Source organism: Lynx canadensis, chromosome D3 (assembly GCF_007474595.2).
Source record: "Lynx canadensis isolate LIC74 chromosome D3, mLynCan4.pri.v2, whole genome shotgun sequence".
Taxonomy (NCBI): Eukaryota; Metazoa; Chordata; class Mammalia; order Carnivora; family Felidae; genus Lynx; species Lynx canadensis.
The window spans coordinates 66883072-67016506 of record NC_044314.2 but is presented as its reverse complement, the minus strand read 5'-3'; the positions used below and the strand labels follow the sequence as shown (position 1 = coordinate 67016506).

The 133435-nt window shown below is 47.5% G+C and overlaps 1 protein-coding gene and 1 long non-coding RNA gene across 2 annotated transcripts; both read right to left on the bottom strand.

The window, feature by feature from the left end:
- Positions 1-32250: 32250 nt before the first annotated feature.
- On the bottom strand, positions 32251-111443 carry LOC115528050 (small G protein signaling modulator 1-like). The gene is given in 29 exon segments (XM_032595342.1): positions 32251-34463; positions 39378-39545; positions 40945-41041; positions 41696-41805; positions 47386-47468; positions 49884-50008; positions 50098-50113; positions 50244-50404; positions 51897-51965; positions 53315-53497; positions 58200-58328; positions 61466-61611; positions 63835-63899; positions 65314-65452; positions 67345-67509; positions 71882-72014; positions 72424-72587; positions 73955-74022; positions 79099-79223; positions 82075-82246; positions 83679-83809; positions 83943-84088; positions 84369-84436; positions 87898-87986; positions 87988-88051; positions 89593-89755; positions 92906-92981; positions 111072-111274; positions 111387-111443. Coding segments are annotated over 29 exon segments (3348 nt in total). The 5' UTR covers positions 111388-111443; the 3' UTR covers positions 32251-34374.
- Positions 111444-125568: 14125 nt separating this feature from the next.
- On the bottom strand, positions 125569-130831 carry LOC115528685. Its single transcript, XR_003973349.1, has 3 exons — positions 130821-130831; positions 127196-127201; positions 125569-125831 (listed from the first exon to the last, which is right to left on the bottom strand). It is a non-coding gene; the product is annotated as an uncharacterized LOC115528685 (long non-coding RNA).
- Between the last annotated feature and the right edge of the window lie 2604 nt (positions 130832-133435).

Sequence of the window (133435 nt, the reverse complement as noted above, 5' to 3'; positions counted from 1 at the left end):
AAAGAATGGCGCTGGACATTCCAAGGGGAGAGAGGTGATTTCCCACGGGGTCAGCCGGAGGTGGGGAGAAGGCAACTGGCTGTCTTGAGTGTTATTAGGGGGAGTCTGGGTTTGCAGGAGGCAGGCCTGAAGTCAAATCCAGACTCTGCCACTTTTACCTTACGCTGAGTGAGTAAGGGGCTCTGGGAGCTACCCATCCAGGTCCCCCTCTCCTGGTGAAAGAGGCCCAGAGAGGGACAGGGGCCTCCTCGAGGACACACAGCAGAGAAGCTGGTCCCGGAACGCCGAGTCCCAATTTCCAGCCCAGAACCCATGCTCCTATACTCTGTGTTCTCTCCCATTACCTAGGATGCCCTCACGTGCCAAGCACAGTCCCCAGCATGCAGGCAATCAGTTCCAGAAACAAAGACAAGAGTTTCCAGGGCTGGGGCCTAAAATGATCCTGGGCAGCTTTCCAGGCCAAAGGGCCCTGGGAGTTCCCCGACCAGTCACGCCCCGGCCCGGCACTGGGCACAGGGCAGGGCTCAGCAGGCACAGTGCCCACCAAGGCCCAGGCTTCATGTCTGGGCAGGTCAGCAGGTGCGAGTTCACACGGTGACCTCGGTGTACCCAACATGCCCGCTGGCGTCCCCTTCTGCTGGGAGGCCCTGCACCCCCCGGGTTTCCTTCCCCCAGCAGCGAGTGCCGTACCACCCCACAGGTAAACAGGCCAGTTCCAGAAAGGCCTTTTGTCACTGAGGCCGCAACACACAAAGAAAATAAATATAAACAGAGTCGGCTGGGTACTGCAGCCTGACCTGGAGCCTTTGAAAATACAGCTGGGTCCCCAGTGGTGGTGGGGGGTAGGGGGGGGAGGGACACGCCAATGACATTCACGCACAAAGGGGCTCCAGTGCTCCCTGCCTGCCACTAGCTGGTAGCTGTGGGCAAGGCGCTTCACCTCTCAGCTTCCTCATCTGTAAAATGGGACCAACACCAGCACCTTTCTCCATAGGCTGAAGAGAGGATACAGGAAAGGATCAGATAATGTACAAACCCACGTGTCCCACGTGTCCTGGAATACAAGGAATCCATCCAAGCTGTTGTTACCATTATTGCTACCATCGCTATTTCTGCTGCTACTCCAAGCAAGAGAGACTTACACTGTGATTTATAAAGCAATTCCTGGGCTTCGCAACTCACACACATTTGTTTTAAAAACCCCAAGCTGATCTTGTACGGGGAAGGGCTCCTGTGTTTCAAGTGCCTACTATATGCAGGAGGCTGAGTATACAGTCATCTTACCCAATCCCACAAGGACCCCCACACGGAAAATCTTAGCATCTTCTTCCTGCAGATGAGGCTCAGACGGGCCAAGTCATTTGCCCAAAGTCACGCAGCAATGACATGATGGAGAGGCGACAGAATTCTCAAACTGTCCCGCTCTGACCTGCTTTATCGCCAGGTGGGCAGCAGCGGGCGGGGGTCAGGACACAAGAGCTGCATCCTCCCTTCCCAGTAGTGACCCTTGGGCACGCGACTCCCTCTCTGAGCCTCAGTTGTCTCTCCTGTAAAATGGGGGCATGAGAATGAAATGAAACACTGATGAGCACAGTGCCTAGGGGGGAATGAATGCTCTCTACTTACTGGTTTTATTTTACTACAACTAGCATCAGTGTGCCCAAAGGCCAAGTCTCAGCAAGTAGAGGAAAGGCAGCCTCAGTCATCAACCCCAAATTTCTGAAGGCACAGAGGCCCGGGCAGAAGCCACCTGGCTCACACAGGTCAAAAGCTGTCCTTTCCCACCTCCGGTGACATCCTGATCTGTCTGAGACTCACCTCATGGATGAGGAAATGCTCAGAGAGGTGAAGTGACCTGCCCGGGGCCACACAAGAATCCCGTGTGGGGCACCCCAGAATCTCTACCTTCCCCACCCAGTTTCCTGCAGAAACCCAACCCCTGACACCCAGCAGACTCCCAGTTTCCCCACAGCCAGGACCCTGCACACGATCCACATAGGACCAATGTTTATCGTGTGAATGACTGAAAGAGTGAGAGAGTAACCTGTCACCCTGCGCCTAGCTTGGGTGGCCTCCACGAATACTCATAGCCATGGGCTCCTGAAGCCTGCCGAGTGCCTCCACCACCAGCAGTGTGGATATCCCTTAAACGAAGAGTTTCCAGGCCTCTTTCCTGGCTGGACTGCGGCTGCCCCAGGTTTGGGAGCACAGCATGGTTGGCAAGGCACCTTGCCCCTCCCCAGCAAGTAATGCCTGCCCTGGGGAAAGAAAGTCATGTGAACAGGGACCCATTCACAGCCCTCCTTTGGCTGCAGCAGAAGGGCCAGGGCACCTGCTCAGAAGCAGAGGTCCTAAGAGCATCTCTCTCCTCACTCCCTTCCCCCAAGGCCCTGGGGGTCCCCAGGACCAGAAGCAACCTCCCTGGGCCTTTGCAGACTAACGATAATACAAGATAATACTGACAGTAACAGCTAATGCCTGTACATTCATGGCGCGTGCTGTGTATCAGCCCCTTTAATGAGGCAGGAGCTCGTGTCATGCCCATTTCACACATGAGGAAACTAAGACCTAAAGGGGCCAACTGCCTGGCCCAAAGCCACTCGCTCAGCTGGAGAGTGGTGGCGCTGGGATTTGAACCCAGGCAGTCTGAATGCAGATTCCCTGCGATAGTCCCAAGGGGTATTGGGAAGAGCCAATTCTGCAGAATTCCTCATTCCACCCCTGGCAGGACCACCTCAGCTCCACGCTCACAGGCACCAGGTGCTTCTCCTCTACTTCATCCCAACGGTCACAAGCACGGACCCCACATCCACTTTACAGACTGGAAAACTGAGGCTCGGAGAGGTAATGAGACTGGCCGAAGGTCACATGGCCCACAGGGGGCAGAGCTGGGATGTGAATGTGAACCTGACCCCTCTGAGGCTCCCCCTGGCCTCGGTGTGCTCACCCACTCCACGGGCCTCACTGGTAAGTACCACAGCTTGAGGAATGGTAAACCAAATCCAGAGCAAGACTCACCTTTGGGACAGTCATGCCCCACGTTCGCACCTCATGTCACAGACACGAAACATCTCCTTATCCAATACCACGTGTGAGCCTCACAGCAGCTCTGCCGGAGAGGGCATATTATTCCCACTTTCCAGATGAGCAAACTGAGGCTCAGAGAGGTGAACTTCCTGTCCTGGGTTATTAAGTCTAATCGGGTCTCCTTAGGCTCTGATGCATCCCACACAAATCATGTGCCACGGTTCTCACCGCCCCGCTTCTGGACAGACCCTCCACCAGACTCCATCCTGCCCCATCAGAAACCTGACTGTGACAGGTTATTACTGCTCAGAAAATATATACTCACTCCCTCTCAGCCTCCACTGGGGGAGTATATGTCTCTCCGCCCGACGTTGGGGTTGGCCATGTGACTTGCTTTGACCAACAGAAGAAGGACAGAAGGGACACCCCCAGGTTCCTAGTAGAGGCTTTTGGAGGGCCTGATGGGGTCCACTGAGCTCCTGAGTCCACCACCAAAAAGTGGCTGCCACCATCAGCCTGGGCATCAAGATGAAGACACATAGGGCAGACACGCACCCAACTCAAAGCCTGATGTCCGGCCTGGCCGCCCAAGCCCAGTCAAGTTCAGTTCAGCCATCCGCTGACCCAGGAACATGGAACACATGGTGTGCCGTTAAAGGCCACTGCAATAGGAGAGATGCTTGTTACACAGTATTACCATAGGAAAACCTGACCAATGCAAAATCACATGTTTCTAGAGAGAAGCAGGTGGACTTTTGTGTATAATAGGCACATATCTTCCAGGACACGGTCCCCCGCAGGTTGGATGAAAACCCAAGGGCTGCAAAGTATGCTGCCTGCAGGGACTATCACCTTCCCTACTGTCACGCCAGATGTTATTCCCATGGCCACCAATCAGAGTCATCCACTGTTCCCTCCCTCCGATATATGCCAACAGGTTCTCTCTCCCACAGCCTTAGGAGGAATGTGAAAAGATCAACAGCTCGGGAGGGAAACTGGGCAGGCCAGATCAACATCCCAAACACCCTTTATTCCATCAGTTCCACATCCTGGAATCTGTCCTGCAAGACTGCAATGCAATGGAATGCAAGAAGTGTGCAAAGACACAGGAACAGGGATGTTGATTACACCACTGTGTGCCACAGCAAGAACCCAAACAACTCAATGCCCATCCACAGAGGATCTGTTCAACAACTAATAGCACCTTCAGGCTTTGGGGGTGTTGTTCAGCTTTTTAAGAGTAGGGTAAGTCCAAACATTCTGAAATGGGAACATATCCAATCTATTTTTGATTTATGGATGAAATTCTTTGTTTTATAATTGCTATTGTTAAAAGAATATGTCTACACATATTGATTCATTTGTTTATTCCACAACTGTGGGCTGAAGAAACAAGCGAAGACAGGGTTCCTGCCTTCTTGGAGCACAAAGTCTAGGGGGAGGGGGCAACACCCCTCTACCACAACAAGTAACAAGAAAAGGAAGAGTAGCAATCAACACATATGGAGCACTGACCATGTGCCAGGCCCTTCTCATTTACTCAGCTCAGCAACCCTCACCACCCACAATTTACCCCTGGTTACTACCGAGGGCACTGGGGCTCAGAGAGGTTAAGTCACCTGCCCAGGGTCACCCAGCCGATACGTGGCAGACCTCAGAGTCAATTCCTTCCATGTGGCTCCAGAGTGAACATAAAAGTAACTCAAGATAATTGGCAGAGGGTGATAAAGGCTGGCAGGGGGGACTGGCTTGCCACTTAAAACAGTAGCATTTGGGGGCGCCTGGGTGGCTCAGTCGGTTGGGCGTCCGACTTCGGCTCAGGTCATGATCTCACGGTCCGTGAGTTCGAGCCCCGCGTCGGGCTCTGGGCTGACAGCTCAGAGCCTGGAGCCTGTTTCAGATTCTGTGTCTCCCTCTCTCTGCCCCTCCCCTGTTCATGCTCTGTCTCTCTCTGTCTCAAAAATAAATAAACGTTAAAAAAAAAAAAAAACAGTAGCATTTGGCCATCTTTAAAGTTTCTGGTGTGTTACATGTTATTTTCACAATACAAAAAAATGTATATATGCAGCAAATGTATGTGTGTGTATCACTTCTGACTCAGTGACGCAAATATCCCAAGATCACGCTTTGAGGACATATTTATAATAGAGACAAGGCTACAGTACATTTCAAAGGTCAATTAACTGAGCAATTAACAAAGGGAGCAGTGATAACTACCCTGTAGAAGTCAATCCATAATCATCTGCATACCTGTCTCCCTTTGCCTCTCTGCCACTTTTCCTCCCATGTGATCAACCAGATTCCTGAGGAGTGGATTCCTGAGGGCAGAAGCTCTTTTGAACTGCCACATACAATGCTCAATAAAATATTCATCACACAAAGGAAAAAAATGTACATGCATGTGTGTGTGTGTCCCTCAATTGAAACAGTGTATCAGCATCCTTTTAAATGATAAGAGTTCGAGGGGCACCTGGGTGACTCAGTCGGTTAAGCATCCGACTGTGGCTCAGGTCGTCGTGATCTTGCGGTTCGTGAGTTCCAGCCCCACGTCAGTCTCTGTGCTGACAGCTGAGAGCCTGGAACCTGCTTTGGATTCTGTCTGTCTCTCTCTGCCCCTCCCCCACTTGCATGAGCCTGCACACGCGCACTCTCACTCTCTCTCTCTCTCCCAAAAGTAAACAAACATTAAAATATTTTTGGTAAATAAATAAATAAAAGAGTTTGAGTAGCGGGAGTGGATAGGACTCCCCCAAGGCTCACTTTCAAAAACTGCAAAATCAAGGGTCCCCAAAACAGGCATCGCCCAGGTTTGTCGTGAAAAATAAAAAAAGAACAAAGAGTTTAGCCCAGAGCCTGGCACACAGGAAGGGTTCAGTGAACAGCATGTATTCTGATGTGTTCTGTGCTTTACTTACATTCTCTCCAATCATCCCATTTCACAGAGGAACAACTGAGGTTTTAAGAGGGAAGTGGCTTGTCTGGGGTCACACTTCTATACGGATAGGTGAGTGGGGCAAGGAATATTGAACTCCTAGACAGTGATCTTCCTGCCCTCTTTTATATCCCAAAGCTGGCAAAGCCTTCCTGCTTGAATACTTAGGGAGTGGCCGGGGGTGTAAAGAGAATTTTTTGTTGCCGATGGTCTTTCATTCATTCATTCAGCACACTCTGTGTTCTGGGCATAGCAATTAGCATGCGATTCTCCGCTTAAGCTATGCCTTTGCCTGCTGCTCCTCCTGCTTGGAATGTCCTCTCTTTGCCTCCTACTCATCCTTCAAGACTCAGCTCAAGTGTCACCTGTGGCTGCCCAGCCCCCCCCCTCCCCCCCCCCACCAGGTTGGGAGAGGCGCTGCCTGCCTGAAACACATCCCGATGACAAGCTATAAAGATAATAATCATACCCATGACTTAGTGAGCACGGACCGGTGCAGACACTGTGCCTGGCACTTCCATGTACTGCCTCGTTGAACTCACAGAACAACCCTTCGGAGTGACGGGAGTAGCTTATCATGAGCCCATTTTACAGATGAGGAAGTTGGGTCTCGAAACAAGAACGATGTCCCAGACCACAGCCGGGAAAGGCCCGACCAGGGTTTGCCCCCAGTAATCCTCCCCTCTCCCTCCTTTCTATCCCTGCCTCCTCCTGGAAGCCTCCCTGGGTTTACCCCTGCTGCACCCTGACTCAACCTCACCACCCTGAGGCTTCTGTACTCAACCTCACAGACTCCGAACATCCACAAGTTGCAATTTGGAAGCAAGTTCAAATCCCTACTCTGCCACAGTGACTGGCAAAGACCTTGCCACATTATTGATTCCCGCATCTATGAAATGGGAATAACGAGCCCCGTTTCCTCACACAGGAAGGTGGTGAGTTCAAGTGTGAAGTCCCAAGGACCTGGATGTTTATGTCCATCCCTGGGCAGGCAGACAAGGGGCACTCAGAAAGCCTACCCAGCTGCTACGCCTCCAGGAAGGGGTCTGCAACCGAGTGGCTCCCTAAAGAGAATCCTGACCAATGTCTCTATGCAAGTTCAGACAACGACCACCTCTCATCTGGATTTTTCTAGCACTCTCACTGGTCTCTCAGCCTCCTCAGAAAAGCAGAGCAAGCTTCCCAAAACACACATCTGACTCCATGCCCCTCCTACAGAGAAACATCCACAGCACCCCGCAGCCCTGGAATAAAGTCCAAACCCCTGGGAATAGTGAACCTGGCCTCGGCCAGCATCTCCTGCCAACACCCTATGCTCCCTCCTGTGTTTTCAGGCCGTTCTGTTCCCTTTTTCTGGCCCATAACACCATCCTCGTCCTGCTGGCAAGTTCTCCAAGAAACTAACCCCCCTGACCCCCATTCCGCTGCATGCCAGAAGGCAGGCATCACCCCCTCTGCTTATTATCAGAGCTCTCCCCTCTAGACAATTGCCTCTTTTCACCAGGCTTTACCCCTCAAGGTTATGACTGCTAGCCTCCTCTTTGACACAATGTCTTGAAATATTTATTGCATGTATGCATGCACGCACGAATGAATGAATGAATGAATGAAGTATATTTAAAATACTCCTCTGGGGTTCTTTTTCTGAATTGGTCAAGAGATGTATTCTGGAGATGGTGCGAGGGAATATATGTTCAGGATCAGACAGTGGCCTGTTCCATTTTCCTGCCAAGGTCAGCCTTGAGTAAAAGCCCCCGGTACCTCCAAGGTGGGGGTCCTCCACCTTCAGAATCTGGGGTGTGGTTGCAACCCCAACATCAAGAATCAGCACGGCTGCTTCAGGGCCACAGCTAGAATGTAATGCCAGGAGGGCAGATCCTAACTTGCCCTGTGTCTGCCACATAGTAGGTACTCAAATACACACACTGGTTGACTGAATCAGCAGCCTCGTGTGTCCAGCACAGGAACCTGGCACTTCTCTTGGGTAACTGCGCCCTCGTCAAGCACGCAAATCCTTTAAAAAGGATTCCCCTTAGAACCACCAAGAGGGCACTGGTGTCTACACAACTCCCTTGGGAACCGTCCCAGGGATGAGAAGCCAGTGTCTAGAGGTGAATGCGTGTTTGTCCAGGAGCCTCCATGGATTGGGAAAGCGGAAAGCTGAGCTAAGGGAGAAGCCTCGTCCAAATGCCCTGGTTACTGATTAGCCAAACTCCAGAGCTTCTCTCTCTGCGAGGGGGATCAGAGGGGTAATAAACCCCTTTGGAGCAAAGACCAAGTTAACCATCTCTCTAATCCTGCAGTTTAAAAAGACAGCAAGCTGCCTTTCTGGAGCTTCCCCTGGGATACTGTATGGGAAGTACAGGGGATGGGGCACGGGAAAGAAATGGCCACAGAATAAGAGCCCACTTATTAATTACAGAGTCCCTGTCTCATACCGATCACACCTATTAATCCCGCCGGCCACTCAGAAGACTTTGATCCCCCTCCCAATCCTACCCCATTTTGCTCCAAGGGGAGACGGGGCTCAAGAGAGGTTAAGTGTTTTTCCCAAGGTCACAAAGAAGCTGCAAAGAAAACGTTCTTCCTTTGTGCAACAGGTACAGCCCTTTCCCTTCCAAAAGGTAATGGCTGCTCCTGGGTAGAGAAAGTTCAGTGCAGGCCGGCAGGAAGCCCAGGCCACCTAGGCGGCGCGCGGAGGTCACGCACCCGGCTACAGGACGCGAGCGGGTTTCAGGGCGCGGCGCCCCGGCTCCGAAGCGAGTGTGTGCCAGAAGGGTGTGGAGAGGTCGGGCTCGGGTGGGGGCCAACGGGCTACTTCCCTTCCCAAGAGCCCCGCCTGTGGCTCCGGGCGGCGCCACCAGCAAGATGAGGGCCTTCCGAGCCAGCCAGGAGCAGGGGGGCTGAGCCTTAATCCCATCAGGGCGCCTCAGCCCCGGGAAGGCTCGCGGAGGGGAGCACAGGCCCCGCGGGGAGGGCGCGTCCGGAGCCCCGGCGCCCGAGGGGCCCCGCGCACGGCTGTCTTCAACGCCCCCGCTGCCCGCAGAATCCTCTTGCCCCGGGCTCGGCCTCGCCGAACACCCCCGTTCCCCAGTGCCCACCTCCGGGCCTCCAACCCGCACGGACGTCCAGATCTTAGCCGCTCCAGACTGGGTGCCCCGGATCTCCAGCGATCCCCCAGCTCCCGGCTACAAGATTTCCTCTCAGGATCCACTGCCACGGCTCGGACAAGCGTGGAGAGGGAGAGGGAAAGGGATCAACTAGCTCCCAGTCTCCAATCACTGACCCCCGCCATCCTCAGGCTGGAGATCGAATGGCAGGGACCCCAGGCCGCCGGTGCCCGATCCACTCCTGGGCTCGACTCCCAAGTCTTCAGCCTGGTGGTGCGGGATCCATTGGCTGCGCTGTGCGGGATCTTCCCGCGGGATCCACTCCCAAGTCTCGGGAGACAGATCCCCCGGCTCCCAAATCGGTATCCTCCCTCCACGCAGACCCGGAGCCAGGGGAGATCCACCGGGTCCCCACCTCTTCCCGGGCCAACTTTGCCAACTTTTCTCCCGGGGCCTCAGCCGAGCAGAAACTTGGCGGCCATCGCCCACCGCCGCCTCCCCAGCCCCTCCGCGGGCGGGGGACTGGGGGCAGACAGCCCGCCCCCACAGCCGGCGGCCGCCGCACAACCTACCCTGCAGCCGCCGCCGCCTGCCCGCAGCCCGCGGCACCTTCCCGCGCCGCAGCGGCCCCGCGCAGCCTAGCCTGCTGGGGGCGGGGCCTCGCGCGGGGAAGCGCCCCCCGTCGCCATGGGAACCGCCGCTGGCGCGCCTGCGCGGAGGGGCCTGGGGCTGAGCGCGGCCGGCCAGACCCGCGAGCGCCTGCAGGCCCCTAGGCTAGGGTCAGAGGTCGCGAGTGCAGCGGGAACTCTCCTCCCGGAAGCGCTCCGCGCCTGCCTGTGCGACCCCGCCGCGCGCAACTTGGAACGTGCTCGTGATCCCGGCCCGCGTTCCCGGGACGACCCCCAGATGCCGGCCGGGATCCCCCGCAACGGGTACCGGCTCGCCGCGGGCCTGCCCTCCCGAGAGCCTAAGGCAGCCCGGGAACTCTGGAGGCGCTGGGTAAAGACTCGCCCTTTGAATCATCCCGGCGGCTGGCTCCAGCCCCAGAGCAAGAAGGATCTGCGCGAGGCGCCAGCGCCCCCTCGCGGCGGGCAGGGGAACTGCACCCCTTTTTCGGGCGTGTGGGAAGCTGTTCAGCACATTAGGGGGGTGGGGGTGCCTACTGCGTGCGACGGCCGCTGCCATTGTGTTGCAGTGGGAAGCCAGACCCGTGAAGACTTTTGGACAACTTGAGAGAATCGTAGGAAGCCGCCCCTAAACAAGAAAACACCTGTGTCGCTATCTTCCATTCCATACATCTTTATTAAGCACCTACAGCGTGCTAGGTGCTGGGCACCCAGTGGTTAAGCAGCTGGCAAGCTCCAGGCTCTTGTGGGACATTGCACAAATAAATTGAACTGCATTGGTGACAAGGTCTCCTAAGGAAATGCACCGGGCATGAATAACTGGAGGACCTAAAATCATGTGCATTTATTGAAGAGGAGTTAGACCTCGATAAAGGTGAGAAGAGAGAAAAAGGACATCACACTGCGTGGCTTTGGGAGAACTGACGGGAGGCTCACTTGCCTCATCTTGATGTGTGTGTGTGTGTGTGTGTGTGTAAGGAAATACATCTCTGTTGCAGGAGACACACACCGTATCTGTTAACTCTTTCCATTTGCACAACAGTCCTTTTGAGGTTAGGACCACCCCCCGCCCCATTTTACCAAGGAGCAGCCTAACACTCTCTAATTGACTCAAAATGCTGAGGTAGAGGCCCCATAAGATCTAATACCTTAGGACACTCTCCTCTATCATCTGGATGTCTTGAACACAATCATCGGTAGGCCCCAAGTCACTGGTTTTTAAATATGACTGCCACCCCTGGGGGTAGGAGACGGGAGGATGGTTGAATTGAAAGTAAAAATCTGTCAAAATGCACGTTTAATCCAGGGCTTTTACAGGACAGGTGTATGTTCTAGAAGCAAAGGCAATTCATTGTTTATTGTCTGCTCCCTTCTGGAAACCTCCTGGAGGCACAGACTTTTGTCTCTTGTTCACTCCTGGTTCCCAGTGCCTAGAGCAGGGATTGGCACACAGTAAGCACTCAATAAATGTTGAGCACAGTAAATACTGGGTTAAACGCACAAACGACCAACAGCTGATAGCATATCATATGCCACCTCTCCTCTCCAACCTTATAGGAACTTCCTGTCTCTCCTGGGCAAATCTTGATTAACCAGAATGTGTGGACTGAGGGTTCTGTTTAAGCTGAATGTCTCTCAGGGGCGCCTGGGTGGCTCAGTCAGGTGAGCATCCGACTTGGGCTCAGGTCATGATCTCACGGTCCATGAGTTCGAGCCCTGCGTCGGGCTCTGTGCTGACAGCTCGGAGCCTGGAGCCTGCTTCGGATTCTGTGTCTCCCTCGCTCTCTGCCCCTCCCCCGCTCATGCTCTCTCGTGCTCTCTCTCCCTCTCTCTGTCAAAAATAAATAAACATTAAAAAAAAATTAAACTGAATGTCTCTTGGCTCCCAGCCAGCTTAGTGCTCCATCTTGGCATCACCTCTCTATCCCAGAATGTAAGCACCAGCAGGGAGAACACAGCCCTCCTCCTGCCAGCACTTGCAGGAACCCCCAACCCGGGGGTATCCATTCCCAGCCTGACCAGCTCTTTCCCCCGAGAGATGCCCAGCCCAGGTCCAGCACCAGCGCTTCTGCCTCCGTCAAGCTTTGAGGGCATCCCAGAGATGACAAACTACAACTCCCAGAATGCTCCTGGCCTTGAGAGCAGGAGGACTTCCTGGTTGAGCCCCTCCGCTGCTGATTCCCCCTGCATTCCTGGGTCCTCCAATCCAGGTGAGAGGCTGCCAGCCAGCACAGACCCAGAGATTATACCCTGACCAAAGAGGTGTCAGGTTGTGCACTGTTTCCAGAGCCAACTCCTAGCTGGCTTTACCCCTGGCTTTTCTGTTCCTGGGGATAGAGGACAGTGCCACCCAGCGACTCTCCCAGTACTCCTACTCTGTCCCCTCCTCCGGGAAGTCTGCCCTGATGTGGCAGCTCTGTCCAATGGAACTTTCTGCAGTGATGAGCACTCAAAATGTGGCCAGTGCGACTGAGGAACTGAATTTTAAATTTTATTTAATTTTAATTTAAATCTAAATAGCCACATGTGGCTCTGGCTACCATATTGAACCATATAGTTCTAGAACTCACATATTCCTTGGCAAAGACCATATTCATGCATTTTCATTGGTTCACACTTATCCATTTTGTTTCCCTTGTAGTTTGCCTGCTTCTTGAGGGTGGGAGCCAGTATATTCCTTGAAATGTTGTCCCTTAACACCAGGCCTGTGCCCATGCCATGTCCTCTGTCTGGAACACTTGGCCCTTCACTTGCCCATCATCAGAAACCACTAAATACTCTTCAGATCTTAGCTTTAATATCACCTCCTCCAAGGAGCCACCTCTTATTACCATCCCTGACTACCATACTGCGGCCCCCCAGTTTTCCACCCACCACTAAAGCACTAATAACACTGTAGTATAATTGCCCAATTACATCCCTGCCTTTCTAGACCGTGAGCTCCTTGGGAGCAGAGACTAGTACAAAGTTGACACACAAGAAATATCCACGGAGTTGAATGTTGAATAACTGTTTTCACATGACATGACCCAGCACCTGGTTCCCAGCAAGGATACAAATGGAAACTGTCACTTACTGAGCCGAGCACTTTGCCTGCGGCTGTCTCAACAATCCTGTAAGAGATGCTTTATTGTTCCCTCTCTTTTATAGATGCGGGGATCTGAAGCTCAGTGAGGTTAAGTAAATTGCTCAAGGTCACACAGCTATGGTATCTCAGTCTGGGTTCCCTGGAAAACAGAGCCCGAGACAAAAGTTTCTTGCTAATGCTTTAGCTGGGAGCGTAATCCCAACCCAACGAAAGTGAAGGAAAGGGACTCTGAGGCGACGAAAGAGCGTGAGCACATACAACACATGAGAAGTTGACTAGAGCCTCTCATGAAAACACAGCCAGCCGGGAGTTCCAGCACTCAGGGCATCTCCAGAGAGGCCACGTGAACTACTGCAGGGACCAAAGGCAAGACATGCACGCACTGACACATCCCATCTCCTATCTGCCGTCGGTCACGGTTGGGTCCAATTGCTTCTCACTTCTGGGTTGTGTCACCTGTGCCTCTGGGCAGCCATGAGGGAAGCCAGTTTCCCACCCAGAGCTGTACCTGAGTCTGCAAGGGGAGGCACCCGAGCCCCCACTGCCGACGGTCTGGTCACATCAGCTTAGACGACAGCTGGGGATTTGGGGAGGCTGGCCCAGTCCTCAGGCCACTGCAGGCACTGCAGGCTGAGCTGGTCAAGTGGCTGCAGCAAGGGACCCCGACTGCTTGCAGGGAGAGCAGAGGCTGGATTGCGGCTAGTGTGGCTGGGGGGCTCTGAAGGACACAGCTGAGCACGCCTGAAAAGGTGTATCTGTCAAGCCTGATACAGCCAATAAGCATCAGAACTGGGATTCAGATCCAGTTTTCCCTAACTCCAAAGCCTTTCAACAAATATTGATTGAAAGAAAAAAATGAAGGGGCACCTGGGTGGCTTAGTTGCTTGAGCGTCTGACTTTGGCTCAGGTCACGATCTCACAGTTTGTGAGTTCGAGCCCCACGTTGGGCTCTGTGCTGACAGCTCAGAGCCTGGAGCCTGCTTCGGATTCTGTGTCTCCCTTTCTCTCTCTGTCTTTCCCTTGCTTGTGCTCTCTCTCTCTCTCGCTCTCTCTCAAAAATAAATATTAAAAAAGAGAAAGAAACAAATGAAGAACTGAGTGACTGAATGAGTGGGAAATCCCTAGCAATAATCAACTCCAGATGTGCCCATCTTACGGATAAAGAAACTGAGGTCCAGAGAGGCAGAGATGCCCTGACCAATGTCACACTAAGTGCAGGTGGCAGAGCTGGGACTTAACCTCGGCCTCAGGCCTCACTCACATTTTCTGCACTTAATTTTCTGGACCCTCATGCTTCCTCTAGCACGAGCCAGTGTGTCCCTGTTTGTCATGGTAGCATTTACAGCATTAGAGCGATATCTCTTTTTCTCACCTGCCCAGCATCCATCCCACATCCTCTGCTAACCTTAGTTTTCCTCCTAGAAACCACCCCATCCTCCACCTTTAGTCCATGTCATCCCAGGGGGTTGAACCTTGTGACATGCCTACCATATCACCAGTCCCCAACCCCCTACCCCCAATCCTAGGGCACAGGACTTAAGTCTGGCCAATCAGAACAACCCACCTTCCTGGCCACAATGAATGGTTCATGGGTGGGCATGTAACCTAAGCTTGCCCCACAAGAGTTCATCACAACACTTGCTGCCACTCTGTATAAAGAGAAGCTTTCTTTTCTCTGGAATTGCTTTCCTTTGGCCTCAGAAGGCCAGCCAGAAGCCAGAAGCCAGAGAGAATCTGCCTGCGAGTGAAGCCAACTCAGCAGAAAACAGAGCTGAGAGATGGGGGAGCGAGAAGTCCTGAAGATATTGCTTATTCACCTGGATCCAGCTGTGCCTAAAGCTGTAACATTAAAATGTCAGTTATGGAAGCCAATAAATTTCTCATTTCTACTTGAGCCAGTTTGAATTACGATTGTCTCACAGCAAAAGACAAGACCAGCACCTACTCTGTGTGAAATCTTAAGGTAGATGCTGGAGATAAAGATTTTCAGATCCAGTGCCCACTTTTGGAAGTTCACAGGCTATAGCGAAGATCCTCAGGTCCCAGGGAAATATGTAAGCCTGTTCCATGGACTAGAATTACCAAAGCAGAAGGGAAAGCACAGTGCCACGAATTTCAACAACTGCTGTTTAATTGTAGATCAGTTAATCCCTATTCATGCCTTCTCCTACCCAGGAAACACCATACCCATACCCCATTCCGATTTGTGGTTGGCTTTTCCCTCCTTGTCCAGCCCCTCCAGCAGCCCGGAGTGAAAGCCTGTTGATTTAAGGAGCACACACACACACACACACCCCACACCAGCTTATCACCCACCTGGGCTTTATTCACCAACCTGAATGTTTCCTTCAAAGGGAACATTTTACAGGGTCATAGACTTCTGTTCAAAGCTGGAGCCTGAGCAGAAGAGGCCACATTGGAGAGTTTTGACCTGAAGTGTGGTGAGTCTGGAGGGAAGAATCTGGAGGGGGGAGAGGGGAAAGTCTTGTCCAGAGGCCATAATGGGCTTCAGGGGTCCATGAGCCCCTGAAATAATGTGTGTGTGTGTGTGTGTGTGTGTGTGTGTGTACACAAGGCTGCACGGGGAATGCATCCCATAGTTTTTTAAAATTATTTTTAAATATATTTTTTAAATGTTTATTTTGGGGAGAGAGAGAGCACGAGCTGGGCAGAGAGAGAGGGAGACAGAGGAGCCAAAGCAGGCTCTGTTCCAAGAGTGGAGAGCCCAAGTGGGGCTCAAATCCAGGAACCATGGGATCGTGACCTGAGCTGAAGTCGGATGCTTAACCGACACAGCCACCCAGGCACCTTGCATCCATAGTTTTAAATCCCATTTTCAAAGGACTCTGTCGCCTCCCAAAGGTAAGTCCCATTGGTCTAGGACATGGCCATCCTTCTGAGGGCGGGTATCTTGGTCTTCTCAGGTCGCTAGAAAAAAGTGTCACAGACTGAGAGGCTTATAAATAAATTTTTCAGTGCTGGAGGCTGGGAAGTCCAAGATCTAGATGCAGGCACATTTGGCGTCTGGTGAGCGCCCACTTCCTACTACGTAGAAGGCCATCTTTTCTCTGTGTCCTCACATGGCTGAAGGGGTGAGGGAGCTCCCTGGGGCCTCTTTTATAAGGGTACTGATGCCATTCACGAGAGTTCTACCTTCATGACCTCATCACCTCCCAAAGGCCCACCTCCTAGTCCAATGACCCTGTGGGGCAGGATTTCCACAGAAGAATTTTGAGGGCACACACCCATTCAATCCATTGCAATGGGAAACTGGGGCTTAGAGCCATTACACTGCAGGATTTTCCAAAGCTCACACAGCCAACCTGGAACGCAGCCTAGACTAGAAGCAGAAATCTGGCTCAGCCGGCTGGGCAGCTGGGAGGAAGAGACAGGAGTGGGAGTGGGATCCTCCCCAGTCCCAACCGGTGCATCAGATCTCAGCCTGGACATCACCTGCCCCCCCCTCCACTCCCCAGGCTGGATCAGGTGCCCCTCCTCTGTGCTTGAGTCCAACATTGCCCTGGGCTTTCTCTTGGTCTGAAGCCGTGTCTGTATGTATCTGTTGATTGATGGGTTCATAAAATACACATCCCAAACCTGACCTAGGCTACATCACATTTAGATACCTCTTCCTCCCCTAGCAAACCTACCCCTCCTGTGGCTCCCCACCCCAAGGTATTGAGGATGCCCTGGAGGTATTGTCACACTTTGTGTCAAATCTGTAAGCAAATCCGGTTGGCTTGACCTTTGACATTTAATATAGATCCAGCATCTGACCACTCCTTTCTCCTTCCCTCCCTCTCTGTCTGCCTATCTGATCCACCATTGTCTCTCACTTGACTGACTAAAGGTGCTGACTGCTTCTCCCTTCTTCTCCCTATGCCCTGGTTCTCCCCCCAGCAGCTGCAGTGATCTCTGTAAAACACAAGATAGGTCCTCACCCTCCTGCTCAGGCCTATCCACAGACTCTGCATCTCACTCAGAAATTAAAAGACAAAGATCTTCACTGCCAACAAAGCTCTCCACTCTCCCCCATCCCTCCGCCTCTTGGCTTCCTGAAACTTGCCAAGCGCCTGCTTACCACAGGGCCTTTGCACTCGCACCTTCCTCTGCATGGAATATTCCTCTCCCACAAACCCACCTGGCTTCCCCCTTCAGTTCTTGCCCAAAGGTCACCTTCTCATGGCTTTCCATGACCTCTCCAATCACATGGCATCTCCTTTCCCTGCTCCATTTTTCTCTGTGGCATTTATTAACAACTGACATCTTATATGCTGACTTGTTTATATCCTTACTGTCTTGTTCTCCTTCTAGAGTGTAAGCTCCGTGAGGACAACAGATTTGTCTATTTTCCTCATGACTAAATCTACAACACCTAAAATGCTTCCTGGAACATAATAGACACCCAATAAATATTTGTTAGATGGATGGATGGATGGCCGGACCACATTGTTCTTTCCTGTTTCTCTGTCTTGCCCACAAAACCCAAAGCTCCTAGAGGGCAGGTACTCTGTCCACTGCTCTATCCATGAGGGTCAGACAGGGCTGGGCACATATAGGTTGAGTGAACAAGTGACCAACCCCTTTGGTTAATAGATAAGGACACAAAAGCCAGGGAAAAGAAAGGGACTTGGTGGTGGGGACATACCAAGGAACTAGCAGCCACCTCTAACCTCCCGAGTCCCAGAGCCCTGCCTGCTATGGCTGGCTGTGGCTCCTCTGGGAACATGCATGCTCTCTGGTCAGATCAGGTGGGAGGGTTGACCAAGCCCTAACCCTGGACAGCCCAGGAAGCTGCTGGGTATGTATCTGACTTTTAAACTAACCTTTTAGCATCACTTTGGGCTTAGGGCCCAGAGTCAGAAGTCCAATTGCCTGACCCTGAGTGCAGGGCTTGCCACTTACTTCCTGAGCCTTCGTTTTGTCTTCTGTAAAAACGCGAGTTCCCGGAACAGCACCTGCCATAGAGTGGCCAGGAGGCTTATATGACCTAAGGCACCGAAAGTGTTTCAAATGGGGCTTTGTGATAGTGAGCGCTCAAGAATCCTCCACCGTCATCAACAGTTAGATGCTGAGCTGGAGGAGAAAATGTTCAGCCCCTTTCAAGCTTCCCTTAGGTGGATTCCAGCTAATTGGAGCCTGCCCGGATGTGGTTTCAGGTTATAATGCCTCATTTAGGTTTCTGGGCACCTGGACGGTTGGCGTGATTTTCCCAGGTGACACTGAGCACATTATCCGGAGAACAAAATGCTTTTCAAGGTCAGAAACACCCGGAGAGCCACTGGGGCAGCCAGAGAGAGGCAAAATCATGGGCCTTGGGCAGTTCTGGGCTCCCCAGCTTCCTGGCTGGAATTACACCCCTCAGGATCCTGCCAAACCCACAGGAGAGGCTGATTTTGGTGCAGGATTAAAAAAATCCACTCTCCCTCACTCAAGGGGCTGCATCTCACTTGCTGGCGGACGGCCACGAGGTTTTTCTAATCCTAGGAATAAAAAGTCTATGCATTGTGACCCTGACCTACCTGCCCCAGCTTCTCTCTCCCTCCCCTGAAAGGCACACACATGCATTTTATCCCCTTGAACTTTCATAATAACTCCTACCCCCCTATCCAGAGAGGTGGGATGGCCTCCCCAAGGTCATAGTGTTGGGAAGGGGAAGATGGTCTGTCCGCTTCTTTCTAGAACATCACCCTGCTCAGTGATTGAACCCAAAGCTCCCTACCCTCTGGGATGCCCAATCTGCTTTTATAGATGGAGAAACTGAGGCCCGGAGCAATGGAGTGACTTACCCCAGGTCATAGAGCTGGGAAGTGATAGAGTGACTGGCCAGCCTCCAAGCCCAAGAGTCGTGCCACATTTAAAGTGCTGGCCGGGCTTAGAGCCCAAAGTGAGACCCAAGGTTGAAAAGCACCAGCCCTGGGGAGTCTGTGTAGGTGCCCTTGGCTTGGTGGGCAGCTCTGCTTTGACCATGGTGGCCTTGAGCCGGCTCAGCCCTGCTGGGCCTCACTTCCAGTCGTCTAAGTAGTGTTCCTATTAGCAAAGAACCTTCTCCCCTCAGCCTCCTCATCCAGCCACCTCTCTTATTATTTAAATAAGACTGGACTTTCAGTTGTTCATTAAAATACATGTGAGTTCCTAATGGACAACCAGTATCACAGCAAAACATAGAAGAAAACCGCCAATACAAGGAAACCCCAACCACATTCCTAAATTCTCACTGGACTCTGTTGCCTGTTCAAGGTTCCCCATCAGTTTTTAATAATTTCTTTTTTAGCTTGGGGCACCTGGGTGGCTCAGTCGGTTACGCATCCGACATCGGCTCGGGTCATGATCTCCCAGTTTGTGGGTTCGAGGCCCTCATCAGGCTCTTTGCTGTTAGCTCAGATTCCCTCTCTTCCCCCCTCTCTCTCTCTGCCCCCTCCCTGGCTCATGCTCACTTGCTCTCTCTCAAAATAAATAAGCTTTAAAAGAGCTGCTTTACTCCAACAGAGACTTTCTTCTTGATGTTTGAAGGAAAATTGACTAACTTCAGCATTCCATGATTTCGTGACATTTAAGGCTGGGTCCAGGTGCCACCCCAGATAGTCTCCAGGGACCATGTGAGGCACCACAGCACCTGGCATTATTCCTCTGGAAAACTGCAGCGTGGTTACTCGAGGGAGGTCCTTGTACTGCTAGGCTAGGTCATAAAATCTCTTTGTGCTGATGCATGTGTTGGAGGAGCTGGTAGAGATGGAGGGAAAGGCGTCTTGCCCAACCCTTCCAGGAGGGGTAGAGAGGTCACCAAGGGGGTAGCGGTCGGCGTTTGCTGGTCAGTGGTTGAAGCAGGGTCTTAACTTCCCTTTGGAGTGGTTTGCGCCCCACCAACCTCGCTCTCCCTATCTGCTGGGGTAATTACCAGTTCTCCCTCCGCTGCTGGCACCCTTCCCTTCCTTCCTTGTCTTTCCCACCCATCTGCTCCCCTTCCTCTCTGAGAGCAAGCCAAGGGGACAGGCATTGGGGAGCGGGAGTTGTAGGGATGTTCTGAGGGGAGGAGAAGGTGTTTCTGCCTATCAGTCTGGGAGCTGGAGTCTTGGCTTAGATTCCAGTTTTCCCCTGATTTGCCAGGGGATCTTGGGCAAGTTGCATGAGCAATCTGTGTCTCCATTTGGTTTTCATCAGTTTGAAGTAGCTTCTAATCCTAGTTATGAGCCATCAGGCAACTGTGAATAATACCGATACAACTGGCATCAGTCACCACCGCCACCACTATCACCATCGTCACCACCTCCACATCATTGCCACCATCATCACCTCCTTCTCATTATCACCACCATCACCACCACCTCTGCCGCCACCATTACCACCATCACCACCAGCAGCATCACCCCCCCACCACATCCGCACCATCATACATCATCACCACCATCAGCATTATCATCATCATCTCCATCATTATCACCACCATCAGCATTATCATCATCTCCATCATTATCACCACCATCAGCATCACCACCACTACCAACATCACCTCCACCACCACATCATCACCACCATCACCACCATCACCATCATCACCGTCAACATCATCACCACCATCACCATCACCACCACCATCACGATCATTATGACCATTTATTGAAGACGTACCAGGTGCAGGGCACTCTACAAAGCACCTTCTGTACATTTTCTCATTTAGTCCTCCCAACAACCCATGAGATAGGTACTAGTAGAAGGCTTGTTTCACCGATAAAAGAACTGAGGCTCACAAGGGGTAACTGACTTGCCCAAGGTCACACAGACAATAAATATGATAGCCACAATTGAACTTCTGGGGCCTCAAAGCCTGTATGCCTCCCCAAAGAGAAAGCATTTGCTTGGGCTATCAATGGTTGGAACGTCGGTCTGTACCTGGGACTTTCACAGACACAACGGGGGTAGTCGTCTCAGGGCAAGAGAAATGAAATTCTCTGGAATAAGATATAGGGAGATGCCATCACCAGGCTAGAGGCGCTCTCCTGGCCTTGTGTGGGGGAACAGATGCCCCTGAGCAGAGAGGGACAGATATACAGCCCTGCCTCAGAAGAAAGCTAAGAGCTGGGGAGAGGAAGATAGCAGGAAGAGTAGAGGTGGGGGGGGGGTGAATGAAGCCGAGCAAGGAGATGGGAAATGCCATGGTTAAGTATTCAACTTAATACTGGTTCAAGTATTAGACAGACCCAGGTTCAAGTCCTGCTGTCCCACATCTCAGCCGTAAGACCCTGGGCATGTCCCTTCTCTTCCCCCAGGGAGCCACCCAAACCTGTGCCTGGCCCACAGCAGGTGGATGATGCACGGTGACTGTTAGGGTCATTACCCTGGGCTTTCAAGGACAGCTGTCAAGTCACCAGGTCTGCGTATGAATCCCCGGCCACCCTTTCCAACTGTGTCCTTGAGCTGAGTCGCCCACACCTCTCTGAGCCTCAGGGTCCTCCCTTATAAAACAGGAAGTCATAGCACCCACCCTCCTCTGCTGCTGTGCAGCCCGGCAGACCCCTGGGCCACAAGAGGGCTCTCCTCCAGTCAACAAAGATGAGCCCACTCCGGCCCTCTAGTCTTGTGGCTGGGGCGTCACGTAGCGTATGAGTTATGCGATGCATGTGAATTGCCTGGCCCATGAGAGCATGTGGACAGCAGTGGCTGTTATTATTAGACACTCCTCCAGCTCACTCACCCAAACTGACTTCCTGGGTCAGTCTGGGGGAGTCTGTTACCCTCTCTGCGCCTCTACTTTCCCATCTGTAAAGCGGGAGGAGACAGAACAAAGTCTAATGTTTGGGCATGTGGGCCCCTGGGCACCTTCCGGCACAGACGGAGAGAATGTAGAAAGGAGGTGGGATTTCTCACTCAGAGGAAACAGAGACATGCCATCGCAGGCAGCGAGGTGTTCCAAAGCGTGCACCCACAAAATTCTCACGTAAGACCGTGCACACGGGTGTTCACAGCACAGCTGCCGGGGGCAGAGGGCTAGCGCTGGTGAAATGCAAACGGAATAATACCACGCCGCAGGTGGAGGCGACGGGGTGGCAGGTCCGGCCGGGCTCGGCTCACTCTCCCTCGGCATTTCGGGGTCTCCGCGCAGCAGTGGGTTTCCACCTGTACTGCATTTCATTGCCCGTACAGTGTCGGTCCCGTTGCAGCCTATTTGGTCACCCGCACGTTGCCGCCACCCACTGCTGGGGGCAGCCCTCAACCAATGGCTGGCGAGAACTGGTTGTGTAAAATCCGCGCCTCCCTCAGCCCCCGGGAAGGGTAACTCTAGGGTGCCGGTTGCCATCTCCCGGAGTCACACTGGGGCCAGCCGGCTTCATAACACATTCTTAACTGGCTGCGTTCTCTTCTCATCCCACTTCTTCCTCCACGGGGCTGCCTCCAAAGTACACTACTTGCACCCAAACCCTTGTTTCAGGATCTGCCCCTGGGAAACTCACACCGAGTTAAATGGAATAGGGATACACAGTTACATGGATCAACCCTAAAAACGTTATGCTTAGTGCCCAAAGTAGGAAACAAAATGCAACATACAAAATAATGTCATTTACATAAGCGAAAAATACAAACATGCTGAGCCATACCAATTTTGCAAAAATACCTCCAAACAAAAAGACACATTAGAAGGCATGAGCTAATGGGCAGGGTAGTTGCTGGAAACATAGTGTCTGTGTGTGATTTAGAAAAAGGTACCCACTCTGGGGAGAAGAAGCCCCTTGGGACAGTGCAAGACTTGATGGGTGGAGAGAATGAATGAATGACCAAATGAATGAACGAGAGAAACACAGGAGGGGCCTTGCCTGGACCAGTGATGATGACGTCCCATGCAGAATGTGTGTGTTCAAAGTTCTGTTTAAGCACTATTATTTATTCTAAGATTTGGGGCTATTCTACTTCCAGAACCTGTTAGCGCAAAGCCCTGTCCCCGCTCCCCAGATATTAACACCTCCCATTGCATCACGAGGCCAAAAGGAGGCTGATGACCTGCCTGGGGTCTGAACACAGGACCAAGTCCCTGACTTGCGGAGCGGGAGACCCTCCCCAGCCCATTTCTCTCCTTCCTGGCAGTCTCCACCACTAACCTTGCCTGTTGCCTGCTAGGTCCTTGACACCCCCTGATGGCGGGCAGTGTGTGGGCATCCCTGGGACTCTCCCTTGCCTGCATCTCAGCCCTCAGCCTCAGCTCTCCTGTCTGGTTCCAGACCCCCACCTTCTCCTTTGGCGTCCTCACCTACTGCTCCTGGCCTCAGGGTAACGGCTGGAACCAGAGCTGTGGAACCTTCAGGTCCCTGGATGACATTCCTGACTTTGCCTGGAAGGTGAGACCTGGGCTCACCAATTCACCATCCAATCCACCAGAGCAACAACAACAAAAGCCAAGTTCTGGTTCCCACCGCCTACCCTACCCCACACTGAGCCTCTGACTCTGTAGGTGTGGGGTAGAGTCTGGCTATCTGCATTTTAGCAAACATCCAGGATGATTCTGAAAGCAGCCCCATGTCCATTTAGTACCTTAGCACAAATTAGGAAAAGGTTCCCCTTCTTTGGGACACTATACTGCCAGGTGCTGGAAAACAACTGTAATCAATATGCAAATGTATGATGATCCCACTGCATCTCCAGGAGTTGTGCAGTGTACAACCTGCGCACACCTACGTGGCTACCCTCTAAGCGCTAAATTTAAAAACCGCAGCTATGGTGTTGAAAGTCTCAGTTATGATGCATGTTACCAAATGGGTCAGGAATCCCAGTCCGGCACCTCTAAGGAACTTTTAATTACACTGGTGCCTCTCCTGGTGATCCTGTCATATAGCAGGTACTCAGTAAAGTGGGGCATGGTGGTTGTAAGTCTGGATTTTAATTCTAGCTCTACCACTTAGTTCGCTATGTGCCCTGAGGCAAATGACTCCACCTCCTTGGACCTTGGTTTGTTTATATGTAAAATGGGGGGTGATAATAGCACAGACCTCTTGGGGTTTTGAGGATTCAGTAGCTACCCAATAAGTAGAGACACCTGCACCTGCCCCTACCTGTCCCAGTCAACACTCTCCTTGCTCTTTCTTCCTGACAGGTCTCAGCTGCAATTCTCCTTGGAGGATGGCTCTTGTCGGCCTTCAGTGCAGTTCTCCTCCTGTCCTGGGCCCTGGCCCCCAAAGGGCTGTCTCAGAAGGGGCAGTGGCCCAATGCCAAGGGTGCAGGCAGCTGCAGGTAAATCCACTGGCACATCATAAGCATTCCAGACAAGTTTGTGGAATGAATGAATCAGTGAATGAATGAACGAACCTGTGAGCAGAGTCTGGCCTCCTGTGTTGATTCTCAGAGATAAATCCTAGGATTATAGACTTCCTGGTCTGTTGGCAAGCCAGAAATGGTGGGGAGGGAACGGCATACTTAACATCACCCTCTCCTGCCTTTAGCTAAACCCATTCCTAATAGTCTGCCCCGCCCTTTGTTTCTCTCACATCCATCCACTTTGTATCCTCTTTACCAGGACCACCATACACAGTTGGGCAGGTTGTGCACTGCACAGCGGTGCCCAGCTGAGGGCTGAGTGATGAAGAAATCTAGCCTATGTGCCACTTGCTACCCTGTGAAATTGCAGGGCTGCAGCTCCCCAGAAGGGTTGCTTTTCTCTAATTCATACATAGGCTTTGGATGGTCTAGCCCAGGCCTTCACTGCAACCCTCATTCAATTAATTCTCCACCATCTCTCACCTGGATTAGAGAGATAACCACCTCACATGTCTGTCTGCTGCCACCTTTGACCCCTAGAATCTGTCTGCTATGCTGGCCAAACAGGTCCTATTAAGACTGAAATCAGATCGGGCCCCTCAGACTGGCTTATCTACCCTCCAGTGACTTCCTGTTACACTCAGAGTAAAATCCACACTCCTTGTCATGGACGGTGAGGCTCCGCCTGATTAAACCCTCATTCCCTCGCCAATCTCACCTCTTGCCCCTTCTGCCAGGCTCAACATGATCCAACCACATGGCTTGCTTTCTTTTGCTCAGATACACCATGCTTGTTCCCTCTGTCTGGAATTCTCGTTTCTCAGATCTTACAGGTCTTGCTCCCCTACTCTGCTCAAATATCACGGCCTCAGTGAGGTCTTCTGTGAGATTCTCCTACCTCATTCTTTGTTCTCTATGCTTCACAGCACTTACCGTATCTGCCTGCTTGACTATTGTTCATCTCTGTCCATTAGAATGTCAGCTACTTGAGGGCGAGGACATGTCTGCTTTGACATCGCCAGCACCTGGGACAGTGCTTTGCACACAATAGATGTCCGCTAAATATTTGTTGAATCAATGGATGGAGCTATAGTCCTTGTCCTAGGCTTGCACAGGGTCTAGTGCGTGTGGGGCACACCAAGTGATTACAACTCAAGGGGTGTTTGACATAATAGGGATGAGCGCAAGACACAAGGAAAAACTCCAGGAGGGTGGAAGGGGTGTACAGAAGTCTTCCCAGAAGAGGAATCAGTTGAGCTGAGTCTGGAAGTATGAATGGGAGTTGGTCACATATAGAAGGGGATTCCAGGTAATGGAACACCAGAGGCAAAAGCATGGAGACAAGCAAGGCACGTTCACAGAACTGTAAGTAGACCAATGTGGCTGAAGAACAGCAAAGGAAGCTGGGGTCATGTGATTCTCCTGATTTGGAAGGGTCTTGAAAGTGAGGAGGTGTCCAGCTCGTTTCCTTAGTATCATTAGTGCCCACTATAGCACCTGCAACAGTTTCGATGCATGAATGCATGCATGGGTAGGTGGGTTGGTGAATTAACAAATGAGTGAGTGGGTAGGTGAAATTATGGGTGTATCCATGGATATATCAGTGGATGATGGATGGATGGATGGATGGATGATTGGGTGGGTGGATGGATGGGTGGATGGATAGATGGATAAATGGATGGATGGTTGGGTAGATGAATGGATGGATGGTTGGGTGGATAGATGGACAGATGATTAGGTGGGTGGATGGATGGGTGGGGTGCAGGTGGCTAAGTGGGCAGATGGATGGATGAGCGAATGGATAGAGGGATGGAGATATGAGTGGACGGGTGAGTAGTAGATGGACAGTTGGGTGGAAGGCTAGTTGAGTAATGGGTGGATAAAAGGAAAGGTGATGAATATATAAGTGAATAGACTGATGGATGAGTGGGTGGATGGGAGGGTGGATCGGTGAGTCCAGGAATGGAGACTGGCACAGAACCCCTTGACTGACACACTGGTGTTCTTTCCTGCCATTTCTAGCCACTGCCACCATTGTGGACCTGCTGGTTTTCCCCATCAGCCTGGACTCCCCACTTGCCAAGGAAGCCTGTGGAACCTCCTCTGTGTACTGCAGTGGCCAGTGCCTGCTGGGCTGGGGCTATGTGACTGCCATCTTCAGCGCAGTCCTGGCTAACTTTCTGCCTATGATTGGGTGGCCCCGCATGACTCAAGTCCAGGGGAGGACCATCCTCTTCTCCAGTGACACTGAGAAAAGCATCCTCATACCAGAAATGAACAAATAAAAATTTCCCAAGAGGAGAAAAAAAAAGAGGACGCAGGACAATTCTGAGTCCAAGCTGTCCCTCAAATACCACATCTTTCAGGGGCACCTGGCTGGCTCAGTCGGTGGAGCATGCGACTCTCGATCTGGCGGCTGTGAGTTTGAGCCCTACGTTGCGTGTAGAGATTACTTAAAATTAAAAAAAAACCCAACTTTAAAAAATGCTGCATCTTTCAATAGACAGGCCTATTCTCCTTCTCTACCCTCCATCTTTATAACTCCTTTTTTCTTGGAGAATTTGAGAATTATTTCTTTTCTAATCAAATATTTAGTAAGTGCCCGTATGTATAAGAGTTTGTGCAAAAGTGTGTCCAGTGTTGGGGTGGGGATGAGGGGACGTGCCTCATCCCTCCCTGCAGACAGTCCCACTGATATGGAGACTTTGCTCTTACTCGGGGAACATGAAGTCCTTCAGATCCTACTCCAACCTCTCTCTTGTGAAACACCCAACACCCCTGGGCCTCTCCCTCCACCATACTGAATTCTGGGCCCATGGAAGGCCATTCACTCTTCCATCCTTTGCACACGCTCTGTCAGGGATGCTGGAGTCGACCTGTTGCTTCTGCCTACCATGACCCGCTGCCCTTCTTTGGGAGTGGCACCCTAATCTTTCCTTGAGAGTTGACCCCCAGCAGCTCTCTGACTAGCCCATGTTTTTTGTTTGTTTTGAAATTTATTTTTATTTATTTTGAGAGAGTGTGTAAGCAGGGGAGGGGCAGAGAGAGAGGGAGAGAGAGAATCCCAAACAGGTTCTACACTCAGCACACAGCACAACTCAGGGCCCCATCCCACGACCGTGAGATCATGACCTGAGCCCATATCAAGATCCAGATGCTCAATCGACTGAGCCATCCAGGCACCCAGCTCATGTTTTAAGGTGGATAAATGAGCCCTTCTAGCCAATAAAGCCTGGCTGGAGAAACTGCTTCACAGATGGGCATGGAACCCGTGCCAGCCTGGAGGAGAGTGGAACCATGACATGGACAAAGGTGGAGCTCTAAGGACTTCATCTGAACACCTGGATCCAGCCATGCCTGCTCCCCTACCTGCAGGAGACGTGGCCCCTGGAAGCTCCAGGCTGGCATCTTCCTAGCTTGGCTGCCACAGAAGGGACGCATGAACTTCTCTCTTCTCAGGGAAGGAATCTGATTGGCCAGAAGAGGGTCGTGTACCCCCTGGGGGGAGAGGCACGTCAGCAGTCTCACTAGAAGGCCATGGTTGTAATCTAAGAGATACAGCTCCCCAGAGGATGGGACAAGGTGCTTGTACTGGGACAGGGGAGGGATGCTAGGCGGCCAAAAACATTCAGTGCCCAGCTCCCTTTTTTTTCTAAATTCTTTTTTTTTTTAGTGTTTATTTTTGAGAGACAGAGAGAGACAGCATGAGCCGGAGAGGGCAGAGAGAGAGAGAGGGAGACCCAGAATATGAAGCAGGCTCCAGGCTCTGAGCTGTCAGCCCAGAGCCCGACGCGGGGCTCGAACTCACAGACCGCGAGATCATGACCTGAGCCGAAGTCGGACGCTCAACCGACTGAGCCACCCAGGCGCTCCGCCCAACTCCCTTTTGAAGGGTATCTTTATTATCCCCAGTTCACAGAAGTGAAAACTAAGGCTCAGAGAGGGACAGTCACATGTCTTAAGTCTGCACAGATGTCTGGGATTTGAACCTAGGTCCGTCAGACTCTATGGTGGAGGCAAAAGAACATCTGGATTTGCTCCCTTTGCCCAACCCAGCATATCTTTTCCTTTTTTTAATGTTTATTTACTTTTGAGAGACAGAGCACAAGCGGGGGAGGGCCAGAGAGAGAAAGGGAAACACAGAATCCGAAACGGGCTCCAGGCTCTGAGCTGTCAGCACAGAGCCCGACGTGGGGCTCGAACTCACGACCCAAGAGATCATGACCTGAGCTGAACCAGAGGCCACATTTTGGTATCAGCAGAAACACTTCCATGCAAGTGGCTCTTGCGTGGGAAGATGCCTTCAGACCCAAGCAGCATCCCAGTGCAAAAAGCAGCAAGTAGATGCCATCAAGTAGAATCTCAAACTCAGTCCCCACCCCTGTCACCCACATCCCCTCTGTAACAACCTCACAATGGCCCCCAAGTTCCTTAATGTTCCCTTTGAACTGTTTCATCAAGGCCAAAGGGAGCAATTCTCCAGCCCCTCACGCGGAACCATTTACAGAGATTCCGTCTTTACTCGAGGCAGAGGGATCGGTCTTATTTTCTCTTGATCACAACAAGGGACAGCTGCTATTTCAAGGAGCCCTGCATCTACAAAGGCTTGAAATCACTGTGCCCACAAGTTTGAATAAAGAAAGCCAGGAAGATACTGGAGAATTCCAGCACAATACCCTGATGTAATGGAAAATCCCCAGGGAACTAACTGCATGGTCCCGTGGGTCATTTGAATTCCTCTAGGCAGTTTGATTTAGCAACAGGTCGGCAAGCAGGCACTTCAGAAAGATCAAACTGTGCTCTTCTGGAGTCTACACCTGTCCTGGGCTCACGCTCTCAATGTGCCAGGCAGGGGACTTAAAAGCCAGAAAAGAGAGACCTGTGAACCTTTTCCTGATGCAGCAAAATCAGATGCTAACTGCAGAGTCAGCTCCTGTTTTGTTCCTGCTGAGAACTGATGGCCCCACCACACCTAAGTGCTGTGTTCCTCTGTCACAGCCCGAGGGGGCTGGGAGCTCACCTTGTCCCGTGCTGTCTTCCAGGAGCCATATTCTCTTAGGCTTCAAAGATTCACCTGAGAGCCTGAGCTAGGTAGATGCTGGGAACCCAGGGCCACTGAAGTCTCAACCAGGAAATCATCCTCAGACACGCTGAGGAGCAGAGGGTCCCAGGGAAAGAATGGGGCTGGGGCTGGATCCGGAATAATGGGAGACTATTGTCCCCAGTTTGCAGAAATGGAAACTAAAGCTCAGAGAGGTCCAGTCACTTGCCCAAGGCCACACAGCCAGGAAATGGAACAGCAGGGATCCGAAATCCTCACTTCCCCAAACACGCGACAGAGATGTGGGACATGATTATAGTCGGCACAATGAGAGAGTCGTTCCCACTTGTATCGTTCTCTATGTCCCTCCGAGAAGAGAGGCGCCTCAAGTGAGTTGGTTTAAAGAGAACCAGTAAAGGGGTGCCTGGGTGGCTCAGTCGGTTAAGCGCCCAACTTCAGCTCAGATCATGATCTCACAGTTCGTGAGTTCGAGCCCCATGTCAGGCTCTGTGCTGACAGCTCGGAGCAGGGAACCTGCTTCGGATTCTGTGCCTCCCCCTCTTTCCGCTCCTCCCCTGCTCATGCTCTGTCTCTCTCTGTCTTTTAATAACAAATAAATGTTTTTAAAAATTAAAAAAAAAAAAACAGAGAACCAGCAAAGGTACAAGTGTGCAGATGGGGCACAGACATGGTCAGAATCATGAAGGTGGGCTGCAGGTGACCTGAGTTGGAAATGCTATTAGGAAACGTGGGAGAAGATTCATTGGTCGATGGGTCTGATGTCTCTCAGACTTCAGAGCATCTGCTGGGAAGGAAGGTAATCGGAAGGGCTTCTTCCCACTGTCTTGACTGCACCCCCTCCTCTCTGGGACTCCAGGGACCTGGGGCCTGGGAGGGGCATGGGGAGGGCAAGAAGGAAGGAGAAACCAGATGCAGGAATGCCTGCCAGGCACTCCAAAATGGGATGGTTAGGACCTCCCAAACCCTGTGCATGAGAAGTACCCACGGCCTCTCCCACAAGCCGAAGGGAGAAAGCTCTAGGTAAACAGCAAATGAAGCACGGCTTTAAAAGAACGTAACAGCCAGAAGGGCCTTCACGCTGCGGGTTTGTCAGGCTTATTCTGAGGAACAGCATCATCCGGGTAGAAACTGTGGACGAGACACCATCCAAATGTTCTTGGCTACAAGGAAAGGAGGCAGAGGGAGGAGAGGGGGGAAAGGGAAGAGAAGGAAGGGAGGATGGCGGGAGGAGGAGGAAAAGGATGACCGGAGTCCAGCCACCCCGTGTTCCATAAACACAGAAACCAAGGCCACTTCCCCATCCCGCCATGGAGTCGTTAAAATATGCCTAGTGATCCACGACTCCTCTTCCTGTCCATGCAACGCTCAAACGCACGCACTTAGGAAGGCCTCTGCAACGACAGAAAATATTCTCGTGAGATTTCTTTTCCCGTAACATACATCGTCAGTGACCGTAAGTCGACGGTGCCTGTAACCAGACATTCGTGCGCACAGAACTGGGGCGCTGTGCTGCCTGACTCTGGTGCGGCCAGGCAGTAGCTGTGAGCCCTGGTGGGGCCCTCCGGGAGGACAGCCACACGTACCAAACTATGGCTGGAATTGGAGAAATGATACTGGGGAAGCTCTGCAGCACCGTCGGGACATCGGAACCGGTCTTTGCCCTCAAAAGCTTCTCCCCCCCGGGTCACCTGGGTGGCTCAGTCGGCTGAGCGTCCGACTTCGGCTCAGGTCATGGTCTGGCAGTCCGTGGGTTTGAGCCCCGCATCGGGCTCTGGGCTGACTGCTGGGAGCCTGGAGCCTGCTTCGGATTCTGTGTCCTCCTCTCTCTCTGCCCCACCCCCTCAAAAATAAATAAACATTAAAAAAAAAAAAAAAAAAGCTTCCCCCAGGAAGGAGCAGACCTTCCTGCTAAGAAAGCCCCCGTCCGAGCTGGCAAAGGACAAATCCCCACCCGCCCACTGCTGTGTGCCTTCAGACTTACCTCTGCTGGCAATCTTCTGAGAACGTGACGACCAGACTCACCCAGGCTGCCAATGCCACCTGCCAACTCTGTCTCTATTTTGCGGGCTTCTTTGGAAATCTAACTTTTTCTACGTAAAACCTGAAATTCTGACAGGTGCTCATTAGGTTAAATCAAGTTTTGCTTCTGCAGCCGAAAGCTAGTTGTTTCCCTTTGACCCATGTTTAGAGGCTGCTGGGGGTGGACATCCATGAGAGGTCGCCATTGCCTGATGACTAAGGTTCTGAATGGTAGCCACGAGTTGGGACCGTGGAAGTCACGGGAGAGTAGTTGGGCGTCTGTGGGCACATTGGGGGTGAGAGCTGAGCAAGCTCAGTGGGTGTCAACTTACAGGTATGACCTCGAGTCAAATGGCTGACCATCTGGGGACCTTTCTTGTGTTGTGCCCTGGATCTGGGGGGATCATGCAGGCCATTTGCAAAAGTGGCCTCAATTATTTCTGTGATGGTATCCATTCTCCTTTTCCATGTCCCTCTGCAAAGCCACCCACCAAATGGTAGAGTCTATTTTCCCTTCCTTTGAATCTGAGCTCAGCTATGTGACTTACCCTGAGCAACAGAACAGAGCAGAAATGACTTTATGCCAATTGCAAGCCTAGGTCTCAAAAGGTCTTGCATACTTCTGCTTGCTCTCTTGAAAAACTGCCACCATGGCCACATAAACAAGCCTGAGCTGGCCTGCCAGGGGATGAGAGACACATGGCCCGGTTTCCCCTACTCTCCTGGCCAACAGTCAGCCAACTGTCGGAGGCAGAATTGCCTCACTGGCCTTTGGCTGACCACAAACACATGAAGAAGTCCATCTCAGACCAGAAGAACCTCTCAGATGAATGCGGCCCATAATGTCAACCCACAGAATTGAGAGCTAATAAATAAATGGCAGTGTGAGGCCACTAAGTGTTGGGGTGGTTTGTTACGTGGCATTATTCATGGTGACAGCTAACTGATACAAGGGGGTGAGAAGTGCTTCACCTGCCTTACACCTCCTGGGGCAAGACCAGGCAGCTATCATGAGGCTCTGTCCCCATCTGGGTATGGGCCACTGGGGTGCGGTTGGGAGGACACAGTCTCCAAAAGCAAACCTTTCTTCCCTACGCATTAAAAAAATTCCCGAAACACAGAAATGAAAAAATAACCCATAGTCACACATTTCTCTGTTTATATATATTTTCTCTCTATATAGACACAACTCTTCAGTAAACAGTTACAAGATATGTTGGCAACACTGAGAGAAGGAAGAGGGCACTCCATGGACAGAATGACTCCCACGCACTCGATTCCCGGACACAAGGACGCAGGACGTACGGAGACCAAAATAAACACCATAAGCTGAACAAATAGGAGTTGTTCCAAATCACAACCACGGACACTTCTCTGGAACACCATGAGAGAAGGCGGAGAAGAGATTGTGTTCTATACTTTGGGACTAGTCTGTCGAGAAAAATAAATCAGAATCGGAAGGTCTGGGACCCGGGTCTTGCTAAAATAATGTCCTCTGTAACGAAGAGCTGAGTGGCTAGGAAAACTTTGATCTGGATGTGTTTTCCTCGTCTTGGGAAGGTGGGGACCAAAGCCAGGAGGTGCAATTTTCACGGAGCACATTCTTCAGAGGCAAGGGACACTTAGGTCTCGTCCGTCCTGCTCAGGAGTCCCCACGTGGGAGACTGGGGGGTTGGGATGCAGTTGAAGGCACTGGGGCCCAGGGGCGAGCCTTCACAAGCACGCAGGGTAGGGGTTCCTCCCCCTTCTGGTTTGCTCAGGACAGAGGACTAATGTACCCTCTCTGTGAATGCTTCCTTGTGCTTATATGAGTCTCCTCCCCTCTCCAAAATCCTACCTTCCATTCTGGGGAGGAGCCTTCCAACCTGACTCTGTTTCTCCCATGTGTGTTCTCAGAAAAGAGCTGGCAGGACTGCTCTATCAAAGGACAGGTAGGCAGGGTGAACCAGCTAACTCGGGGTCTGTTTGTGACTGGCAACCCTTTGTGTGAAGACGCGGAGGGGACCACTTCCAGACTTAGCCATCCATGTTCCGGGGGCCAGTTCATCAGCATATTTTCCAAGGAAAACACCCATCACAGTCTACTCTGGCGGACCTCTGCCTTCCTGTTCTTCCTTTGTCCTGAGTGATCAAAGGCACCTAGGGAAAAGCCAGCTTCCCCCACCTCCCTTGAAGTGGCGGCCACTCACACACACCTTCCAAACTTCTGGAGCATCAGACCCAAAGTGCAGAAGGAGAGGCGAGATCTTCCCTAGGAGGTGAAGAAACGGATGTGGACTCCACCCTGCCTGGAGGGCTTTGGGCGGGACCTCAGGCTAACTCACACCTACCACACTTCTCACCGTTCAGCCCTTCCACCCTTCCCTCCCTCTCCGGGGAGCCTCTCAGGGAGAGGCTTTCTTGAAAAGAAGGAAAGAAGTCTCTCCTGGGGTCAGGTGGAGGAGAAAAAAAATGAGAGACCACAACAAACAGAATCCAGGTCCCGAGAGAGATGTGGACTCCCGTGTGCCTTTTCTAAGTGGGAGAAAGCCTCAGGAGCAGGTGGTTAAACAAAAGAGGGGGAAGGAGATACACTTGCAGCCCCTCCTCTATGCCACTGGTTCTCAAGTGGGGACGTGTGGCAAAATCTGCAAACCCTTCGGGTTGTCACAGCTGGGTTGGGGAGGGGGTGCTACTGGCATCTTGCAGGCAGAGGCCAGCGATGCCGCTTACCTTCCAACAATGCACAGGATGACCCCTCTCAGAAGACGATTCACCCAGCACCCTGTCAACAGCGCCGAGGGAGGTGCAGAAACTCTGCTCCAAGCCTGCCTGCCGGCCATGTTCTGGGACATCTCCAGAGGCCCCTTTCAGAGTATAGAGGTAGCCCCACAGACCTCTCCTACACTAGTTCCCCAAGAAAAACTCCTTCTCCAAGTCTCCCCTGACGGAACAGTTTGGAGGGGTTGGGACAGCATAAGAGAGAGGCAACCATTCTGGAGACCACAAACGAAACTGTTCCCTCCATCCACTGACGTACCCCAACTCCCACAAGGGAGAAATCCCAGACTTGGACAATCTTTGGTCAAACAGAAAAACGTAAGGCTGAACTCAAGGGGCAAACCCTCGACCCCACCTGCCTGGCGGCCAAAGTTGGGGCAGTTTCTCTCTGCACAGAAGTCCATGCTCATGAACAGACACCAGGACCTCGCTCCCGGGGCAGCCGGGAGGAAAAGCGGGCTGAACAGGTGGGTGGCGGCACGGCTGACAGGGCTGGGGTGAGGTGGCCCTCACTTGTTCTCAATCAGAGTCTGCACCTTGTACACGAGGTCCCGGGCCAGCTTCAGGACGTGTTTGGTGTTGTGCCGCTCAGCCATTTCTGAAAGAGCAGAAGGCAAAAATCTCATGAGCCTCCTTCTGTGTCCATCCTTAGGTCACTTGCACCTTCTAGAAGGGAGGGGGGGGGTGTCCCTGGGGGTGTCCCCAGATGATGTCATCTGGCATCATCTCCAGAGGAGTTCCAGAAGCAGACACTTTGGAGAAGGCCTGCATCTCTGGGCCTTAGTTTCCTCATCTGTAAAATGGGGATTGCAACAGCATCTACTTCACAAGGCTGCCGTGAGATCAAACGACATGATGTTGGCTCACAGTGCTTGAAAAGAGTTACATCTTCCCACTCGCCTTGCCTCATGTAAACACGATGACTGGGAACCTTTTGAGAAAACCATGCTGGGCACATTGCAGGTGTTAAAAGATACAAAAGAAGGAAGCAACAGGAGAGGGGGGAGCAAAAAAAAAATTTTATTAAGTGCCACATAAATACCTAGGAATAAACCTAACCAAAGATGTCAAAGATCTGTATGCTGAAAACTATAGAAAGCTTATGAAGGAAACTGAAGAAGATACAAAGAAATGGAAAAACATTCCGTGCTCATGGGTTGGAAGAATAAATATTGTTAAAATGTCAATACTACCCAAAGCAATCTACACATTCAATGCAATCCCAATCAAAATTGCACCAGCATTCTTCTCGAAGCTAGAACAAGCAATCCTAAAATTTGTATGGAACCATGAAAGACCCCAAATAGCCAAAGTAATATTAAAAAAAAATTTTTTTTTAGTCTTTATTATTCATTTTTGAGAGAGAGAGAGACAGAGTATGAGCAGGGGAGGGGCAGAGAGAGAGGGAGACACAGAATCCGAAGCAGGATCCAGGCTCCAAGCTGGTAGCACAGAGCCCAACGCGGGGCTCGAACCCATGAACCGTGAGATCATGATGTGAGCCGAAGTCGCACGCTTAACTGACTGAACCACCCAGACACCCCTAAAGTAATATTGAAGAAGAAGACCAAAGCGGGAGGCATCACAATCCCAGACTTTAGCCTCTACTACAAAGCTGTAATCATCAAGACAGTATGGTATTGGCACGAAAACAGACACATAGACCTATTCATAGACATGAATAGACACTTTTCTAAAGAAGACATCCAGATGGCTAACAGGCACATGAAAAGATGCTCAATGTCGCTCCTCATCAGGGAAATACAAATCAAACCACACTGAGATACCACTTCATGCAAATCAGAGTGGCTAAAATAAACAAATCAGGAGACTACAGATGCTGGAGAGGATGTGGGGAAATGGGAATCCTCTTGCACTGTTGGTGGGAATGCAAACTGGTACAGCCGCTCTGGAAAACAGTGTGGAGGTTCCTCAAAAAATTAAAAATAGAATTACCCTATGACCCAGCAATAGCACTGCTAGGAATTTACCCAAGGGATACAGGAGTGCTGATGCATAGGGGCACTTGTACCCCAATGTTCATAGCAGCACTCTCAACAATATCCAAATTATGGGAAGAGCCTAAATGTCCATCAACTGACGACTGGATTTATATATACAATGGAATACTACTTGGCAATGAGAAAGAATGAAATCTGGCCATTTGTAGCAACACGGATGGAACTGGAGAGGGTTATTCTGAGTGAAATAAGTCATAGAGAGAAAGACAGATACCATATGTTTTCACTTATATGCGGATCCTGAGAAACTTAACAGAAGACCAGAGGGAAGGAGAAGGGGGAAAAAAAGTTACAGAGAGAGAGGGAGGCAAACCATAAGAAACTTAAATACTGAGAACAAACTGAGGGTTGATGGGGGGTGTGGGAGAGGGGAGGGTGGGTGATGGGCATTGAAGAGGGCACCTGTTGTGATGAGCACTGGGTGTTTTATGGAAACCAGTTTGACAATAAATTATATATATACACACACACACATATATATAAAAGTGGAAATGCCTAGTGACTTTGACAATACTATACTTATACTATATTAAATATTATATATTGTATACTAAATGCTAAATAAAAATGTAGCCAATACTAAATAAATAAATAAATAAATAAATAGCGAGCCACATAAAATGATCGGATCTTGAAAGCGGAATAATCCTAAACCTAGACGTTTATCATAAAGAAATCATTTATTGGATTGGGGCGCCTGGGTGGCTCAGTCAGTTGAGCGTCCAACTCTTGGTTTTGGTTCAGATCATGATCTCACAGTTCATGAGTTCAAGCCCTGCATCAGGCTCTGTGCTCACAGTGCGGACCCTGCTTGGGCTTCTCTCTCTCTTCCTCTCTCTACCCCTCCCTGTGTGCACACATACACACACACACACACACACACACTCTCTCTCTCTCTCTCTCTTTCTCTCTCAAAATAAGCAAATAAAACTTAAAAAAAAAATCATTTACTGGATGAAAAAAAAAAAGGGCCTTAAGACCATGGTTCCCAAACTGGCTACCAAGGTACCCCAGGGTGCCACTTCTGTACGTTGTGAGGGAAACATAATGATATTCCGTATCTGTTCAACACCACATAAACTGGTAGCATCTGGGAGGTCACACGTTGCCCTACATGCCTATCAATGACTTCATATCTTTGTAACGCTAGGTTTTCTGTAAGCAGTTAAGCAAGTTTGAGAAAAAGCAAAAACCATGAGAAAATCACTGTGAAACAGGAAATACATGAAGGTGAGGGTGTCTAATCTGGTTCCAGTGTTTGAGAAGCTGTGCAATGCCGAACAGGTGCACATATCCCATTAATTGTTGTGCTTATTTAAGAATGACATAGAGAGGCGCCTGGGTGGCTCAGTCGGTTGAGCATCTGACTCTTGGTTTCTTTCGGCTCAGGTCATGAAATCAGTTTCGTGAGTTTGAGACCTGTGTCTGGCTCTGTGCTGACCGCACGGAGCCTGCTTTGGAATCTCCCTCTCTCCCTGCCCCTCTCACACTCGTGGTGTCTCTGTCTCCCTCAAAAATAAGTAAATAAACTTACAAAAAAAGAGAATGACATAAAGATATTATTTTCTTTGGACCAACAGGTATCATTTTTGCAAACAGCTGCTAAGTTGTTGGGATATAAATAGTTATCAAGTGGTTTGGATCTAACTACTTGCTAAATGGAACTTTTGGCCTGGGGTGCTGTGAAAATTTTATAGAGGCATAAAGGGCACTTTGTTTTTTCAATCACACCCTCAAACTGAAAACAATCTAGCTACCCAACAATAGGGACGGTTCCTTATGCTGCAGACAGTGGCTATAGGTACACTCGACAGCCTTAAAAAATGATTAAATGGAAGACACTTGTTAAAGTATTAAATGAGGGGCCCTGGGTGGCTCAGTCGGTTAAGTGTCCAACTTCTGCTCAGGTCATGATCTCGTGGTTCGTGAATTCGAGCCCCGCGTCGGGCTCTGTGCTGACAGCTTGGAGCCTGGAACCTGCTTCTGATTCTGTCTCCCTCTCTCTCCGGCCCTTCCCCTCTTGAGCTCTGTCTCTCTCTCTCTCTCTCTCAAAAATAAGTAAACATTAAAAAAATTTAAAAATTTAAAGTATTAAGTGGAAAAAACGGGATACAATTGGATTCTGTGATGGTAACAAATACATGACTGGAAAAGATGAGAGGGGGAAAAAAAGGTTTTCTATTGAACCCACTAAATGCCATGTGGTTTCTTGGGTTGGAAAATGTTGGAGCAGAAAAAGGGCATCAGGTGAAATCAAAGTCTGTAGTTTCGTTAATAGTAATGTACTGATGTTAATTTCTTAGTTGTGAGAAAAGTTCTAGGACCAGGCAATGCAGAGACCCGAGGGGTGGCTGAGTGAAGGAGGGCAGGAATTCTTTGTACTATATCTGCAACTTCTCTGTAAATCTACAGTTATTCCAAAATAAAAAGCTTATTAAAGAAAAATCATGTTTCTGGGGTAAGGTCAAAGGTGGGTTTTTTTTTCTTCCTTCTTTTGCTTTAGGTTTTAAAAAATTAAAAAAATTTTTAATCTTTAAGAAGCCTCCACGTCCAATGTGGGGCTGGGACTCATGACCCTGAGATCAAGAGTCTCATGCTCTACCGACTGAGCCAGCCAGGCGCCCTCCCTCTTTAAAAAAAATTTTTTTTGTCTTAAAACATTAAAAAAATATTTTTTAATGTTTGGTTTAGAGAGAGAGAGAGAGAGAGAGACCAAGCGGGGAAAGGGCAGAGAGAGAGGGAGACTCAGAATCTGAAGCAGGCTCCAAGCTGTCAGCACAGAGCCTGATGTGGGGCTCGAACTCACAGACCCCAAGATCATGACCTGAGCTGAAGTCAAATACTTAATTGACTAAGCCACCCAGACACCCCTTATTCTTAAAAAAATTTTAAATAGTGATAACAGTAGCAATAGCTTCCAGCTATGGGGCCCCTCATATGAGCTGGGTATCATGTGATAGGCTTTATCCATGTTGTCTCATTTAATTGTCCGAACATCTCTGTGAGGGAGGTGTTAGTAGCATTCTACCTCAAGGAATCTGAAGCCCAGAGACATAAAGTCAGTGGCCCAAAGTCACACAGCACCCGAGTGGCTGGGATCAGAATCCATTATCTGTCTGATTTCAATGACTGTGCCCTTCTCATGCCACTTCAAATGCCTTCCCATGCCTGCTTTTGTACATATCAACCCTCCGAAGCAGACGCTCTTATTCCATTTTACAGATGAAGAAGCAGATGGGAAACGGCTTATCTGTGGGCATAGCTGGCTGGTGGGAGAGCCAGGGTTTGCCCCTGAGCCTCATTTCAACATTCATGCTCCTTCTGCTAGATTCTTGAGAAAAATGCATTCTCAGTGTTACAAGATGTCAACCCCTCCATTTGGAAATAGACATAAGAAGAGGGCGGAACCCCCCTATATCCCCTCCAAGGCCCCACGAAGGGGCCTGTCAGAAGCCCGCACTCCTCAGATGACACTGTAGTCATGTGAGTACTGTTAAAGAATTTGATGATATCTGTGAAATCCATATTGTTCTCCAAGATGATGTCACGGTAGACCTCCACCAGAGCCAGCGCGATGAACAGGATGTAGTGGGCGGACGAGACGTGCTTGGCTGCCCAGATGGTCTCCCAGACAGAGAAGACGTCATCGTAGACAAGTTCTGCGTGAGACACCAGTACGCACATGCGTGGGGAGAGGGTAAGCCACAGAGCTCACGGTGCTGCCCTCCCTTTGGGAAAATCCCAGGCCAGCTGTGTCCTTCCTTCACTTCTGTCCTAGCACTGCAGAGAGCAGGCAGAACTCAGGTCAGGAGGTAGGAGACCCAGACTCTGTCATTTGACTGTAGGAAGCCTCCGTTTTCCCCATCTGTAGAGGAGGTTATGCAGACTAGGGAGGATGTAAGTTTCCAGCTTCTGGAAGGGGAGGAACCCAGAATAATCAGGTCTGATTTACACCGACCTGTCCCTGCCCTTTGACTAGCATCCCCTTTTTCTCTCTGCACCTTGTATCTCCTTAGCACCCAGGGGGGTATTCTCTTACCCCTGTACAAATGCGGAGCTGGCTGTTGCCTCTGGGGCTAGTCAAGAAACTGGAGAGAGTGATGGTTGAGAGCAAGGCTTCCTATGTCCACTAAACTCAGTCTGAATCCAGCCCCACCACTTGCTGGCAAGGTGACTTTGGGCTAGCCCAAGCCTCTACCAAGAGCCTCTCTCTCTCCTCCTCTGTACGTGGGGTGAGGCTTGCAAAGATAATACATACAAATGGCTCAGCACACACTGCCCGGCGCGTTAAAAACGCCTTCCTGCAGGGTAGATACTCTTATGAGCATCACTCCGACTCTGCACAATAGCAGTGTGCTGTGCCCCACGTCATTTCCAAGTCACATATGCACCATGCTGCGTGAGATTCAGGGCACCTTGTCTATGAAAGGCGGCAGAATAGAATGGAAGGGAACTAACTGGGCTTGGGGCTAGACAAAGGCGGCCTAAGATCCTGGCTCTGCCGGTCCTACCTCTGAATTCGATTTTCAGCCTTGGTTTCCCCATCTGTAAAATGGGGACTGTAATGTGGCGGGGTCCCCTCCCTAAGGAAGGACAAAAAACCTCAAGGTAACCTGGCTAATGTGCGTACATGACAACATCCCTCACGACCTTGTGACATGAGACCCCTTAATCTGACCGCATGTTTGTGTGTTCCCACGTATGGGAGACACAGAGGTGAAACATATATAAAAAAAACTACGCCACGTGGCGTTCGAGGCTCGGTTCTTCGGGTACGAACCCAACTGAGCGGTGCCGGCGGGAATAAAGCTGCTTCCTGGAAAGAAAAGCCTGGGTGTCACGACTCTCTGTGCGAGAATCCTGCTCCAGTAACAACACCTACTGCGCGGTGTCACTGCGAAATAAGGCAGGCGAGCCAACAGTCACAGCGCGATAACTGGGTGTTACTCTCTTCCTCTGGCTCTGCTGCAACACCCCCACCCTCGCCTCCTCGGTACCTGTTCCCTGAGGGTCTGCTGCCAAGACTCTGGGAATAAGACCCCAGTTTGAAGTCCATACCTCACTTGAAATCCAGCAGGAACCAGCGGTAGCAGAAGTAGAAGTGAGTGTAGTCCCCGTTCTGATGCATCAACTCAAAGAGCTCGGAGTCCAGAATCTGCCAGCGGGAGAAAAGGTTGGCATCAGCCTCCCAGCAAGAGGCTGGACCAGAGGGGACAGAATGAGGGCACATCCTCATACCGGACCCCACTACAGCCCCTACAACCAGGTGGAGCTAAAAAACGGGCAGAAGATTTGAAGTGAAAATCAACCCAGCTCAAGTCAACCCCAGTGACTTCTCTGAAGACCTGCAAGTAAAGATCCACCAAAGCACATGACAGATGCTCAGTGGGATGAGTCAGGAAAATGCGAATCTAAACCGTAATGAGACACCACTGCACACGCGCTAGGATGGCAAGAACCAAAATGATGGACAACCAAGTGTCAGTGAGGAAGGAGAGAAGCTGGGACTCCGGCACGTGGCCGGTGGGAACGTAACACGGGGCAGCTGTCACCTCACTCCTGAGTGTATCACCAAGAGAAATGAAAACATCTGTCCACATAAAAACCTGTAAGCGAATCTTCCCAGCAGCACAATCCACGAGAGCCAAAAAGTGGAAACCACCCAAATGTCCATGAATGAACGATGGGATGAACAAAATGGAATGAACTGGCTTGTGCTGCATTACACGAAGTGTGGCTCTGAAGCTGATTCGGGGTCCATCAGGCTGAGCTGGAATAAGTTATACTGTTGAACAGGACTGGGTCAAACCTGGATCAGCGACCTCATGTTGGCAAAGTGCGTGTCCATGGCGCCCCCATGGGGAAAGTTCTGGTTCATCCTCTTCATGAGCTCCGTGAAGCAGCTGAAGGCCAGGGCCTCTGGGGAAAGAGCACAGCAGAAACGGCCGATGCTGCCACTGCCCAAGGAACCCCAAGCTCCCAAGGTGATCCCAAGGTCGAAGGCTCCAAGCTGGTTCTTGAAACCCACAGCCGAAGGACAAACACAGAGACGATGGAGTGTTAGCGTACTGCACTTCAGGGGATGTTCTGCAATCTAAATACATACTTCCCTCCTTGGAGGGTTGAAATAGCCTTTCTTTTAGGAAATAATGGTGATACCAGATGCTCTTTTTCTAAAAGATCCCTAGTTGCCAATTGGTACCATCTGCGATCTCTTTCCTTCAACTCTGTATGTCAGCATCCTGTTCCTTCTTCTAGAACTTTATGAAGGGAATAATCAAGTATGTATTTCTTATCTGTAGCGTCTTCCACTCAGTATATATACTTAAAAAATTTTTTTTAATGTTTATTTATTTTTAACAGAGAGTGAGAGAGAGAGAGAGAGAGAGAGAGAGCATGAGCAGAGGAGGGGCAGAGAGAGAGGGAGACACAGAATCCGAAGCAGGCTCCAGACTCCGAGCTGTCAGCACAGAGCCCGACGCGGGGCTCAAACTCACAGACCGCGAGATCACCACCTGAGTCGAAGTCGGACGCTCAACTGACTGAGCCACCCAGGCGCCCCAGTATATATACTTTTAGATGCTTTAGTGTATTAGTTCATGCATGTGTATTGCTGACTGGTATTCCATTGTATGACTAGAGTACAATTTATCTATTCTTTTCTTGTTGGACATTTACATTATTTAGTTTGGTGGTTTTATGGATTTTAAGCTCAATGAACATTTAATGTATAAAAGAATAAAAGAAAATAATTAAAGATCTCTAATTTGCTCTAATAAAAAGTTGATGATGTTTTCTTGGTCCCCAAACTTTTTTTTTTCTTTTTCAAAATTCTACCAGTTCATGAAATTCTCAAGTCTGGGAATCACTGGATTAAAACAGCAATTGTCAATACTGGAAAGGCGCTGACAGGCATTATGCAGAGAAAGAGTCCAATAACTCTGGGAAATGCTAGAGAGTGACTACATATATTGAAAAGTAAAGGCTCTGAGAAGTCCTGCAATAAAGAAACCTGTTTCATATTGTTTATGAGCCAGCGTTTAGAAAACTTTATTTGAAAATGATACCTTTTTTTTTTTCCTAATACCTGGTAACTCTGGAGAAAGTTACACTAGACTGGAAGGTTTCCCAAGGCACAGTAAGACCTCATTCATTTTTAAAAACACTCTATTTTTCACGGGTGCCTGGGTGGCTCAATTGGTTAGGCATCCGAATTCGGCTCAGGTCATGATCTCATGGTTCATGGGTTTGAGCCCTGTGTCGGGCTCTACGCTGACAGCTCAGAGCCTGGAGCCTGCTTTGGATTCTGTGTCTCCCTCTTTCTCTTCCCGTCCCCTGCTCGTGCTGTCTCTCTTAAAAATAAATAAACATTAAAAAAATTTTTTTAAATAAAAAGACTTGATTTTTTTAGAACAGTTTTAGACTTCTAGAAAAGTTGAGAAAGGAGTAGGGACAGTTTTTGTATACTACATTTGTTACAATTAACAACCCGCTGATGATACATTATTAACTAAACTCCATAATTTTGTTTATTTTCTGTTCCAAGAACCCAACCAGGATAACACATTACACACAGGTGTTATCTCTCCTGGGGCTCCTTTCGGGTATAGAAGTTTCTCAGGCTTTCCTTGTTTGTGATGACCTTGGCAGTTGTGAGAGTGGTTGTCACATATTCTAAGGGATGCTTCTCTACTGGAATTTGTTGGATGTTGTTCTCACGATGATACTGGCTTTTGGGGTTATTGAGCGAAAGACCATGTGGGTAACATGCCATTTTAAACACATCATGTCAAGGGCACCTGCTATCCACATGATTTATGACTGTTAATGATGATTTCGGTCACCTGGCTGACTCAGTGTTAGGTTTCTCCACCACAGTTTCCCTCCTGCCCATACCCCCTTCTATGCTGAACTTTTTGGAAGGAAGTCACCATGCACAACCCACGTCTAAGGACTAGGGAGTTATGCTGCCCATTTATTTAACAGTCTTATTGAGATGTACATCGCATAACATCCATCATTTCAAATGTACAGCTCAGGTTTTTAGCATGTTCACAGAATTGTGCAACCATCATCTGTAAGGTGGGAACACTTCCATCACCCCCAAAAGACACCTGCACACATCAGCAGTCATGGCCCATCCACCCCCCCACCCCGCCCACTCCCTGCCCCTGTCAACCATTAGTCTATTTTGCCTCTACAGATTTGCCTCTTCTGGACATTTCCAATAAATGGAATCATATACTATGTGGCCTTTTGTGTCTGGCTTTTTTCACTTAGCAGAGCCTCTTTGAGGTTTCACACTATATCAAGTGTCAAATCATTCTTTTTTTTTTGCCAAATCGTTCTTTTTTTATCATTGCAGGGCTATACCACATTTTGGTTATGCATGCATCCACTGATGAACACTTGGGTTGTTTCCACCTTGGGGCGATTGTGAATAATGCTGCTGTGCACATGCTCACAGAGAGTGTGCAAACACTGCGTTTTCATTTCTCTTGGGGATATACTTAGGAACCAAACTGCTGGGTCCTCCAGTAACTCCACCTTTAACATTATGCAGAACTGCCAGTCTGCTTTCAAAATCTCAGAGACAATGTCTTCATATTGTCACTAACACTTGATATTTTCCATTGTTTTCATTCTAGCCATTTAGTGGGCATGAAATGGAATCTCATTGTGGTTCTCATCTGCATTTCTCTGCCGAGTAAAGATGTTGAGCATCTTTTAATATGCTTACTGGCTACATGTATGTCTTTCATTCTGTTGAGAAATATCTAGTCAAACCTTTTGCTCATTTTTAATTGGGTTATTTATCTTTTCATTATTGAATTGTAAAAGCGCTTTACATATTTTTATTTATTGATTGATTGATTGATTTATTGATTTATACAGCATGAGTGAGGGAGGGGCAAAGGGAGAGGGAGGCTCCACACCCAGCCTGGAGCCTGACGTAGGGCTCCATTTCACGACCATGAGGGCATGACTTGAGCCAAAATCGAGACTCAGGCTTAACTGACTGAGCCACCCGGGTGCCCCCCTTTACATATTTTGGATATAAGTCCCCTGTATGATGTATGTGATTTGCAAGTATTTTCTTCCATTCTTTGGGCTCTCTTCATTTTCCTGACGGTACCCTTTGAAGCACAACAGTTTTAAATTCTGTTCAAGTCCCATTCAATTTTAATTTTGTCGCTTTATTCTTTTGGTGTCATATCTAAGAAACCATTGCTTAATACCCAAGGACACAAACCCAAGGTCACAAAGATGTACGCCTGTGTTTTCTTATAATTTTGTAGTTTTCATTCTTACATTTAGGTCTATGATCTATTTTTTAATGTTTATCTATTTTTATGAGAGAGAGGGACGGAGTGTGAGTTGGGGAAGGGCAGAGAGAGAGGGAGACACAGAATCCGAAGCAGGCTCCAGACTCCGAGCTGTCAGCACAGAGCCCGACGAGGGGCTTGAACTCATGAGCCACGAGATCATGACCTAAGCCAAAGTCGGTGCTCAACCGACTGAGCCACCCAGGCACTCCAGAAATGCTTATTTCTGGACTGCCAATTCTATTCTACTGATCTGCATGTCTATCCCTGTGGGACTACCACACTCTCTTTATTACTGTAACTTTGTAATAGGTTTTGAAATTGGGAACTGTGTGTCCCCTAATATCTTCTCCTTTTTCAAAACTGGTTTTGCTACTCCTGGTCCCTTGCATTTTCAAATGAGTTTTAGGGTCAGCTTGCCCATTTGTGCAAAAACTGCAACTGGGATGCTGATAGGGATCACACCGAATCCAGATCAATTTGGAAAGCACTCTGCCATCTTAACAGTACTAAGTCTCCCGACTCACCAACATGAGGTGTCTTTCCATTTATTTAGATCCTCAATTTTTTCTTAAACAATGTTCTACAGTTTTGGCATACAGGCATACCTCATTTTATTGCACTTTCCAGATACTGCATTTTTTACAAATTGACGGTTTGTGGCAACCCTGCATTGAGAAAATCCATCAGCGTCATTTTCCAAACAGTATTTGCTCACTTTGGGTCTCTGTTTCACATTTTGATAATTCTTGCAACGTTTCAAGCTTTTTCATTATTGTATTTGTTATGATGATCTGTAACCAGTGATTATGACTTGCCGAAAGCTCAGATGACGGCTACCATTTTTTAGCAATAAAGGATTTTTAAATTAAGGCATGAACATTATTTTTCTAGGCATAATGCTAACGGACTACAGGGTAGTGTACTCGTGACTTGTACATGCACTCAGAAACCAAAAACTTCATTTGACTCGCTTTATCACAATATTTGCTGTATTACAGCAGTCTGGAATTGAACCTGCAAAGCTTCCACATCTTCTGTTCAATTTATTCCTAAGGGTCTTCCTTTAGATAGTATTACAAATGTAAATGCCTTCCTAATTTTGTTTTTGCATTGTTCAATGCAAATGTATGGACGTACAAATGACTTTTGTATACATATCTTGTATCTTGCAACCTTGCTGAACTTGTTTATTAGCTCTAAGATTATTTTTTATACCTTAGGATTATCGGTATATAAAAATCAGATCTTCTGCAAGTAGAGATAGTTTTACTTCCTTTCCAGTATGGCTACCTTTTATTTCTTTTGCTTCCCTAATTGTCCTGTCTAGAACCTTTTGTGGCAAAAGTGGACATCTGTGTCTTATCTGTGATCTTGGGGGAAAGCATCCAGTTTTTCACCATTGAGTATGAACAAGCTGTAGGATTTCCTTGGGTGCCTTTTATCGTGCTCAGGAAATTTCCTTCGATTCCTAGTTTGTGGAGAGTTTTTAACATGAAAGGGTGTCGAATTTGGTCAAATGCCATTTCTTTGTCAACTAAGATGATTGTGTCATTTTCATCCTTTATTCTATTAATTTGGTGAATTATACTGATTGATTTTCATTCATTGAACCAGTCTTGTTTTCCTGGGATAAATCCCATTTGGTTATGGTATATAGTCTTTTCTAGAGCTTGCTAGATTCAGTTTGCTAGTGTTTTGTTGAGGGTTTTTGTCTTTATATTCATCAAGGACATCACTCAGTAGTTTTCTTTTCTTGTGATATCTTTGTCTGATATTAGTATCAAGGTACCAATGGGTCTTCATGTAAGGACTGGCCTTATACAATGAGTTGGGAAGTATTCCCTCCTATTCTGTTTTTTTTGGAAGAGCTTGTGGAGAACTGGTATTAATTCTTCTTTAGGTGTTTGGTAGAATTCACCAGTGAAGACATCTGGGTGTGGGTTTTTCTTTGCTCCCCTTCATGTCTGTGCAATCAGTGGCTAGCAAAGGCCTGGCTGGGTGTCGGGCACCTGGTGATAAGTGTGGACTAACATGGAACAACAAGCCTTTCTATTTCCCTAGGACCTTGATGCATTCACCAGAGTCAGAAAGTAAGGTTAAACCCCTCCTCTGCAGTGGGAAGGAAAGTGCACCCCTGGCCTTGGGGTGGCGGGGGGGGGGACATACTCACCGTCATCCAGGATGACCAGCAGTGGAGCCAGGAGGTCACACATGCCCTGGACATAGCCGATCTCAATGTGCTGCCAGATGTAGCTACAAGAGAGAGACGATGGGCCTGAGGATGGCACTTACGACCTCTGTCTCTCCAACCCCCCTGTCCTCTTCCTCCTTCCTGCCACAGCCCCCCATTCCTACCTGGACCACTCACTCCCTCGGCTCCTGCCTCCACCCCTTCCCCAGTCCCACTCTCTTCAAACATCCTATTCTCAGCCACCAGGATGGCCTTCCTAAAGTCCAGCTCCAAGAGGCCACCACATCCTCACAGGCTGCCCACTGCGAGACAACGTGCAAACGCCTTCCCTGGGCGTGTAAGGCACTCACTGTCTTCGCCGCGTCTTCACAGCCCCACCATCGCCTCCCAGTACTTCTTCCTTTCGGGCACACACTCACACCCCGGTGCCTGGCCCTAGCACTTCTGTGCCTGGAGTTCCCATCTGCCCTTGAATAACAGTAACCACTGTTTACTGGGCATGTACTGTATGCTCAGCCACTAAACATATACTGCGCCACGAAATTCTCAAAATAATCACACGCAGAAGGTCCTGGCATATCCCATTTCACAGATGAGGAGACTGAGGTGCAGAGAGCTAAGCGACATGCGTAGTGTCATACACCCAAGAATACATGGCAAGGGCAGGATCTGAGCCCAGGTGGCCTTACCACAGGGTACGTGTATGCCAGGTGGTTTGTTCAGTCTCTCCTAATTTTGCCAAGGGCCATCTTGCATGTCCCCGCCTGTGTGGGCTTCCACACTTTCTCCCAAGGCCATAACCCAGCAAAAGCCAGTCTATCCTTCCTTCTCCCCCAGCACCTTCTCATTTTAATGTAACATATATTAGAGTTAATTATATTTGTGTCTTGTGCTCGCTTCGGCAGCACATACACTGAAACTATATTTGTGTCTCCTCAACTCAATCTTGAGAGGCAGTGATTGATTGCTTGGGAGACTGTAAGACAGAATAGTTACGAGGTAGTACTTATTAATAAAAATGAGTTAGAGCAGGGGTTGGCAAACCTTTCCTGGGAGGTCCAGATGATAATTAGCTTCGTCTTTGCAGGCCTAGGTTCTGTCTCAACTACTCAACTCTGCAGAAGCAATCATAGATACTATGCAAACAAACAGGCATGGCTGGGTTCTAAGAAAACTGTATTTGCAAAAACAGGTGATGGGGCTGGATTTGGCCTGTGGGCTGTGCTAGCAGGTCTTTTTTTTTTAATGTTTATTTATTTTTGACAGAGAGAGAGAGAGAGAGAGAGAGAGAGAGAAGAGTGAGTGACAGCCAGAGAGCCAGAGGGCCAGAGGGGAGGGGCAGAGAGAGAGGGGAACAGAGGATCTGAAGCAGGCTCTGTGCTGACAGCACAGAGCCCGACATGGGGCTCAAACCCACAAAATGTAAGATCATGACCTGAGCCAAAGTTGGACACTTAACCGACTGAGCCCCCCAGGTGCCCCCGTACTAGTAGTTTCTGAACCCCTGAGTTAGAGTAGTATGGAAAGACATCCAGGATGCATTTTTTTTTCATTTTACTTGAGAGAGAGAGAGAGAGAGAGAGAGAGAGAGAGAGAGAGAATCTTAAGCAGGCTCCATGCTTAGTGCAGAGCTTGATGTGGGGCTCGATCCCACAACCCTGGGATCATGACCTGAGCCGAAAGCAGTCGGATGCTCAACCGACCGAGCCCCCCAGGATGCATTAAGTGTAAGAAGCAAGTGGTAGAAAAATATAATATTAATCCTACATAGGTAAAATTAAGAAGACATTAAAACACGCATGCACTCATGTTATATAATATACTACCTATGATGTTATTTTCCATCTATATGCGGCTTGGGAAGACATTCACTAAATCCTTAGCAGTAGTTTCTTTTAGGCGAGGGGCATTGATAACTGGACAGGGAAAGCAGTCTCTCTTTATACCTTAGGAACTTCTGGTTTCCTTGGTTGATCTAGGTATTTAATATGCCTGAGTTACTTTCATATTTTAAGAAATAACATATTTAGTATGTAATGAGAATAAGAAGCTCCAGATCTTGGCTGAAAGAAAAAGAAAAAAAAAGCACAGATGTTTTAAGAGCCCGAGAGATGTGGGCAAGAGTTCCTGTCCAGCCACTGCCCAGCTGGGGGACTCCGAGCAGTATGGTACCCCTCAGCCTCCATTTCCTCACCTGTTAAATGGGATAATATTTGCCCCATAGGCTTGTTGTGAGGACTAAGTGAAATGACGTTAGTAAAGGGCTCGGGGTGGTGCCTGGTATACAGTTAAGTACTTAACGAATGCTCTCTATTATTATCATTACTGGGACAGTCACCTTATCGCCAGGTGGGCAAGGTGCCAATGGCAGAGGCTGCGGTCTGGCTGGGCTCTCTGTAGCCCCCGCCTCTGCCACCCCCTCCCGCTCCCCTGCAGCCCACCCCCCACCTCACCGCCCCTCCCTGCCCCCCAGCCACCTGCACATGACGTTCCGCAGCTTTTCCAGGTTGGCGGGCGTGAAGTACCAGTAGTTGCGGTCACAGCGCTGCACGTCCTTCTCGATGCGGTGCAGGTTGACGGTGTACAGGTCCAGGAGCTCCGGCTGCAGGCCCCCAGGAGGGGACGGAGAGAACAATTACACGCCAGCTCCTCACAGAGAGGTCGCGTTCCAGACAGTCTCCCTCCTCCTACCCCCCTCCTGCTGTCACTGAAAAGAACATCCTCTCCCCGGACCAGGTGGGGGTTTGATTTCATTTTTGTGGTTTTCTGAGAAAGCCTCTTTTCACTTTGTACGATGACAGTCCCTTTTTCTTTCTTTCCCTTTTATGAAACAAAACAATTCTCTAAGCTGCAAAGACGAGTTCTCCTCACTGTGCACGACGGTTGGAACTAGCTGGAGATGCACCCACCGCCCCCGCGGGACACTGGACAGGAAGACGGAGAAAGCGGACAGGAGTCCAGTTCTGGCATATGCCGGGCTTGCTGCCTTGACCCCTATCTGAGGAAAAGGTTCAGTGATATGGCAAGAAAAATGAGGAACGATTAAAGGCCAAAAATTCACCACAAAGGCAAGAAATACCAAATCTGGCTTTTGCCTTGAGGAAAGCTTCCAGACTGGGAAACCTGAAGCTTGGATTTAATGGTTTAGGGATCCTTCTCCCTGAAGGTAAGGAATCTAATAAGAGATTTTCACGCATTAAGGCAGGATCCCCAAGAGCCACATCCCCAGTAAAGGAATGGTAGAAAAAGCTACTTACATCTAGGGCCTTAAAGACAACTACCTGTCTTGAACATAGGTGTCAAATGAAGTATAAAATATACCTCCCTGGATAATTAACAGCCTCACACCAGGTTTATATCTTACGCAGGTGGATAACCTAAGAGCAGAAGTAACTTCTAGATGAAGGTGGAGAAAAAAAAAATCTAAGACGACAGCTATTCACCAGGAGCAGAAGACTGGGGAAGGTCTGAGGCTCTCAGAGAGCATTCTTGAGGCATACAAAATGAACAGAAAACCTTGAGGTTTCTGAATGTTCTAGAAGAGATTTAGAAAACTGGCAGAGGTTGGGGGCTGGGGGGAGCGAATTAATGATTCGTATGTAGCAAACGCAGGACAAGAAAACAGAGATGAGGAAATGAAAACACATCCAGAGAAAACAAAATTTTCTGGCAGGAAAGAAAAAACAAATTTCTTTCCCTGTGTCCTCCCCTGCCTCCTGTAGGTAATAATTCTGATTCATTTCTGGCTTTTTCATCCGTTGTTTTTGAAAACAGATATATTAACATCTCCTGTTTTAATGCCAAAGGTGTCACAGTGTGCATGTTTTTTGTGCTTTGCTTTTTATTTAATATTGAGTGGGATGAGTTAACATTTCATGGAATAAAATGGAAAGCTGTGCAACAACATGTATAATAGAATTTATGTAGGATTTTCCAAAAATTACCAAACAGTGCAATGTATTGTCTTCATACTGTGTACATACTTGTGTGCATGTAAAGGCAAACAGACGGTCTGGAAGGATACACAGCGAAATGATGACATTTCTAGGGAGGGCAAGTGGGGGTTAGGAAGGGTCAAAGCCAAATTTAGCTCTCTCTGCAATATTTTAATTTTTTACAGGAGGAAGAGATTCACATATTACCTGTGTAACTAAAAACTCCTTTTTTAATTTAAAAATTTTTATTTTTTTAATGTTTATTTATTTTTGAGAGAGAGAGAGTGCGAGGAGGGGAGGGACAGAGGGAGACGCAGAATCTGAAGCAGGCTCCAGGCTCTGAGCTGTCAGCACAGAGCGTGACGCGGGGCTCAAACTCACAGACGGCGAGATCGTGACCTGAGGCCGAAGTTGGACGATCAACCGACTGAGCCCCCAAAACTCCATTTTTAATGCTAGCATAAAACAAGTGACCTTAGATGATGGACATCCAATCCCTTTACTCCAAGTTGAAGGGGGGGGATGGGGAAGGGGGGGCACCTCCCCGAGGGTCACCTGTGTGCTGCTGCTGGAGTCACTCTGCAGGCGGACGTGCTGGCGGCCTGAACTGCAGCTCTGGGAGGACTGATAGAAAAAGGGGCCAAGAGAGACAGAGACAGAGAGATTGAAGGTGTGTGTGAGGCTGCATCCAGGCTCTGGGGCCCTACACTCAGCTCAGGCAGGGATTCTGTAAGTGTGGCCTCATCTCTGTTCCTGACTTGGGCAAGTCCCCTGTCAGGGCCTCAGCTTCCTATCTGTACCACAAGAATAGGGAGGGGGGCGCCCTCTGCTCCCTGGCATCTCCTCAGGGGCCACAGCAGCCATGGGACTCCCTCCCCCCTACTCTTGCAATCAGAAAAAACCACCTTTAACTGCCCTGTCCTCTAGACCTCTGGACAAATATTTAAGATCAACTCAGAGCTCCTGGTACTAATGGCCTGATTTTTTTGTTTTTGTTTTTTTATTCCCCTCTGTATACATGCTTTTGCCCTATAGCTTCTAGTTCCCACCTACTCGGATGCTAGGCTTGGCCACGGGCCCTGCTTTGGCCACCGGGACATTAGTTAGCAACCTTACCAGGGCAGAGGTTTAACAAGTACTGTGTATTTCCGCTTCGTCTCTTTATGATCTATGTTCACTATGTGAATGTGCCCAGGTCAGCCTGCTGGAGGATGGGACGTGTGGAGCAGAGCCCGGTCGCCTCAGACATGTGAGAGAGCCCAGCAAAGATGAACGAGGCTTTTAGCAGACCAGGCACTGAAAGCAGGCTCAAGAGTGAGCCCAGCCAGCCCCGCTCAGGGCAGAACTGCTCAGCTGAGCCAGACTCAGGAGTACACACGAAGGGCTTTAATGTTAGGAGTCACCGACTTCTGGTGGTTGCTTGCTACCCTAGGCAGTATTATTGTTGGCAATGGATGAGTGTACAAGCACTGGGGAAGAGAATTAATTTTCTTCTCGGCTTCTCCTTTGGGCTGCTAAACTGGAGGTTCTGAGAGGGCAGGTATGTCTGACCTGGTCGCTGGAGTGCTCCTGGCATTCCAGGACATTCCTGACCATTGTTGGCATGTAGTAGGTACTCAGTGAGCACTGGCTGAAAAAATGGGAGCCTAGCACTGTGCTAGGCGCTTCGTATGCACTACCTCATTTGAGCTGCACACAAACCTCCCCTATCCAAATGGTCGTGCCCTTTTTATAGATGAAGAAACTGAGGCCCAGAAATATGGGTGCTTGCTTGAGGCCCCAGAGCTAGGAAATGGTGAAGCTAGACTCAAATGCAGGTCTATCAAACTCCACAGTAACCTTCCACCCAAACGCTAGGGGTGAGAGTCCAAAGCTCCAGATACCCAGCCTTCACCATTCCTACAACAGCTAAATGGAGCAGATCCTGGCCTCTATTGCTCCCCCTGTGCTCCCAGATGCATCCCGCCTGTCACCTCATTGCTGATGGTGGAGTCCCGGTGCATCATCCGGTGCAGGTGGCTGTCCAGGCTGGCCCCTGATGAGCATTTAGCCAAGGCAGCCGCGTGGGATTCCCGCTCCCTCTGCTTCACGATGGCCTCACAGCCCAGCCATTCAGCCATGGTCTGTGCGTAGCACGCGTGAATCTGCTCGTCCACCTGCCAGGGCAGATGCAAGGTCACCCCTGGGGAGAGCCGGCCCAACCCAGAAGAGACTGCCAGCTCTGACCTGGGACCTTGAGCACTGGAGACACCCATTCATCATTCATGGACGTCCAACAGACATTGACCGAACACCTACTATGTGCAGGGCCCTGGCTAGGCCCTGGGGATACACAAACGTGCACAAAGCTACTTCTTTCAATGTTCTCTTCCTCTTCTCCCTCCCTCCCTCCTTCCTTCTTTCTTACCTTCCTCCCTTCCCTTCCCTCCTTCCCTCTTCCTCCCTCCCCCTTCCTTCCTTCCTGTCTTCCTCCCTCCCTCCCTCCCTTCTCTCCTTCCTTCCCTTCCTCCTGCCTGCCTACCTTCCTTCCTTCTTTCCTCCCTCTCTTCCTATACACATTCAAATACTTGCTGAGCTTCTCCTCTGCCAAGCAGTGTACTAAACCCTAGAGACAGCTGAAGTGAGAAGACTGTTTCTTTCTTATTATTCTTCCTTCCCTTCTTCTTCATTCATTCATTCACTTATCCTTTCAATTTGGGAAGCACCTACTCTGTGCTGGGTACCAAGCCAGACATATGGGATACAAGATGAGCAAGACGCTTCACGCCATCCATCTATCCACACACCCAACACATTTACTGAGTGCCTCCCATGTGCCCAACAGAGGGCCAGGTGCAGAGGATACAAAGATGAAGAGAACTGACCTCTCCCTTGACTCCAGCAATGGCCTTAGAAAAGGGCTACAGGTTTCAAGCATTTTCCTTGTGGGATTTCAGCAGACAGAAGGGCAACTTGTGTTGTTTCTGTTACACAGCCTGGGTAACTGAGGTTCTGAAACCACCAGAACTCTGGGCACAAATGGGCATGGACAAGCTGATCTGAGTAAGGGTGTGGAGAGGCAGGAAGGGGAAGAGAGAGGGCAGGGAGCCTGCCTCCTGGCTGGGGGGACAGGGAATCCTTAAGCTTTCCAGGGCTTCCGGAGAGAGGCTCGGGGTCCACCCTGCCCAAATTCCTGCCCTTCCTCCCACTGACCTACCTCCAGAAGACTCGTCCAAGCATACATTCCTATTTCCACTGCCTTCTTGGGCGAGGTTCCCATGACCCTGAACCAGGAGGACCCCAGTGGGCTCCTTCCAGGTGCCTGTTTGTCCCAGCCTGGCCCCTCCTTTGCATTTACCCCTCAGCAGACTCCTCTTTGTTTCCTCCCCGGCCCCACCTCTCACTGTTGCCCCCACCTCACTATCCTGTTCCAGCCACCAAGTCCACCATGCACTTGCCACCCTTTTCCCCACAAACCCTCACACACACACACACACACACACACACACACACACCCACACTGCATCATACACATGTCTCCTCTACCTCTAGGGCTTTGCTCTTGCTGGCCCCTCTTCTGAGAGGCCCTTCCTCACCTGGAAAGCAAGCAGGTAGCCTTCTGCATGGCATAGGTGGCCCTGGTATGCTCTTACAACCCTGGGGTTTGCCTACATCTGACTCTGCACAAACCCCCACTACACTGGCAAGGAACTCATCTAATGCACCTCTGGGTCCCCGGTCCCAAGCACAGGACCTGGCACCCCAGAACTCTGTTCCTGTTTGCCAGGAGCCCACGAGACAGGGGGTGAAGCATGGGAGGGCCTCGTGCTGGTCCCGAGATGATTTTAGACAGTTCACTGGCACAGGGTCTTATCATCTGGAATCACAGTGTGATTTCCATTTTCAGTTCCCCTTCTACTTTTCGGATTACGAGGAAGGCCAGTCTGGTGCTACCGTGCCTTGAACACCTCCAATAACACTTCATAATCCCCTCTTTTAACAAAGAGAGCAGGCTTCAGGCAGGCTACAGTATCTACGTGGAACTGAGTTATATCATTTGGTCGTATTCTATTTATTTTTATAGCTTTCCTTCTGTTATGCCAAATCATGTCAGTCTTCCATTAATGGCAGGGATATGAAATACCTTTTTAAGTAAGTTACATACATTTTGCAGTGAGTCAATTTACTGACAAATATTTAGTAAATAGCACAGGTGGGAAATGGATAAGGAATGTAAAATGCCACCAGGTACTGAAAACGGAGTATGAATAAAACAAGTAGAATGTCGCAATACTTTTTATATTGATTACACAATGAAATGGTAACGTACTGGATATGTTGGGTTAAATAAAATATATCATTAAAATTAATTTCATCTTAAGGAAGTGATGTGGACTCACACGCACACACACACCCATATCCACACACACCCACACCCACACACACACACGTGTATGCATGCACGCGAGCCAATGCAGAAGTGACTAAAATCCTAAAGAGGTCTGTGGTGTAGCTAGTGATATTGTGCTGATGCTAATGTCCTGGTTTTGATAATGTGCTACTGCTCTAGGAGGTGTTTCCATTGTGGAAAACTGAGCAATGGGTACAACAGGACCTCTTTATTACAGTTTTTGCAACTTCTTGTGAACTGGGAATGATGTTTAAGAACAATTCAAGGCATCTGTTTCCTTCTACTTTTTAAAATGGGACTATTAAAACACTAACTAAACATTTGTTTGTTTATATTTACTTGTTTAATGTGTATTTATTTTTGAGAGAGAGAGCACAAGTAGGGGAGGGTCAGAGAGAGGGAGACAGAATCGGAAGCAGGCTCTAGGCTCTGAGCTGTCAGCAAAGAGCCCAACGCGGGGTTCAAAGCGGGGCTCAAACCCATGAACTGCGAGATCATGACCCCGGCCAAAGTCAGACCCTCAACCGACTGAGCCACCCAGGTGTCCCATAACATTAACTAAACGCTTAAAATTAACACACGGGCTCCAGTCATCAAGACAGTGTGGTATCAGCTAAAGATTTCTCATTACAGGGTGGTATTAGATGAACGGAACGGAATGGAGAATCCACGCTAATATGCCCACCTGAGTGCTGACAAGGGCGCAAAAGCCAGTCAAGAGAGGAAGGCCAGCCTTTCCACCAAACCGTGCTGGAGCAACCAGGCATCATAGGCCAAAAAATGAATCTTGACCTAAACCACTCACTGGATCCAAAAATGAGCTCAACACGGATCACAGACCTAAATTTAAAATGTACAACTACAGAACTTGATAAAACTTTGAGAAAAGAAACATAGGAGAAACTCTCTGGGATCTAGGGCTAAACATAAAGTTCTTCAACCTGACACCAAAAGCACAATGTATATGAGGAAAAACTGATAAACTGAACCTCATCAAAAATTTCAACATTTGTTCTGTACAAGATCTCATTAGGAGGATGAAAGACAAGGGGCACCTGGGTGGCTCAGTCAGTTAAGCGTCTGACTTCGGCTCAGGGCATGATCTCACGGTTTGTGGGTTCGAGCCCCATGCTGGGCTCTGTGCTGATGGAGTGAGGCCTGCTTGGGATTCTCTCTCTCCCTCTCTCTGCCCCTTGCTCGCTTGCTCTCTCTTTCTCTCTCCCAAAAATAAATAAATAAACTTAAAAAAAATTACTAAAATCAAAAGAGGGTGAAAAGACAAGACAGACTGGGGAGAAAATATTTGCAAACCATTCACCCAGCAAGGAATAAGTATCAAGAACATATGAAGAGCTCCCAAGTGCAACAGTAAAAACCCAAACGATTCACTTAGAAAAAAGACACGAACGGACATTTCATCAAAGATACGCAGATGGCGATAAGCATACAATGCAAAAACGTGCAGTATCACCAGTCATTTGGGAGATGCAAACTAAAATCACAATGACACATCATTTACCCCTTGCCTGAGTGGCTGACATAAAAAATAGTGACAGGACCAAACCTCGGTGAGGATGCAGGCGTGGGTCGCTCATATACTGCTGGTGGGAATATAAAATGGTGCAGCCACTGCAGAAGCTTGGCAGTCTCTTACAAAACTGAACAAGCACGCCATGTGCCCCAGCAACTGTCATCTTGAACATTTAATGACACCTTATGCTCAAGGGAAAACACGAACGTTCACAGCAGCTTTATTTGTAAAGCTCAAACCGGGAAACGACCCACCTATCCATCAACAGGTGGATCGTCAAACATCCATACCATGGAACATCATAGAACACTTGGCCATGAAAAGGATAGATTGCCAGAGGATTGTGCTGAGTGAAAAAGTTCATCCCAAAACGTTATATACCATATACTATAGGATTCCATGTATATACGTTCTGGAAATGACAAAACTACAGGAACGAAGAACGTTCTGGTAATGTTGTCAGGTGTTATTAGGCGGGCAGGGAGAATGGAGAGGCTGTGGCCACAAAAGGGCAACAGGAGGACCCTGGTAGCATCAGAAATGTTCATTTTGTTGACCATGAGAGTGATACACAAACTTACTCATGTGATAAAATGTGGAGAGCTACACATACACACACACACAAATGTCAATGCCCCAGTTGTGATATTATAGTTTTGTAAGATGCTACCGTTGGGAGAAATCAGATAAATCCTTCTGTATTATTTCTTATAGCCGTACGTGAATCTATAATTCTCTCAAAATAAAGTTTATTTTACACAATGGCATCTGTGGCTTGTGTTGTATTTCTACCAGGCAGCATTGCCCTGGAGCTTCCTGGCTCCCCCATGTTCCCCTGTGCCATCTTGGTCCAACATGGAACCAGAACACCTCCATCCCCACAGTACCCAGCTCCTTTTGTTGCCAAAGACCCCACTGCCCATCAGGTGTAACCAACCTCCTTCCTTTCTGTTTCTGTCATCCCGAACTGGTAGTGGCCCAGGAGGAAGGGCCACACGGCCTTGCGGATCTCCGGCTGGATGCCTCCATAGTAGATGAGGCGTAGAAGCTCCTGTTCCTCGTAACTCTGTGGTAGGTGGGAGGAAATAAAGGGTCTGGTCAACAGGAAAGGTGGGCTCTGTGACTTGACAGTCCCACTTCTCAGACCTGGTCCTTAGAGATCATGGTGTGAACAAACAAAGCCGTATGTTCTGGGATATCCATCATGGCATCATATGAGAAAGCAAAACCCTGGAAATCCCCCAACTGCCTGCTGACGGGGGTGGGGGGGTGGGGAACGGGGCATCCCTACACAGGAATACCAACAGAGCGTAAAAAGGGCGGAAGGTGCATCCATGAGAACTTCAACAAAAAGATGTTCGATGTATATTGTTAAGTGGAAAAAAACAAGGTGGAGAATATATCTAGTGTGAGCCCATTTTTACAAAAAAAAAAAAAAAAAGGCCAGTATACAATGAGTTAACATTTGTACTTAGCTTTTAGTCAATTTCGTGCATTGTGTTTATTTGGCCATACCATCTCAAAGTTATTAACCTTGACTCAGCTCAGAGAAAATTGTTTAAAAGCAAATCAATCCAAAATGAACATTTCCAGCTGGTTCTTCATGCACTAGTAACTTCTGTGCACACGAGAATAACTTTAACAACTGTTTGCTGTATTGTCAAATAGGTTTGCCCTCTTTTTAAAACTCATATTCAGGCAAAGGCTTTGCAGTTGTAATTAGTCACACTGAGGGGACCAGCAGGTCCCATCTGTGTGTGTGTGTAAAACGCCAATGACTGCTTTTTGAAAAGCCACTCTGAAGGGCAGCAAGGTCCAGTTTCCTCCCATCTCTTTACTGTACATTCTAAAATTACAAGCATATTTCACATTTTTAAGTAGGCTCTACACCCAGCATGGGGCTTAAGCTCACGACCTTGAGATCAAGAGCCCCATGGTCTACCAACCGAGCCAGACAAGAGCCCCAAAGATTTCCCATCTTAATGCTAGTCTTAGATGTACCTCACCACAATGGCAAAACCAGCCACTCTTTTGTCTCTGTTGGAAATTTTAATTCACCTTCTGCCAACAGCCTTGTCAAAGCAGTTTAAAGATCAGACAACTATTTGTGGCTGAGGCTGTAAATGCTTCATTGAAAATCCACCTGCTCGGGTCCTGGGGCCCACAGCTGGACTCCATTTCCCAGCCTCCTTTGCAGTTGGATGTGGCCATGTGACTAGGTTCTGGCCAATGGGATGAGATAGGATGTGATACAAGCCATTTCCAGGCCAGAGCTTTGAAGAAGCAGGTGTATTCCCCTCAGACTATGTATTTCTGCTCCGCTGCATGGAGGCAGATGACTATGAGGCCCCCGGGAGGATGGTGGGGCCACAAGAATGAAAGACTCTTGAGCCCCTGGAGGGAGGACAGATGGCCACCCACCAGGAACGCCCACTGAGGACTGAAGAGTGAGCAAGAAATACACTCATGATGTCAAGCAACTGAAGTAGTTACTGTATTGGTTACTGCAGCTCAGTCCACCCGAATGCAATAATGCAACCAAGAAGGGTAAAAACATGGCCAGTTTGCGAAACTGTTGCAAAAGTGTTAGACAAAAAATACTCACTTTTGACTAATCCATCTTTTCAACCAACTTGTCCTTAGACTAGCACCTCCCAAACTGGGGAGATCACTAGAAGCATTTGGGGAACTTTCAAAAAACAGAAATTCTTGGGCTCCACTCCCAGGGATGCTAAATCAGTAAAGCTGGAGTGGAGCCCAGAAGTCTACAAATCTTTTGAATTCCTCAGGAAATGTGCACTCTCCCAGGCCAGCTGGGATTATGAGCACTAGGACTTTTTGGGAAAGTAAACTGGCACATCTATTTAAATTTTAAATGCATATCAGTCAATTTTATTTCTAGGAATCTACTCTCGAAATAAAAGCACTAGTCAGAATTATATGTGCTTATAAAGATGTCGACTGAAGCCCTATTTGAAATAATTTTTAAAAAGAGAAAGAGCCCAGGGGCGCCTGACTGGCTCAGTCAGGTAAACGTCCGACTTTAGCTCAGGTCATGATCTCGCGGTTCACGGGTTTGAGCCCCACATCGGGCTCTGTGCTGACAGCTCAGAGCGTGCTTCAGATTCTGTGTTTCCCTCTCTCTCTCTGCCCTTCCCCTGCTCACACTCTCTCAAGAATGAATAAACGTTTAAAAAAATTTTTTAAAAATAAAAAGAGAAAGAGCCCAGCTGTCTATCATTAGGGGAAGATCTGAATAAAGTATGGTCTACTCATCAACGAAGTGTGAAGGTTCTAACGTTCAACATTTCGCCTAGAGATCTGAAAGACATCTTTGCTATAAAATGAAGCTGTTGCTTAAAATACAAACTCAATGTCACCTCATTTTTTTTTGTTACCTCATTTTTAAAAAAATAAGAATTACAGGGGCACCAGGGTGGCTCAGTCAGTGAAGTGTCCGACTCTTGGTTTTGGCTCAGGTCATGATCTCACAGTTCATTTAGGAACATTTAGAAACTGTTCCATATGCTCTCCCCCCTCCCCCTCCCCCCCCACCCAGTTTCTTGAGAGCCATAAGCCTATCAGTCTAGCCAAGGTTCTGGGAAGTTCTGCAGGATACAGAAAAGCTGACCCCTCTCGTTTCCCAAGCTATTTGACTGTGAAACTTTTTTCACACATAAACATCTTCCTTGCAGGGATGTTTGCCTTCTAGTAAGAAAACCTTAGAGATGCGTTTCCAGGTGAAATATCTGATGGGAGGATTCTCAGGTCGTGAGGCCAAGTGGAAGGGTTCTGCACGCTGGGGGGCGGTTTTCTGGGCCCAGCTGCCTCCTCTGACTTAGCTACCATCCTCCTAAGTAGCTAAGTAGTTTCAACCTTCCTGCGGAAGAGACTTACTGCACCTCGTGCAGCACTGTGCATACGTGTGATGCTTAATAAATCCTTGGTGACAGATTCTTTACTCCTTCCAGGAGAGGACGTGCACACTCCAGCCTCCTGGATCCTCACACCCATGGGCAGAAGGGGGCCGTGGGTTTTAGCACTCTCAAGAAGGGCGGGGCCTTCAGGTGGGGTACGCAGACCACCCCTAAGGTGTCACAGCCGCCTTGAGTCCCTGCAAGCAGGTGGGTTCATTGCTCAGATGACAAGACGGTCCCCCCAAGGGCTCTGCCCCACTGCAGGCAGAGCCAGGCCAAGCCTTACTGTGCTGTCCTGAAGGTACTGCTCCCAGATCCTGGCCGTCAGCCCATGTCCGGCATCACAGGGCAAGTCTGGAGACACGATCATGTGATTGACCAGGGCTGACAGGTGGGTCCTCACAGTGGACAGGTGTCTGCAGTAGGCAAGCCCTGGCGAGGGAAGGAGGGAGGGAAAGTGCCATCATCCACCATCCAGCCTGCCTTGCCTTGTCTCATGGATCTCAAAACGCTGCCCCACCCTGCAATCCTAGTGAACCCTCATGACGCAGAAAGTCCCATCATCCTTCTCTTCCAGATGAGGAAGGCGAGGCTCGGAGGGGTGAAGTCACTTGCTGGCTTGACTGCTTAATAGTTCTGTGAGCCTAGGGAAGTCGGTCACCTTTCTCAGCCCAGGCCAGGGTGCCATTACCTCCTCTACCCGGAAGCCAAGGCATTTAATCAATGGGCAGGAGGCAGACAAGGGGCAGGCAGGAAGGAGGCAGGGACTCCACATGCTCTCCAGGCCTCTGGGTGCCTCCGATCCGTAGCAAGAAAGAGAATGGCAGAGGTGGGCAGCTCTTGTTCACAGTGCAGCTAGATAAAGAAGGCCCTGGGAGATGCGCCTGGTTTGCTTTCAAAGATGGCCCCGCACTCTCATCGAATGCCTGCCAACCTGCCACCCTTCGTCCGCTCCACCCTGGGCACCTGGAGGGCACAGTGCCTGGTACACAGGAGGCACTCAGCAAATGACAGCTTGTGTTTGCTCTGACCATGCCCCCTCCCTTTGGCTGTCCCCTATCAACTCCTGGAGAGGACCCTGGGCTTTCTGGAGCCTGAGGACTCACCCCTCCCAGCAATGAGGAGGAGGAGGAGGAGTAGGAGGAGGAGGAGGAGAAGGATTAGAAAGAGGGGAAGGAGGGGGAGGAGGGTGAAGAGAGGCAGGAGGAGGGGGAGGAGAGGGAGGAGGAAGGGGAGGAGGAGAGGGAGGGGAGGAAGGAGGAGGAGGGGGGAGGAGGAGAGGGAGGGGAGAAAGGAGGAGAAAGAGGGGGAGGAGGAGAGGGAGGGGAGGGAGGAGGAGGAGGGGGGAGGAGGAGGAAGGGAGGGAGGGGAGAAATGAGGGGAGGAGGTGGGGGAAGGAGAGGAGGGGGAGGGGAAGGAGGGGCAGGGGGGAGGGGGAGGAAGGGGAGGAGGAGATGGCTAATACTGACACACGCATACACTACGTGCCAGGGAGCTGCCAGAGCTCCCATAATGCAACTCATTAAATTCTCACAACAGTATGAGGCAGGTACTCCTATCTTCTCCATCTTACAGATGAAGAAACTGAGGCACAGACTGCTCGTGTCACCTGCCCAGGTCACATCACCGGGAAGTGCAGAGATGGAATCTGAACCCCAGCTGCCCAGCGCCAGAACTTGGGCTCTCAACCACCATCAGGGATGAGCCATGGCACATGACAACATTGTTCAAGATCCATCTTGACCCTCGACCCTTTCTCCAGGAAGCTTTTCCATTTGGGTTCCATAAACATGTGTCCACGCTCCCCTGGCTCCCAGCCAGGCCCTGCATCAGGCACTGGGGATGGGTGATAACAGAACAGGCAAAAACCTTGATCCTGAGAGCTCACGTTCTCCCTGCCTCTCCAGGCGCGGGGGGACACGGCCTGAGCTGCTATTCCGCAGGCCATGCAGGACATAGTAACACTTTTCTGGAATCCCTGAAAATACGTGTTTTATCTCCCCCATCTAGGCTGGGAGGCTGGGGAAATAAAATGTGCTAAGAATCACAGCAGAATGAAAAACAAAAAAAAATCAGGCTTTGTGGTCAGTGGGTTAGGCTTGAGCTCTGGCTGTGTCATGTATTAGCAGTGTGACCTTGGACAAGTTACCTTGCCTCCCTGTGCCTTAGTTTCCTCATTTGTTAAACAGAAACCATCGGAATGCCTGTATTTAAATTTTCATTTTTAACTCCGTGGAAAGGGATCAGACCACCTGACTCTTCTGCCCACAGGTGAGGGGAACCGACTCTTATTGAGCACCTAGGACGTGTCCTGCTAGGTGTTAGGGGCTCTATACATGCTTCTCATTTAATCCTGAAAACAAGCCCTCTAAGGTGGGCACTGGGGATGCGATGGTGACTAACCAGACCCCTGCCACTGAGAAGCCCCGTTGTTTGATGTCCCCCCTCAGCACCTACAGACACAATTTATCCTCAATCTATAGATGAGGCTCAGAGAAGTGCATGTAACTACACTAAAAACAGACACATTCGGGAAATAGGGGAGCAGAGGTTCACGTGCCAGAGCCAGGCACCTTCCCCTCACACTGCTGACATACAACAGGCATTTGATAAATGCTCCCAGAGACCACAATGGTAAGTAAAGCCAATACGCACATCCATAGAAGGCTCTGGAAAGGATCTGGTACTTCATATTGTCACAGAGGAGCTTCAGGGGAGCCCTGCAGGTGGAGGAAAAGACGACACTTAGGAAAGACCACACAGAGCCCAGGTTCCCTGGGGAAGCACAGCTTGTTGCCTGTAGGGAGCAGATTAAAACCAGTCAGTTAAGGGGACTGGAGGCGGGGGAACTATTATTTCTACCCATACAGCATCATTGCCACTTCCCCTAGTCTTTGGGGTCACTGCCTCCCCAACATTCTGGACCTGCAAGTTTGGATGAGGCTGAATCTACCCAGTACCTGACTCAGGTTGGAATCACAGTCCTTGAATAAGAGGTGGTCACGTGATCCAACCTGAGCCAATGAGAATGAGCCCTGAGACTTTTGTTGGAACTACAGGGAAACAGACCCATTTTTCTCTGTTCAAGCTCCTAAGCCAGAGGGATATAGGACAGTGGCTGCTGGGATCCATTCTTGCCACTCCATAGGAAAGGCCTGCCTGAGAATGAAACCACCAGAGGCAACCAGAGGCAAGAGTTGAAGAAACAGAGAGATTTCTGTTTTGAGCATCTGGAGCCAACCATGCCTGAAGTCACCATGCCTCTGGACTTCTCCATCCTGTTGCGATTTCCTTTCGTATTTGAACTAGTCTGAAGTGGTTTTTCAGTGACTTGCACCAAGAGTTCTGACTTCTCAAGTGGCCCAGCTGAACCAAACTGAGCCAAACTGCAATTCAGAGTCTGGCTGATTGCAGAGGTGATGCCTCAGAGCTCCTCCTTGCATGGGGGGGTTTTGGGGGCTGTTTTGGCTGCAAGAGGAGAGGGGAGTAAGGCCCCAGCAGTGTTGGGGAAATCGAGGACTGCTGAAGGGAGTATTGTGCATGCTTGCAGAGAACAGGATGGAGGAATAGTTGCATATTTTTCTCAGGACCTCCTGGGAGCCACCCAGCAAAACCCAGGGAGACAGGAAGGAGGCATGGTTAATGTCCTCCAGTTACACGCAGGGAGGCATTAAACACGAAAATAACCCTCACTGTACCCTCAGGTTGGTCGGGTGCAGACTTGCTCAGGTTACCAGGCATTTGTATCCCCATTCTGTGGAGGAGCAAACTGAGGCATGTGTGCTTGGCATTAAGTAATATTTGGTGTCACTGGGCCCTTTAATGGGCAGCAAGCAGAGCCCTGAGCTGACCCAGGACAGACACATAGTAAGCATGATAAATAAGCCTTTGCTGTAAGAAGCCACTGAGATAGCAGGACTGTTTGTTACTGCAACATAACCTTGTTTATCCTGACCGATACATGTAAGGAAGCTCCGCTAGCTAGGACTTCACAAGGCTAGCCTTTGACCCAGACCTGAGTGATTCTGTAGCCTACATCCCTCCTCTGAATTCAGCGCTGGGCAACAAACAGGTGCCTACAAATCTTCTGCAAATCTTTCCATTCCCTCGACCCATGGCATAAGCCCCTCATACCTCTCATGGTTGCAGCCATTGGTTGAGCCACCATCGGCGGAGCCACTCTGTGAACAGGATGAGCAGGAGGATTTCTGGGGGCTGGGTTGCCATAACGGTGGTAGGTTGCTCACGGAGACATCCATCAGGTCCTGGGGGGCTGTGGTGGATAGAAGGGATGGGGCAAGAGCCCCAGTTAAATCTATGTGGGTCACGGAAACCTTACCCCGAAGCAAGCAGCTCGCCCCTAGGCCAGCACAGGGATAGGGAAAGACTCTGAATGTGACAGCCAGAAACAGCGACCCCAATCATTATCTGACCCAGATAATGGCCTTTGAGCCCACCTGATCCAATGAAAGCCACCAGCAAGATTTGGGGCCCTTACCAGATGGGAAGTAAAGAAAGGAAGAAAAAGGAAGAAGGCGGGGTGGGGGGGAGAGTGAGGATAGAAAGAGAGACAGAGAGAGAGAGAGAGAGCACACGCCAAGAGCCAAGAAAATAGACCCAGTGCCACAGCAGGCCAAGCCTCACCATGTTGTCATTCAGCTGTCCTTATAGGAGACTGACAAGAAGGAAGAGGGGCCTGCTGGGGGTTTCTGGGCAAGGCTGATGATCCTGAGTCCCCTGGGGTAGACTCTCTGGGAGAGAGGATCTCTAGCGGGGAGGCAGAAGGGAGCCTAACTCAACAGATGAGGCAGGGCACCCAAGGGCAAGGGACCCAGCAGAGGCCCCGCTGATGAGGTTGTCTGCACTGTCCATCAGCCTGAGCCAAACAGCTGTTCCACCAACGGGTCTCAAGCAGGCTGGCGACCGCCACCCAGCATCACGCTTGCTGAAAAGCCACATGCCAGTGTCCCACCCCGATCTACTGATTTAAAACCTGCTAGAGAGAGAGCCCTTAAGTCTGTATATCAAAAACAATTTTGATAACAGCAGCCACATTCGAGAACCAAGAGAGCATGACTGATCTCCTAACACTTGGATATTGGAGAGTCCTGATCAAGTGCTCCCAGGATACAGCACTTAGATTTTCCCTCACTGCCTCCTTTCCCAGCTCCATGGAAACCGTGGCATCTGCGGGGCTGCAGGACCGACACGACAGTGACACATGCGTTACAATTTCTGTTGTTAATTTCCTGGCTTCGTGACAGCTCCAGACAGGTGCAAAAATATTATTTTCTCAAGGACAGGGCTCGGTAAACATTTTCCATCAAGGACCAGGCAGTCAGCATTTTAGGGATTATGAACCATTTGGCTGCGATCACAGCCACTCAACTCTGCCTTCAGAATGCAAAAATAGCCATGCTCAAGATGCAAAGACATGAGCCCGGGTGTGTTCCAATAAAACTTTATTTATGGACATTGAAACCTGAATTTCAGATCATTTTCACACGTCACAAATATTACTCTTTTGATTTTTATCGATTAATAAAAATATGTGGAAACCATTCTTAGCTCATGGGCTGCACAAAATGAGGCTGGCTCCAGCCTGTGGGCCCTAGTTTGCCTAGGAGATTAAGAAGGGTTCACATCGACCCCACCAGCCACGCCTCCTCAAGGATGACCGGTAATCCCTGGCCTCTTCCCTTGGGCTGCAAGGTCGGGGGGAGGGGAATGGTTGCCGAGCCCACGCTACTTGTCATCAGCGCTCAGTAGCCGACAGGGCCCAGCCCTACCCACTGACAGTATAGAAAGCTGTCTTCACAATGTCACATAGAAAGCTCTTCCCCAAGCTGACTCACAGATGAGCTGGCCAAGAAAGCACAGTGAGCCCCTGTAAAATGTTCTAGAAAAGTGTCCCCAGTTCTCTGCTTCCCTGATCGGTTTCAGCAAGCTGTGGCAAGGCTGCCTGCACCCCAGCCCCTTGCACTCCACAGGCATCACCAAAGGATCCCTTCACCACGGAACCCCTGACATCCTGCACTGGGGAGGCTGGACAGTGTGAGGGCATTGGTCTATCTCCCTCTTCCCTCATTGGGACCAAGACTCAAATGACAACATGGCAGAGGTGGCCGGCACCCAGCCCCAGGGTGGGAGTAGCCCAGACGTTACTGGGGGGCTGCTGCTTCGGACCTGGCATGGGGAAGGTGGCGTCCCATCTGGCTCGCGCCCACTGACTGCCCCTGGCCACCACTAGCACCGACCGGCTGGCAGGAACCACCGTCCAGGCAAGGCTCACGGAGACTGGGGGAGTGCTGCCCAAGCGGTCGGGAGCAACTTGAGACACAAAACAGAAAGCACCAGTGAAACGGAATGTCCACGGTGGGCAGAACACTGACACAGGCGAAGAGCCAATTCCTCAGGGCTGAACCTCTCCCCTGCCCTGCTCCACACGGCTCTGTGTTTATAAAGTGCCTACTATGTGCTGGCTGCTGTGCAGGCACAGGATTGCCCTATCGTCCTCAATCACCCCGTGAGGGAGGCCTCTCTTCTCCCATTCTGCAGAAGGGGAAACTGAGGCTCAGAATGAGCCCCAGCCCCAGCCCCAGCGGGTGGTAACTGGCGTAACATTCCTTTCTTACTGAGGTCCCCCTCTCTTTCCGCCAACAACAGCTATCACCTACTGAGTGCAAGCACTACCACTATCCCCTTTTGCAGATTCGGGAACTGAGTCACGGGGCATGGAAGCAGCATGCCCAAGACCGTCCAGCTAACAAACGGTGGGGCTGGGATTCCAACCCAGGGTGTCAGACCCCGAGATCCTATTCAATAGTCTCTCAACCGACATTCCCCCGACACCACCCTTGCTCTAGACCAGCAGCTGTCCACTGGGGCAATTTTGGCACCTTGAGGCCATCTGGCGATGTCTGGAGACATTTTTGGTTGTCACGACCTGGGAATTTGCTAGATGCTGCTGGCATCTATCTAGTGGGTAGACGACAGGGATAATGCACCAGACCCCCCACCCCCACCCCACCAAATACGCAATTATTCAGCCCAAAATATCAACAGTGCCGAGGCTGAGAAACCCTGCCCTAGACCAGCTCTGTTCAACAGGAATCCAACCTAAGCCACATGCTTACTTCAGAAGTTTCTAGAAGCTGCACTAAAGGGGGGGGGGACCAGATGAAATCAATTTCAACAATAACTTCTGTTTAACTCAGTATATCTGTAATGTTACCATTTTAACCTGTAATCAATATAAAATTACTGAGGAGATATTTTATATTTCTGTTGGTTGTTGTAAGTCTTCAGAATGCAGTGTGTATTTGACACTTAAGGCACAGCTCCATCCGAACTAGATGCATTTCAAGCGCTCGGGAGGCATGTGTGGCTCACGCCTGCCATCACAGATGGCATAGACAGTCTCAGCAACACAGGAGAATGGAAAGGCCCTCTTCTGACTCCGAAACAGGCTCAATGTTTCAGAACTGGTCTCTGCCTCCTCTGTGCACAAGGACCACGAGACGAGGCAAGAAGACACTGAAAGGGGGTTTAGAACCATCTATGGCCACATCATCCTGCCCACAGGGCAAAACTCTTCTCCCTTATTATTGAAGGCAGGCATCTGCAAACTTTTTCTATAGAGGGCCAGATATGTAAATATTTTTGGCATTGTGGGCCTACAGTCTTGGTTACAATGATCTCACTCTGCTGCTGTGGTGTGAAAGCAGCCATGGACACGCTGTCTGTGAATGCGTGTGACTGTGTTCCAATAAAACTTTATTTACAAAAACAGTCAGTGGGCCGAATTTGGACCACAGGAAGGTGTCTGCCCATTTCTGATTTAGGCACTTCTTCAGAAAGGACTTCATTGTCCTCAAAGGTGAAAACCATAGCTCTGGGACTCAGGCCCCTGAGAAAATCAACCAAGCAGGGGGCACCATTTCCACATGGGCTGAATCTGACTGAGCTTGGGCATGAAGGGGGTGAAACCACAGTGTCAACCGATCCTGGTCAAAAACAATCTGCATGGAGTGGTTGTGAGAGGTACAAGCTCTGGAGCCAGGACACCTGGGTTCAAATCCCAACCACGCCGAAGATTAGCTGTGTGGCTCTGGACCAGTTTCTTAACCTTTCTGTGCTTCAGCTTCCTCTTCTGGAAAGTAGGCGATGGTGAAGACAGTGGCACCTGCCTAGGAGGGCCGTGGTGAGGATTAGCATTGCGTTAGGTGCCTGATACATCATCACACTGACTCCTCAGAATATGATCCTGGGTGGGGAGGGTCTGTAGAATGTCTCCCCATTCTACAGACAAGGAAATGAGGTCTGGAGAGGGCAAGTCACTTGGCCATGCTGCAGTGGTGGAGAGGTGAATGCAGTGATGTGTGCTTTACTCAGCCAAGAGCCCTTTTGCTCCCAGATGACACTCAGCAACATCTGGGGACATTTCCGGTTGTCACAGCTTGGTGGTGGGGGAGGGGGCAGATTTGCTGCTCGGCCATTAGTAGCGGGAGACCAGGGATGGCACTCAACATCCTACAAGGCACATGACACTCCCCCCCCCCCAAGAATTATTCCATCTACAACATCGGCAGCGCTATGAGTGAGAAGCTTTGATATAAATAGAGTTCACTGGGGTTTCCTCACGGGCAGATGAGAATTCAAGTGCCGGGAGTCTATCTGGGAGATGTTTCCAAGAAGCATGGGTAGGCGAAGTGACACGAGAAGGCAGAGCAAAGGGCTGGTTACCGCTCAGGTTACCACTATGGGCAACTGGTGCTTGATCTCCTGGGGGGCAGGGGGCGCTCTGGGAGACATGCAGACACGCATGTCAGAGCTTTCTTACCGGGGTGGGGGGTGAGGGAGCCGGGGCGTTTATACACTAATTCCTGCCAGTCGTTGGCTGAAGGCTGCTCCAGGGAGGATCCTGGTTCCTGGACACCTCTACCCCACCCCCACCCACAGGCAGAAGGGACCCTCAGGCAGAGAGACACTAGGATGGGAGTCGACAGGAGAGCCCGCAAGGAGGGGTGTGGGTGGGCACTGCCAGCGTCTGTTCTGCTGGCACACGGAGAGCCCCAACACGCTAACATGGACACTTCCCAAGCAAGTAAGACCTCCGGCACCCAGCCTGGCTCCCAGCAGAGCCTACAAACTATATGTTGGATGAGCCTCTCTGGGGAGCAGAGACAGGGCTTCCCGGGAAGGCAGACAGGGGGCATCTGGCCCCTCTGATCATTCGGCTCTTGGGGGTGCTGTATGAGCCTGGTACCACTGACAGGCTGGGACGGCTCTAGACCCTGAACCGGGGTAGGAACGGATGTAGTAATGAACACTTCAGGACACTCTCAGGCTCCTAGTGATGCAGAAACACAAGGCTTTGGTCCTAACTGACCATGAAGGAATGAATATATGGGTGAAGATGAGAAACCAACCTGAGCAATATAAGACATTACCACCAAGCCTGCCCCACATCCCCAGATCCCACTGAGCGATGGACAAAGGCCAGAGCATGAAGCGACCCGGCACGATAGCAAAGGTAGGCTCAGAGCCATTATCCATCAAAAAGAACAACAGGACCACCAAGGGTAAAATAAAACGGGGTTGACAGAAAGCACCTATAGCTTAATACTGAGTTGCTGAAACAAGACATCCACATGGTGCTTAATAAATGCTGGGACTCTGGGGCACCTCGGTGGCTCAGTCGGTTGAGCATCCGACTCTTGGTTTCAGCTCAGGTGGTGATTTCACGGTTCTTGAGTTCGAGCCCTGCATCAGGCTCTGCATTGAGAGCTCAGAGCCTGGTTGGGATTCTCTCTCTCCCTCTCTGCCCCTCCCCAGCTCTCTCTCTCTCTCTCTCAATAAATAAATAAATAAACATTAAAATTTTAATAAAAATAAAAGAAAAGAAAAGAAAAGAAAAGAAAAGAAAAGAAAAGAAAAGCCAGGCCTCTGAGAACTTTCCAAATATCAGTTCATTTGATCCAAATAACACCTCCGTGGTAAAGATGACCTTAATGGTAACAGTCTCCACGAACCAAGCATCTATGTCACGGCAGTCACTGTCCCAAGTGGCAGACATATATTAGCGTCTCGTGTGCCAGGGCCTGGTGCTTTGCTTCCCGCCTTTGCTGTTTTTGACCATCATGTATTGAAGCCCTACAGTGTGCTTTACATTGGGACTTTACATTACATTACATTTACATTTACTTTACATTACAGGGACTTTACATTGATCACCTCATTATCTCACTGAATCCTGACAACAGTAGAGTGAAATAAAATACCAACAACCACATAACAGCAGCTAGCATGGACGTGTTCTGTGCCAAGGGCCTTCTCTAATTTAGTCCCCACAAGGGCCCGATGATGCAGGTGCTATGTTAACGTCCCCATCTTACAGATAAGGAGATCAAGGCACAGAAGGGTGAAGTGACTTGCCCCAATTCAACCAGGATTCCAGAGCCCACTCACTACCCCATGGTAATTCCTGCTCCAGGTTTACCTTTATTAAGCTCAGTAGTGCGTGGTTCTCACTGGGGGGAAACCGAGATACTAACTTCCTGGTTTCAAGTCCCCGCCCCTCCCCCCCCCCCCGCTGGCCCCAGAACCCAGACCACCTGTCCACAAACCCCAAACACCTGGAGTTATTTTCATGTTCAGCTAACAGGTTAGATCTCGGGGGCCCAGAGACTGGGAAGCTTACTGAATTCAGACTGCATGCCGGGATAGATGATCCTGAACACGTAATCTGTGGCCTCGTCATCTTCCTTGTCCGAAGATGTGGACTTGGCAGAACCCTGAGGGCTTCACTTGCGCAGTTTGGGAAATACTTTGCCCTGAAAGCACAATCCCAATGCACAGCCCTTGGGATACATCTGTCCCCAGAGTCTGTGCATGGCCTGAGGGTCTCAGTGGGGTGTGCATGAGCCCACAAAGCCAGGTAAAGAGTCATGGGCAAGAACGACCACCCTGGGGTGCCTGGGTGGCTCAGTCAGTTGACCATTTGACTTTGGCTCAGGTCATGATCTTGCAGTTGGTGAGTTTGAGCCCCACATCAGGCTTGCTGCTGTCTGCGCAGGGCCCGCTTTGGATCTTCTGTCCCCCCTCTCTCTGTCCCTCCTTTGCTCACACTCTCTCTCAAAAATAAATAAACATTAAAAAAATTAAAAAAAAAAATAATGACCACTCCCCACGGCTGACCCCCGCCTCCATCCCAGCCTCCCTGGGGCCCCCACGGTCACTCACCTTCCCCCGCTGAGACCAGAGTGGAGGGTCCAGCTGCCCGTGAGGGAGCAGCCCATTTTCCAGGCACGAGAGGAACTGCAGGAGGTGCCCCCCCTTGGGGAAGCAGAATGGCGGCCTCTGGATCCCATCCTGGCTGACCAACATCACTGTCCCACCGCTGTCCACTGCCACCGCGACCCACCCAGAGGAGACCCGGCAGAAAGTCACTATGGGGCATGGGATGGGGGTCCTCCCGGCAAACACATCGCCCTGGGCATGCCAAGCCAGACCCGTGGACCTGCTCCAAGGCTCTGGGAAAGGCCTGGGCAGAAGGTCAGGGGGAGTTTTTACCTCCCCAGAGCCCCTCCCATCCCACCGGCCACTGCTGCAGACTGGGAACTATGGGATATGGTCCAGAAGAATGTGGTCGCCCCCCCTGAAATCACCCACCAAGGGGAAACACCCCATGTCCCTCAAGTACCCTCTATGCATAAGCCTGACCTATTTTTTTTTATATATATGAAATTTATTGACAAATTGGTTTCCATACAACACCCAGCGCTCATCCCAAAAGGTGCCCTCCTCAATACCCATCACCCACCCTCCCCTCCCTCCCACCCCCTATCAACCCTCAGTTTGTTCTCAGTTTTTAACAGTCTCTTATGCTTTAAGCCTGACCTATTTTTGTATGGAGGCTTTCAGACCTACCCCTTCTCAGGGCAGTAGTGACTTGCTAGCATGTATTGAGCACTTACTGTATATAAGCACAGCACATGAAAGGCAGTGTGTTATTGGAATACCCTAAATAGCCCTATGAGGTCTATCTATTATTGCCTATTTTACAAATGATGAAACTAAGGCTCAGAGAGGGTACATGACTTGCTCTGGGTCGCACAGTAGAGTCTGGATCTGAACCCATTGAATAAGCTTAATGTGGGGCAGCTGGGTGGCTCAGGTGGTTAAGTGTCCGACTTTGGCTCAGGGCATGATCTCATGGTTCATGACTTCGAGTCCTGCATCGGGCTCTGTGCTGACAGCTCAGAGCCTGGAGCCTGCTTTGGATTCTGTGTCTCCTTCTCTCTCTCTGCACCCACCCCTCAAAAAATAAATAAACATTAAAAAGGTTTTAAATAAGATTAATGTGTCATGCCTTGTTAGAGTCCAGAACCCTTGCTTTCTACAACAGAATAGCCCTCTGCTTGTTCTGAGTGTACCTTCTTTGAGCTCCGGGTTTGAGTCCAAACTCTGGAGCTTACAGGCTGTGTGACTTTGTGCCAACCTGTTTAGAGCCCTGCTTGGCACATCACAAGGGCTCCATTAAGTGTCAGCAGCTAACACCGTGGGTTTGATGCTAAGTCCTGAACCTATGTCATTTGATCTTTACAATAATGCCATGACTAGGTGCTGTGGTGATTCCATTTCACAGATGGGGAAACCGAGTCTCAGAGAGGTGAAATCACTTGTTTGAGGTTGCACAGGTAATGAGGAGGTGGGAGCAGGCAGGGGAGCCAGAAGGAACACCCCCACCCTGTGCTCCCCCAACAGTCCCTACCTTGCTGGTGGCAGTACAGGTATACAATCTCCTCCAGGCGGATGGTCATAGCATAGTCCCAGTAGACGCTGGAAGGGGAGGGATGGTTAGTTCCACAGGATGCCTGCTCACTTCATCATGGGGAAGGGCCCATGAGGCCAGAAGACTACACCCTTGCTAACCCTTTTCACTAGGACCCATCTGTCCCCAACATCTGTATTCAAGACTTCCCAAAATCTACCTCACCTTCTTCTGGTCCCAGTACCCCAATTTTCTGAGGAACACACTTCCCTTGCCCTCATCCATGTGGCTGAGGCTGACTCCACCCACCCTCTATGCCAGGATTCCAGGAATAGCCATCTGATCCAGGCCTGGCCGATCCGCACATTCTACTGTTCCAGCCACAGTGGTTCAGGGATGGCCCCATGACCCAAGCAGAATGAATGAGACTCAGTTGTTGGATTTATGTTAGAATAAACTGGGAAAAGGATGCTCCTTTCTGCTAGGAGAGTAGGAGCAGAGATGATAAAAGTCTGGAAACATAGGGAACCATGGCAAGAAAAAGCCTGCCTGACAATGGAGTCGACAGTCAGGAAAGCAGAACCAAGAGATGGAGAGTTCAGGCCCCCATCATTTGAGTCCCTGGATCCAGCCATGCCTGAAGCCACTGTCCAGAATTTTTCGGCTCAATGCCTAAGTCCACTTGAGTTTAGTTTTCTGTCACAGGTATCTAAGTATCTTGACTCAGACCCCAACGCCAAACCACCATGCATCCGAGGGGTTAGAAGAGCCACTCAACAGCTTTGACCCCATAGGTCCCAGCAGTGTGATGTGAAGGCTTCTATGGGCCTCAGTTTCCTCCTCTGTAAAATGGGGGATGATAATTACCCACCACACAGTGCGGCTGTGACAGTTAAATGGAATCACATATTTGAAGGGCTCAACACAATGCTGATACAGAAAAAAGTACTTGGCTCATGGTCTCTGTGCTTACATACTTTATTCTTTCCCTTTTCAGATCAAAGCCTACTGCTGTATTAAAACAGATCACTTTTCCCCTCAGAACACCATGGAGGTGGGGCTCACAGGAACTGGGGCTTTATGGCAGTCAGGGGAATGCACTGCTTGGGTGTCCTTCAGATCTTGCTGTGGGAACCAGAGCTGACCAACAGCTTCAGAGGCCACCTCTCCTGATCCACTGTCATGTCTGTGCCAAGACCATGCTTCTCTTGGGCAGCTCTCAAGCAGGCCCGGGCACATGGGGGCACCAGCATAGGCCTATTCCTGCGGGATGGGGGGCTCCTCTGATGGTCAACTTTAGCCCAGGGGCTCCCAACTGAGCTGGCTGAACATGCTAAGAACTGCAGCATATAAGACCCTCTCTTCCTTCTTTCCCCTCCCCATTCACAGGGGTCAACCAGCTTCTGAATATTCTGCCTGCCTCTTCCTGCTCTTCCCTTTCATCCTTCACAGGTTCTGCTCACGTTAAGTCTCTGCTGCATGTCTAATTCTGTCTGGGTCTGCTTCTTGGAGGACCTGAACCAACACAGGCTTCAAGGTCAAACTTCAAATCCCACTTTACCAATTATACTGACTCAGTCCTTTCTCCTCTCTGGGCCTCAGTTTCCTTAGCTGCAACATGAAGAAGTTGGAACAGAAGCTTTCTAAGGGACCTTCCTGCACTGGTCTATCTGTACCAGAGTCAGCCTCGCCAGGGTCCATGGAGCGAACATCCTTGGAGGGCAGCTGAGTGCACCAACATTTTCAGAGCCTCTGAGCAGCCTCTGCTGAGTCCCTCATGGGCGAGTCTTGGCCAGAAGGTCCTTCCCTGGGCTTCCACATTGTACCCATCATACAGGTTGCGGTTGCCTGTTTTCTCCCATCTCCCCCAAGAGGTGCTGAACTGGACAGCGCCTGGGTTTTCTTTACTTCTGCAAGATGCTCCGAGAATATTCAGAGTGAATGGTGAATACCCTAGGGTGCCCAGTAGACAAAACAACTTTCCAGCTACCACCACACACCAGCAAAGAGGATTTCTGTGGCCACAGTCCCTTTGGATCTGTGTAAACTTAACACCAACAGTCCCATGACTGAGAGGCCTTTCTGGGTTCCAGTCTCCCTACTAAGGGCATTACGTGCATTTTCTCATTGACTCCTTCCTGTACACCTATTCGGAGGTTCCATGACCACATCCCCATTTTACACTGGATGAACAAACTGAGGTTCAGGAAGGCGAAGTTGTCCAAGATCGCTCAACTGGGAAGGAGCAAGAGCTGAGCTTTTGATTTCATTTGACAGGTTTTAACAACTTCCTAGACCAGAACTGCTGGGTCACGTGGTAAGGGTAGGTCAGAAAACACTTCCAAACTAGATTGTCAAGTGGCTGGGCCATCAGCAGGGTATGGGGGTTTCAGCTGTTCCACACGGCAGGGCTGAGATCTGAGCCAAGTCCAGCCTGACTCCAGAGCCCAAATAGCCACTCTTTGGTGATATTTCCTCATGGACATGAGGAAACCTAGCTGGGGAGTTATGACCCTGGTTGTACACAAGGGGGCGCTGGCTGGGACAAGAGAAGAGGTACTGAAGCTCCTCAGACAAGGACCATACCCCTCATCTTTGTTGTCTCTTGGTCCCCAAAGAGATGCCAGAGTCCCTGGGCACCTCCACATCCTATAGGCTAACCACCATGTTTTTGACGCTTAGCTCTTTCTCTCTTACTGGATAGATGGGGGTTGAGAACCCAAGGCTGGGGAAGTTTCTAGTCCCCTCAGTAGTGACCTGGGAAGTACAGGCTCAGTTGGAAGTAAATATTGATGCGACTATGCTATGCCTGTTCTCAGAGGAAAAGATAATGATGAAAGATGGAGTCCCACTGATCTGAGCTGGAGGAGGGGTGGGAGTACTTGGCAATCATTTGGCTCAATGCCTCTCCAAAATATCAACATTAAAAGTTTTCTGTCCAGGGGCACCTGGGTGGCTCAGTCGGTTAAGTGTCCAACTTCAGCTCAAGTCATGATCTCGTGGTTTGTGAGTTCGAGCCCCGTGTCGGGCTCTGTGCTGACAGCTCGGAGCCTAGAGCCTGCTTCAGATTCTGTGTCTCCTTCTCTCTCTGCCCTTCCCCCACTTGTGCTCTGTCTCTCTCAAAAATAAATAAATGTAAAAAAAAATTTTTTTTTATATTAAAGAAAAAATAGTTTTCTGCCCAGGGGTGCCTGGGTGGCTCAGTAGGTTAAGTGTCCAACTTCGGCTCAGGTCATGATCTCACTGTTTGTGGGTTTGAGCCCTGCATTGGCTTGGAGCCTGGAGCCTGCTTCAGATTCTGTGTCTCCCTCTCTCTCAGCCCCTCCCCTGTTCACACTCTGTTTCTCAGAAATGAATAAACATTAAAAAAAAAGTTAAAAACAAAGTTGGGGCACCTTGGTGGCTCAGTCAGTTAAACCTCCAACTTCAGCTCAGGTCATGATCTCATGGTTCATGGGTTTGAGCCCTGCATCGGGCTCTGGGATGACAGCTCAGAGCCTGGAACCTGCTTTAGATTCTGTGTCTCCCTCGCTCTGCCCCTCCCCTTCACACTCTTTCTCTCTCTGTATCTTAAAAATGAATAAAAGTTTAAAAAAATTAAAAACAAAAAGGTTTTTGCCCACACAATCCTGGTGTAAGTCCAAATAGCAAACAGGGCCTTTGGGTTGTGCTATTTGACAGAAGACACTTCTGTGTATGGAGAGCCCCTGCAAACCCTTTGAGTTCTGGGAAGATCATGTTGTCCAGGCCTCTCATTTGATAGAAGGGGAGACTGAAGCCCAGAGACAGGGAGAGACAGACGCACCCCAAATCTTCCAGCAGGATGAGAACCAAGCAAGCACTTGGGACTAAAACGTACACTTATCCATACACCTGTTTTATTGTGGTCTCCTTCAGTGTAAGGTAAATACAGTGGAAGCTCCAAGAGGGTAAAGATTTTCCTCTCCTTCTGTTCATCTGCTATGTTTCTTGTATCTAGCACAGTGCTTGGCATGTAGCGGGTGCTCTGTTCAGATCTGATGAATGAATCCAGTAACTTCCCTGCTTTGCTTCACAGAGATTATCTAAGCACCTACTTTGTGCTAGGATCTGTGGCAGTTGCCAAAGAGAAGACATGAGTAAGACAGGTGCTTGCCTTCACGGAACTGAAGTCTAGAAGCAACAGCTGATATACAAATAGGCACAGATTTATTACGTGTCCGCGATTCTATAAATGCTACGAAGGAGGTTCAGGGTTCCATGTGATCCAGATTCAGCTGGGAGGGGTTGCGGAAGGCGAGGTTTAAGACGAGTCTGTGGAAATAATGCCCCAGGCCAAGGGCATCTCCTGGGTCCCATGTTGTTCCTCGGTGAGGGCTTCTTGATCAGAAACTCTGGAGTCTAGCTAGAGCTGAATTATATGGCTCAGCCTAGAACCAACTCTACCTCCCACTGACTGTCTCTGAAGACAGATGGCCACCTCTGCACAGGAAGTGGCTTAGAGAATGGTATTAATCACACCCAGGCCTCGTGTTACTCACACTGAAGCTTAACATGAAACAGAACACAAGAACAGTGTTCTGGTTATGTTCCTTGAAAGGAGCCCTCATTTTATATAAAGCTGCCAAGACTCCTCAAGCTGAAATAATCAGGTTGAGCCTTCCCTTTGTTTGGGCTCCTCCTAGGGCCGTCCCTAATTGTGCGGGAACACACACGATTGTAGCAGGGGACCCTTGGTTTCCATGTGTCTTCGGCGTGTGACTCCAAAGCCTTTGCTGAGTCTTGAAAATCCCAAGGTCACAGGAGACACAAACCTGGACCAGATGGCCACCAAGCAACACCTCCAGCTTTCCTCCTTTACAGAGTGATGGGAAGGACGGCAGCAGATGGGGAATATTTGCCATTTGCAGGCTCCCAAGCTCTTAGTTAAGATTTCTCCCTCTGGGTGGTGTTTGACCAGGGCCTGCCTAATTCCCATATTAGATTCTAAGATTCTTCTAGTTGGTCTCCAGATCCTCCTAATGAGTTACCCATAAGGCCATAGCTGCAGGGGGGCTGGCCCAAGTGGCCGCAACAACCAGACAGAACAGCGGGCCAGGGCAGGACACAAAGGACAGAGCACACACTTCCCTGTGCCAAAGGGGGAGAAGGACCCGGTGCCCTACCTCTTCTCATAGTCCAGGTCCCCCATCGACCCGTTCATCAGCTGGTTAGGCGTCCATTTCAAGGTCATGACGTCAGCTGTCTGGTGTAGAGACAGGTACCCTGGCACGGCCTCCATATCATCCCTCTGCAGAGAGAGGAGGGCATAGGCTTGGTCAAAGTGCCAGAGTCACAGTGGTCATAGGCCCTGGGCCATCTGACTCAAGGAGGCATAACCAGATCCAAGGGGTTGGGTCATGCCCTCCAAGGCTACGACCATTTGGAAGATCCAGTATCTCCTTCCAGGGGGCCATGCTAAGCAAAGCAGTCTGCAGCCAACCACCCAGGATGGGTTCTAGAGATGCACCTCTGAGAGCTGCTCCCCTGCACTTTCACACTCCCACCCACCCCCCAACCAAGGTCCAGGAAGCCCTGCTGCAAGGGCAGAGCCGGGGACTCTTTAGAATCAGGAAGGGGCTCTATCCCTCTTTAATACCACGCTCTCCTTTTTAAAACAATGTTTTAGGGGTGCTTGGGTGGCTCAGTCGGTTGGGCGTTGGACTTCGGTTCAGTTCGTGATCTCACGGTCCATGAGTTCGAGCCCCACGTCAGACTCTGTGCTGACAGCTCAGAGCCTGGAGCCTGCTTCAGATTCTGTGTCTCCCTCTCTCTCTCTGCCCCTGCCCCCGCTTGCACTCTGCCTCTCAAGATAAAATAAAGACATAAAAAATTAAAATAAATAAATAAATGTCTTATTTATTTATTGTGTGTGAGCGAGAGAGAGGGAAGAAGGGTAGAAGGAGAGGGAGAGAGAGAATCCCTGGCAGGCTCCGTGCTGCCAGCGCAGAGCCCAATGCAGGGCTTGAGCTCACAAACCATGAGATCATGACCTGAGCTGGAATCAAGTCAGACGCTCACCTGACGGAGCCACCCAGGCGCCCCAACACCACCCTCTCCTTGACAGGAGTCATTTATCTGGCATCATTTTGGCCAGTCTTAAGGGAGAACAAGAGGGCAGCCGAGTTCTATGCCCCAACCACAGACATTATCCTGAATCTCCTCCTCCAAACACCCACACCATACTCACTGCCCAGCAGCCTGACCCTCTGTATTCCCCATGAGCCTGCAGAACTTCTCAGCAGCTCCCTCTGCTTTATCCCAGGTGGGGTGTGGCAGAGGGGGTGGTCTCTCCAAGCCTCACAAATAAAGGATGCAAATTCACCTCAACAACATGTGGAGATGGACAGCCAACATTTACCGAGCACCTAGCATGTCTCAGCTTTACCCACACTGTCTCAAGTTAGCCACTCATGCCTGCAGCCCCATGACGGAGCACTGCTGCCCCGGGTCATGAACGTTTTCCATGTTTTCCTGTACCTGAAGTGTGGATGTATCTTACAGCAGGTGGCATCTCACCATCGTGACACAGTGGTCATTGCCTGACCTCTTGCAAACTCGGTCCTAGTTGTTCCTATGTTGTTACTTCACATGCGGAGAACAGGTGCTATTTTAAACGTCTTCAGAAAAATTAGACGGTGAGTCATCTTCGACTTCAAAAGTTTTTGTGTATGCAGAAACACGGGCAGCAGAGCAGTAGAGCACTGATTTGATATTGGCAGAGGAGACACATTATTCACCACTACAGCCATGCCCACAATTCCAGATGGCCTTGCAGAGCAACAACCAAGGACATGCACTTGTGAGAAACGCTGGGCCACCTACACTCCTGATCAGAGGTCAGCAAGCTTTTTGTATAAAGGGTCAGACGGGGAGTAATTTTGGTTCTGTGAGACATACAGACTCAGGTGCGACCACTCAACTCTGCCGTTACAGCGTGAAAGCAGCCATACACGATAGGTAATGGGCATGGCTCTGTTACAATAAAACTTTATTTGCAAAAACAGGTGGAGCGCTGCATTGGGCCCATGGGTTATAGTGTGTTGACCCCTTCTTTGGATGGAACAGTAAACAGTATTTGGGGGTGCTTGGGTGGCTCAGTTCAGTTAGGTGTCTGACTCTTGATTTTGGCTCAGGTCACGATCCCAGGGTCATGGGATCAAGCCGCACATCGGGCTCTGTGCTGGGCACGGAGCCTCCTTGGGATTCTCTCTCTCTCTCTCTCTCTCTCTCTCTCTCTGTGTGTGTGTGTGTGTGTGTGCAAGTGCACATGCTCTCTCTCTCTCACAAAGAAAAAAAAAGAAAACAGTATTTACTAGAAAAATACAAGCAGTGATGACTCTAAGTCAAAAACTGATATAGAAAATTAAACCCTGAAATGTGAAGAAATTTTAGGACTGTCTTAACTAATGAATGTCAGTTATAAGTTCCCTTATGCATAGTTAAAAAAGCAATGTATGATTTAAAAGAAAGCCCTTTTACTTTTTTTTAAGTTTATTTATTTACTTCGAGAGAGAGACAGTGAGCTGGGAGGGGGCAGAGAGAGAGAGGGACAGACAGAATCCCAAGCAGGCTCCACATTGCCAACCTACAGCCTGATGCAGGGCTCGATCCCACAGACCACAAGATCATGACCTGAGCCAAAATCCAAGTCGGACACAACCACCTGAGTCACCCAGGCACCCCAAAAAACAAAAACAAAACTCCTTTTATCCAAATCAAAGAGCTCAAAGAACTCTTTCAAAAAGTGTCAAATAAAATTTCCAAGTAATGAGAAAACATCTTCTAGAACTTAGTATCGTTTTTTTACTTCCTGATGGTTATGTTTAAAAATGGAGCATCTTAAATCCATAGCTTCTTAGATCTGAGGAGGTAGGATCTTGTACCCATTGTGATGTGGACATTAAGGCTCACAGGGAGAAGTGACTCGCTCAGGGTCACCCCGTGATCACAACTGCGACCACAGAGCTAGAGCGACTGGCAGCTTCCTCTGCTTCCTCCCAGCTGAGCCCAAACACCACACTGATCCACACAGTCTCAGGAAGGGAAAGGCAGAGGGGTATCTACTCCATGAGGGTAGGGGTTTCGTGTGCCTGGCTCACCACCCATCTCTGGGGCTTGCACCAGCCAGGCCTAGAGGTGATTGATAAATGATTCAACTCCCACATCAGGCAGCCTGAATTCAAAGTATGACTCTGCCACTTACTCCCCCCTGTGCACATCTCAGCGTTATCATCTTGGATGACACTACTTGCATCAAATAGTTGCTGGGAGCTTTAAATGAATTAATATAGTTAAAAGCACTTATCATGGTGCTTGACACAAAGAAAGCACTCCATAAATATCAACTGTGAAGGGGGCGCCGGGGTGGTTCAGTTGGTTGAGCGTCTGACTTCAGCTCAGGTTGAGATCTCACAACTTGTGAGTTCGACTCCGCATTGGGCTCTCTGCTGTCAGGGTGAAGCTCACTTTGGATCCTTCGTCCCCCTCTTTCTGCCCCTCTCCCATGCATGTTCTCTCTCAAAAATACACATTTAAAAAATATATCAACCATGAAGATATTTATCCTGATATCCCAAGCATCCAGCACAAGGAAAGCTCAGTATAAATACTTGCTGAATGAGTGAGTGATAACAAAAGAGAATGGATGGATGGACAGCTAGGTGGACAGGTGGGTGGAGAGATGGACTGGAAAATAAATGGATAATTAAATAGATGGATGGACAAATGGATGGATGCAGGTAAAGATGGGTGGATGGATGGATGGGTAGGTGGAAGTAAACATGGGTAGGAAGATGGATGGATGGATGGCTGGGTGGATGGATGGATGGCTGGGTGGATGGATAAATGGATGGATGGGTAGATGGATGGATGGATGTAAACATGGGTAGGAAGATGGATGGATGGGTGGGTGCATGGATGGATGGATGGATGGATGATGTAAAAAAGGATGGATGAATGGATGGGTGGGTGGATGGAAGTAAACATGGGTAGGAAGATGGATGGATGGGTGGGTGCATGGATGGATGGATGGATGGGTGGGTGGATAAATGGATGGATGGGTAGATGGATGGATGGAAGTAAACATGGGTAGTAAGATGGATGGATGGGTAGATGGATGGATGGATGTAAACATGGGTAGGAAGATGGATGGATGGGTGGGTGGATGGATGGATGGATGGATGGATGGATAGAAGTAAAGACAGGTAGGTGGGTGGATGGATGGATGGATGGATGGATGGATGGATGGAAGTAAACATGGGTAGGAAGATGGATGGATGGGTAGATGGATTGATGGATGGATGGGTGGATGGATAGATGGATAGATGGGTAGTTAGATGGATGGAAGTAAACATGGGTAGGAAGATGGATGGACGGGTGGATGGGTGGATGGATGGATGGATGGATGGATGGATATAAAGATGGATGGATGGATGGATGGATGGATGAAAACCTGGGTAGGAAGATGGATGGATAGGTGGGTGGATGGATGGATGGATGGGTAGAAGTAAAGATAGGTAGGTAGGTGAATGGATGGATGGGTGGATAGAAGCAAATGTTGTCATATGGATGAATGGATGGAGAGATGGAGATGTGGATAGATGGATGGATGAATGGATGAGCAGCCTGGAACCAGAGGGAACGCCTCCTGTATAACCGGAAGCCAGACCCCCTGTGGAAGATCTGGGTCCCAGATATCTCTCACCGGCTGAACCAGACTTTGTTCTTGCCATAGAGGAGCGTGGCCCGGGAGTTCTGGTGCAGGGACTCAACATAGTCACGGGCAGAAAGGGATGGTCGGTCGTCCATGCTGCCACTTGAATGTCTCTTCTGGATCTGGCAGGGTGAGGGGAGGTAGAGGGTGAGGCCTGCGGTGACCCTCAATGTCCCACTCCATTCTCCACCTCCACACCAAGTCTGGCACTCAGCCCAACTCCCTCCCAGGGCCCCAGAGTCCACCCCTACTCACACAGAGGGCTGGACGCTTGGTGGGTGAGTCCTGCCGCAGGTGCGAGCTGTGGATGCGGTGCCTCTGGACAAGCTCGTCGGCCGAGGGGTCAGTCCAGAAGTGATCGGCAGTCTTCATCTTGGTGTACTCCAGGGCACAGGGCCCCACTGTGGAGCATATAGGGACTGGGAATCCATAGCCCTCAAAGTCTACCCTCCTGTCTACCCCCAGATGGGCCACCACCTTCACTGCCTCTCCCCTCCAGCCAGTGAGTATGCCCCAGGGTCCTGCTAAGGAGAGTCCAGCACAAGACCCTGAGAGCAAGAGCCAGGGAACAGGTAAGTTTTGATGGAGAAGGCTAGAGGGAAACGAGAGAGGCCCTTAGGAGGTGCACTAGTGAGCCAACGTCAGAGATCCAGATGAAGCTCAGAGCCCTGGACCACTTACCCAACAAAGACGCAAGGATGGGGCCATCCACCGGGTCCATCAGGAGGGCTTCCTTCTCATAGTATTTACTAGTAAGAGAAAAGGACAGGCAGGTCTGGATGGTAACCAGCAGAGGGCACACAATTGACACTGACCTGATGCTTAAGAACAGACTGAGTTCAGCCTCCCTCTTGTTACCCAGTTAACGCTGTAAGCCTCAAATGTCCCATCTGTAAAATGGGGGTAATAAAAACATATATCCTAGGGCCATCAGAAGGACTTTAGAGGGGCACCTGCATGGTTCAGTTAAGTGTCTGACTCTTGATCTCAGCTCAGGTCTTGATCTCAGGGTCGTGAGTTCACGCCTCACGTTGAGCTCCATGCTGGGTGTGAAGCTTACTTAAATTAAAAAAAAAAGGGGCGCCTGGGTGGCGCAGTCGGTTAAGCGTCCGACTTCAGCCAGGTCACGATCTCGCGGTCCGTGAGTTCGAGCCCCGCGTCGGGCTCTGGGCTGATGGCTCAGAGCCTGGAGCCTGTTTCCGATTCTGTGTCTCCCTCTCTCTCTGCCCCTCCCCTGTTCATGCTCGGTCTCTCTCTGTCCCAAAAATAAATAAATGTTGAAAAAAAAAATTAAAAAAAAAAAAAAGGGACTTTTGAAAGAGACAACAGATGTGGGCACTTAGTACCATGCTTGGCACGTAACTGCTTAATACATGGCTGTGATACAGCCTTAATGAGAGTAACGGGAATAGTAATTAGAAGGCTGCTTCTGGCTGCTTCTATCAGCTTCTATCACATCTTCCATTTCAGGCACCAAGTGGCTTGGGAGCTCAGATGATGTCTGCTCTCCTAATATTATTGAGGCAATAAAAGGCTTTTTAGCTGTGGTGTGCACGGAAAAGCTATATTAACAGGACTTCCTGCGCGGATAACTATGTGGATGACGCTGGCCTGACGTGCTCGCAAGCGCCCCCTGGCTTCTGGCTCTTCAAAATAACTTGTCATATGGGCAAGACAATGTTTGTGCTGAGTGTTTTTGGGTTTTGCTTCTTTGTTTGAGTTGTTGTGTAGTGCCTCCTAATTCTCTGCAAACTCCTGCCAGCTAGGAACCGAATTTTAGAGTTGGAAAGGACCTTGTTCTACCTTCCCAAGGGATGTCAGGCTCAGAGAGGGTAAGTGACTTCTTGGAGGCCACACAGCAGGTGGATGCAAGCTATAGGCTTGGGTGTTCCTATCCTACAGCAGGGGTCTAAGAACACAGGATCTGCAGCGAGGCAGACTGAGTGGGAGCCCAGGTCGGCCACTCCCACTCTCACTGTGTGTCCCTGGGCATGTGACGACTACCCTCTCTGAGCTTTAGTGTCCTCAGCTATAAAATGACAAGAATGACAGAACTCACCTGCCCAGGCTGTTAGGAGGATTAAATATTGACCTGCTTTTACAGCAACAGCACAGACTCTGACACCAGGGAGTTCTTGCTAAGGGGTGGCAACATCACTATAATTTGACCCCAGAGGAATCTTCTATCCACCAGGATATTGGCTGAAGCCGAACGGACATGCTCTGTGCATTCTCAGCAGCAAGTTTATCCATTTTGGTGTCAGATCTGAAGGTAAAACTTTAAGACACTTTCCACTCTGCCACTCAGTCTCTATGCTGAAAACCAGCACCGTTGCATGATCATAAACCTTGGAAATAGTACCTTAAAAACTAGCAGGTGGGACTGGGGGCAAGATGTGACCATCGAGGGTAGCTCGAGGGAGCTTCTTTGGGGTGGTAGGTTTCACTGGAACAGTTCTGTGTCGTGACTGTGGTGTTGGTTATACAGAATTATAGACTGTATTTATACTATGAGTATAATACATATACATATGTAATTTTTATTAAATAGTTAAATAATACATTTAATTAAATAATACATATATGTACTTATACTGAATTTAACTATGCTAAAATTCCATAGAACTAGACAGAAAAAAATGAGTGTACGTAAAGACTAGTGAAATCCAAATAAAGCATGTAGTTTAGTTAACAGTATTGTACCAATGTCAATTTCCTGTTTTGGTATTTGTACTATGGTTATGTAGGATGTGATCACTGAGGGCAGGCGAGAACTCTTTGCGCTAATGTTACAACTTCTATGCGAATCAAAAAAATAAAAAGTTTAGACAGAAAAAATAAAGAGATAGTTTGGCATTGCTGCTCAAATAAATTACTCATTCCTTCTACCGACTCATTCAGCAGAAAACACAAGGTCATATGCCAAAGGCATTAGCTCCGGAGGCCCGCACCCATGCGAGGGTACGGGGCAGAGACGTATCACATTTTACTAGAAGGTGAAGAGATTAATTGCACTCCAGAGCCTGGATTTCTTCCAATTTGTCTCCTGCCTCCTGGCCTTTGCACCTGCTATTCCCTTGGCTGGGAACACTCTTTTCCCTACCCACTTCACTGGGTTAATGCCTACGTGCCCTTCAAACTGATGATTAACTGCCATGTCTTCCAGGATTCTTTTCCTGACCACCCAGAGGAAGTTAAACACCACCCACCTGACTTGGAATACTCACCACATATTACCACAATTACTATTTTCCTGTTTTCCCTGCAACTATGTGAGGTTCGTGAGAGGAAGGACTCTGCTCTCTCCTTTCATATATATTTTCCTAGCAAACAGGCAAAGAATAAAAGGTAATCATAATACCCACTGCATGTGAAGATGTGGTTAAACAGGCACTTTCATATACCGAGAGATGAGGAGATTCTCAGATATTTCCCTCATCGTGTTTCCTCTTTCCCACTCCCCCTGTCTATCTCTCTCTCCCCATCTGTCTACGGCTGGAAGGAGTGTTAGCCATGAAGAGTCTCAGGTTATACAAAAGCCCACATTCTTCACTGGCTCCTCTGTGCTCTTAGCATAATATCCAAGCTCTTAACATGACAGTTAAGACCAATGTATCTCCAACATCTCAGTTAGTGCCTGGCACATGGTAGGTGCCCATTAAATAGTTACTGGATGAATGAATGCATGGATGAATGCTTGCCAGGAGTACTCATAGTCTAAAACCTTTACACCAGGTTAATCTGAGCTAGAATAGAAAATGTAAAAAAAGTATCATACATTTCCAAAACACTGTGTACTCACTAACTCCCCTTCTCACCTCTTCTCCAGAATGGCAACAATCCCTGTCCCATTTATTAAAAGAGCAGCAGAGACACAGAGAAGCTACATGACTCTTCTAGGACCACAGTTAGCAAGTAGACTGTAGGCTTCATTCATGGGAGGAAAAAGATCCCTAAGATTGCAAGATCCTTGGTTCCTCACTCCAAATTTGAAGATCCTATATTAGCAGGAAGCACCTAAATAGTCCCAGGTTCTAAGCTGGGCTCATTTAGAGGCAAACATCCAGAAGGCCTTTATCTAACTGCTTTCAAATCAAGTGCACGTCAACAGGAGAGAAAAGAAAGTTGCTTTGTGCCATAGGGTGCAGTTCCCAAAATGGCCAGAAGGTGGCGCCAGATCACGCCACGGCGGCTGCTCTTTCTCACTCACCTGCTGTTTTCCACCAGGTAATGCACAATTTTGTCCAGGACCTTCTCAAACAAAGCAGTGCGGATCCACAGGTGCTTGATGGCAAGTGGGGGACAGGCTGGGCAGCTTCGGCAGCTTCCGCACATTCTCCTGGAGGCCCTGAATCTGGTTTCGCCTTCAAGACCAGTACAGAAGGAGGAGGAATATTCGCAAAAAAGGAGATCCAACAGGACCAATGTGCAAACAGCAAAATGCCCAACCTCTCTAGGGAATGAAGGAACGGCGACTAAAACAACAAAAGCCCACATTGCTCCTGGCAAGTGGGTGACGTGTTGAAAAAATAACACCCAGTGAGTGTGAAGATGCGATAAAACAGACACCTTCATATACTGTTGATGGGCAAGCCAGATTCTCATAGCGATACTTCTCTTCATCTCTCTCTCTCTCATTCCCTCTCTCCCCTTCCCTCTCTCATGAATGAGCGATTGCATGAATGAAATGAATGGCTCTCCCTTACCACCTGGCATGGGTATCTCTAATTCCTCCATGAGAAAGTCATTCCCGATATTATGGAAGGCCCATGGAAATCGCTCCCTTTCGGAAGTTATCAGCAAACACTTGGGAATTTAGCATACGGACTGGAAGGCACCTTGAAGACCAAGTGGCTGAGGAGTCTGATTCCGAAAGGGAGGCGGTGACGCTAAGTCCACAGCCTTGCCCATCCCACAGTTCTGGCCAGCAGCTCTGGGCTGGCACAGCCTGCAAGGGAGGGAAAGGACCATCTCCCACCTGCTGAGGAGGAGTGATCAACCACGGCACACACAGCATGTGCGCCTCTCTCTCCCTTCTCTTGCCCGTCACACACACGGCGAATCAATCCACACATTCTTTCCCGTGAAGCCCAATCACGGCTCCGGAATCTTTCACAACAAGGTCCTGTGGGCGGCTGCTAGCACCCATGGGAGCTGAAACCTCTTTGCTAGCCCTGACCAGGCTCCAGACCGCGGCTCTGGCATAGAGTCAAACTGTGTGGTCGGGACTCTGGTGGGAGGTTCTCCCGTACATGCCCTCAGGCCCTGAGCCTTCCCCCCAGGAAATCAGCCGTCCAGACGTGTGAGTGAAGTCACCATTCCCCTTGTTGCCTCAGTGTCAGTATCTGATCCATGCAGATGGAGACCACAGTAGTTTCATTAAACTTGGTCTTCCTGCATGCGGAATGGGTTTGGCTAACAGCAGACACTTACTCATTCAACAATCATTTCTTGAGCATTTTACCAGGTGCTGGGTACTGTCCAGACACTGGGGACAAAATGGGGAATAACAGATTTTAGTGGCCTGTTCTCATGGAGTTCAGAGCCAAGGAGGAGAGATAGACAACAATCAAGTAAAAAGTACACAAAGGAATGAATAATTAGAGGTGGTGATAACCACAGGAGAGAAAATAAGCAGTGATATATAAGAGAAATGGGGTGAGGGTTGGAGTTTGCCCTTAACTGGGGGAAAGCCTGAATGATGACAAGGCACCAGCCGTGGAAGGTGAGGCGTGTGAACCGGGTGGTAGGTAGAGCATGTGCAAAGGCCGCGGGGTAGGAAAGAGTCTGGCGAAAGGAGAGTGCAGACAGTGCCAGGAGGTGCGGGTTCTGGCAGAGCTCAGGGAGGAGCCTGGACTGTCCCCTGCAGGAACGCTCCAGCCCATACCCCATGCTCCACACTCACCCGCTCTCCATCAGCTGTTCCAGGTCCTGCACCTTGCGGCTCAGCTCTTCGGCCGGTGGGAAGTTCTTGCCCACTTTCATGAAGAGAGCTGCAATCTTGTTGCTGCGCAGAAAGCCAGCTGCCCGCTGCCGCAGCCCATGCAGGACGCAGGCCTCTACAGCCGCTGCAGGGACACAATGGTCAGCAGGCCCTGCCCTACCCGTGCTCCTCAGCACCCAGCCCAGCTCAGGTCTTCAGCCACACAGAGGTGCCTTGGAGAGCAGGGCGCCCCAGAATCGCGAAATCCACGAAAGCATCAAAGGAAAATCACGTACGTCTCTCTGCCTTCCACTTCCTCAAAAGGGAGCAGGAGAGCTTAGCTGTGTTTGCTGCCCGAGGTCAGACTGTCTGTGTTCATATCCTCTCCCAGACACTAACCAGCTGCGTGACCTTGGGCAATGACTTCCTCTCTCTGTGTCTCAGTATCCTCATCTGTGAAATGGGGATAGTACGAACAGGCATCTGACATGGTTGCAGCAAGCGAGGTGGGGAAAATGCATGGCAAGCGCTTCACATAGTTGGGCACAGAGTGAGTGCTTTAGGGACGTTAGCTATTACTCCTGTCAGTGAGGGAGGGGAGGCTGACCACAGGACTGGTGGGCTTTATCTGGGCTGAAGAATCACATGATCATCACCACTATTGTGATTCCAGGAACAGCTAACATTATGGATCCCATTCCATCTCTGCCACAGCCAAGGAAGAAAGGAACACCATCTCCATTTCTCAGATGTGGAAACTGAGGCCCTAAGAGGGGAACTGAATTGCCCAGGGCCACCCAGACGAGCTGGGATCCAAACCCAGGTCTGAGCCCAAAGTGTGCTCACAACACTTGTGCCACCACAACGGATCTGAAGAGAGAGGACTGTCATCATCTTCCCATGTCTGTGTTTCCCCTGGACACCCTGCCCAGCCCTGCTCAGAGCAGGAGACCTGGGCAGTAGCCTGGGCTCTATCACTAACTTGCTATGTGACCTCAGGCAAATCGCTTTCCCTCTCTGGGCCTTAGTGTCCCCCCCCATCCCCCTCCCCCCGGGAAACAGTCCCTGTGCAGGCCATTCTGATGGCCCCAGTCTTATTTCGGGTACTTTCAGCAGCGCTTTATTGAGTATTTTCTTATCTTCTGTCTTACACAGCAGACTGGGAGGGAGCTCACTCTGGTATATCATAGGAGCATAATCGGTGTTGATGGAAAAACTGAGCATATTATAAGAGCTACTCCTTATTGGGTATCTGCTGGGTGTGAGACCAGTGTTAAGGTTTACCTTACCTAATCCTTGTGGAAAAAACCCAAGAAGTGAGTGTTCTAGTTACTGTGACTCCACAGAAGGAATACTCCAGCAGTCTCAGGGTTAAGAACCTGGCCCAGGTTATGTTGCACACAAGGAGAAATACTGAGAGGTTTGGTGCAATTGCTTGTCTTGGTTTATTTTTGTTGGCAATTATTTGACTTTTTTCAAAACGTTATGATTATAGTTTTTTTTTTTAAGGATGCTCCACGCCCAACGTGGGGCTTGAACTCACAACGTTGAGCTCCAGAGTCACATGCTCTACTGAATGAGCCAGCTAGGTGCCCCAACGATTACTTGGCTTTGAATGGATGCCCACCCTATTGCCTAATCTGCCCATGGGTTTAATATATTCTGGGTGAGACTCTCTGAAATATCTTCATTTTTGCTTGTACACACAACACTTTTGTTTAGACTGAAATAAGTTAATTAACTGTTCAAGCACTGGAGACATGCCTCGAGTCTTTCTGACAATGGCTCATAAGGCACAATGGAGCAGAGACACCACAGGGAGACCCTGCAGGCCTCACCCTGCGGTAACATCACCCTTCCTCCCTCATCCAAACACTGGGGTTGGAGTTAGAGAATCATGATTTTTATTCCGTTCTATTCCTCTAAATCTTCAACGGGTGAGCATGGTCGCACACTCTGAAGTATGCCTATTATTTTCTTTGCAAATAGAGATGTCCAGGATAAAAAAAAATTAGGCATATATACATTCTCACGTTAACATTTATGCGTATATACACATGTACATATGCAGACGTGTATATATATATATATATACACCTATATATACACATACAAGTATATAAACACACACACACACACACATATATGTAATTTAAATAATCATATCTCACTTTAAAAAAAAACGTGGGGGCACCTGGATGGCTCAGTCGGTTAAGCGTCCGACTTCGGCTCAGGTCACGATCTCATGGTTAATGGGTTCGGGGCCCGCATCAGACTCTGCGCTCACAGCATAGAGCCTGCTTGAGATTCTCTCTGTCTCTCTTCCTCTCTCTCTGCCCTCCCTCTGCCCACACATTCTCTCTCCAAATAAACTTAATTTTTTTTTTTTTTTGCCAACGTCAGCCAACAAACAAATGGCAGAGGAGGGATCTGAACCCAGGTCTGCCTGGCTGCAAAGGGGCTAAACTGACAGCAGTGGGCTCCCAGGTCACGGCATGTGCTCCCATGGGTAGTGCCTCCAGCCGTCTGGATGAAGCTGAGGGCCGACCAGGTCTCCTCGCTCTGGCCTCTCCTCGGGGCCAAGAGCACGAGAGGGGAGATACAGCACGTCCTCCATTGTGAGACACTCCAGTCATGGAATGAAAAGGTTTTCAGGCAGAAAGAAACATCCCTGCTTATACATACACATGGATTAGAAGCTGAACCCTGACTGTGGGGACACGTAAAACATGTGTCTGCAGCCATTGTGGAAGGACAGTTAAGAACCTGGCAGCACGGTTATTTATTTCTGGAATCTTGTGAGCACAGCTGGTTCAAGGATACAAGTCAAGCTCCGAGCCCTGGGCCTGCCTCCTCTGCTGAGCCAGCTGGACATGATCCCTTAGGATGGATCAATGGCTCCCGATTCCCTATGTCTTTAAAGCCCATCCATCTTCCCCCTTCATTTGGCAACAGCCACAGGCAGGGTGAGGAAAGGGTGCAGAGTCTGTCATCAGATGCGAGACCAACGTCACTAGGGGGATGGGTAGCCATGAACTGAGCCCACACGAGGGGAAGACAGTCCGTCCAGCGTCAGCAGTGACTAACTCCTGCTGGGTACACAGGCCATTCTTCCTTTCTTCTCTCGACTTCTCAGTGGTTCCAAATTCCCTCACAGAGCCCCCCGGGAATCCAAAAATAACTTCAGAGTCACAAAGTCAAAACACGGTATGAGAATCTTGCACAAAGACGCCACTCCCCCAAGGCAGCCCACAGAGAAAGAAGCCCCGTTCCAGGTCAGGGTCCATGGACTCACCACAGAAGGAGATGATGTGGCTGCTGTCCTCGTGGACGAACTTCCGTGTGACTGCCTCCTCCATGATCTGCTTCACCTGGAAGGGCAGAGGCAGTTGGACGGAGAGACCCAAACGCGACCCAGGGTGCGGTCATCCCCAAGGGCCGTGTCGTCCTTCCTGGCCCTCTGAGGCCATCTGGGGTGCTTTGATAACTTCTCTCCTTCCATGCCCTCCTCATGGCGCCTTCTGCAAGTCTGAGGCCTGTGGCCTGTGAGAGCATCATGTTTTACTGAATTATTTCTTCAGGCTCTCTACCTGGCTGGTTCTTCTCAGGTGTTACACGAAATGTCATCTTCCTTGAGCCCCTTATCTGACACAGCCCTCCCCTGACACCACTCACACCCCGTTACAGTCCCTTCTGGGTACATATGCTATTCCTGTCCTGTTTACTTGCTTACTATTACCTTCTTCTAAGATATAAATTCCCTGAGGCCAGGGCCTCACCTATCTTGTTCACTTCTGTATCCATGGAGACTAGAACAGTGCCTGGCACATAGCAGGTACTCAATAAATATTTTTGGAAGGAAGGAGAGAAGGAGAGAAGGAGAGAAAGAAAGAAAGAAGAAAGAAAGAAAGAAGAAAGAAAGAAAGAAAGAAAGAAAGAAAGAAAGAAAGAAAGGGAAACAAGTATATAAAAGTATCAGGAAGGTATAGTGATAAATCAGGCCTGGAATCTAGCAGCTCTGGGTTCCAATCCCTGCTCAGGCACCTACCAGTTGGGTCTGTGATCTCAATTTGGGAAACCGAGGCTCAGCAAAGTGAAGCAAACTTGCCCAGAGAAGTAAAGCTGGCCCAGAGCAGACACCGAATTCCAGGCTGTCTGACTCCCTGGGGGTGTGTTTTCCTACTATCCTCACACGCTCAACAAATCTTTTTTGAGCGCCCCTGATGCACCAGGAGTGAGGGACACAGTGCTGAAAGGGCAGCCGTGCCTCTGCTCACAGAGATGACTCTCCAGTGGCCTGAACACCCTTCTGCTTTGCTGGATTCTGGCCCCCAGTCTGCCCAGCATCACCATGGGGCTTTAGCCATGCATTTCTCCTCTCTAGAGGCTCAGTTTCCCCACCTTGAGGTTGAGGAGGCCAAGAATGACCTCAAAGGCCAGTCCCAGCTCTGCATCGCCAGGGCTGCGACATGGGGTAACAGGAGCAGTTCTGAATCCAACCCCCTCCATGAGCAGCCACTCCCTTCCTGGCTGCCCCATGGCCTACTTGGCCTCAGCCAGGCCAGCTCAGCAGTGCACCCACCGGAGAGCGATCGCAGGCTCTCCATGCCCCTCTCCCCTTCCTTGTGGTTGCCTCCTGGAGGGGAAAACAGAACTCAGAGCATCCCTGGCCATGCCCTGCAGTGTCTGCCCCACACAACCGAGTCAGCACTCACCCCGTGAACAGCGCTGACCTCTGAGCTCAGCGGGCTCTAAGCTGGGCTTCACCAGCAGCATTTCCAAGTCTGAAAACTACCTAGCCGAACCCCTGGAACCAGCCCTGTTTACAGGTGTGAAAACTTGAGGGTCGGGAGACAAACTGGCCTACTGAAGGCCACAAAGCTAGGAAGCCATGGCTGGACTTTTGGCTTAGGACTTTTTTTTCCCCACATCTCAGCTCCAGCTGCCATATCCTGGCCACTGTGGCTACTGATTGTGTTTCCACAGTCAAATCACATCACCTCTCTGAACCTTAGTTTTCTCGCTGGGTGAAGGGCGTATAGGAACAGCACCTGCCTCATGGGGCTGCGGGAAGACTGAACAAGGTAACACACACCATGTGCTGCGCACAGAGCCTGCTGCAGAGGGTGCCTGCAGTGTTACTTGCCTAAAACCTCACCTGGTCTCTCTATTCTGGCTGAAACAGTAACCTATTCAGGAGAATAAAATTCCCCTGCTTCAAGGGTCCCCACAGTGGCTGCTCTCGAACACCCATCAGATTGATAAGCACAGAGCCTGACGCGGGGCTTGAACCCACGACTGTGAGATCATGACCTGAGCCATAAGACACTCTTTTTTTTCATCGCTTATATATTTTTGGAGAGACAGAGCACGAGTCGGGGAGGGACAGGGAGAGAGGGAGGCACCGAATCCGAAGCAGGTTCCAGGCTCCAAGCTGTCAGCACAAAGCCCGACGTGGGGCTCGAACTCATGAACCGTGAGATCATAACCTGAGCCAAAGTTGGTCCCTCGACTGACTGAGCCACCCAGGCACCCCCATAAGAGACTCTTATGTTCAGAGAACAAACTGAAGGTTGCTGGAGGGGAGGTGGGTGGGGGGATAGGCTAAATGGGTGATGAGCATTAAGGAGGGCGCTTGTTGGGACGAGCACTGTATGTAATTGTATGTACATACATTGTATGTAAGCCAGTTTGGCAATAAATTATATTTTTTAAAAAAAGAGAGAGACACTCAACTGACTGAGCCACCCAGGTGCCCCAAACCATACACAGCCTCCAACAACCAACGGGTCAAAGAAGAAATCACAAGAGAAATCAGCAAGTATCTTGAGACAAATGGAAAGGAAAAGGCAATGTATCAAAATCCTGGGGATGTAAAGAAAGCAGGGTACAAGGGGCATTTACAGCTGGAAGTGCTATGTTCAAACAACAAGGAAGGTCTCCAATCAACAGTCTAACTTGACACCTCGAGGAACTACAGAGGAACAAACAAAACCCAAAGCTAGCAGAAGGAAGGTCATCTCAATGTCACAGCAGAGATAAACAAAAGAAAGAGAAGAAATACAAGGGTAGGTTTTAACAAAACCAAGAGTTGAGGCTTCCAAAAGATCAGCAGAATTGACAAACCTTTAAGCCAGACTGACTAAGAGCAAAAAAATAAAAGAGAGAGAGAGAGAAAGAAAGACTCGACAAAAATCAGAATTAACACCAATCCTCCTCAAATTCTTCTAAAATAATAATAATAATGGAAGAGGAGGGAATACTTGCATTGCATGAGGCCGACATTACCTTGGAAAGCAAAGCCAAGCAAGTCATGACACAAACACTGGAGACCAATGTCTCCAAAGAGTGACTCCATCAGAAGGCTCAACAAAACACTGGCAAACAGAATTCGGCAGGATCCGGAGAGCTCCACAAGCGCCATGACCAAGCAGGATTTACTGCTAAGATGCAGCGAGGGTTCAAGGCACAAAAACCGACCAACGCAAGACACCAGCATTAACATAACGAAGAGAAAAGTACCACATGGGCATCGCGGCTGATACAGAAAAAGAATGTGGCAAAATTCAACACCCGTTCGTCATAAAAACTCTCACCGAACTAAGAACAGGAAGAAACTACCGGTCACATATGAAAGTTATGAGCCAAACACAGAGCCTGGTCCCTTCATAAATACTGGTGAATCTTCGGCAGCGATGGCACAATGTGGTGCCGTGTTGGTACGTGACCCCCCTGCCATCCCATACGTGAGGAAACGGAAGCCAGAAAGGTTCGTGAATCTGCCAAATGGCAGGGCTGGAACTTGAACTCAAGGCTGTCCAGCTGCAAAGCCGGGACCTTTCCCCAACTCCACATTCTCAAAGTAGTTCATAACCATATGCAGGTCATTGGCTTTGGCTCCAGGGTAATGCAGAGCAGGGTTCTAGAGCCAGAACCCCAAGCCGTACCACTGACAATGTCCGTGACCTTTGGCAAGGCATTTGCCATCTGTGTGTATTGATTTCGTTAGCTATAAGGGACAGTGTTTTATCCGTGTCGTGGCAAGGGGACAATTAAACGAGCTCATCTGTATGAAGTGCTCAGTAAGTGCTGTTTAAAATGTAAAAGACTCTTTATCCTCAAGAAAGCCTTCAGTTGAGCCCTTGTTTTTCCTGAGTGGAATGGACACTCCAAAATAGTCTTAGCAGCTACTGAGTTTTAATGGGTCTTAAGTACGGGCTTGGCAAATGTGGAGCTGAGAAAACGTGGAAGACTCGGCTCTCAGAGAGTGATGCTGGCCAAATCTGATGGCTTGAGGTTCTTAGAACACTAGAGCTGTCCACCCTCATCCACGTAGAAAGCAGAATGACACAGGGAGGAGGGGCGTGGTCAGGGGCAGAACTGGGACAAGGTCTCTGGGGTCCTCATTTCCCATCCTGGGACCTGCGGCCAGGAACCGCAGGCCCACTGGGGTGACAAAAATGTCCTTTTCTACCTGCCAAACGGCAACAAACGCTACCGCCATTTCCCGGAGCCCCTCATGCGGTGACCTCAGGGGAGACGCAGCCACACTGCACAGGAGACATCACCCACACGGAAAGCCAGGGCCCCTCCTGCCACTCTCTTCTCATCGAACCAAGGTGCTGAAGCCCAAGCGCTGCACTGGCAAAAGCTCCTGGAAGCCACACTGCCAGAGACCTGAGAAAAGCATCAAAACGCAGTGCGCACGGATGTGGCTGCATTATTCATGAGGAGCATTTCTGCCGTCTTAAGCCTGAAAACACGACACACGTGAACTGATCTGAGTCAACCCTAGAACCATCAGAAAGCCCCAAAATATCTGCACCCAGTATTCCTGCATTCGACTGGCAAGCATTTTTGGAACCCCTACTTGGCCAGGCCAGTGGGGAAGTGGGAAGAGTGGGGGGCTGTGCTTTCTAGCCCAAGAATTGAAAGTTCAGAAAACAAGTTTCCTCTCCTGCCTTGGTGTCCCCCACAGTTTTTGCCGGTCCTGCAGCCTGAGCAGTCCGCAACATGGATGAGTCCATGTTTCTTCCCTTGTGCCAAGTCCTCCCATGGCTCCCATCTTACTTCTGAGGGTCACAAGACCCTGTGACCGTGTCTCTCCTCCTCCTCCATTCTTGTTCACTCCACTCCAGGCTCCTTAGCCTCTTCCCTATTCACTGTTCCCCACTCAGGGCCTTTGCACATGCTGTTCCCTCTGTCAGGAACACCCTTCTTGCAGATGTCAGTACAGTCCCCTCCTTCCCTTTAGGTCTCAGTCCAAATGTCACCCAACCCTGACCACCGCCTCTGGAGAGCCCTTCTCACACCTCTCTACCCACTTTCCAGCTTTATTTTCCTCACAGTACTTGGGACTTCTAATAGCAGACACTGCCTTTTTTTTTTTTTTAATACATTGAAGGTTTGTGGCAATCCTGCATTGAGCAAGTCTATATCAGCACATTTTTCCAACAGCAATTGCTCACTTTGTGTCCCTGGGTCACATTTTGGTAATTCTCACAATATTTCAAACCTTTTCATTATTATTATATTTTTTGCGGTGATCTGTGATCAATGATTATGACTCACTGAAATCTCAGATGATGGTTAGCATTTTTTAACAGGAAGGTGTTTTGTAGGGAAGCCTGCACCTCTCATTCCCTTTTAAGAAATTTATATAACAGGGGCAACTGGATGACTCAGTAGGTTAAGTGTCTGACTCTTGATTTTGGCTCAGGTCAGGATCTCATGGCTTGTAAGTTCGAGCCCCACGTCAGGCTCTGCGCTGACAGCGCTGAGCCTGCTTGGGATTCTTACTCTCTCTCTCTCTCTCTCTCAGCCCTTCCCCTGCTCGTGCTGTCTCTCTCAAAATAAATTAAAAAACTTAAAAAAATTATCAAAAAACTTGAAAAATTTACACATTATATACAATAAAATAAAAATAAAGTTAACAATTATACAACATAACATAGTATTAAAATTTTTTTAATGTCTATTTTTGAGAGAGAGAGAGAGACAAAGCACGAGTGGGGGAGGGGCAGGGAGACAGAGGGACACACAGAATCTGAAACAGGTTCCAGGCTCTGAGCTGTCAGCACAGAACCTGATGTGGGGCTCGAACCCACCAACCGCGAGATCATGACCCGAGCCGAATTCGGATGCTTAACCGACTGAGCCACCCAGGTGCCCCTTAAGATGCATACATTGTTTTTTAGACATAATGCTACAGCATAGTGTAAACATAACTTTTTAAAAAAGTGTTTATTTACTTATTTTGAAAGAGACAGAGAGAGGGAAAGCACAAGGGAGGGGCAGAGAGAGAGAATCCCAAGTAGGCTCCACACCATCAGCGCAGAGCCTGACCACAGGCTCAGATCCCATGAACCACAAGATTATGACCTGAGCCGAAATCAAGAGTCGTATGCTCAACCAACTGAACCACCCAGGCGCCCCTAAACATAACTTTTATATGCACTGGAAAACCAAAAAATTCCTTTTGACTTGATTTATTACAGTATTTGCTCTCTTGCAGTGGCCTGGAACCAAACCTGCGATGTCTCCGAGATGTGCCTGCGTATATTTAAAATATGTTTATCTATCTGCCCCCCAACTACATTCTATGCTTGAGAACATGTGAACAGGGATGCTGCTTTGTTCCTTCTTTACAGTTTCTAAGCTATACCTGGTACATAGTAGATGTTCAGTAAATATTTGTGGAAGAAAGGAAGGAAGGAATAGAGGGAGGGAGATAGGGAGTTGAGAAGAAGGTAGGAAGGAAGGAAAGGAAGAAGTTTTCTTCTAAGAAACGGCAGAAAGGGTCAATCCTGGCCCCTACTATCAGCTGAAACTTTCTGGAGTTCAAGTCTAAGCAAGACCCTCCTTGCTCTGAAGTCTTCCATAGCTCCCCACTACCTGACAGAGCAAAGGCTGCAGCCTGGCATTCACAGCCCCAAAGTAAGCTGTAACTAATGACTTTCCTGCCTCATCTATCTGCCCCCACCCCCACACCTGACCCCAAGCCATGTTTCCAGGGTCTCTGATGAACCTCCATGAGGCCACTCTTCAGAGCCTGAGAAAGCAGGATTTGAATCCTAGCTTCTCCACAGACAGGCTGTGTGACCTTAACGTGAGCTGCTTAACATCTCTGTGCTTCCAGCTCCTCCTCTATCGAGTCAAGGAGATAATTATCCTCCCTCTCAGGGCTGTCATGAAGAGCAAAAGAAGGAACGCTTGGCATGCACTCAGCACAGTGCCTAGCACAGAGGTTTCTTAACCTCCACAGCAGTGCCGTTCCAGGCTGCACACTTCTCTGTGGTGGGGGCTGTCCTCGGCATTGCAGGAAGTTGAACAGCATCCCTGGACTCTACCCACTCAATGCCAGCAGCACTCTCATTTCTCACCATGAGAAATATCCCCAGATGTTGCCAAACGTCCCCCTGAAGTAGGGCTGCCAGATTTAGCAATGCATACTGACACTCCAAAAGTACTTGCTGTTTATCTAGAATTTGAATTTAACTGTGTGACCTCTATGTTACCTGGCAACCCTACCCGGGGGGCAACATTGCCACCCCTCGTTCATGAAGTGCCACTGGGTTAGACTGGAAGCACCATGGGGTTGACTCTCTTTCCTCCTATCTTCTTAGGAGGTAGAAACACTGGTTGACTCTCTTTCCTCCTGTCTTCTTAGCATGGGATGCCCTCCTCCCCCCATCCCATCACCCCACACCCAGGGGCTGGGAGGTGCAGCTCCCCAAACACACCCAGCTCAGTGGCAGTGACGAAGGCTCCAGTTTGCAGAGGTACACGTGGCCTGCCCTCTAGCACTCCCCTCATCCCCACTCCCCCTCCAGGGGGTCGGCCCTCAAGCACCTGCCTTCCTTCCAATTAAGAGGCCTGCCAGGCCCAGCTCAAGGCAAGAAAACAAGGCGGTTAGTCACTTGGCTTCCCTGACCAATCTGTGTCATGGGCAGGCTCCTTTAATGGCAGTCGTCATGGCAACGAGAAGCCAGTCCCTGCTGCTCTGGGAACCAAAACAAAATTAAGGGGTGGAGGTGGGGAGAGGAAAGGAGGGGAGGGCAAAGCGGGCCTGGCAGGAACCAGGATGAGAGCGGGCTGGATCTCAACTGGAAGAAATCATGCTGAGGCCACCCTGTCCCCAGCTTTCCCTGGGCGACACTGGGGAGACAGACAAGATTAGATACCTGCTCAGAAGCAGCTCAGGCTAACATAGTGGCTGTTTGCCCATGGCTCATTCTGATAGGTGAGTAATTTTCCTCCTCATGGATAAACCCCCCAGACCCTCGTGAAGGGAAAGACAGACGCTTGCTTGAGACTGCGCAATTTACAAGCAATCAATTTTAGCTCCACCCTCTCCTTGCGCATAGCTCATGTCCTCCCCACTCCTTTCCTCGTGCTTTTAGGACAGGACCACATGCTCTGCCCCTCTGCCTTTGCCACCATTCTCCTTTTCTCTGTACTCCAGCCACTTCCGAGCCCTCTGTCTTCCTCAAGTTCATCGTGGTCCCTCCAGCCACAAAGTCCTTGTAGACGCAGCTCCCTCGGCCAGGAACAGTGTTCCTCTCTTTCCACCTCCTCCCTTTACCTAAAAGGGTTTATAGGTGCTTCACATATCTTCTCAAACATCACTACCTCCAGAAAACCTTCCTGGGCCACCTACATGAGGTTACTTCACCCTGTTACACATTCTTGTGGGGCCAAGTGCCTCTCCTTCACACTGTGGTGCAAAGCCTGTAATGATCCTTTTAGTCACACTCAGAAGGTCTATCAGGGTGTGTCTACCATACTGGGATGTCAGCCTCAAGGGGGCAGGACTATCTTATTCACTGCTGTGTCCGCAGAGCCCAGCCTGGTGTCTGGCACACAGATGCCCCTCAGTAAATACACGCACCAGAATTTGAACCACCAGAATTTCGAACCTCACCCAGAGCTCCTTCTTCACCTGTTTCACGGTGCTAGGTCGTACTGGCTCCCCAGATCAGCACTGGACAGAGCTTCCAGCCCCACAGCCTCTGCTGACCTTTGTGGCTTCAGTGGCTTATCCCAAGCTTGCACACCTTGCCTAAAGAAACTCATTGTTGGGGTGCCTGGGGGCCTCAGTCAGTTGAGCATCTGGCTTTGGCTCAGGTCATGATCTCACAGTTTCTGGGTTTGAGCCCCGCATCGGACTCTGTGCTGACAGCTTAGAGCCTGGAGCCTGCTTCGAATTCTGGGTCTCCCTCTCTCTCTGCTCCTCCCCCACTCATGCTCTGTCTCTCTTTCTCCTTCAAAAATAAAGAAAAACATTAAAAATATTTTTTTAAATAGAAAAAATAAAAAGCAACTGACTGTTAAGCCAACAGTTCCAGAAATAAAGGTGGGAGGTGTCTCTGGGCAAGGCTGTGACAGGCAGGGATGTGGCTCCTCTGAACCCAGAAAATGGGGAGAAGGATTTCCTTCTTGACTGCTGGATTTCTAGGCAAAGAGCTTCCCTATGCCACTCCACTGGAGCCTGGCTCTCTGATACTGGGGGGAGATGCTCCCCAAAGAGGTGGGCAGAGAAAGGGAAGGAGAGAGGAAGTCGGCTTTGGTGGGACAAGGGCTTGCCCTTTGTCCGCTGGGCAGAGTGGCGCAACTCCACTACCAGGTCCGAGCAAAGCGGGATCCTACAGGGTTTTGAATCCCAGCTCAGTGCTCAGGTGGCACAGGGGACTGTGCAGCAAGGCAAGCCGGCTCCCCAGGCTATTCCGTGAGGATAGCCTAAACAGTGAGTTTTGAGACACCTCGTGTGGGCAGGAGAGATTGGGGTGTCGCCATTTCTCTCCCCATGACCAACATCGTGGGACTTCAATGAATGGACAGTGAGCCTCAGTGGAGGCAGGCCCATTAAACCAAACCCTGCCTCTCTGTGCCTGGTAACTGCTTCTCTATGGGAGTGAGACTGACACTGATGTGACCAGACAGCCCCTCCCCTAGACCAGCACAGCCACCAGTCCCAGGCACCAACAGACAACTCTCCTCTGGTTTTGTATCTTTGTTTGTTTGTTTTCATTTGAATTATTGTTCTTTTTATCTTTTCTTTTCTTTTTTAATGTTTATTTCTGTATTTTGAGAGAGAGTGAGTGATCAAGCAGAAGACATGCAGAGAGAGGGAGAAAGAGAGAATCCGAGCAGGATCCATGCTCTCACCGCAGGACCTGATGGGGGTTTGGAACCCACCAACAGCGACAACGTGACGTGAGCCAAATTCAAGAGTCGGACGCTTCACCTACTGAGACACCCAGGCGCCCATCTTTTCTTTCCTTTGCTTTCCCTTTCTTCTCTTTTCCCTTTTTTCTCTATCTACTCTCCTCTCTCCTCTTCTCCCTTTGGAATCAGCCTAGTAGTCTCAAGTTGACTTTGGGTCAAAGCTAATTATCTATCTATATCTATATCATCTATATCTATATCTATATCTTTTTCCTTTGTTCCTCTGTTCTGATTCTTTGTTTCTTTGATCGGGCATTTTCTCTATACTTTTCCAGATATCCTTCTTCATTTTCCTCCTTCTCTTTCTGGATTAAGCTCTATAGCTCCTTTGAGTCACTGCCTGGTCTTTTTTCCCACTCCTGTCATTTCTCTCTTTGTTTGGGCTAAGGATTCTTCACCACCCTCTTCTCCTTTTTTCCAGGATTATTTCAACAAACAAACAAATCAAAGCACACCTGTGGAAGGCCCAAACCACCACTCCAAGTAGCGGGAACAGCAGCCAAAGACGCACCGAAAGAAGGCACACAACACACTCCAAAAACATTTGTTCAACTGCCAGGCCCTGGACCGTGTAGGAGCTCTTTTTAATATAGTAGTACTCGCAGCTGTGGGACACGGAACAAGCTATTAACACACATAAAGGGAAAGAATCTTGCCAACACGATGAAATCGAAGAATTCTCCTCAAAAAAAATTCCGGGAAGAAAGGACAGCCAGAGAAGGGCTCAAAAGACACAGAAACAATATATGTGAGCACATTTTTGGAATGACACTCACAAGACGCATAGCGGGGCTGGAAACCAAGCATAGAAGACAGCAGACAATCTACTGCTTCAGAGATCAAGGACCTAAGGAATCGTCACGATGAATGCTGAAAATGGAATGTTGTAAACGAGTTACAAAACAAACTGGATGCAGTGACAGCAAGGATGGGAGAAGCAGAAGAGAGAATCGGTGAAATAGAAGATACAATTGTGGACAAAGATGAAGCAGAGAAAGGAACGAAAGGAAATTACTAGACCACGAGGCAGGTACTAGACATCTAATTGATTCGGTGAGATGAAATAATAGCCACATGATAGGAGTCCCAGAAGAAGAAGAGTGAGAGAAAGGGGCAGAAGTTTTATTTGAACAACTTATAGCTGAGAACTTCCCTCATCTGGGGAAGGAAACCGGCATCCAAGTCCTGGTGGCACAGAGAATTCCCTTCAAAATCAACAAAACCAGGTCAACACCATGACATGTCATAGCGAAACCAGAAAAATACAAAGATAAAGAGCGAATTCTGAAAGCAGCTAGGGACAAACGGGTCTTAATCTACAAGGGAAGACACATAAGGGTAGCAGCAGACCTGTCCAAAGAAACTTGGCGGGGCAGAAGGGAGGGGTGGGAAACAGTCAATGCCCCAATCAAAAGACACAGGGAATCAGAATGGATAAAACACAAAACAAAACCAAAGAACAAGATCCATCTATATGTTGTCAACAAGACACTGATTTTACACCCCAGGACACCTCCAGATTCAAAGTGAAGGTATGGGGAACCACCTATCATGCTACTAGAAGTCAAAAGAAAGCTGGAGTCGCCACATTTCCACCAGAAAGACTAGATTTTAAACCAGAGACTGTAGTAACAGACTCAGAAAGGCGTTTTATCATAATTAAGGGGTCTATCCATCAAGAGGAGCTAACACTTGCAAATGTTTATGCCCCCAAAGTGAAACGCCCACACATATGAATCGATTAATCACAAACATGAATAAATGTATACATACAAATACCATGATTGTAGACGATTTTAAGACTCCACTCATGGCAACAGGCGGATCATCAAGGCAGAAAATCAGTAAGGAAACACAGATCCAATGTGTCATTGGACCAGATGTACTCAGATATACATACATATATATTGGCCTTTATATATACATTTATACACATAGATATCGATACAGATGTATTGAGATCTTCTCATTTAACAGCAGTAGAATGCACATTCTTCTTAAGTGCACATAGAACATTCTCCAATATAGATCACATCCTGGGTCACAAAACATCCCTCCACAAATATAAAAGGAATGAGATCCTACCATGCATATTTTTAGATCACAACGCTCAGACACTGGGAATCAACCTCAAGAACAAAAACTCGAAAGCCTCCAAATACATGGAGGTTACAGAAGTTCCTACTCAAGAAAGAATGGGTCCACCAGGCGATTAACGAAGAAACTAAAAACCATATGGAAGCAAATGAAAATGAAAAAATGCAATCCAAACCCTTTAGAATGCAGCAAAGGCAGTCCTTAGAGTAAAATACATTGCAATCCAGGCCTATCTTCAGAAGCGAGGATGGTCCCAAATACAGAAACTAACTTCACTCCTAATCGAACTAGAAACACAGCAGCAAAGAAAGCCCAACGTCAGCAGAAGTAGGGAAACAAAAAAGCGTAGAGCAGAAATAAATCCTATAGAATCCAAAAACAAGGTTGCACACATCAATCAATCTAAGAGATGTGTTTTTTTTTAAGTTAGCAAAATTGATAACCCCCTAGCCACACTTCTCAAAAAGAAGAAAGAGAGGCCCAAACAGATAAAATCACAAATGAAAGACAAGAGATCACAACCAACACCACAGAAATACAACAAGGATCCGAGGATACTATGAAAAAGTATATGCCAACAACCTGGACAACCTGGAAGACATGGACAAATTCCTAGACACCCACACACTACCAAAAGCCAAACGGGAAGAAATAGAAAACGTGAACAGACCCATAACCCGTGAAGACATTCAATCAGTTATTAAAAATCTCCCAACAAATATGAGTCCTGGGCAGGATGGCATCCCAGGGGAATTCTACCAGACATTAAAGGAGAGTTAATCCTTCTTCTTCTCAATAAGATACTAACAAATGTAATGCAACGGTATATTAAGAGAATTATTTTCCAGGATCAAGTGCAATTCTTTCCTGGGCAGCAGGGCTGGTTCAATATTCACAAATCAATCAACATGACACGTCCCATGAAGAGAAGAAAGGATAAGAACCATATGATCCTGTCAATAGATGCAGGAAAAGCATTTGACAAAATACAGCACCATTTCTTATTACAACCCTCAAGAAAATCGGATAGAAGGAATAGACCTTCAAACCCTAAAAGCCACATATGAACAGGCCACAGCTAATAGCCTCCTCCATGGAGAAACACTGAGAGCTTTTCCCCTGAGATCAGGAACATGGAAGGGATTTCTACTCTCACCACTGTTGCTTAGCATAATGTTGGAAGTCCTAGACTCAGACATCACACAACAAAATGAATTAAAAGGCATCCAAGTTGACAACAAGAGGTCAAACTTTCACAGTTTGCAGATGACACGATAATGTATGTGGACATCCTGAAAGCCTCCACCAAAAAACTGCTAGAAAGGATACATGCATTCAGCAAAGCTGCAGGATTAAAATCAATGCACCCAAATCGGTTGCATGTCTATACACCAATCATGAAACATTAGAAAGAGATATCAAGGAATCGATCCCATTTACCACTGCACCAAACCATAAAACACCTAGCATTAAACCTAACCAAAGAGGTAAAAGATCTGTATGCTGAAAACTATAGACAACTTATGAAAGAAACTGAAGAACACACAAAGAACCCGGAAAATATCCCATGCTCATGGGTTGCAAGAACAAACATTGTTAAAATGTCAATACTACCCGAAGCAATCTGTACACTCAATGCAATCCCAATCAAAATAACAGCAGCATTCTTCACAGAACTAGAACAAACAATCCTAAACTTTGGGGAGAACCACAAAAGACCCAGACCAGAACAACCAAAGTAAGGTTGAAAAAGGAAACCAGAGTGGGGGAGGCATCACAATCCCAGACTTTAGCCTGTACTACAAAGCTGGACTCCTCAAACACACGGTATTAGCTCCAAACAAGCACAGAGGCCAATGGAGTAGAATACAGAACCCAGAAATGGGCCCACACATGTGTGGCCAACTAAGCTCCAACAAAGCAGGAAAGAGTAGCCAATGCAAAAAAGACAGTCTCTTTAGCTAATGGTGCTGGGAGAACTGGACAGCCACATGCACAAGAGTGAAACTGGACCACTTTCTTACACCTTACACAAACATAAACTCCAATGCATGAAAAAGCTAACCGTGAGACAGGAAACCATCAAAATCCTAGAGGAGAAAACAGGCAACGACCTCTCTGACCTCGGCTGCAGCAATTACTTACTTGACATGTCTCCAAAGGCAAGGGAAATAAAAGCAGAAGTGAACTTTTGGGACCTCATCAAGATACAAAGCTGCCACACAGCAAAGGCAACAATCAACAAACCTTAAAGGCAACCGACGGAATGGGAGAAGATATGTATTCGCAAATGGCATATCACATAAAGGGTTAGGATAAAAAAGTCTGTAAAGAACTTGCCACACTCAACACCCGAAAACCAAGTAAGTGAAGAAAGGGGCAGAGGACGTGAATAGACACTTTTCCAAAGGAGACATCCAGATGGCCAACGGACACATGCAAAGATGCTCAACATCACGCGTCATCCAGGAAATACAAATCAAACCCCACTGGGATACCACCTCAATTGGTCAGAGTGCGGTGGTGAAATTCACAACTCCGAAAATAACAGATGTTGGCGAGGATGTGGCGAAACGGGAACCCTCTTGCACTGTTGGTGGCAATGCAAACTGGTGCGGCCGCTCTGGAAGACAGTGTGGAGGTTCCTCAAAAAATTAAAAATAGAATTACCCTACAACCCAGCAACAGCACTATTAGGCATTTATCCAAAGGATACAGGAGTGCTGATTTGTAGGGCCACATGTACCCCAGAGTTGATAGCAGTTCTACCAACAATGGCCAAATTATGGAAAGAGCCCAAATGTCCATCAACTGATGAATGGCTAAAGAAGAGGTGGTTTCTATATACAATGGAATACTACGACTCGGCCATGAAAAAGAATGGAATCCTGCCATTTGCAACACTGAGGAAACAACTGGAAGGTATGATGCGAAGTGAAATAGGTCAGTCAAGAGAAAGATATTGTATGTTTTCACTCATATGTGGAATTTGAAAACTTCACACAAGACCATAGGGGAAGGGAAAGAAAAAAAATAGTTACAAATACCTAGAGGGAGGCAAACCATATGATGATCTTAAAAGACAGAGAACAAGCTGAGGGTTGGTGGGGGTGGGGAGTTAAGGGGGTGGAAAAAAGGGATGGTGGGCATTGAGGAAGGCACATGTTGGAGTAAGCCCTGGGGTTATCCGGAAGTGATGAATTCCATGAATCTACTCCCTAAGCCAAGACTACAATGTACACACTATATATTCCCTAACTGGACACTAAATTGTCAAATAATAAAAATAAAGAACAAATAAAGAATAATAATGAAAACAGGGGAGGGGCGCCTGGGTGGCTCAGTCAGTTAAGTCTCCGATTTTTGCTCACGTCATGAGCTCTTGGTTCATGAGTTCGAGCCCCGCATCAGGCTCTGTGCTGTCAGCACAGAGCCTGATTTGGACCCTCTGTACCCCTCTCCCTACCCCTCCCCTTCTCCCTCACTTTCTCTCAAAAATAAACAAACACTAAAAATATTCTTAAGGAGTAAAAATAATACAATCACAAAAGCAGGGGAAAAAAACATGAGATTCAAGATTTCACGTCTATATTCCAACATTAGTTTTAAGGGTGCAAACTATACGTTTACTAATATAGACAAATATTCATTTCTGTAATGAATGGCATTAAGAGTCATAAAAAGTTTTAACTGTGAAACACTAATTCAGGATTTTATAAGAATACTGCTTTTTAAAAATTAATCTTGGGATGCCTGGGTGGCTCAGTCAGTTGAGCGTCCAACTCTTAGTTTCAGCTCGAGTCATGGTCCCAAGGCCGTGGGATCAAGCCCTGCGTCACGTCCACACGAAGCATGGAGTCGGCTTGTGATTCATATGCTCCCTCACTCTCTCTCAAGAATCAACATTAAAAAAAATAGTAAAACAAATAAAAAAATAGTAAAAAAAAAATAAAAAAATTAAATCTTAAGGGACACGATTTAAAGTATAGAGAAATACAGGATTACAGAATTTTGAGCCATTTTCCACTACTACCACGATGTCTAAGAAAAATATAAAAACCAATTTTTAAACTTCATATAGTTTTATTATTCTACTGGGAACAGCATTGAAGAGCTCTAATTTCCTATCTACACCATATAGAAAGGTAGTTAAGGACCCGAGAAGGAATCTAGCATTAAGCAACTAATATATTTATGATCATCCAATTTGAAGATTTTAAAGTCTTCAAATACATGTGTCATTATCAAGCAGGACTGAACATTCCCAGGAGGAAAGAAGAAAGGGACTAAAAAAAAAAAAAATCAACTCACCAGTCTTTCTCAGTTTTAGACATGAAAGAATTTACATGCTAAATCGAACAACTATGAATACTAAAGTTTCCCCTGTATAATATAAAATGTACCTTGGGGTGCCCGGGGGACTCAGTCGGCTAAGCATCTGACTTTGGCTCAGGTCATGATCGCATGGTTCCTGAGCTTGAGCCCCAAGTGTCAGGCTCTGAGCTGTCAGCACAGAAGAAGCACAGCACAGAAGCCTGCATTAGATTCTGTGACAGCACAGAAGCCTGCGTCAGATTCTGTGTCTCCCTCTCTCTCTGCCATTGCCCCTCTCATGCTCCATCTCTCTCAAAAATAAATAAATATTGTTTTAAAAATGTATCTATTGTCGGAAATCTTCGAAAAAGTAAAAATCACCTCCTACAACGAATTTTGCATACCCTCTTGGCAACCTTTCATGCCTTATGATTCTGTCATGACAAAGAGTTCATATTAGACAAAAATTTATACATGTTGAGTTCATTCATTTGGAATGTGTGTATGTGTCTATTATATGCAGATACTATTAAAAAAAGAGTGGCACCTGGGTGGCTCAGCTGGTTAAGCGTCCACCTTGATTTTGGCTCAGGTTATTCAAGCTCTGTGTCGGGTTTGACACTGGCAGCACAGACCCTGCTTAGGACTCTCTCTCTCTCTCTCTCTGTCTCTGTCTTACTCTCTCTCTCTCAAAATACATAAACAATTGAAAACTTAAAATTAAAAAAAGATAAATCAGAATGCAGAAAACATATTTTATATATTTTTTCTTTCAGAGTGTGGCAGCTTAAGTGGCACCTGGGTAGCTCAGGCAGTTAAGCATCTTGATTTGGGCTCAGGTCGTCATCTCGCAAACCGGTTTGTGAGTCTGAGCTATGGGTCGAGCTCTGTGCTGACAATGAAGAGCCTGTTTGGGATTCTCTCTGTCTCTCCCCTCTCTCCCTGTCCCTACCCTGCTTGCTCTCTCTCTCAAAATAAATAAATAAGTTAAAAAAAAAAACAAATTCAGTGTTGCAGCTTCAAATTTAGTTTTTCATTTCACGGATAAAGAACCTTATTTACATCACCAGAAATTTTATTTAATGAAAAGAATAAATGTTTATTTCCTCTCTTTCTACTCTAAAAGACCTAAAATATGCCAAGATTATACCACACAGTAGGTTACCTTAGAAACCCCAAGAAAGACAATAACCAAAAAGTGAAAATTCGCAATCAACCTGGTATGGACTAAACAGATTTCACTTTGCATTCCTTAGAAACACAGGTTTTGCTAAACTAAATACTAGGATATCACCTTTATTAAACTGAAACGTAAGGGCAAAATTTCTTCAGTTCTTCACAGAAATCAGCTGTAAGTCATTCAGAGAGTCTAAGCATTTTTTGTTGTTACCTGGCTTTTTTTTCTTAATTTGCACTTAAAATATTTTCTCCCACATTTTATAATTTAAAGAACATCTGCTCTGCCTTAATTCCACTATTGCTGCTGTGATTTTATGATACTTTCTCTCAACTCTTCATACTTTAAGTTCAACTCGCCCCTTCTAAAATGAATTCTTCCCCTTCACCCCCCTCCTCATCTTCATATGCATCTAGCTATTCTTTCCAGCTGCCTTCTCCTTCTTTGCTTCCATAAAGGCATACCTGAGAATTATCTACTCCCACCAAACTTTCTAAATTTCAATCCTGTACCTTCCTCTCTGTTGTCATTACACTGATTTCTATTATGATCTTGAGGACTTCCATTTCTTCCTAAGATCCTTTTCATCATTATAAGGAGCAAGAGGATGGTACGGGTGGGGGCAGTATAAAACGAAACAACTTACCTTTGCAAGACCAAGGACACCTAACGTCTTGAGAGAAGGTTTCAGAAGAGATTTAGATGATGGTAAAACAGGAATAGGATCGCCATAAACTCTGACTTGTGGTTTGGAAAGAGTTTCAGCCATATCTCTATTTTCAGAATCAGGATTATTGTCCTCAGATAAGGTTCCATTTTCTGGTTTCATAGTGCCACGTTTTGCTCTCACTTAGTAGAAAACAAAGTAAAGAGGACATGAAAATATCTGTAACTTCAAATTAGTGAATAACACAAGAATGGACAAGAATTAATGAATAATACAAGTCTTCCAATAGCTTACTGTTTTTAATGAATTGCCAAGAAGAATGCAGTAGCTTTGCTATGCGTGATTTCGGGACATTCTAGAAAAGAATTAATAGCTGTAAGGATTACAAGAATCCAATTCGATAACATCATTGTAATATTCACCATTACCACATGAGCACCATTACACAAGGAACACAGGCTTTGGAATCATTCAAATGTAGATTCACTTCTCAGTTATGCCGTTTACTATTTATTACCAGTCTCCATTTCCTTATGTGGTGAGGATTACAAGAGATCTCATAAGTAGTCCCAAATGTTACTCGCCGTACCTGTAACTGATTAATATCGGGTAAATACTTTACCAAAGTAACCTCAGATAAACATTGAACCCTAGGTAATTGAAAGCATGTTGAAAAAACTAACACTAAGAAATTTAAATATGTTATCTTGTGAAGTGTTTGCATGATTTAGACTGGCATGAACTATCTCTTGTAAGAGAAAATATACAAACGTACTCTTCAGTAGTATCTTATGTCGGTAAGTTGGAATTGCAAACAGTTTAAGTGGCTTCTGTTTCTCAAAACACTAAAGACAAATATGACTGTTTAAATGTAGCTCCTTCTGGGATGCCTGGGTGGCTCAGTCAGTTAAGTGACCCACTTTTGATGTCAGCTCTGGTCATGACCTCACGGTTAGTGGGGTTCAAGCCACACATTGGGCTCTGTGCTGACAGCGTGGAACCTGCTTGAGAATTCCCCTCCTTGCCCTCTCTGTCTGCCCCTCCCTACTAGCACTTGCTCAGTTCTCTCTCTCTCTCCCGCCCTTTCCAGGAGAAATACAAACATTACAAAAACATTTAGCTCAGCTCCTTCCAACAAAGACGAAAAAGAATAATAAACCTTGTGGGGCAATGAGTCATGGATGAAAACCACACACAGACAGTAGAATTCTGTAACCAATACTGTTGACAATGGAGTTGACAGAAAGTGATGTACTAAAAGAACAGACCCTAAAGTAAATGTTTTCTGCAAGGAAATATTAGAGCTAGGAGTAAACCGATTAAAAAAGAGCATGGTGGTGGGAACACATAGGTTGCTCAGTCAGCTCAGCGTCCAACTTCAGCTCATGAGTCATGATCTCACGGTTTGTGGGTTTGAGCCCCACATTGAGCTCTGTGTTGACAGCTCCGAGCCTGGAGCCTGCTTTGGATTCTGTCTCCCACTGTCTCTGACCCTACCCCGCTTGTACTCTGTCTCTCTCTCTCGCTCCAAAATAAATAAACTTAAAAACATCAAAAATATCTTTAAAATCATCGGGGGAGAAGAGGAAAAAAGGAAAAAAAAATGAGACATGACCAATCAATGAAGCATGAGCTTAAGACAAGGAAGAAAAGGAGAAATGTGAGCAAAATAAGGTAAGTGTAAACAACATGCATTTTTCAACAGGTACATAAGTAGGATTGGGAATATAGTATGAACAATAGTCTCTTTTAAACCTTTGAAAGATATAGATCTATATCTATATATCTATATATCTATATCTATATCTATATCTATATCTATAAAACTTATACATAAAACAGAGGCTTTGATTCACAGTATATCCCCAATAATATTGACTTTAATCACACTACAGTTACCTGGTTATAAGTACTGTAATAAAGAATTTAATTTTTTTCACTATAAAATAAATTGTTCAATTACTGGCATCTATCACTTCCTAAAAGCTATAAATTATTACTAGACTAACAAAAGAACAGAAAAAGAGAGGTTCCTAATACGTCAACATTCACTATGGAGAAAGAATTGGGAATGAGAATTCTAGGAAGAAATGTGAACCTTCAAAGGATGTATGTAATGGGACACGGATGGGGTTACACAAACAAAGGCTGAGGACTTTTTCTCTGCAATTCTAAGCTCACAATGGGAGGATACTAAAAATATACTGTAACCTTCTTTCTTATGTAACTCCTGATTTCCTCAATAGAATTCATTTGCGTTTATACATGTTAAACACTAAAACGGAATATAAACTGAAGCCTTACTTTTTAAATTCACATATTTAATTGTGATATATCATGCCTATTTCATTACTTTTCAAATTCCATTCTACGGAATTCCATTTCCCTACTCATTTTTTCACATTAAAAACCTATGACATTGCTTCTTCCAAGCAAGACTTTATTCTAGGAGCTCCAGGAGTCTGACAAGTGTGTTTCCTAACCTCCAGGAGCTTATCATGACTGAGGGGCTTTGAAATGAATACTGAAATAAATATCAGATGTCTGAAACTTTACATTTTAGAATCTGACACAAGGACTAGGAGGAGATAGTTTTCAAAGCTACATATGAAAGATTTCTGAAATTAAAAATTGGACAACTTGGCTATGAAGAGCCTCTGCTCATAGAGCTACTCTTTTCAGCAAAACACGTATTCTTCAGGGAGATGCACAATTTTAACTTACTCTTCATGCAGTTATTTCAAAACTACAGGGGAACACTTTTGTAAGGTAAATGTTGAGAAATAATGTAAACATCTAAATGTCTACATTTTCTAATATTATTTTAGTCTAAATGTAGAACAAAGGATAGAGCCAAAGGAAAATCCTGTATGTCACCAAAATAAAGCTGGCCGGGGGCGGGGGGGGGGGCAACCTACAATAGATACTTGGACCCAATCAGGTTTCATTTAGGCATGAGTATTATCAGTCATGCTACTATCACAGTAAGAATCCTTATCCTTAACCAAATGTCATATTTCCTCCATTATGGGAAAGCTTTTCCCAATATAATTTCACGGTCATTATATATTTTCCAGCCCATTCTTTTATCAGCCTCCACCTCTAGGATTTACCAGAGTAAAACAAAACAAAACCAAACATTCAACGCGTCATGTATCTGCAAAGTGGTTTGTTCTTGCTAACTTTCCATTACACACATAAAATGATGATACACAGGCTACTGTTAAATTTTAAGAGTAAATAAGGGAGAAAACTAAATTCAGAGCAGGAAAGTGAGTTTCACAGGAGGGTACTTTACCTTGGTACCAAAATCGAAGTCTTGGCTAGCTGATGTAGGCCATGAATCATCAGGACCAGGTTTGTCGGAAAGCCTTTAGAGCAAAAATATACAACAAAAACATGTTCATTTATTAAAAAACAAAATTTCAAAAATAAGGGAAATGTCAGCTGTTGTGTATAAACCACGTTTCTTGGTATAATTAAAAGTTGGCCTCTGTTTTTTCATTGAGTTTTATTTAATTTCAGTAATAATAGCATCCAGTGTTATATTAGTTTATTAATATAGTGATTCACCAACTCCATACTCACCCCATGCTCATCATGACAAGGGCACTCCTTCATCCCATCACCTCTTTCAGCCCTCCCACCACTCACCTCCTCTCTGGGAACCATCTGTTTGTTGTCGGCAGGTAAGAGCCTATTTCTTGGTTTGTCTCTCCTTCTTTTTTTCTCCTTTGCTCATTTGTTGTTTCTTAAGTGCTACATGAGTAAAATCATATGGTATTTGTCTTTTCCTGACTTTTCTTAACATACTACTCTCAGGCTCCACCTGATTACATCCTTGCCAAGTAAATGGCAAGATTTCATTGTTTTATGGTGAGTAATATCCAGGGTGTGGTGTTAGTGTGTGTATGTGTGTGTGTGTGTGTGTGTATGGATTTACATATACACACACACATACATACATACATACATATAGGACTTCTTCTTCGTTCACTCCTTTGTCAATGGACGCTTGCACTGGCTATTGGAAATAATGCTGCAATAAACACAGACGTGGGTGTGTCCCATGGAATTCATGTTTTTGTATTCTTTTGATTACTGGATCATAGGAGAGTTCTGTTTTTAATTTTTTGAGGAACCTCCATACTGTTTTCCACAGGGGCCGCACTCACTGCATCTCTACCAACAGTGCAAGAGGTTTCCTCTGTCTCCACATCCTCACAAACACTTGCTTCTTGTGTCTGGGAGTTTAGCCATTCTGAAAGGTTTGAACGTGGTATCTCGTTGTAGTTTTGGGGAGCATCTTTTCAGGTGTCTGTTGACCATCTGTATGTTGTCTGTGGAAAATGTCTGGTTATGTCTTCTGCTCATTTTTAAACTGGGCTTTTTTGGAGGGGGGGATGTTGACTTGTATCAATTTTTTATACATTGTGAATATTAACCCTTTATTGGCTTTGCAAAACATTTGCAAATATGTTCTCCCATTCCAGAGGTTCCCTTTAGTTTTGACAGTTTCCTTCACTGTGCAAAAGCTTTGTAGTTTGATGTAGTCCCCATAGTTATTCTCGTTTTACGTCCTTTGGCTCAGGAAACATAACTAGTAAAATGTTGCTACAGCCAAAGACAGAGAAATGATGGCCTGTGCTCTCTTCAAGGATTTCTTATGGTTTCAGGTCTCACACTTAGGTCTTTAATTCATTTTGAGTTTATTTCTGTCTATGGTAAAAAAATTGGTCCAAGTTCATTGTTTGGTATGTGGCTTGTCCGGTTTTCCCAACACCATTTGGTGAAGAGACTGCCTTTTCCCCACTGGATAGTCTTTCCTGTTTGTGGAAGATTAACTGCCATACAGTTGTGGATTTCTTTCTGGGTTTTCGGTTCTATTCCATTGAGCTATGCGGCTATGTTCTACACCAGTCCAACCATACTGTTGGGATTTCTACAGCTTTGGAATAAAACTTGAAATCTGAGATTGTGATACCTTCAGTTTTCCTCTTTTCCAATATTGCTTTGGCCATTCAAGGTGTTTGTGGTTGTATAGAATGGTTATGATTGTTTGTATAGCTCTGTGACAAATGCTGTTGGTATGTTGACAGGGATTGAATTACATCTGTAGATTCCTTTTAAAGTGTAGACACTTTAAAAATACGTATTCTTCCCATCTATGAGCATCGGATGTCTTTCTCTTTCCGTCACCTTCAATTTCTTCCATCAGTGTTTTAAGGTTTCCAGAGTATAGGTCTTTCAAAATTTGGACCCTGTTTTAAAACAGCTTTCAGTTCGTTATTTTGCCTCCACCTCTCCTAACCCGTGAAATCTCCAGGAAACACCCAGTCTGAGTTTCCATAACCCAGTGTGACAGGCAGGGAATTCTCTGAAACGGTTGAAAATTAAATGTATAAAAGTTACCACAATGACTTCTCACCTCACATCTGTCAGAATGGCTCAGTTTCAACACACAGGAAACAACAAGGGTTGCTCAGGGTGTGGAGAAAAACAACCCTTGTGCACTGGTCACGGGATGTAAATGGGTATCGCCACAGCAAAAGCCAGTATGGGGGGCCTCAACAAATTAAAAATACAAATACCATAGGATCCAGGAATTCCACTACTGGGTATTTATTTACCCAAGGGAAATGGAAATACTAATTTGAAAAGATATATGCACCCCTATCTTTATTGTAGCATTATTTACAATAGACAAGATATGGAAGCAACCCAAGTGTCCATCAATACATGAACAGACCACAACACACAAACACACACACACACACACACACACACACACACACACACACACACTGGAATATTACGCAGCTATAAACCAGAATGAGATCTTGCCATCTGCAACATCATGGATATACCTAGACGGTATGAGGGTAAGTGAAATAAGTCAGACAGAAAGACAAATCCTATATGATTTCACTTCTATGTAGAATCTAAAAAGGGGAACAAATGAACAAACAGAGAAAAAGCAGAAACAGACCCATAAATGCAGAGAATTGACTGTTGCCAAAAGGGAGGGGAGGTGGAGGGATGGACAAAATGGGTGAAGGGGAAAGGGAAGTTCAGGGTTCCAGTTACAGAGTAAATAAATCACAAGGCTCAAAGGTACACCAGAGAGAATCTAGTCAGTGATACGTAATAGCATTATACATTAACAGATGGGAGCTACACTTATGGCGAGCATGAGGTTTCTATGTTATGAGTGGAAGTACCAACTAGAGATTAAAAGATTAAAAGTTCCCAAGGCCAACTTTGTTCCTACACTGGTCTTGCCTTATTGAGGTCCATAAGAACTAGCAACACCTTCCAAGACTTCAGGGGCATTCAGCTACCCAAGGAGAGACACTGCGATCAAAATGGTCCTGGTAGTTGTGCCTCTATTTCTTTATATGCTGCCTGAATATTTTCTTCCCCATGAGCTCCCACTCCTACATCACTCTTCGGCACGGTTCAGTGGCATTCTCCAACCTTTCAATCTTTAGCCTATGAAGGCACAGACTCCTACAACAAGGATGGGCTCAAATGACCGAGGGTAGGAGCCATGTCCTGCTCCTAGAGAGCAAGCTAATTGGGAGTCTCAGTCATCCACACAGTCACCTCAACATAGGCATGTTATCACCTATCCAGATGAAGCTCCCTTACTGATTTGACAAGTCAGTCCTACCCCTGCCCAGCCCTACAGGTACATGGGAAGGGCATCACAGATTTAGGAAAAGAGGTGAAGTGAGGAGACAGCTCGCCTTGGGCCATACATCTCTGTAGATCACAATCTCCACCCCCACCCCCAATTCCTTGAGAGGATCTAAGCCATTCTCCCTAAGTGGGGGTGCAAGTAGATGATATCATATTTCTCTTTGCTGTAAACAGACTCTTCCCAGCAGCTCAAATGATTTTCAATCTCTCTCAACAGAAAATCTGAAGTATGCTCGCACCTTCAATGAAACCAACAGACACAAAAGCAGAAACCTGGTCAGGACCCTCTTGAACTTTCTATTTGAATATGCCTTTCTAAGCAACTCCCCTAATCCTGGGTCCTTCATTCCTGTCATTCACCTTTATCTCACTTGGCATAAACCCCCATATTCTGACATCTTTTCTGAAACTCTTATTCCTATCCAGCTCAGTGTTGTTCTTCTTGAAACCTGGTCTCCTCTGCTAATTCGATTCTTACCCTCCTTCATTGTATTCATTAGACCCGCTCCACAGCTTTCTACTATTGAAAATTTGCCTGCAAGGTGAAGAAAAAAAACAAAGAAAGGAAAGAAAGAAAGAAAGAAAGAAAGAAAGAAAGAAAGAAAGAAAAGAACCCGAATTTAAATCTCATTTCTGTCACTTATATCCAAATAGGTCACTTCAATCTCTTTTGAGTTTCAAATTCTCCATGTAAACAACCATTGGGCAAGGAGGTTAAACATAGGTTGAAGTACCAGAGGGTATTTTGATGAATTAATCTCTGAGGTTCCCTACATCTTGAGATTCTAAATGCTTTTGATTTGGCCTCTGGAAAAATGGAGAGTCCTTAGATGGCAGAAGTAGAAAACTTAATGGACAAAAAAATACCAAGAAAACCATAGAAGGAAGTAAAAAGGCAAAAGCACAGTACAGAAAAGTCATGGGAAAAAACATCTCCAAAAAAAAGAAAAAACTTCCTAGAACTAGTCAAGGGTACTGCCCAAGGGGAAACCAGACGGGGAACTTAGGCAACAGAGAATCATAGAGCAATATCCTCAAAACAGAGGCTGAATTTAATTAACGTAACATGTCTACAACTGGATATCCTTCCCTTACAGAAAACTCACTTGTCTCAAGAAGAGGGGATATCACCACATCTAAGGAGCTGCCTGACTAGATCTTGCTTATTACCTAAAAGCCGTGACACCATGGCCATAGCTGACATCCACCCTAAAATCTCTGATGGTAAAAACAAGGGACTAGTTACCACCGCACTAATTACTTTTGTTAGCACTGCTGGTCAAACATATAAGGGCAAATGCTTGGACTAACCTGCTTTCTTAAGAAAACTCTAAATTGGAGCTCCAACATCATTACCTTTGACATTCTGAGTTGATCTGCCCTAGGATCTGTGTGTTCATCTCAGTGCTGCAGAGGAACCAGAGAATGGATGTGGAAGCTACACAAGCTGACGCGCAAACCCCTCAGCTACTCATTATGGAATCATGGGGCGAGTAATCAACTTCCCTGAACCACAGTTGACAAAGTAATAAAAAGTAGGCTACAATAACACAGCTACTTTGCAAAGCTATGCAATGACTATATAGCTTAACAGATGTTACGCATAGGTTATAGTGTCTCGTCCAGGGTAGAACACTCAACAACTGCTTTTGTTCTCTGCATTCTCTTAGGAAACACATAATTTTCATTTCATACATTTCGTTTCCTTTCATTTCATTTTTCGTTTCATTTTATTTCATTCCTTTATACTTTGAGAGCGAGTGCACACAGTAAGAGGGAAAGATATCCCAAGGAGGCTGTCAGCGCAAAACCCAACATGGGGCTTGAACTCACAAACCTGAGTTGAAATCAAGAGTCACACCCTTAACCGACTGAGCCACCCAGGTGCCCCAACAAATGTCATTTTTACAAATCCATAAAAATCCTACCTGGTTATAGAGTCTTCCTCAGCATTCTTATCTGCTCCTAGAGAAGAAAGCAAAATACATGTTAAATCAACAATCGAAAAATACAGGAAATTACAAGTGTATGGCTAATGATTTGTTCAAAAGTATTGCTTTGGGACCACACCTGAAAACCACACTACACTGAATGGTAATTATACCATTGGTAGGCTTAAAGCACTAAGAAATCTTACCTTCTCCTCTATATTGACCAAAAGCAAGAATGGGTTTTATCGGAATTTGACACCTACAGGTGAACTGATGTTTACAATGACCATCACTGACCGACTCTATGACGCTGGAGGAAAATGGTATCGTTAGGTGAATGTTTATCCTAAGCTGACAATGTCAAACTGAAAGTAGCATGATTTTTCTGGACTTCCACTACTAGAGGAGTTAAAAGAGAGTATGTTTATTTTTGCTGTAACACGGCAGAACTTCCCCAGCCCTTCAGTACAGACTGTTCAGTTTTAGGACGAAACACCCCCTCACAAAGTGTGCTCTACAGCTATTGTACTTTGCAGCATGGCCAAACCATAGCAAACAGACTCTCCCTGGCGTTATTTCCAATGGGAAGTTAAGGAAGAAGGATTTGGCATTCTAGTTGGATAAAGTTCTAACCTCTTGAGACTGTCTCCTTCCATTGCTAGAGAGTCTATCTAGACCCACTGCACATCACACAGGAGCATGATCCCAATGTGAGTGCTATGTAGTGGTTCATGATATCCCCATTAGGTGACACACATCTAGAGAAATTATGCTTTTTTTCATGGAAGGTATACATCATCAGATCCTCTACTGATGAGCTACAAAACAAAACAAAGGGCAAAGAATATCCTGAATGCCTACATTCAATTACCGGGGAATTTAATTTTCTAAACATTCAAAGATATCCACTGTATGATTCTAACTATATGACACTCTGGAAAGAGGAAGACTATGGAGGTAAGGGTTGGGGTGAATGTAGGGATAAAGGGGCACAGCACAGAGGACCTTTAAGGCAGTGAAACTCTTTCACACGATACCACAAAGGTGGATTCACATCATTACACATTTGTTAAAACTCATAGAACGTATAACACCAAGGCTGAACACTAATGCAAATTAGAAACTTTGCCTGAAAATGATGAGTTAGTGTCCGTATAAAATGCACCACTGTTGTCAGGGTGCCTGGGTGGCTCAGTGGGTTCGGCGTCCAAGTCTGCATCTGAGCTCAGGTCATGACCTCACACTTCGTGGGACCAAGTCCTACATCAGGATCTGTGCTGAGAGCACAGGATTCTTTCTCCCCTCTCTCTCTGCCCCTTTGCTGCTCACACACATGCATGCTCTCTCACTCAAAACTAAACAAAGGAACTGAAAAATATATACTACTAAAAATGGACCACTGTCATGCAACATGTTGACAACAGTGGAGGCAATCCGTGCGATGGAAATCATTGCACCACACATGCTGACATTGCAGTGCTGCGTAGACGTGGATGGACACGTTTGGGTTATGACATGTAAAAGCCTGGCTCTGATGTCAGACAGACCTGGGGGTGAAGTGTCTGGCTCTGCACCCTGTCAGCTGTGTGCTCTTGAGCAACTCACGCCTCCCCTCCAAGCTCGGGTTCTCTGTCTGTAAAGTGGGGACAATCGCACTCACCTCAGAAAGTTACCTGTATTCACAGGGTACGGCACAGAGTAGCCCCCAGGAAATGGAAGTTCTGATTCCTGAAACGATGTGCCCCAAGAAATACAGAATTCAGAATCAGCCACCAACTCACTACTGTAAGCCGTGCCTTCTGACTGCAGATCCGGAGTCAATGGGCGCTTAGAGGCCTTTTGCCCAAATTTGCAAGGTTCTGTCCCTGCCCCCCTGAGGCACCAAGTGGGATGCCACACAGGTCCCTCTGATCAGGCGATGGCCTTGGCCTCATGTCAGGCAGAAAGCTCATTCCATGCCCCAAACTCGGCTGCTCCCAGGAGAGAGGATGCAGGCCTACACCTCTGGTCACCAGGGGCAAGGTATATCCACCCCAACCCCCCACCCCACGGCCAATAATCCAAACTAGACTGACATGGGTGGGACCTCCAAGGACACTCCTTCTCCACATGTGGAAACTGAGTCCTCGAGAGGGGAAAGGACTTGTCCAGGGCATCGAGGGAGCTGCTGGCAGAGCTGGGACCAGGGTCCCAGCTGGAGCCCTGCCCAGAGGCAGATGCCTTGTTCACACATTCTTCTGCCTGTGGCCTCCACTCCCAGTTGAACAGCCAACCATTACCTTGAAAACACAGCCATTCCAGTTGCAAACATCTGCAGAGCACATATTACAGTTAGGTTTGGTTAAACAATGAACAAAGACTCTGCAGGTTTTTAACCTGAAGGCTTTTGGGGGAAGTGCTAGAGACACCCTCCCCTAACATAGTCATGAGAATATTGTAGGTCTGTATGTTTTGTTGGAAGGTGGTCTATCTACATAGAGCTTTCTTCAGGTCCCCACAGGGCCTCTAAGAGAGCTAAACTGAAAACATCTGGGCCTTTCTGAGGAATTCCACACATCCCACCTTATTCAGAAATGCTAGAATGAGGGGTGCCTGGGTGGCTCAGTCGGTTAAGTGTCCGACTGTGGCTCAGGTCATGATCTCATGGTCTGTGAGTTCCAGCCTCGCGTTGGTCTCTGTGCTGACGTCTCAGAGCCTGGAGCCTGCTTCAGATTCTATGTCTCCCTCTCTCTCTGACTCTCCCCCATTCGTGCTCTGTCCCTCTCTGTCTCAAAACTAAATAAATGTTTAAAAAAAAAAAAGAAATGCTAGAATGTACAGTCAGCCCTGGAGCGGATTCTTTCAACAACGCGGGACATGCCACACCTAGAGACCTATACGCAGACATATGCCCAAGCTTTCTGAGCAGGGAGGGGCAGCAACAGGTCCAGGCTTCAAGCCTGTCCTTTGGTGGCTGTCTGCCACCAGGCGGGGAGGGGCTTCTTGGTGCTCAGTGCTGACATCAGATGCGGATACCCTCAACACACATACACAGGCACAGATATGAGGCCAGCCCCCAAGGTCTGAGGGCATTTGTGGTCTCAGGCTGAGGACTCAAGATACAGGGGTGAGGCAGCTCAGCAGTGACAGGGTCCCAGGATGGGAAGTGACATAAGGAAGGCGATAGACACGCGTACAATCGCACATACATGGTCACGGCCTCACCCATGTACACAGAGACTCATGCATCACACAGATACACCTCATACTCACGAAAACACATGAACACACAGACCCATGTACACGCAATAAGAAGATATACTTGGATATCTCCAGACCGATGCACAGACATGCTCAGAGGCACACACTCACAGCCACATGTCCTCGCCCACATAGGCGTGTGCATGCTTTACACACACGCACACACACAGTCCAAGCATCTAAACGCTCCCCGGGAACCAACCACTATGGATTCTGCCGTCTGCAGGCAGTTCAGGGCTACAAAGTAAAGGCTGGACTGGGTTCCCAGTTGGCCCCAAGGAGAGGGAAGGGGCAGAGGGACAGTTGAACCTTGCTTGCTTCTCACTCTACTGCATGTGGGGGTGGGGTAGGGGGTAAGGGAAACCCACCTGCCAAAACAGCAGGGGACAAGCCCACAAATGGAGTAACCCACTTGCCAGGGGCTTTCAGGAATGGGGGCGGGGGAAGTCTCTTGGCTCCTAGGGGTGGCTCCAAGCACGGAGAATTTGTGGGAAAGGGGAGATCTGGGATGAGGGGCATTTTTCCACAGTGAACCTTTCCCCTCTTCCGAAGTCTGGTCTTCCTTCTACAGCTCCATTCAGCCCCCCACCACCCAATATGCCCAGTCAGCACCCCCAGGCGCTTGCCTCACCTCACTGAGATCCAACCACCGGCTCTTTCACAAGAGAAGGTCCTACCCAGACATATCCAGGGGTGACCCACACCCGGGGGGCCCTCCCGCTGCACCCGCCCCTGCACACAGCATAAAAACATCCAGGGTCCCCCTATACTCCAACCCCCAAACTCACTCGCCTCCAGTTCCGCCGTAGGTAAATACCCAGCCCGGTGAGCCCCAAACCGGAAATGGCCATCCCCGCCGCTGCCACCGGCCACCTCTCCTCCAGAGACCCTTCCCTGGGGGCTTGAAAGCCCCCTCCCCCAGGATCGCGACCCCGCCCCCTCCTCCGGCACCCACCTCCTTCTGGACGGTGCGCAGCAGCCTCTGTCGAGTGTCCGCCTCTGTGGGACGAGACGAGGGGGCAGCCGGTCAGCCAAGCGCTGGGGGCGGGGGCCCGGGGCTGCCCTCCCGCTGCTCCCGTGCCCTGCGCCCGCTTAGCGAGGCGCCGGAGGCCATGGCCGCGCACGCTGCGTTCTCAGCCCAGACTGTGCTGGTGCCCGCTCTCCGGCTCCGCAGCTGCAGCCGCGGGGGGTGGGGCCGAGTGCCCGGTGACATCAGGCCCCGCCACGCAGCCGCCCCGCGCAGCCGCCGCCGCCGCCACAGCACGCCTCATTCGTATGCCGCGGCTGCCGCCGCACGCAGCCGCCGCCGCACTCCCAAGGCTGTCCTAAGAAATAGAAAACTGGAAGAGGTTAGAATTGTAAAGAAGGGAGAAGTATCAAAATGACTCACAGGTAAAATGTAACCTCTACAGAACAGATAATTCCAACATTGAAGCTAATAAAGACAATTTTAAAGGATAGAAAACTTTCATTTTATAAACCAGTACAACTTTAATATAAAATCCTGTTTTTTAAAAAAATAAAGACTATCTTGTGTACAAAAACAGATGTAAAAATCCTAAACTATTAGTCAACATAGTCCAGAAATATGTCAAAAATATGAGCGAAGACCTATCTAGGAAAGCAAGGACACTTCCGTATTAAAAAGTCTATCAACCATTAATCAGTGCTGACAAGGCATATGAAAAAAGTCCCTCTCTCCCAATAAAACCCTTAGTAAAAGAGGAAAAAAGAAATTATTTACATATGATGAAGACCATTTGTCATTATTCTACATACAGAAATGCTAGAGCCCTCTTTATTGCTTTACTCCAATTAAAATGTTTAACTGAATGAAATTACATGAAACAGAATAGTTATATTTTTCTTCTAACTACCTAATATTTCCAAATAATTTAACAAGTTTGTGTTATGGCATTAAACAAGATATATAAAGTCACTATTTTAAATAAATTGTCATTTTGTTAAGTAAACCCAAACCATAAGGTAACTTGTGGATGGAGCAGATTTGGCCGCTTGTCCTTAGAAGCCAAACACAGGTAACAAGCGGGCACACTCATTAATATTTTTAAAAGCTTAACAAGGGAGTAATAAGAGTCATTGACCTAAGTCAACCAATCACAACCAAAATTTGTCTACATTGAAATGTATCAAACCTCAAACCATTTTCATATATTTTAGCAATTATGTCTTACAACCAGATTAAGGAACAGTTTAGAGCTATCTCAAGTAGGCAACTCGTTTTAAATTTTCTAATTTTTTTATTTGAAAAAAAGTTTTACTTAAAGCACTTTTTCTACTCAAAGGTAAGTTACCTAAAACAGAGTAAATTAAAAAACAAAAACTTAAAAAAAATTAAAAATAAAAATAAAAACTTTAACATGAAGCAAATTTTGCTCATGTAATCAAATTATATGAAATTAGTGTAACTAATTTCTACAAGATCTAACCGATGCTTACATTTCAATTAGTTCTATTTATGCAGCCAATTAAGTACCATCATATGGCCTCGCCACAGCAGAAAAAGAAACTTTATGCCTTTTTCTTTCAAACACCCCTACGTAGCAAACAAAAAACCTGTTCAGTATATTCTTACAATTTTGTGAGTGTGTGTATTTATTTTTATGTCAGAAATAATTACCTTGGGTTATACCTTTGTATCTGTTGCCTCATTCTATTTCTTCTTCTAAGATTCAAATACACATATGCTGAATCTCCTTTTCTGATTTCCACATCATTTTCTCTAATGTGTTTTAACATTTGTATTCACTTTGATAAATTCCACCCACTTTTTCCATTTCTAGCTTCCCTGTCCTTTATTTTGTTTTCCAGTCTCTACTGTCCCTTGTGATCCTTCTAATTTCACCTTCATTGCAGCGATGGTTTTATTTTCTTACCTTATTTTTCTTTCTGCTCAATCAGCTTACATTGCATTTTCTCATGTGGCTACACTATCTCTTCCCTGACCTCTTCTATCACTGCTTTGTGCTCTCAGTGGTAAATACTTCCAAAAAGTGTTTTAAAGTAACAAAATGGTTGGACATGATTTTCAACTCCCTTACAGAAGTATTTTTTCAGTTGAGTATGCTTTATCTCTCCTTGGTTTTTCTGCTACTTTCTTCCTTTTTGATTCTGGAAAGGTAGGAGTGGCCTTCAGCTGAAATCCTTTTGTTAATTCATCTTTAAAGGAGGTTGGGGTTTTTTTGGATAAGCTATTTGTAAGAGGTTCATGAAGAAGGCCATAGTGACTCCAGTTCCTGACCAGAAAAACTTTGTCTTGATTCAGGGTTTTCCATGAGAATCTTTTTTTTTTTTTAATTCTCAACAGCCACTGGAGACAAGCAGCCTTGAGGTTTTCAGGATGCAAAGACATCTCTTCCCCACTGCTACAGAGACAGAAAAATGCCAAAAAAAAAAAAAAAAAAGCCTGTTTGGCTTCATCTCCCCAACTTCTTAGAATCAAACCAGGTACAGGGAAATTCCTGCCATCAGCTTTAAAAGCCCATGTTGCTTTTGCAAACAAGGGATTTTGGTTTTGCATCTCAGGGTGGGCCTCTCGGTTTCATGAAGCATCTCTTGCTGGTTCCAAGCTCTATAGCTGTGGTATCCTCGCTCCACTTCCCACATGCAGCCTGCTTGTTCTCGCTGCTTTTGGCAGACATTCCGGCTATTTTGTGGCCTAGGATTTTTAGCTCTCTTCTAGTTTAGTGGAATACAGTGTATGTGTTTTAGTTTTTCCCTCTCTTTGTTGTTACTCTGGCCAACTGCCAGAAAGGAAAAAAAGAAAACGCCAACTTTATTGTACCATCCTCAGACTCAAAATCTAACAAATATGTTAAAAGGATATTTTATACAAGACAAAAACTTGAGTGTCTCACCATATTACTGAAAGATAAAAGTATGCTTTCCTTACTATTTTATTGGTAAGATACTAATTTTCCACAATGCACTAATTTTTACAAGGTCATTATAGCAAATGGGCTAATTGCTTTTATTTTAAAAACTCATGTGTATGTTAGTTATAACCTAAGGCAGAAAATAATCTGATGCCTAAATGTAAAAGATACTTTTCAAGACGTAGGGCCCATCTGGGGAACAAATTATGTATATACTCATCAGTATGCCACAATCTCAGTATTTGTTTTTAAAACAGAAAAAGTCTTTTTAATGGGAAGTACAACACATAATGTATCATACTCCCCAGATTCCAATTGGGTTTGAAATGAGGACAGATGGCTTTATATTATATATGGATCATTCCCTTAGTAAAATTTTAACTCTAGGCAAATTTATTTTCCTGCCAGTTACTACCCTTCTCCTCACTATCCATTGTTAGGCATGTTCTGAGTGAAATGAAGTTTTACTACCAATTTTTTTAAAGTAACAAGTAATATATAAAAGCCAAATTAAAATGGATTTTAAGTTGCTAGTGTTTTAATTTTTTTTAATGTTTTTATTTTATTTTTGAGAGAGAGAGTGAGAGACAGAGCGTGAGCCAGGGAGGGGCACAGAGAGAGGGAGACACAGAATCTGAAGCAGGCTCCAGGCTCTGAGCTGTCAGCACAGAGCCCGACACGGGGCTCGAACTCATGAACCATGAGGTCATGACCTGAGCCAAGGCTCGATGCTTAACCGACTAAGCCACCCAGGTGTCCCTAAATTACTAGTGTTTTAAATGACTTCTTTTCACACACATAAAAGTAAATCGGTAAATGCTAATATGCCACACAAAAGCTAAGTAATGCTTGGTATAGCTGACTAAACATTTAGAGACACTGTGAGTGCATATTGATAGAAAGAAACAAAAAAGAGACCTCCTCCTTACAGAATTGTAAATAAGAAATGTAGATGGAATGATGGGATTTGAAAAATCACCATTTGATAACCACCATAGTTAGAATGACAGAATGACACTTCATAGTAGGGAAATTTGGCATATGTCACTTTAAGTGACCTGAATCCCATCACAGGAATGGTACAGATATCCACCATGCTCTGAGAAACACTTTGAAGAATTCCTGTCAAAAAGGCATAACCTGAATCTAACCATGAGGATACTCTGGACAAATGCATTTGAAGGATATTCTACAATGTAACTGACCTGTAAGAACTCCAAAAATGTAAAAGCCATGAAAGACAAAGAAAGACTGGAGAGAATGACTGGAGAGAAATTGTGTGTGATCCTGGACTGGATCCTGGACCAGAAACAAAACATAGTTTTTTCTTTTTTTTTCTAAATAAGACATTAGGGAGACAATTAATGAAATCTGTCTACATAGAGTAGAATTGTATCCATCTTCATTTAGGAAATACACCCCAGAGTATTTAGAGGTTAATCATGTCTCCAGTTTTAGTCTCAATTAAAAAACACAAAAACAAAAAAAAAAAACCCCAAGAATACTGGTATGTGTATGTAAAGGAAGAATGATAAAGCACATGTTTAAAGCATAAATATTAATGTTTGGGGCTATGCAAAAATTCTTGTACTATTTTTATAACATTTCTCTAAGTATGAAATTATTTAACATTTGAAAAAAAAAGGAAACAAAAATAGATCTACACACACAATAAATGAAAACAAATAAAGCCAGTTAAGAGAAACTCATTTTCCCTAATAATAATGCTAGGATCGTATTTACTACATTCTGCTCATCAGATCATGAAATTTTAGAGCTGTAAGAAAAATGTATTATCGCTCTGAAAACAGTGAAGTTAAAGGACTTGCTCAAAATCTAGACAACTGGTTCAAGACAGAGCCAAGACTACTATCCTGCTCTAACTCAGCTCTTTCGCATCCTGCACGCTGTCTCTTGATACTTTTCTATTGTCATCTACTCTCTATACATGTGACACACCAAAATACTTAGCTCTATTTTCTCATGTATTCTAGTAAGCTAGTGTAGCAAACCACTTTCAGGCAATCTAAATTTCATTTTAAAAAGCCACTTAGGTATTAGTGCTTCTAACAATCTTTAACAACTAATATCAATAAACCTGTTGAGTTCAGAACATATGCAGGATACTGTAGCAAACGCTAAAAAGGCAACACAGTCTGCTAGTAGGTGATACTGTTAGGTCCATGATGATAGACAACAAGTCTGCATTACTCATCATTATAACCCGACCTCTCAGGACAATGCCTGGCATACAATAAATAGTCAGATAATTATATGCTGCTAAATAAAAGACAATTCATAGTACAAGAAAGAAATGTGTGTACAGATAATCATAATGTCCACAGTGATAAAACAAAGTGCCATGAACCAACAAATAAAGTTAGTTTTGCCTGGCGAGATCTACAAAGGCTCCAGAAATTTAATGAAACCAAGTTGAGCCTTGAAAAATAAAGAAGACATGAAAGCAGCAGACATGGAAGCAATGGGGTGGTGAGATGAAGGATAGAAGGAATCAGATAAAACAGACTGAAGGCAAGAAAATATGTGGCATTTCTATTGAATTTTTTTTAATTTTATTTTTTTAAATTTTTTACATTTATTTATTTTTGAGAGACAGAGAGAGAGAGAGCGTGAGGAGGGGAAGGGCAGAGAGAGAGGGAGACACAGAATCCAAAGCAGGCTTCAGGCTCCGAGCTGTCAGCAGAGCCTGACACAGGCGAACCCACAAACCGTGAGATCATGACCTGAGCCCAAGTCGGATGCTTAATCGACTGAGCCACCCAGGCGCCCCTTTACTGAATTTTTAAATACAGGCTTACCTATCGTTGCTGCAAGTTCTGGATCAAAAATATCATCTGTGAACCTCAAGAGCAGGCTAAAAGAGATGTTAAAAAGACAGATTAGAAATTTCTCTCTCTCTTTTTTTTTTTTTTTTGTGGGGCGCCTGGGTGGCATGGTTGGTTAAGCGTCCGACTCCGGTTCAGGTCATGATCTCACGGTCTGTGAATTCGAGCCCTGCGTCGGGCTCTGTGCTGACAGCTCAGAGCCTGGAGCCTGTTTCATATTCTCTGTCTCCCTCTCTCTGACCCTCACCCGTTCATGCTCTGTCTCTCTCTGTCTCAAAAATAAATAAATAAACGTTAAAAATTACAAAAAAAAAAGATGTGGTTTATGTATACAATGGAACACTACTTGAAAATGAGAAAGAATGAAATATTGCCATTTGCAACTACGTGGATGGAACTAGAGGGTATTATGCTAAGCAAAATTAGTCAGAGAAAGACAAATATCATGTGACTTCACTTATATGAGGACTTTAATATACAAAACAGATGAACACAAGGGAAGGGAAGCAAAAATAATACAAAAACAGGGAGAGGGACAAAACATAAGAGACTCTTAAATATGGAGAACAAACAGAGGGTTACTGTTGTAGGAGGAGTTGTGGGAGGGGGATGGGCTAAATGTGTAAGGGCATTAAAGAATCTACTTCTGAAATCATTGTTGCACTATATGCTAACTAACTTGGATGTAAATTTTAAAGAATAAATTAAATTGAAAAAATTTAAAAAAGAAGATGTGGTTTATATGTACAATGGAATACTACTTGGCAATGAGAAAGAATGAAGTCTTGCCATTTGCAACAACGTGGATAGAACTGGAGGGTATTTTGCTAAGTGAAGTAAGTCAGTCAGAGAAAGACAGATATCATATGTTTTCACTCATATGTCGAATCTGAGAAACTTAACAGAAGTCCATGAGGGAAGGGAAGGGTAAAAAATCATTTCAAACAGAGAGGGAGGCAAACCATAAGAGACTCTTAAATACAGAGAACTGAGGCTTGATTTGGGGGAGTGAGGTGAGGGGAAAATTGGTAATGGGCATTGAGGAGGGCACTTGTTGGGATGAGCACTGGGTGTTATATGTCAGCGAAGAATCACGGGAATCTATCCTGAAACCAAGAGCACACTGTGTCCTCTGTATGTTAGCTAACTTGACAATAAATTATATTCAGGGGAAAAAAAAGAAGGAGAGAACTGGTAAGCTCCTTTCTCCCCATTAAGGGCTATCCCATGCAGCATGTTCTAGCAAAGGGTGCTGGAGGGCACCTTAACTTTAAATCAAGTCACCAATTTTGTTTATTACATGGACACGGACATGGACATTTTAACTCTGACTGGAGGATTTTGTCCTACCTGCTAATGACCACAAAAGTCACATAGCCTGTCTGAGTTTTCATGGGGCAGAAGAAGATCTTGCTCTTACCCACAAAACTTAAAGGGAACAAAGGGAGACAAAAATAAAGTTGCATTATGTTTATACCTCACGAGTCCTATATGTTTCATATGCTGGTTACATAAACATAAAGTCTTCAAAGACAAATAAATATAAATCATTTTCTAGGGGTGTCTGGCTGGCTCAGTCGGTTAAGCATCCAACTCTTGGTTTTGGCTCAGGTCATGATCTCCTGGTTTGTGAGTTCAAGCCCTGTGTCGGGCTCTGCTCTGACAGTGCAGAGCCTGCTTGGGATTCTTTCTCTCCCTCTCTCTCTGCCTCTGCTCACTCAACCATGCTCTCTCTTTCATTTTAAATAAATATTAAAAAATCATTTTCTAATTGCCTTCAGTATAAGATTTTCTGTATCACTGTCCATAATTATTAGTAAAGATAAGCAAGAATTGATGTAAATGTGTATCTTCAGAACCAACTACCTAGTAGGAAAGTTTTGTTAAGCCACTTGTTGGTACCTTGGAGATTCCACACTAGGTTAACATTAGTTTTATACTCTAATGACTTTAACAAGACTGAATTTGGTCTTTTTTCCTTCCCATCCTTCGTCCCCTATTTTCTCCCTCCCTCCCTCCCTCTCACCCTTCCTTCTTAGTTTTTTGATTTTGTTTGTTTTCTAGGGAATGTGGTCTTTCTTTCCAAAATATCAAAGTTGCGAGGTAGTTTATTAACTCTAACGAGATACCCATCATGGTTAACTCCCTCTACCTACTGGGGCCTTATGTTTCTCTACCTGAAAATCTAGAGAGTTGAATGATATCATTTGTTCCCAAGCCTACCTATACAGGAGAATCAATTAAAGACATTTTTGAAATATAGATTTTCAGACTGAAACCCCAGAGACTTGATTCAATAGGTGGCTTCAGAATAAGTAGGTTTAGTGTCCTCTCTGGAACTCTGCTGTGAGAATCACTCAATTGATATATTCTATCGGGTTACTTCTACAAATAAATACTGGTGTTTGCTGATATTTTCAATATTTTAGCTTTCTGATTACAAGAGCTCAAACTAACCCTAATGCGTAGATAACCATTTTTAAGTGCTTAACAAGGTAAACCCACATCCAAACAATGGGGACACCCAAGTCAATTAAATTAGAGATTGATTTTTTTATATAGTTAAAAGTACTAGTTCAAATTTATACAGAAATAAGGACTTGTTTAATTCTATCAGCGTATCTGCTTCCAAATGGAACAATTACTCACAATTGGCACAATATGTAAAGTAAAAACCATATGCCAAATCAAACAAAACTGGCCATAGTTTCTTTATTTGTTTTTAATATTCCATCTGATTGCACACTTGCCAATGGGGGTTGGGGAGAAAAGAAAGTTTAAAAAATAAGAGTTTAGTGCTGGATATCAGCAAAACATGGCGTAGGAATTTCCCAAGTCTCATCCCAACAAAGAAATATAGAAAAACGGGCATATATTTTCAGAATTCTGTGAACTCTGGAAAGCAGTCAAAAGCTTACAGCAACTAAGCAAGTGCTAAATGAAAGAAAATCAGGGGAGTACTTCAAAATAGTAGGAATGTTTTATAGTGTTTTTACATGCCCTGTCTCCCTCTCCAGTGTGATAGTAGTCTTAAAGTGGCAGTGATCATAATGTGGCAGATGTGTTAAAGTGGCCCCAGTCCCAAACTGTCCCTCAGACAGCAGGGATCTTAAAGTGGTAACAGCTCATGTTACCATGATGGAGCCATTTCCCTGTTTTTGGAGGAAGCAGAGCAGAGATTATTCCTAAAGTATTTTATATGTCTGTTCTAACCTATTTGGGGGCTACCTGAAGGACTGATGCAAGGCACTCCTCTGTTTTGTCTAACTCAAAACTCAGGTTGAGAAAGCTGGAAACACCACAAGTTGAATGAACAAACCTCATGTGCATAGAGCAAAAGATTATAGCTCAAAAATACAAAAGACTGCCTATGGAAAAAGATGAGGAGCATTTCTCTGGGAATTTAGGAGATTAAAAAGCTCTCAGTTATACTGGGGAATTTAGAAAATTACCCAGGGCAAGATGTATGCTCAGAAAAGACCTAAGAAGACCCTAAGCTTTCACCTAGGGCTGATCCCTAGGTACAGTGTAAGCCTTGGTAAGTGTTGGAGGTTCCAGGCACAGAACCATTTTGCAAACACTGGGAGAGCTCCTGGCATCCAAGGAAATCTATGTCAAAACACTAGCTAAGGTACAGAAACTTCAGTGACCACAAAAAACAATAATTACAGTCTTTCCATAATAGTTTCGGAAAATCACAAAGAAAATGGACCACTAATCTTAAATAA